The following is a 144,179-nucleotide window of genomic DNA, read 5'->3' as shown; positions in this document are numbered from 1 at the left end:
CGTAGAGAACTACAACAAGGTAGGTGAAGGACACAATCCAGGGTGGGATAGACAGATGGAGGATGACATTCGATGTATGGAATAAGAGACCCATCGGTGGTCACCAGTGCGCTTCTAAGATGTAGCAGAGTCTGACGATCATAAATCCAGGTAGGGCCAGCAGAGCAGTGGCAGCATAGCATGAGTAGCAGCATAAACAGACATAGCGCAAATCGGACAGGTAGCAGCTCACGGAGCTGACGGCAGACACACTGGCGCCATCTTGCTTCCGCTTCAGTGGGGGAAACCGGAGCACCCGGAGGAAACCTACGCGGACACGGGGAGAACATGCAAACTCCACACAGAAAGGCCCTCGTCGGCCACTGGGCTTGAACCCAGGACCTTCTTGCTGTGAGGCGACAGTGCTAACCACTACACCACCGTGCAAGATGTAGCCACCTTGCCAAGCCACTTTGCTGGAAGAAGACTCAAACTGTTACACTCAGCTGAGAGGAAGGTGGTTCAGATAGTCAGGATCAATCCAGGAAACCACCATGGCACAGGCCTGCCATGAATTGGAAGATGCTGTAACACTGTTCACAGTCAAGTGAGTTTTACATTGCCATGGACTGAAAGGTTCACCTCCAAGAAAGAAGCCACCAACTAAAGTTTGAGTTTGAGAGTGGTCCTCATCAACTTCAATAAACAAATACATAACCACAAAATGCACAACAGATTTCAATGTTACCTTTTCCCCCAAAAAAGTAAACCAACAATCAGAACCCAGGTGAGAAAAAAAATAAGTACACCCTTCCCACTTTTGCAATCATTAAGAGAGTAATTTGCAGCCAGATGTTACCAATGAAATGCATAAGAGTAAGTTAATTCTTAAGAAGTGTGACTACCTCTATAAAAGTGGAATTTCTGATAGTTTGGTGTTCTGGAGTACACAGCTGTGTGTCTACTTCATGCCAAAAAGAAAAGACATCAGCCATGGCCTCAGAGAAGCAATTGATGAAGCTCATCAATCTGGGAAGGGATACAAGGCCGTCTTCTTCAGACAATTCGAAATTGACCATTCTTCAGCGAGAAGGATCATTTACAAATGTAGAGCCTTCAAGACAGTTGTCAATCTTCCCAGGAGTGGGCATCCCAACAAATTCAGTCCAACATCAGACCGTTTAATGCTCAAAGATATAAATAAAAGCCCAAGAGCTGCATCATATGACCTACAGGCCACTGTAGGCACATTAAATGTTTGTGTTTGACAGTACAAACAGAAAAAGACTGAACAATATGACGCTCATGAAAGGTGTTTTGGAAAAAGCTCCTTCTCTCCAAAAAGGATACAAAGCATGACTTAGGTTTTCAAAATTGCACCTGAACAAACCACAAAAGTTATGAAACAATATTCTTTCGACTAATGAGACCAAGATGGAGATGTTTGGTCATCATGCACTGTCATGCTCCACCCCGGACATCCACTCTGGAGATTATGGATCTCTCACGCCAGCGCCGATCCAGATCCGGGACAGGAATTCCTTCTCTCCTGAACTCACTTCCTCGTTTTTACTGTTGCTTATTTAAAGGCTGTTCTCAGACTCATACTTTGCCAGAATGTCTCGTTTTGCTACTCTCGCCATTTCTGTGCCTCTCTTACTTCTCATGGATTTTCTCTCTAGCGGTTTTCTCTTGTTCATGGTTTTTGCACTAGTGTTTTTCTGGTTCATGTTTTTTTGCACTAAGGGTTATTTCTGGTTTGTTTTTTTGCACTAAGGGTCTTTTCTTGTTCAGGGTTTTTTGCGCTAGCGTTTTTGTCTTTGCCTGTCTGATGTTTTTGTCAAGTTGTTTGTTCTCATTTTGCCCAGACTATTTTTGCCATTTGTTTTTTGTCCTGTTAAGTCAAGTTTATTTGTATAGCGCTTTTAAAAATAAACATTGTCGCAAAGCAGCTTTATAGAATTTGAACGACTTAAAACATGAGCTAATTTTATCCCTAATCTATCCCCAATGAGCAAGCCTGTGGCGATGGCGGCAAGGAAAAACTCCCTCAGACGACATGAGGAAGAAACCTCGAGAGGAACCAGACTCAAAAGGGAACCCATCCTCATTTGGGCAACAACAGACAGCATGACTATAATATTAACAGTTTTAACATGAAGTCAGTTTCATTGATGTTATAAACTTTTCATTGATGGAAACTTGAGTGCAAAACTGTTCATGACAACTGCAGTCCTAAAGTTAGCAAGTCAACTGCAGTCCTCAGCCATAAAAGCATTACTGTAAGAGTCCAGCATGTCCTCCAGGTGTGACTTTCAACTGTCCTCATGGGGCCGTCCTCCACAGGAGCGATGCGATGAGACTCCAACCAGGCACAGGGCACCAGGATGGATCAAGCAGGTCTGAGGAGCAGAAGAGGTCAGCATCTCGATCCCAGGACCAACATGTAACTCAGAGGGACAGATTTGGAGGGGGGCAGAGAGAGAGAGAGAGAGAGAAAACACAGGTATGCCCAATGTCACCTCAATAAGTAGGAACAGTATACAGTACATATTGCACTGAGTACAAGCAGGGACTCCGGCAACCAACTATGACAGCATAACTAAAAGGGGAGAGCCAGAAGGTAACACAGGCATGAGGGAGCCCCGGGACATAAAGCAGCCAGCCACTACACCGTCAACATACTCGAGTGAGCAAGCGAGTGGGGACTGACAGCATCCATACATCCCAGTTTACCAAAACACACTATGTCTGAGGACCCTCCAGATCTACACCTTTACCTCATAAACACCATGAACAAAAGGCTTGACGAAACAGATATGTTTCCATATCATTTAAGGCTGTTCCATAACTGTGGGGCTTTGTAAGAAAAGGCTCTGCCCCCTGATGTAGCCTTCACTATACGAGATACCAGCAGATAGCCTGCACCTTTTGATCTAAGTAGGCGTGGCGGGTCATAGAGGAGCAGAAGTTCACTCAGGTACTGTGGTGCAAGACCATTCAGTGCTTTAAAGGTCAACAGTAGTACTTTATAATCAATACGAAATTTGATTGGTAGCCAATGCAGTGTGGATAAGACAGGGGTGATGTGGTCATATTTTCTAGTTCTAGTAAGGACTCTTGTTGCTGCATTTTGAACTAACTGGAGCTTGTTTATGCACTTATTGGAACATCCAGACAGTAAGGCATTGCAATAATCCAACCTGGAGGTAACGAAAGCATGAACTAGTTTTTCCGCGTCACGTAGTGACATTAAATTTCTTATCTTAGCAATATTTCTGAGATGAAAGTAAGCTATCTGGGTAATGTTATCAATATGAGATTCAAATTAAAGACTGGGGTCAATAATCACTCCGAGGTCTTTTACTGCTGCACGTGAAGAAACAGAAAGGCTATCCAGAGTTACTGTGTAATCAGAAAACTTACTTCTAGCTGCATGTGGTCCTAGTACAAATACTTTAATCTTGTCAAAGTTAAGCAGAAGGAGTCCTGTTTGTTTACCTTTTGCCACGCCCTTTCTTCCCTGTATTAAATCGTCTTATTTATTGGATTACTGTCTGTGTTCTGCTTTTGGATCCGAACTTCACCATACCTCCAACCACCCTAACGGTACGTTCTGGCCAACATGGATCCAGCGGAACTCGCTCATCTGAGAACGGCCATCCAGCAGCAAGAGACTCTCCTCGGGACCCACCAACAAGACCTACAACAAATTACCCAGAACCTCGCCACCCTGTCCAACGCACTCCACCTTCTCACCATGCAGATGCAGCGCTGTCAAGCCGTGCCTACCCCTGCTCAGCCGTCTCCTACTTCAGCTCCTGCCACTGCCTTTCTCCACGAACCAAGACTTCCAGCGCCTCAGCCAGCGCTCGAAACTAACGGTGTCCCGACGTCCCGGGGACCATAAAAAATGTCATCGGGACACAAAATTATCATATCTGGGACAATCCCGGGACAATGGAAAAAAATAGATCTAGAAAAAAAGTTCTACATTAATATTATTTACAAAGCCGTAAACCATACGTAGACATTCACCTAATTTGTCACTTTTAATTTTAAAACGTTAACAGCAAAAAATACATTAGTAGCTACACTTTCGATGCACCTGCATCCGTAGGCTACAGAGCAGCGCATTCTGTTCTAGAATCTTCGGCCGGAGTCTGCATTATATGGACTTGGAATGGAATTGCTACCGCACACGCTGCACCGACTCTTGCCAGAACAAAAATGCTTAAGTGGTTGAAGCGGACCGACCGCGGGGAAGAAACTGAAAGCCCAGACATAACGTCTCCGGGACCTTCAGGATCCAAAGTGTCATCGCCTGTCAATGTGGTAAGTTATTTGTGATTATTAGGTTATGACTTATGATGCTAGGGTTAGGTAGGAACTACTGTGGATAGGGCTGGTCTGCAGGCAACACTAGCAACTGAATGAACTTAATGAACACTGTTAGACACGTTATAAAATACAACAGGAATGATGTGGATGATATTGACGGAAGATACCGTTCAACAGAATAAGTGAGTTTTCTTGGTGTCTTTCTAGTTCAGAAAGTTTAGTCAGTCAACAGCACAACTAGGCTAGGACCTGGCACTATGTTGATGTTGCTAACATTTGCACCCACGTTTCGGCAGCGAAAGTTCATAAAAATGGATAACGGTAATGGATAACGGAAAGTTCATAAAAATGGATAACGGTCATGGTGAAAATTATAAGTTGGCCTTATAAATGCCAACAGATATTCAAGGTATAAATAGATGAAATGAACATAAAAGGGGTCTTATTTTCAACTAAAGTGTACTGCAGATGTAGTGAGTTGAAACATTTTCTGAATGAGCTAGTTGGCTCCTTTAAATAAACGGGTATCTATTCATACAGTGAGATCGCCAAAGTTTAATAAACTGAAAATGCAATAACTGTAATTTTGAAGTAGATGATGTATAGGACGTGTCACTTGTGTTTTGTGACTTATTGTAAAAATGATATAAAGGGTTCAAAATCGCATAGTTACAAATACAATAGTAACTTCATATGATAATATTAACCACTGGTTATTTCAGAGAGGAAAAAAAATGGGGACACTATTGCTTCCATTCGGGACAATACAACACAGAATTCGGGACCACTGGGGGACACAAAGAAAAAAAGTTAATTTCGAGCCCTGGCCTCAGCCCTACAAGGGAGAACCAGGTACCTGCAGATCGTTTCTGTCTCAATGTTCATTGATCCTAGAACTACAACCTCTGGCCTTCCCCACAGAGCACTCCCGGGTAGCATATACAATAACGCTCCTCACCGGCAAGGCCAGAGAGTGGCGAACAGCAGTCTGGGATGCCAATGCACCCTTTTGTTCCAGTTTCAAGGATTTCTCCGAGGAGATGAGGCGAACTTTGAACTGCCCTCTGTCTGGCCGGGAGGCGGCCAGAGAGCTCATGGAGCTGCGGCAGGGGTCCCGGTCTACCTCGGATTATGCCATCGAATTCCGGATGTTGGCGGCTTCATGCAGTTGGAACGAGAACGCCTACATTGACGCGTTCCTGCACGGCTTGTCCGACGCCATCAAGGAAAATTGGTATCGCGGGAACTGCCATCAGACCTCTCCAGCCTTATGGACCTTGCCAACTGCATCGACGTGCGGATCCAGCAACAGAGGAGAGAGAAGAACCGCTCCAGCTTCACCTCCTCCCCACCGCCCGCCTCGTCCGTCAAACCCATGCAGGTAGACCAGATTTGGGTGTCAGCGGAGGAACGACATCGTCGGCGGAGCACGGGGGCCTGCTTCTACTGCAGTCAGCTGGGACACATCTACCGAGCCTGCCCACTAAAAGGACGAGCCCACCAGTGAATCAAGGGGCCCTGGTGGGCAACGCTCAGAACCAGTCCCCTGCTAATCATCCATTAGTGCCTGTCATCATTATCTGTGACAACCAGCATCACCACTTCCAGGCCCTCATCGACTCAGGGGCGGACAGGAACCTGATTTGCTCTGCTACTGCCAAGCATCTGGGAATCCCGCTACTTGCACTTGACGTCCCTTTCACTGTCCTGACGCTCAATGGCACTGGCTTGACAAGCATCACCCACCTCTCTGCCACACTCACCCTAAGGATTTCCGGTAACCACTCAGAAACCATCCAGCTTCACGTCATGAACAACCCCCACGTACCCATCGTCCTAGGATTACCATGGTTAATGCAGTACAACCCCCACCTTAACTGGGCTGACAACACCATCCTAGGCTGGAGCCAGTCCTGCCTAGCTTCCTGTCTGAACTCTGCTCTGCCTCCCACCAAACCACCGCAGCCTTCAGCCGGCGATTTCCCCGACCTCTCTCACATGCCTATGGAATATCTGGATCTCAAACTTCTTTTCAGTAAGACCTGAGCAGTGTCCCTCCCTCCTCACAGACCCTATGACTGTGGAATCGACCTCCTACCCGGGACAGCGCCACCCAGAGGACGACTCTACTCTCTCTCCTGTCGAAAGGCAAGCCATTGAGAAGTACATCCCCGAATCTTTGGCAGCTGGGATCATCCACCCTTCCTCATCCCCAGCAGGGGCGGGATTCTTCTTCTTGGAAAAGGACAAGTCACTCCACCCTTGCATTGACTATCAGGGTCTCAATGCCATCACGGTCAAGAACTGCTACCCACTACCGCTCATGACCATGGCCTTTGAACTACTCCAGGGAGCCAAGGTATTCACTAAGCTAAACTTGCGCAATGCATACCATCTCGTCAGGATCAGGGAGGGGGACGAGTGGAAGACAGCCTTTAACACCACCACTGGTCACTACGAGTACCTTGTGGTCCCTTTCGGCCTGACCAACGCGACTGCGGTCTTCCAGGCACTCGTTACTGACATCTTAAGGGACTTCTTAAACATCTTCATTTTCGTGTACCTAGATGACATCCTGATTTTCTCCCGCTCCCTGGAGGAACATCAGGGTCAGGTCCTCCAGCGCCTGCTTGAGAACAAGTTGTTCGTCAAGGCAGAAAAGAAGGAGTTCCACCAAGGCTCTGTCTCATTCCTGGGGTTCATCATCTCTCCAGCAAAGATCCAGATGGACCCCCTCACTGTCTGGCCCACCCCATCTTCGAGATGAGCGCTCCAGCACTTCCTGGGGTTCGTCAACTTCTACAGGCGCTTCATCCGTGACTTCAGCATGGTGGCCAGACCTCTCTCAGCCCTGACCTCGATCAACACCAAGTTTAAGTGGGGGGAGGAAGCAGATAAAGTCTTCCATTCTCAAGCTCAGGTTTACCACAGCACCCATTCTCACCATACCCAATTCAACCAAGCGGTTTATCGTCAAGGTTGACACCTCTGAGTCAGGGGTCGGAGCCATCCTATCCCAGAGGGCCAACGACAACAAGGTCCACTGATGCTCCTTCTCCTGCTGGCTATCCCCAGCCAAACGGAACTACGACATCAGCGACTGAGAACTACTGGCCTTGAAACTAGCCTTGGAAGAGTGGAGGCACTGGCTTGAGGGGTCTGAGCTCCTTTTCCTAGTCTGGACTGACCATAAAAACCTGGAGTACCTCAAGTCCACCAAACATCTCAATTCCTGTCAAGCCCATTGGTCTCTCTTTTTCTCCTGGTTCAACTTCACGCTCTCCTACCGCCCAGGCTCCAAGAATGGCAAACCCGATGCCCTGTCCAGGATGTTCTCTTCCCACCAAGAAGAGTCCAAGCCACCTGAGACCATCCTTCCTCCAAGCTGCCTGGTGGGAGCCGCTATTCTAGAGGTTGAGACGCTCATGCAGAAGGCCCTGGAGCAGGACCCCGGTGAAGGTAACTCCAACAACATTCCTCGTAACCATCTGTTTGTTCCCTGTCCTGTGCAAAATCATGTGCTGCAGTGGGGTCATGGCTCCAAGCTGGCCTGTCATCCGGGAGCCACCCGAACCCTGCCTCTCATCCAGCAGCACTTTTGGTGGCCATCCATCAAGGAGGACGTCCAGGAGTTCGTGGCAGCCTGCGACACGTGCTCCCAGAATAAGAGAGCCAATCGACCCCCTGCCAGCTTATTAAGACCCCTTCCAACTCCTCATCGACCTTGGTCTCACATCGCCCTGGACTTCATCACAGGACTCCCCAGCTCAGGTGGCAACACATGTATCCTGACTGATATTGACCGCTTTTCTAAGACCGTCCATTTCATATCTCCGCCCAAGCTCCCCTCAGCCAAAGAGACCGCAGAACTACTCAACGTTTTCTGCTGACGTGGTCTGCCTGCCGACATTGTTTCTGACCGGGGTCCTCAATTCACTGCATAGTTCTGGAGAGCCTTCTGCAAACTCATTGGAGCCACCTGTAGTCTCTCCTCAGGCTTCCACCCACAGGCCAATGGCCAGGCAGAAAGGGTGAACCAGGCTTTGGAGGTTGCAGTCAGGTCCATGGTGTTCAGGGATGCCAGTTCTTGGAGCAAGTACCTACCCTGGATTGAATATGCACATAACACTCTCCCTTCCTCTGCCACAGGTCTCTCTCCGTTCCCGTGCTCACTAGGCTACCAACCACCACTGTTCCCCAGCCAAGAGGAGGAGGTCACTGTACCTTCAGCCCAGCTCTTTACACTGCTGCAGGAGGACGTGGGCATTGGCCCAGAGAAGACTCATTCGCTCCGCACTCGCATCCAAGAGGCAGGCAGACAAACGTTGCTCCAAGGCACCCACCTACCGAGTAGGTCAACAAGTTATGCTCTTCATGTGCCACTTAGGACCATCTCTCGCAAGCTAGCACCCAGGTTCCTTGGACCCTTCCTCATCAAGAAGGTAATCAACCCATGTTCTGTTAGACTGGCATTACCACTCACCATGCGACGCGTTCACCCTACCTTTCATGTATCTCAGCTTAAACCTCTGGTCTCTAGTTCTTTGCTCCCACCCTCCAAACCCCCTCCTCTAGTTCTAGACCAAACGTTAAGTATGGTGAACAGATAACAGTTTATTTCCTGCCACACACTGGTAAATAAAAAAAGAAAGAAACTTTACATATGTTAGGTACAATGCCACCTAGAAAATGACTACCAAGCTAATATAGCTATGTGGCATGGCCATGCAATACAATAATAACAAGCCATTGTAGAGTGGGAGGCACAAATATAAAGTGAAGACACACATGCGTATAAAAAAGGGATCAAGGAGTGGGATATATTAGGCAGCAAGAGAACAGTCAGTTCTTGAAGTTGATGTGTTGGAAGCAGGAAAAATGGGCAATCATAAGGATCTGAGTGTTTTTGACAAGGGTCAAATTATGATGGCTTGATGACTGGGTCTGAACATCTCCAAAATGGCACATCTTGTGGGGTGTTCCCAGTATGCAGTGGTTAGTACCTACCAAAAGTGGTCCAAGGAAGGACAACTGGTGAACCGGCGACAAGGTCATGGGTGTCAAAGGCTTATTGATTCACATGGGGCATAAAGGCTAGCCCAGATAGTCCAATCCCACAGAAAAGCGACTGTAGCACAAACTGCTGAAAAAGGTAATGCTGGCTAAAACAGAAAGGTGTCTTTGATGATCTCTGGAATCCCACGAAATTCGAGGCGTTTGTGGCAGCCATATTGTTCAGTTCATTTTGCCACGTTTTCTGGTCATTCAAAGCCTTTTTCATGTTTCAGAACACTCTTCTCTGCAGTAACTGCCTTAAGCTTAGTATCCTGCTCTGCAACTTGTTTCAGAAGGTTCTCATATTTTGCATTGAGAAAGTTCAGAGACGTTGGTTCAGAGACCACCCAATTGTTATTTAGGTCCTGACAAATAAAAACCTTGAATTGAAAGAGGGCATAATTTCTTTTCCCATGACTGTATAACAGCACATCCTGTCATGTTTTATTCCTTACATAGTGGCTACAGCACTTACAACTTAATGATCTGACTCTTTCGCATAGCCACTGATGCCAACTTCTATTTACTCTCGATCTATAAGCAGACCCAATATACATGATAAAAGGGAACCTTTTGTTTATGCCATGCAGTGTTTGGTGGTTTGGTAAAGACAATGTCTTCTGGAGTGTAATATCAGTACTATTACCCATTGTTTTGCCCGTTTTCATTCCTTCATACTTTTGTTATCCTTTCAAACAGCCAAATTCTATTGGTTTTCAACAACAGCTAGCAATTTAAAGTTTGCGTCCTAAACAGAATCACACTAAATAGTATTACATAAGGCTGTCATTTATAGTACCAGATAATTTACAGTGTGCAATTTTGCCCTGCTCTTTAGTGCACTGGTATGATTTTTGGGACTCAAATTTAGGCCAAATAAGCAATATTTGTTCTCCAGATAGAAATTGCAGTGCTTTCATCACAAATAGACAGCTCTTTTTTTTTTTTGGTACATTTTGATGCTATCAGACAATCACATGAGATCGAGGCCATTTGTGCACAAGCAATTACTGCCAGAATTTTTATTTTTTTGCATTAAAACACTTGATTTAGGGACAAAGTCGGCTAGACATATTATTTTTGTGGCGAGACAGCCTGTATTTGACAGTTATATGCACTCCCACTGAACTTCATCTGAATTTCCATCTACATATTTATCAAGTATGTCTGAACCCAAGTTTTCATAAAACCAAGAAAACTTTTTAGTAGAAAACAAGCAACAATAACACAATACCGTTCCTATCACCCAATTTTTTTTTTCAATTAATTTTTTTTTGCTTGTTCTGACCCCTTTTCCTCATGGAATTCTCCAAAAAGGCTCCACTGAAACAGTTTCTGTTCACGTCTTTAACGTTTGCCAAAATATGCAAAAGTTATACGTTCTGTGACAAGAAGGTCTGCAAAACAAAGGATGGCAAATTAAATACTAAAACACCATAACTGATCTTTCATAAAGCCACTACTGAGTGTCCAAATTCTTTTTTGTCTAATTGAACAATATAGCTATTTTTTTTTACATTTTCTCCATAACACATATTAAATGATGACCATCCCAGATTATCCTGTGGTGTTAAATTCTGTCTTAACCCTTCTGATTTACAATACTACATCTATAAGTCATGACATGAAACATGGTGGCAGTTTCATTGGAAAACACAAGCTTAACATCATGCCTGAATGATGGATAACCAAAGACAGACATGCCAACATGTCGTCCCCGATGTTTGTTTGATTCCTTAGAAACTCGTATACAATGCTCAGGACTCCTGATATAATCTGTTTTATTCTTGTACTATGGGTCATTTGATAAGTAAGAGATGATTCAGGGCAAAAAAAATTCTGTGAAAATTAGGCCCTGTCCACACGGCAACGGATTCAGGTGAATCTGATAAAATTGTTTATCGTTTTGGCCTGGCGTCCACACGGCACCGGCGTTTTGGGTGCCCCAAAACAATCTTTTGAGAACGGGTTCCAGAGTGGAAAGATCTGGCAACGGCGCCGTTGCGAAGTCGTCTGGATGAGTAGAACGGATTTGTTTACGATGACGTCACAACCACGACTGTGAGTGCTTCACGCCGGGCATAGACATATAAACATAGACGCCGCCTTCCGCGTAGAATCATACGTCATCCTCGCCACCATATTGGATGGGGCAAAGCAGAGAATAAAGATGCCTCATTCATGTGCTGCGTTTAACTGTACCAACAGGTTTACCGTCCAAACGAGATCACATGGGATTACCTTTCACAGGTGAGACTGGAAAAATACTTTTCATTGTATTTGGTCATTATAACGTAATTTTATGAACAGATTTTTCTGATTTTGTGGCTAATATGAAGTCTCGCGCATAATAGTCGCTCGGTGAAACCTGTCTCCAAACAATTTATAATTTATAAATAAATTTATAATTTTTCATAGCCCACCCAACCAATTTCACCACCAGCTGTCAGATGGTGATGGCACACTCAAAAATAGAAGCGATTGCTTCACAGTCTGATATGCTTCCAATCACATGGAGCAATCCCATTGTAATATGGTTTAATTGAATTTTTTCCATATAGCACTGTATATTGCAAAAATTGTTTTTGGAGACATTTTATAGCCTATCTGCATGGCATTTAATGAAAGTGATGCGGAGACGGCATGGCTTCAGCAGCGTAAGCACAGCACATTATTCTACACGATCCCCGCTGAGCTCCAAAACATGCCTTGATGTGTAGATATCGTTAGTAGCCTACGATAGTAGCAGTGGAATAAAAAAAAAAAGTTTCCGATAGCCTGATTCCTGCTGCATGTTGAGGAAATTTAGGTCACACCTCCCATGGAATATTGACGGGTATTTCGCACACTATTTATAACCATCACATTAAAAGTTATATATGTTGTTTTGATGCCTGTTTGTTTCCCAAATGTATACGTGTGTGTCTTAATGGGTGAATAAAAGGCATCGAGTTAAACATTATTGTAGAAAGGGGCTTTATGAAATTCAGTCCATTTACTTGCATTGGTTTACGGGGAAGATTTGCCACATCCAATATGGCGGACACCCTGACGTATCCCAGCAACGGGCCACCAGGCTCAATGCGGCGTCTATGTTTATATGTCTATGACGCCGGGTAGAAGAAGGGGTTTATGCGCATGCGTCCTACTTCTTCTATTGTTCTGGTGTCTCCGATGGGACCGTCTTACAGCGCACGTAGAGGTGTGGCATGTGTATTGCATCGTTTTCAGCAAGCGTTGCGTTGCCATATGTACCTGATATTTTACTGATCCGTTGCCCATGTGGACGCGATATATATATATATTTTTTTAAATCTCGTTGCCGTTGTCGTGTGAATGTAGCCTTATTTTTGTTTTGTTTTTGCAGTGTGTCCCATGCATTATCTGTTATCTTTGGCCTGATCTAATGTGATGCAGTGATGCATTCACACAGGACTGAAAACACTGCATAGTGAAACTCATCTATTTTGTTTGATCTTCTTTCAGGAATGCCTCAACTGTTTTTTTTTTTTTTTTTCCTCCCCCCCTCCAAATCCTCAGGTTGTAAGACATCTTTAGCTTTTGGGCTTAGTAACTGGTAACAGACATGGTTAGGCTAGATATGTACTTGAAGGGAAATTAATTTACTTGTTGAGAGTTAATCATACTATGTTTTATGAATAAAAATGGTCCACATTATACTTCTTATTTCTTATACAGTGTGCCTCATTTAGTGATCACTTACTAAATGTTTTAATAAGCTAAATCAAACTGAAACTGGATTTATATAAATGCCATATTTCTTGTGTGAATGTCTCTGTGAACGATTTCCAAATAACTGAATTCATGTCCAGCTCAATGAGGCTCAATGATTTCGAAAGGAACTAGGGCTCATGACATCTGTGACAAACTAATATGGTGCAGTACTGTCTTGAAAATAAATCAGTGCAGCAAACTTTCAATACTCAAACCTTATATTAAATGAGCTCTGCAACACATTGTTGTTAAAAGCAGTTACTATAAACAGACATACCCGATAGTATAAAATTATGTAATGATGTTATTTAAGGAAAAAAACATCCTCGCCAACAAACATCACCAGTATCATGATATCTAGTCATAACTATTTTTGTAAATAAAATCCTAGAAATATTTTGTCATTTGCCATCAACCATTTTAATACTAAACTTGCTGTCAGTGTCAAAGTCGAAACAATTATATCGTGATGAACCTGAATCCAACTTCCTTGATGTCCGTGTATTTGGCGATTTTTCACAGCAAGTCGACTAAATATAAATAAACTATAATTAAACTTGTAGACAATGATTTGATCAGCTCTAGACATTTGGACCAGTGCTGAGCACAAATAACAACAAAACAGAAGTAACCAGGTGATTATCGTGTACATAAACAAAAGGCCAACTCCTTGTTTGAGGCTCTTAATATTTGGTAACTTAAACAATTACCAAAAATTCTAAAAAATGGGTAAAATTCCCCACTTTAAATTCAATTATGACCAGCTCACTTTTTATATTTAAATCTTACTTTGAAAATCCAAACTCTGATCTAAAGTCTAAACTGAGCCTGTGAGTACAAAAGGAGGAACTCCATTATTCATAGCAGCATAAAAACAAAGTAATTGAAATTATTCTAATTTTCTTGTACCTGTAAACAATTTATTGTCAGAATTGCAGTACAGCCTGGATGCACTTTAATGTTTCACTTCATGTACAATTAATTTGTGCTTGCAGCGCTGGCACAAACTATTACTCTCACTGAGGATCTTTGTAAATTACTTCTTCTTATTCTTATTCTTATTATCGTATTATTTTTCGGACACTATTTCTCCCTCAGTTTTCAATCAGTCATCACCAAATTTCACATGAAGAATACCTCTGGGCTGAATTATGTTGCTATAACTTTTGGTGGAGATCTGGATCGCCAAACCAGAGTGATCCATGCAAAATGGGATTTTTTTTTTCCAATCACTACTAACTATCAATTTTCATGATTTTTTTTTTAAATTTTTGTTCAGGGTGGCAGGATGCAACTTTTTGTCACTAAGCGTCATGTCTCTTACCATTCCGGATCTATAGGGCACAGTGACCTGACATCCCAGTTTGTAACAGCTAGCACAAATTACTGTGACTTTAGTCACAGTCTGTATCTAGTTTTACCTTTACTTTATCTTCATGATAAGTAAAAATGTGATGTCATGTATTAACTAGAAGTGCACTCGGTAGAGTGCATACTTCTGTCAAGCCACAGATCTGAATTTGCATCAAAATTTAATCAGTTGTTCCTTTGCCCATGGCCCACCTTTCCTCAAAATTTCATCAAAATCTATTTTGAAATACCACTACTATTTGAGGTATGTTGGAAACAGACAAAGAAACAAACAAGCAAACAAACTGAGGCAAAAACATAACCTCCAAGAAAGTTGTCTTATTAATATAAATGCTCACTTTCATAATGAATTCTTGATTGGTATAATCCACATTCTCCATCAGCTTCTTTGGAGGGATGAACCATTCTCTTTTCTGTCGACGGAGCGTTTGCAGTTCTCCTTTATCAGCTTGAACCCAGATTACCTATTTATGCACAAATATAAATCACACATTCATAATTATATCCATAAAAAAATTAAGAACATCAAAATGATCAAATAATCAAACAAACAAACAATGAAAAATTAATATTTTTAATGGAAAAATTAAATATAATAAATAATTAAAAAAAGGGAAAATCAATGTAATGTTGTGGTTGCTGGGGAATTCCAGCCAAGCATTTACCAAAAAGGAAATTTCCGAAGAGTTTTACATGACTAACATTATAACACTAATGATAATGAGAGAGACATAAAATCCCTTTTCATCCCCAGAATGATGTGAAATACTTACAGTAGTACAAAATGTGGTTATTAAAAAGTAGGTCAGAAACATTGCCATAAAAACAGTAATCCACAAAAGTAGCAGGATATGCGCGTGTGTGTGTGTGTATGAGAGTGTGTGAGTGCTGCACCTGGCACTCCCTGCTTTACACACTGAAAATGGGTGGCACCTGAGCGCAGTCCTGCTGCGTTTCTCAGTCCTGCTGCTACAATACTCTACAGTGCACAAGAGTGTCTTTCCTTACAGAAAAATCATGTACATTTTTCGTTTATATTTATAACATGATTATGTAAGTAACATGAGCTCATGTAAAAAAAAAAAAAAAACACATGTGAAAGCACATTTTTTAGTAACATGTTCCCTGGCCAGAAATTGAACAGTGGGGTGGGCCTGGGGAAAACTGAGTGGGTAAAGATTTGAAAAGAAATGCCAAATGCCAGCAGTCACTGTAAAGAGCTTAAATGGTTGCAGAAAGTGTTCAATGTCAGCCTGATTTTGACAATTTTGTTCCTTTTCTGTGACATGTTCCTTCATGGCCATGATCAAGAATTTCTTGACCCTCCTTTCCGACGTCACTCAAGGATATGAATGACGATTGGACAGGGTCCAACTTGTAATTTATTGAAGGAATGATGACTGTGATTGCTGAAACTGACATGATGGCTAATATGAGAGATGATAATGGCTGAAACTGACATGGTGACTAACATGAAAAGACAAAAATATCATGTAATCTGATCCTGGCATAAGCCTACTTGTGTCCCATTCACAACACATTGTATTGTCATCACAAATGTCAGTTGTTTCCTGTAGTTACAACTCGAGCAGATAAAATCAACACATTTCAGGACCTTCACCAAACTATAGGCTTAACATGTACACAACAAAGAAGCTTTCACAAAATGCACTGAGTTGTGCAGAATAATAAATTTCAACGAAATCACACCAATGAAATTAAATCCTGCTGTTTTATAATGCTGTTAAGCTAACTCAAATGGATTGGCTTTTTTTTTTTTGCAACTTTTCTTATTAAATCTTACTAGTGGCAGCTTAACTGTTAATATTTGCAGGCCTATCATGTCAAACCTAACTTTTTTTATGAATTCAAAACATAATGCTACCCATAGTTATATAGGATTAGGATGTTAAACTGTGAGGGAACATCTACAAATCACAATTTTTTATTTATTTTTATTTATTTATTATTATTTTAGCTAAGTTTAATTTAACTACAGCGTCAAGAGCTGGTCGAAAAGCAACATCAGAGACAGAAGGGACTTGGTGGTACAGAGGGTGCGGGAGGCAACTGAAGAAGACCGCCGAGTTAAAGCAGTGGGGTTGGGCTCCCAGGCGCGCTGGATGCAGTGGGAGGGGGTACTCGAGAGATCATTGTCTTGGAAGGAGCTCTGGGGCACTGACCAAGGCAAGCTGAGTTTCCTGCTGCGCGCTGTGGCTGATCTCCTACCCACACCAAGCAACCTAAAGGTCTGGGGCAAGGAGCAAGAGGCATCCTGTGGCCAGTGCGGCGCCAGCCTCTGCACACTGAACCACATTCTGACCAGCTGCCCAAAAGCCCTGGCGGATGGGCGCTACCGGTGGAGACATGACAAAGTCCTCACCGAGGTCGCTAAGTGGGTCGAACTACAGAGGTGCCACGCCAACAAACAGCCACCAATACCACCAAGGCTCACAAGCTTCCAGCCAGAAGGCAGCAAAGTCTCAAAGAAAAGACCTGACTGCCTACCATCAATGCTATACCGCGGATCAGATTGGGAGCTGAGGGTGGATCTTAGAAAGAAGCTGGTCTTTCCTCAGGAGGTGGTGGCAACTACCCTCCGACCGGATATGATCCTTCTTTCTAGGAGCTCAAAGTCCATCATCCTCGCCGAACTCACTGTTCCCTGGGAAGAGAGGCTAGCCATATCCCACCAGGCAAAGAAGGCTAAGTACCAGGACATAGTGGATGAGGCGACCCTCGCAGGGTGGCATGCCACCCTCTACCCAATTGAGGTTGGGGCTCGGGGTTTCCCTGCCTCATCTATGCGCAGTTTTCTACAGAAAATCGGACTTGACTCCAGACAGGTACAGAAGGCTATCAGGGAGATAGCCGCAGTGGCCGAAAGTTGTTCCAGGTGGCTGTGGCTGTCAAGGGATCGTAGCTGGATCCCCTCCGCAGGTGAAGGCTAATTCAGCCCTCGCTGCCCCACTCAGGAGAGGTGTACAGGTTAAGGGGCGAAACACCTGTGACCCTGAGATACCTGCTGAGGATGCAGAGGGGTCCCTGTGATCACCGTGGTACTCCACCAGATAGAACCTAAACATCCACATCCATAGTTGCTCCTGCAGTCTCTGCTTGTAGCAAAGCACCTTTGGTGTTTATTTCATCTGTACACAACAAAGAAGCTTTCACAAAATGCACTGACTTGTGCAGAATAATAAATTTCAACGAAATCACACCAATGAAATTAAATCCTGCTGTTTTATAATGCTGTTAAGCTAACTCAAATGGATTGGCTTTTTTTTTTTTTTGCAACTTTTCTTATTAAATCTTACTAGTGGCAGCTTAATTGTTAATATTTGCAGGCCTATCATGTCAAACCTAACTTTTTTTATGAATTCAAAACATAATGCTACCCATAGTTATATAGGATTAGGATGTTAAACTGTGAGGGAACATCTACAAATCACAATTATTTATTTATTTTTATTTATTTATTTATTATTTTAGCTAAGTTTAATTTCAGCGAAGATTTCTTATCTGTAAGGAGAACCATTATAATAGTCTGTCTGATTAAATTCATGTTTATTCATGTTTATTCATGTTTAACAGAAGATATAGCCAGAACAGCTCTGTGCCGCATCAGATTTATTAAATCATCTAATTTACACATAACTCTGCAGCAAAACAACAACACTGACAGGTTAGCAAGTGAACATAACTTGATACCAGGGTTCCCGCAGGGTTTTAAAAGGTAGTAAAAGGTAGTTAATTAAAATAAGCTAAATTATGGCCAATAAAAAGTAGTAAAAGGTAGTAAACGTAATCTGACGTGGTAGTAAATTTTTTTGACCCCCATCCAACTGGGCCTATGTGTTTTCTAATTCGTTTAATTAACCTGCATGCCATAATATCCATAAATTACTACATTTGGGCGAATTTACTTTTATGTATCGAGGAGGACCGCAGTGAGGAGTTGGTGGCGCATGCGCATTGAATTCCAATAACGGTCGAATCCAGTATAAATTTATACCAGAGATTGTTTAGTACGAGACTGACTTTGTTTATACGGATCTAGTCGAATCTATCTGTTAACCCGACTGGCGACATCTGCACGAGAATTAAACAATGGGGAAATGCAAATTTTCAGACCTCTGGCTGGAGGAACCTGATTTTAAAGACTGGCTAAAGGCAGTAGATGGCAATCGGCGAGAGGCGTTCATTGAAAAGTTGATCGAAGAAAAGGTCAAACAATTGAGGCACATGTAATGCGTTGTGTGTGTGTGTGCCTGGTGCGTTGTGTGCGCGTGCGCCTGGTGCGTTGTGCGCGCACCATTTGAGGCATCCAAAATGTGATGAGCAAATCTGTTGAACTGTTCAAATGATTAAGATGAACCCTCTAAAACACTGATCTCTGGGAGGAAGGTGTTGACTCTGCCCACGGGCCTTCACGACGACAGGACTGGTGCAAATGACTATCTTAAGCAAACTTGGCAATGTGTTGAGAGACTGCCAAAATAGGGCTTGGGTTATGTGTGTTTTGTATCTTTAGGGTGTGTGTGCACCCATGTGTGCGTGCGCCTGGTGCGCTTTGTGTGTGTGTGTGTGTGGGTTCGTGTTTGCCATTTGACCTGATCTAAATGTAATGAGTTGATGTACCTAAGCACATAAGATTTTTTGTGCAAATCTGTTCACCTGTTCAAAAGATTGTTCAACAAACAAAATGTTGGCCATCTTGAAAGTGTTGGCCGACAAAATGTAATCAGATCTTGTACCTAATGTGAAGTGTTGACACACAAGGTTTAGTGCAAATCTGTGTACCCGTTAAGAGGTTATGGGCCACAGTTTCACAGTTCAATAAAATTATAAATTATATGTGGAAGTTTGTTTTCTTTTATACAAATATGCATTACTCCATGTGTAGCCCTAGCAATGGGAGGTTCTATTATGCGTCCAAAGGGAAAGAGTTACACTACCGGTACGTTCAGATTTTCTTTCTATCTTGTCTCATCAATCCAACTCTTTGGGTAGAGTTGTCACTAACTTATATGTAGCGCATTCACTTGGACTAACACATACACTCAAATATTACCTTGTTAAATTGTGAGAAAATGTCCAAATCCAAATTGTCGCTGTGGTAGTAAAAAAAATTGTGAAGGTAGTAAAAAGGTAGTAAAAAGGTAGTAAATTCAACATAAAATATCTGTAGGAACCCTGGATACTTATTTTCCGATTATTTCCTATCATAATTACAATAAATCAAAAATAAAATTAAACTTATTTCTAGATTTTTTTACTCATTTCAAGCAGTTAATTTGTCTTGTTCTTTTAGCATAAAAAATTGGTAATTTTAAGCATTTAGTTCTTGCAAACATATCTACCAAAAAATTAAGAAAACATATAGCTTGAAATTAATTAAATGCCTAGAAATATCACAAGTTTAATAATCTTATATTTGGTTTATTGTAATCTAGTAATAGAAAGTACGAGATAAAGGTGACTATATTCAAAATATTTTTATTGGTAAGATTTGCAGGGAAGCCCTCGTATTCTGACTGACTGAAAAGGAAACCAGGCCTATTTTAATTCCTATGATAAAAGATACACAACCACAATGTTTAAAGTGTTTTATTGCGATTAAAAAAAAAGACTGTTTTGAATTCCAACATGTATTCCTAAATGAACTGCAGTTTTGCTCTTCAAATTTCAGATGAGTGTGATTTCCACTCTGACAGTGCAAGAGACAGAAACTGGATAATGTTTCATTTTATTATATCCCCTGACAACAGTGTATGAGTGACAGGTGGGAAAAGTATGGTGTGGCTGAGAGGTAAATGAACGCTTTATTGAACTAGCCTGCTACACAGCTGCACATTGCACAGAAAAGTTTACACTGGTTGCTGAGCAAGGTCAATCATAATGATTCTTAAATGTACTACTCTGGGAGAGCTCTTTTTTGATTATGCCCCCTGGCCTGACTTTAGTCGGCAGGAGCGTCATGATTTCACTATGTCCGTCCATCTGTCCATCCAGAACGGTCACACAAATTTTTAACAGTTAAAATTGACCTACGTGCACCAAATTTAATTTTGGGGTCTATCTGGGGATGACATAGCACGAGTTCGAACAGCGGTGAGATTGACCTACATTTGACCTACTTTTTACTGGGTCAGAAGTTGGGAAATATGAACTCACATAACTTTTTGGGTGTTGATATTGATGCTCAGCCACCAAATACGGTTTGTAGGTTTGCCTAGGGAACTTTTGGGGTGTTGTTATCCATCCACACCCACCAAAGGTGATTCAAGATTCATGCAACTTTAAACTGGGTCATAGATTTGAAAATATGAACTTGCATAACTTTTTAGTGAATCAAACTGGATGTGACCCACAGACATTCAGGAAATTTTCCAAAAGCAACAATTACATTCTCTATCAAACTGCTCAGCCAGGGGCATCTTTGCTCCATTGGACACACATCTAGTTTTGTGATGAATGAAGAAAACTGCAGTGTAATATACCTCACTAAAATGTGCTTTTTTTGATGGGCCAGCCCTCCAATTGTGTGGGCTTCCCCTGTACACTGTAAAAACTGGGATATGGGTTAATTAATATTCTCATCTCATCTCATTATCTCTAGCCACTTTAACCTGTTCTACAGGGTCGCAGGCAAGCTGGAGCCTATCCCAGCTGACTATGGGTGAAAGGCGGGGTACACCCTGGACAAGTTGCCAGGTCATCACAGGGCTTAATTAATATTTAATTAATAAATAATAGTAATAATAAAAAAGACTTCATGCAGTTTGGAATCACATTCAGCTGAATTCAACCAACTTGAATGATTTAATAATTGGATTTTACTCAGTTTTTGCTTGAATAAAATCAGCTGTGAAGAAATGTGTAGAATTTAATTGCATTTTAATGTGAAAGTCAAAGATACAGGAAATCGATCAATTTTATTCATTGAAAGGTATTTACTTTTAATCACTTTACACTTCTGGTCAAGGCAATTGATGTCAAGTCGCCAGGTCATCACAGGGCTGACACATAGACACAGACAACCATTCACACTCACATTCACACCTACGGTCAATTTAGTCACCAGTTAACCGAACCTCCGTGTCTTTGGACTGTGGGGGAAACCAGAGCACCCGGAGGAAACCCACACGGACACGGGGAGAACATACAAACTCTGCACAGAAAGGCCCCCGTCGGCCACGGGGCTCGAACCCGAACCTTCTTGCTGTGAGATGACCGCGCTAACCACTACAGCACCATGCCGCCCACATTGTTTTGTGTTACTGTTCATTTAATGTGCTAACTTTACTGTGCTGTCAATCAAAATTAAGCTCTGTTGTGATTCGAGCCCAGTCTGTGTTGTTTTTTTATTCAGCTACAAGCATGGGAAAGACTGAAGAGGTGGTTGGCTTGGTGTCGCAGTTTGATGTGACTTTCTGAAGTATAATGTTGTAGACTGTATCTGATGCTCTTTTATCATACAATCTAATCTAGTCTTACCAGCTTTCCTGCCCCCCATCCCCCTAACAAGCTACCGCAGAGTGAGGTGAGTAATTCAGTGGTGTTTGAAAGTTTGTGAACCCTTTAGAATTTTCTATATTTCTGCATAAATATGACCTAAAACATCAAATTTTCACACAAGTCTTAAAAGTAGATAAAAAGAACCCAGTTAAACAAATGAGACAAAAATATTATACTTGGTCATTTATTTATTGAGGAAAATGATCCAATATTACATATCTGGGAGTGGCAAAAGTATGTGAACCTCTCGGATTAACAGTTAATTTGAAGGTGAAATTAGATTCAGATGTTTTCAATCAATGGGATGACAATCAGGTGTGAGTGGGCACCCTGTTTTATTTAAAGAACAGGGATCTATCAAAGTCTGATCTTAACAACACATGTTTGTGGAAGTGTATCATGGCACAAACAAAGGAGATTTCTGAGGACCTCAGAAAAAGCACTGTTGATGCTCCTCAGGCTGGAAAAGGTTGCAAAACCATCTGTACGGACTTTGGAATCCACCAATCCACAATCAGACAGATTGTCTACAAATGGAGGAAATTCAAGACCATTGTTAGCCTCCCCAGGAGTGGTCCACCAACAAAGATCACTCCAAGAGCAAGGCAGTGCAATAGTCGGCGGGGTCACAAAGGACCCCAGGGTAATTTCTAAGCAACTGAAGGCCTCTCTCACATTGGCTAATGTTAAATGTTCATGAGTTCACCATCAGGAGAACACTGAACAATAATGGTGTGCATGGCAGGGTTGCAAGGAGACAGTCACTGCTCTCCAAAAAGAACATTGCTGCTCGTCTGCAGTTTGCTAAAGATCACGTGGACAAGCCAGGAGGCTATTGGAAAAATGTTTTGTGGACAGATGAGACTAAAATAGAACTTTTTGGTTTAAATGAGAAGCGTAATGTTCGGAGAAAGGACAACACTGCATTCCAGCATAAGAACCTTATCCCATCTGTGAAACATGGTGGTGGTAGTATCATGGTTTGAAGCTAACTCATCCCCCACCACAATTAGCACCTGAACTTCTCTCAGTTAATAAATGCAATGAGTTTGCATCCTTCTTCAAAGGTAAAATTGATAAAATACGTCAGAATATTGCTCATAATATATCTCAGTTGCAAATAACTGAAAAGCTGCAATCACCAGTGACACAGACAGACAATTTCAACACAATGTCAGAATTGTGTTTGATTGATTACGAGACTCTTGAAAAAACTGTACAAAATCTCAGTTCCTCAGCATCTGAATTGGACATTCTGCCCACCAACTTTTTTAAGTCTGTTTTTCACCTCATAATTATCGATGTGCTTCAGATCATAAATACATCCCTAGAGACTGGCATTTTTCCTGTGTCCCTGAAAAAAGCCGTTGTAAAGCCCCTACTTAAAAAGAATAACCTGGATGCTTCAGTATTGAACAACTACAGGCCAATATCAAATCTACCATTCATCGGGAATATCCTTGAAAAAATTGTCTTCAATCAATTAACTGCTTTCTTGATATCAAATAGCTGCTTTGATAACTTTCAGTCAGGATTTCGTGCCAATCACAGCACCGAAACAGCGCTGATTAAAGTTATAAATGACATACGTTTTAATACTGATGCAGGCAAAACATTGGTCCTGGTGTTACTGCACCTCAGTGCAGCTTTTGATACTGTTGATCACAACATACTGCTATATCGACTTGAACACTGGGTTGGGTTGACTGGTAAAGTTATCAATTGGTTAAAATCATACTTAAAAGATAGAAGCTTCTTTGTTACCATGGGAAATTGTATCTCAACATCAATGTCCTTGACCTGTGGTGTCCCCCAGGGGTCTATCCTTGGACCATTATTATTCAACCTTTATATGCTCCCACTTGGACAAATTATCAAGAACAACTCAATCTTGTATCGCTGCTATGCAGATGACACCCAAATTTACTTTTCTCTATCACCTAATGATTATGCCCCCCTTGAATGTCTCTACCAGTGTATCGACCAAATCAACAACTGGATGTCACAAAATTTTCTTCAGCTGAACACACATAAAACAGAAGTAATTCTATTTGGGAAAAAAAGATGAAAGACTCAGGATTACCACTATTCTTGATACAAAGGGGATTAAAACAAAAGATATGGTTAAAAATCTTGTTTTCATTGACAGTGAGTTAAACTTTGACAGTCATATGAAAGCAATCACTAAATCGGCATTTTATCACCTAAAAAACATTTCCAAATTAAGAGGACTTGTGTCAAAAAATGATCTGGAAAAACTTGTACATGCCTTCATCTCTAGTAGGGTTGACTACTGCAATGGCCTTTTTACAGGCCTGCCAAAAAAGACCATCAAACGACTTCAGCTGATTCAAAATGCAGTGGCTAGGGTTCTCACACGAACAAAAAGAACAGAGCACATTACTCCAATTCTAAGGTCCATTCACTGGCTTCCAGTAAGCTACAGAATTGACTTTAAAGTATTGCTGCTGGTGTACAAATCTCTAAATGGTCTCATCTCATCTCATTATCTCTAGCCGCTTTATCCTGTTCTACAGGGTCGCAGGCAAGCTGGAGCCTATCCCAGCTGACTATGGGCGAAAGGCGGGGTACACCCTGGACAAGTCGCCAGGTCATCACAAGGTCTCTAAATGGTACAGGGCCCAATTACCTCTCTGATATGTTGCAGTGGCTTAACCCAATCAGATCTACCAGATCGCAGCAGCAAAATTTACTGGTAAAACCTGTTGTTAAAACAAAGTGTGGTGAAGCAGCTTTTAGCTACTATGTAGTACAGCTATGGAACCAACTTCCAGAGGACATCAAAAATGCTCCTGCTGTTGGCAGCTTTAAATCTAGACTAAAGACCAAGCTGTTCTCAGATGCTTTCTGCTAACTGATAAATGTCATCATCTTTACATGTTTTAAACTTTACTAAACTTTTACTTCATTTTATTTTGCTGTTTTTTTTACTGAACTTTTACTTCATTTTATTATTTTATTTCTCTTATTGCTTAATTCTCATATTTTTATTTTTCTCTCTCTTCTTCCCTTTTTATTTTATGGAATTTTATTTTTTTGTTCACTGTTTTGTCTTTACTTCTGTTAAAGCACATTGAACTGCCACTGTGTATGAAATGTGCTATATAAATAAACTTGCCTTGCCTGTTTTGCTGCATCTGGGCCAGGATGGCTTGCCATGATTGCTGGAACAATGAATCCTGAGTTATACCAGCGAATTCTAAAGGAAAATGTCAGGACATCTGTCCATGAACTGAATCTCAAGAGAAGGTGGGTCATGCAGCAAGACAACGACCCTAAGCACACAAGTCGTTCTACCAAAGAATGGTTAAAGAAGAATAAAGTTAATGTTTTGGAATGGCCAAGTCAAAAGTCCTGACCTTAATCCAATGGAAATGTTGTGGAAGGACCTGAAGCGAGCAGTTCATGTGAGGAAACCCACCAACATCCCAGAGTTGAAGCTGTTCTGTATGGGGGAATGGGCTAAAATTCCTCCAAGCCGGTGTGCAGGACTGATCAACAGTTACCGGAAACGTTTAGTTGCAGTTATTGCTGCACAAGGGGGTCTCACCAGATACTGAAAGCAAAGGTTCACATACTTTTGCCAGTCACAGATATGTACGGTAATATTGGATCATTTCCCTCAACAAATAAATGACCAAGTATAATATTTTGTCTCATTTGTTTAACTGGGTTCTCTTTATCTACTTTTAGGACTTGTGTGAAAATCTGATGATGTTTTAGGTCATATTTATGCAGAAATATAGAACATTCTAAAGGGTTGACAAATTTTCAAGCACCATTGTATGAGATACAATACTGCACATCGTGTTCTCAAGTAAACTGTACCCAAGTAATGTTTTATTACTCAAGTAACATGCCGTTAAAAGCAATATATGTTTTTAGCTTTTATAAACTGGGAGGGGGGCAGTATGATTTGTCTCGTTACACTTAAAAACTGAGTGTCTTATTCCCTTTCTCTCTCTCTCTTATTTTAAATTCGTCGTTGTTTCCATCGATAGTCTGTTAGTGTGTTTTGTGCCCGCTCTGAGTTTCTCTGAAGAAGTTGCTGTTGGGCTTAACCACAGTTCATGCTGCTCTCGGTTTCTTTCAACGTGATGTAGTTTCATGTTTCTGTTCACGTGACACTGAGGCCACAGCAAGAGATTCAGATGGCATAACCGGCCTTTTTCACTGTTTCTCTGTCTGAGTAAACTGTGAAACAGTGGTTGTAGCTCCTGCTGTCAGATTATATCGTGTTGGGTTTGTGAGTGCTGGGTTGAGGTCAGTAAATTAGTGTATAGTGCAGACTGTGAGCTGCCAGAGATTTTGTTAGTCCGTGTTTTTGCGATGACCCATCTAACACTGGACATATTATGTAGCATGTCACACTGTATATCTGTATAGCCAATATTTATCCTTACTTAATAATTTGCCTGATAATATTTCAACCACTAAGAGTCTTCCTCAGGTGTAAATTAAAAAGAGAACACAATAATCTTAAAGTAAAGGATCTACATAGATTCATGTTAAATGGGTAATTTGCCATATTTTATGGGAACAAATTTAGGCCAGCCTTAATAAATTCTTTGTTGGTCGTAACATGCTATGAAAAATTCCAGTAGGTAGGCAGCAAAAATTTTTTTCTTTTTTTTTTTTTTTTTTTTTGCCCGTTCAAGATCACCAGGTAGGGCGGTGTAGTGGTTAGTGCTGTCGCCTCACAGCAAGAAGGTCCTGGGTTCGAGCCCCGGGGCCGGCGAGGGCCTTTCTGTGCGGAGTTTGCATGTTCTCCCCGTGTCCGCGTGGGTTTCCTCCGGGTGCTCTGGTTTCCCCCACAGTCCAAAGACATGCAGGTTAGGTTAACTGGTGACTCTAAATTGACCGTAGGTGTGAGTGTGAATGGTTGTCTATGTGTCAGCCCTGTGATGACCTGGCGACTTGTCCAGGGTGTACCCCGCCTTTCGCCCGTAGTCAGCTGGGATAGGCTCCAGCTCGCCTGCGACCCTGTAGAAGGATAAAGCGGCTAGAGATAATGAGATGAGATGAGAGATGAGAGAAGATCACCAGGTATTTGTGGAGAATTTTTTTTTTCAGACAGGCCACATAAAAACCCATACATTACATACATGGCAAGCCTTTCAACAGTCTAATTCATTTTACAGCAAATAATTTTATGACATGCAAATAATCTGATAATGCTTTAGAAAAATTTAATATCGGACACAGAACAAGTTCATAACTTTGTTGAGTATCAAACTGTCACTTACATGTGACACACAACACAGTTCGATATCTAAATCAAACCCTCCATTTAATATAATGTCACAAACTATAGCTCTGCACTGAATAACTTCAATAATCTTTCTAACACTCCATAGGGCCAGAAAAAAAATCAATGTCTGACACAGAAATACATCACTTTAAAGTATCAAATGTCACAAACCTATAACATACAACATGACATTGTAATATCTGCAAAAAGTAAAACTGAAGCAGTTATTGCATCTCAACTACAGAGTTAAATGTGAAACTTAAGAAGTCAAGTCAATCTCAAGTTCATCAGCACTGGCAGTAGGTCTTGCATTCCCCCTTGTACCATTTGTATGAATGAAAACATGTACGTGACTTAGATCAGCATCCTCGTCTATACAAATATCTGATATTTGTCTACATTTTCTATGAACACACTTTTGAAAGTTTTAGAACAATCAATTTAGACTATTTGGCTAATAGTCGAACCTCGGATCCAGGAGGAACAATGCAGTTTTTGTCCTGGTTGTGGAACACTGGACCAGCTCTATACCCTTCATAGGGTGCTCGAGGGTTCATGGGAGTTTGCCCAACCAGTCCACATGTGCTTTGTGGATCTGGAGAAGGCATTCGACCGTGCCCCTCGTGGTATTCTGTGGGGGTGCTTCGGGAGTATGGGGTTCGGGGCTCTTTGCTAAGGGCTGTCCGGTCCCTGTACGAATGGAGCAGGAGTCTGGTTCGCATTGCCGGCAGTAAGCCAGACCTGTTCCCAGTGCATGTTGGACTCCGTCAGGGCTGCCCTTTGTCACCGGTTCTGTTCATAATTTTTATGGACAGAATTTCTAGGCGCAGCCAGGGGCCGGAAGGAATCCTGTTTGGGAACCACAGGATTTCATCTCTGCTTTTTGTGGATGATGATGTCCTGTTGGCTTCTTCAAACCAGGTCCTTCAGCATGCACTGGGGCAGTTTGGAGTCGAGTGTGAAGCGGCTGGGATGAGAATCATCACCTCCAAGTCCGAGGCCATGGTTCTCGACCGGAAAAGGGTGGCTTGCCCTCTCCAGGTTGGTGGAGAAGTCCTGCCTCAAGTGGAGGAGTTTAAGTTTCTCGGGATCTTGTTCACGCATGTGGGAAGGATAGAGCATGAGATCGACAGGCGGATTGGTGCAGCCTCTGCAGTGATGCAGTCACTTTACCGGTCCATCATGGTGAAGAAGGAGCTGAGCCAAAAGGTGAAGCTCTCGATTTACCAGTCGATCTACGTTCCGACTCTCACCTATGGTCATGAGCTTTGGGTAATGACTGAAAGAACAAGATCGCGGATACAAGCGGCCAAAATGAGTTTCCTTCGCAGGGTGGCTGGGCGCTCCCTTAGAGATAGGGTGAGAAGCACAGTCACTTGGGAGGAGCTCGGAGTAGGGCCGCTGCTCCTCCACATCGAGAGGAATCCGCTGAGGTGGCTCGGGCATCTCTTTCGGATGCCTCCTGGACGCCTCCCTGGGGAGGTGTTCCAGGCATGTCCCCCTGGGAGGAGGCCCCGGCGAAGACCCAGGACACGCTGGAGGGACTATGTCTCTCAGCTGGCCTGGGAACACCTCGGTGTTCTTCCCGAGGAGCTGGCCAAGGTGTCTGGGGAAAGGGAAGTTTGAGCTTCCATGCTCAGACTGCTGCCTCCGCGACCCGGCCCTGGATAAAGCGGATGAAGACGAGACGAGACAAGAACAATCAATGTGCAACACTTTATTGCATATTTTAGTGTCATTATTCACTGCTATGGATATTAAAAACAACTTGCAGTTGGCATGGTCGTTGGACAGCATTTTAGCAAACACACTGAACAACCAATGAGACAGCAGCTTTCTTTTCACTGTGTCAAATGGACCAGTCACTAGGCGTGACACGTATTTGTTTTGGCAACAGTCAATACAGGTACGGTGAACGATAGGGGCCGTTCGGCAGGCCTAAAAGTTTTTTTTTCTTTTTTCTTTTTACAACAAATGTTTCACCCACAATTTTTATTTATTTATTTATTTATTTATTTATTTTTAACACCCAACTGGGTTACCACCAACAAAGAATTTTTTAAGGCTGGCCCTACTGTAATGATGTCTGACAAGTTTGACTCTTCTCTCAGAGGTAACTGGGTTATTTAAATGCACATCCAGAATGAGTTTCATAGAATAACAATGGTTCACCTGGAATCAAAGTTCATGTCCAAGCTGGATGAATACACTCCCAGGCTTCTGAACTTCTTCCAATCCAAAGGAAGAATTCCATGGGGTTGAATTTGTAGGCCATCCTACTCAAGGTATCCTTCAATGAGTACAACGTTTACTCTTTTTATTTTCAGGATTTTGTGATCAAACTGTTGTAATATCATTCTGTTATTACTTAAATCTACTGGTGGTAATGTTAGCCTGTGATGCTCTCTAGAAACAGTATGAAATAATTATATACCTTTTTAAATAATTTATATCCACTCAAGGGCTTCTTAAAGGTAGACTGCCTTTCAGATTTTTCAGGTGTAGGTCATAAAAAGAATCTTCCCTGACACCCAATTATTTTTGTTTAGTGGACCAAAAGCTACTGAATTCGAATCACAGACTTCTAATTTTAATAGTTTTTTAAAAAAAATAGAACAATTAATGAATTTAAGGCCACATGGCCCTAAATTCTCAGCTATTTTTTCCTGCTTCACCATGACCCAATTCAAGATACTACGTCATGCATCATGTGGTGGGCTTTCTCCATTTGCACAAGGCATTGTGGGATACAAATTTGAAACAGGAGAGAAAAAATGGAAGATGCAAATGAAATGCGAAAGGCCGACTACAGTAACGGAAAGTGAGAAGAAAAGACATTATATTGCGAAGAAAAGGAAATGCAGGACCAAACTAAGAAAGATCGGCGGTCAGCGAGCACCTTGGTGCGATCAGTTGTTTGTTGAGCAACAGAAGGATGTAACTGTCAGTGCACAGTCAAAGGTAAACCTATAGATGGCAGTAATGCAACACTGTGGATGCCAACTGCCATAAAACCCAAAAGAAGATAAACCTGCATATGTGCACACAGACTTCCTCTGTCTACCTAACTGCATGAAGTGAGCGATTTCATGCACATTATTTGCTCGGGAGTCCCCTGAAATTAAATAACTTCCCAGCCACAGAATAGCCTGTTTTTTTTTTTTTTTTTGCGATATTGCAGAAATAAACGAACATCACAATGACCAAATTTCAGAGGGAACTAAATTTGACCAGTTTTCTGAAATTGAAAGGCCATCTCGCTTTAATCATTTAATGTTATAATGTTAAGTTTTTGTTGATATTGTCAGAAATTTGTACATTCCACTATATGTTGATTACTGTGGTAATAGTTAAACCTGGTGTTGTACTGAACTGCATTATACTGAAGGGTCTTTCTAATTCTTTGTACTTCATATATACATACATGTGGGGGTCAGTATATTAGAAACGCCTCCAAATATAGGGTAGTCTAGTACAATATCTTCAAGAGTTATGACCTCAATGCCAAGTCAAGTCAAGTTTATTTGTTTAGCGCTTTTAACAATAAATATTGTCGCAAAGCAGCTTTACAGAATTTGAACGACTTAAAATATGAGCTAATTTTATCCCTAATCTATCCCCAATGAGCACGCCTGTGGTGACGGTGGCAAGGAAAAACTCCCTCAGATGACATGAGGAAGAAAGGGAACCCATCCTCATTTGGGCAACAACAGACATTTTACTGGACCAAGTATAATATTTGTATCACTGTATAAATTACCAAGTATAATATTTTGTCTCATTTGTTTAACTGGGTTCTCTTTATCTACTTTTAGGACTTGTGTGAAAATTTGATGATATTTTAGGTCATATTTATGCAGAAATATAGAAAATTCCAAAGGGTTCACAAACTTTCAAGCACCACTGTATGAAATTTCCCTCCAGATGTGTGTGTGCTTGGCTTTCCCAGTTACCCTCTGTAGTATGCTGCCTGGCTCTGTAACATAACTACATACACTACAGCATGGCCATGTGGTCTGGCTCAGTCAATCAGAGCGCGAGAATCGATCAACAAATATGGCGCCGCTTCCGGTCATGCAAGACCTGAATCGAAGACGATATCATGGTGGAATAATTGGCTTTGCAGCAAATTATGGGCAGCGGAAATTATATAAATCACTTGAATATTGAAAGGCATTTATTTTTTTTCTGGGATCAAGTAGCCGGTGCAGACCGTCTGTGTAGGCGGAGAAAACCGCCGGTCACCGGCATTTGTGGACACCTCTGGACTGTATTGTACTTTTCAGCAAGGTGGACAATTCTTGAATCTCTTGAACTTTGTCATATGAACAAGCTTTCTTCTTTCATCCAAAGTAAGTGCTTTATCCTGGTCCTGGATCCAGAACCTGTCCTGGCAACACTGAGCGCAAGGCATGAGAAGGCCAGTCCATCACAGGACACCATGCACACAGTCATTCACACACTCATTCACAGCTATGTGTAATTTAGCTTAACCAGTCCACCTACATGCATGTTTTGGACGGTAGGAGGAAACCAGAGAACCCAGAGGAAACCCACACAAACATGGGGAGTACGTGTAAAACTACACACGTATTAACCCAAGCTCAGGACTGAAAGCTGTATCTGTGAGGTGGCAATATTACGTATAAGCGCTGTAGTCGATTTTAGATCTCATCTCATCTCATTATCTGTTCTACAGGGTCGCAGGCAAGCTGGAGCCTATCCCAGCTGACTACGGGCGAAAGACGGGGTACACCCTGGACAAGTCGCCAGGTCATCACAGGGCTGACACATAGACACAGACAACCATTCACACTCACATTCACACCTACGGTCAATTTAGAGTCACCAGTTAACCTAACCTGCATGTCTTTAGTCAGGGGGCCAAAACTGACATTGTAACCAATGCGGCCATCTCAGGGTACAAGCTGACAACCTATAAAATATTAATATTTGACCCCTCGGGATGTAATCTAGACTGGTTGTCAGCTTGGAAAATGAGATTTTGTCCATTTTATGACTATATCTTTAAAAGTGGCAAAATCGGAATTTACCTCTAAGTGTTTCCTTATTCTTATTCTTATTCCCCTACAGCACTCTTGAAAATGCTTCCAATAGAATCCATCTTATGTGCAAATATAACCTTTAATAAAGTGAATAATACACATACCAAAGGAGTATTGCGCCACAGGTGCACTGTTTTGTTACCACAGATGTGCTAGGCCTGAAGAAAGAGGTTTAGTGGAGATAATCACAGATGGTGTTTTCACAGGAATTCATTAATAACATCTCACTCATTTCTAATAGTCTACTACAACAATTCAGATTCCACCACAACATGTCAGAAAAGGTAAGAAGCTAAACTTCACAGCTAGGTAATTAAGCTAATGTACCTTGGTAATAACTATATGTTTATGTGTACACATGTTCTGGAAATTTTTATTTCTGCACAATGCTCATTTCTACATTCTTCTAGATAAGTGTTGGCAACCTTTTAAACTAGCATAGCATATTACTCAGCTCAAATGATCAATAGTTTTTGAGATATAAAAGATCTAACAGAAATATAAAGAGATACAAGCAGGCTAAAGAAGGTTGAATGATTTCCTCGCTTTTCAGATAAGTTAACATGGAAACAGAGGGAGCAGTAAACTTAGAACCCAGAGAAGATCCAATAGCAAGAGGTATAAATTGGCAGAAATGTTTCATTTGTCAAAAAGACCATGGAAAGTACATGAAAGAGAAGCAGCTAACAAAACCATCTGAGGAAGGCCTGAATCGTATCAGAGTCAGAGCAAGTGAAAGAGCAAAATACAAAGATGTGGAATATGCTGATGCTCTGGATCGAATCCAAGCATTCCTAGACACAGAAAAAGACAAAATCAAATGGCACAAAACATGCTATGCTGCTTTTACCAATGTTACTTACATTTCTCGCCTTAAGAAGAGTTTTGAAAAAGCAAGTACACCACAGGAAACGACAAGCGCCTTCTGCCCCCGCTCCACTAGACAATCAGTATCTCCAGTCACTTGGGAAAAATGTATATTTTGTCAGAAGGATAAGCACAGAGAGGAACTGCGCAACATCCAAGTCTTGAGTACATCGGAAAAGATTCTTCACCTAGCTCAGCAAGACACAGAATTACGACCAAGGCTAGCAGGAGTCAATGACTTGATTGCCGCAGAGGGCAAGTACCATCTTATCTGCTACAGGGCATTCTTAAGGAAGTACCAGAGTACATCGTCAGGAGAAAATGATCCATATTCCATTTGTTTACAAAATGCAGCAGATGAGCTTAGAGCAGGACTTGCCAGAGGTCAAATATACTCAATGAAGACAGTTTGGGAAAGATATTGTAAGCTGCTTGCAGACTTTGACTTGGATCCAGGATGTTACAGATGTCAGCGTTTTAAAGAAAAGCTCGACCGGTTGCTTGATGGAAAAGCACTATTTGTGCATTCAAGAAAGCCAACCGATTCCATAATGATATTCCCTGAAATGACGGCTGAGGCTGCCATACTTAACATGAAGAAATCAACAGATAATGTACTGGATGACACCCAAGAGGCAACCATGACTAGCTGTGGAACTGACAAGGATGCTCAGATATTGAGTTGGCTGTACTGGGTAGCATTGAAGATCAGGGCAGACATCAGGGAGTGTCCAGGACATGATATTATGTGTTAACAAAATTAACCCCAAACTCTTCTATTAAATTCCTGTTTAGGACTTTGACTGAAAATGTGGACATGGCTTAAACAGTAGGTGTCTTCTGATATCAGCATCTTCTTCAACATACAATTTCCATTGTCTTCGGAGTACAACAGACCAATCTTCTACCAGCAGGCTTTGATGAACATTACCATGCTGCTAATGAAAGTTCTGATGTCCTAAAGAAGTCCAAGTTCCTTTAAGTTTGTAAAGTCTGTTTATTTTTATTAAACAATCTTTTTGGTTAAAACATAAAATTAGTTGACTTATTGTTTTCTATTCCACACACACACTATATATCACTAGTTTGATACAGTACAGTAGTTGCGTATTGAGATCATTTATAATTGTTATAATCATTATTAATATAATTGGATTTACAGTCAGGTATATGAATTAAGTCAAATAGGACCTAATGGTATAGGCTTAATTGGAAGTCTAGATTTCCGCCTGGTCAATAAATGCTAAAAACCTGTGCAGTGTTGTCCCATTTCACAATACATGCCTGACATTTGGCACACCTCTTTCCCCTAGATGGGAGTACTGATTGGTAGAGGTTTTGAGTTTGTATCTTGTGTTTCCAAGATGATATTAACTTTATAAAGTGGTACACTTTAGGCGGAGATTGATTTTTTACATGTTCAAGCTCCATTTTCCCCCTATTGTGTAATAGGTATGTACATGCTGACACTTCTACAGACATCCCAGAAGTGTCAGCTTTCATTTGATACCAAGTTTTTGTCTGTGGCCCTTGCGGTTCCCGAGATAATCACCATTTTCTGTAGTTTGGCGTGTTACACAAAATAACGTTTTTTTTTACCCCTGAAATAGCTCCTAAAAGTCACAAAATCATTTTTTCAGCCTGACAACCACTGCAGAATTTCACCTGAGGGTCCCTTCTTACAAAAAAAATAGGTTGTCATCTTGTACCCTGACATGGCAGCAAAAGTCTTAACGGAAGCCCTTTTCAGAAATGGCCCCCTGACTACTTTGGACTGTGGGGGAAACCGGAGCACCCGGAGGAAACCCACGCAGACACGGGGAGAACATGCAAACTCCACACAGAAGGCCCTCGCTGGCCACGGGGCTCGAACCCGGACCTTCTTGCTGTGAGGCGACAGCGCTAACCACTACACCACCATGCCGCCCCACAATTTTAGATAAAATGTAAATGATAACAAATTAGAATAACTAATGAAATAACAAGTGTAAATAGTTGTCATGGTCATAGTTAACATAATCCTACAGAGAGACTTTAGAGACCTGTGTGAGGTATTTGTGCAACGACAGGAATAAAATTAGTATATGGCACTGAAACAGGAAACATAAAAACAAAATGCAACAGTGCATGTGCAGGTCTTGGTCACATGGTGCAACATGCAAATTAAAGTGTTGATCAAGTTGCAAACATTTTGAAAATATTTTTATTGAAGTTGTAATTAAAACACCAAATATTTTAATCAGATTCTTTGAACATTTTGTAACATGACTTACAAAATGTGACCTTTTCATTTTGAATGAAAAATACATTGACGATATAACACAGTGGTGTGAAGATTTGAAGTTTATCTTCAAGTGGTGAAAATATTTTTCAACACGAGAAGATAAACTTCATATCTTTGCGCCACTGTGTAATATTCTTTTTATTATGTAGACATGTCCACACAAAAAAATATGCAAGTTAATCAAAAGCATTTTAATTCTGAATTGGTTTGCCATTTAGACAACGTGCGTCAAGTCAGAGGGAAAACACCGAGATGAAATCATCGATATCCTCAAGAGTGAAGATGTTGGAAAATATGTTACTCAGGTCTGGGATGTATTTTGTATGAAAAATACAAGTTTTTCAATACGAGACGATAAACTTCATATCTTCAAGCCAACATGTGATTTTCTTTTAATTACATAGACGCATTCACAAACAAAAAGTACCCAAATTTATCAAAACAATTAATCAATTTCCTCATGAGTGAGGATATTGGAAAATATGTGACTCCAGTCCCAGATGTAGTTCATATGAAAAATACGAGTGTCTATATCCCAGTAAATCACTCTTCTCTGGATGATAAAAACTAATCTGACATAAACTTGTTCTGATACCACAGCACTGTTGAATTCCTAAATCTGATTATTCAAAAGGTGATTAATTTTCTCTATCAACAATGCTTGCTGAAATAATAAATTGATTAAATTTGTCATTATTTGACAAAGAAAACCATATACTCATTGATATGGTGAAGGAAGCTTTTGTTTAACATTTGATAATATGAAAAGCTGTTTGTGTTTTACTAACTTCAAGAAAGGATGCTAAATGGAACAGCTGTATATAGCTGCTATAACATGAGTGATAACAGGAACTAACTTTGTCCCAAGGATGTTCTACTCGGGTTGACCTGATGCATAAGCAAGCGATGTGCCTGTTTAGGACCCCTGTGGCCACCAGAGGGCCCCAAGAGCACTTGAAATGTCTCACAAGAGAACATGAAATGTTTTTGTGTGTGTGACATATGATGTCAATGGTAATCATACAACACGCAATATTATATTAACAGGCTGGCTAGCTAATACTTCTGGTTTAATTGACTCCTGCTGCCTCAGTCAGAGCTGGTGTCATGTTCATGCGCATGCACACTGTAATGGACATTGCATTTTGATGCAAGCACAGTCAGTCAGACTTATGTCAGGTAACAGTCCTCTCCTCTGAATTGATGGAAAAAGCAGTAAAAAAGTAATGTTGTAAAAAAGGGCATATACATGAGGAGAAGCGAAAAGAAGGAAGAAGAATGTTCAGCTATCATTTTAAGCTAATTTTTAATTAGTTAGCAAAATATAACAGTAGCGAGATTCTCCCTCATTTCTCTGGCTAGCTAGTTAAAATTAACTTGTTGCTGGGTATATATTTCTGTAATGAAAATAACCTTCTGTTCCAGACACGTGTGAATGATCAAGCATTGACAATAGTCGATATTATTAGCAGCACCAAGGCAGTGGGGGATTGATCGGTTTTGATGTGTTTGTACTGAAGGAGGTTGAATTGACAAAGTATGATTTAGGAATGTAGACATCTGCCACCCAGGCGATTCTTCCTTATGGATCCAGGAACAACAGTCACTGACGCAGACACAGCTGTTCAGAGATGTTTCTCAGTTTATTGTAGGACAAACATGAGTATATATCCAAATTCAAGAGTGTTGTAGCTGAATGATTGGAAGATGGGATTTATGAAGCCAGGTTATCTGTGTATGACAAAGTAAGATCAATGGGTGATGGAACATTACATCACTGGTCAGAATAACCTTATGGAAACAGAGAGCAGATGTGTGAGCGAAGTTAAATCTCAAGGATTTAACTAGCCAAAACAAGTACCAATCAGAACAGCCTGTACCAGTTTCAAGCATGCCAAACATGTATCTCTGTCAGGGGCCCCCAATTCAAACTCTGCTTTGGACCCTAGCTTGGGCTGGCACTGCATTGTGCAACATTATATGGAACTATAAACAGATAAATGTTAACTTAAAAGGTGTAATCATTGGAAATAGGATAGTAAGAATAACTCTACTTTGCATCAGGCTGCATCATATCATAGCTGGATACAGTGGTGCTTGAAAGTTTGTGGACCCTTTAGAATTTTCTACATTTCTGCATAAATATGAGCTAAAACATCATGAGATTTTCACACAAGTCCTAAAAGTAGATAAAGAGAACCCAGTTAAACAAATGAGACAAAAATATTATACTTGGTCAGTTATTTATTGAGGAAAATGATCCAATATTACATATCTGTGAGTGGCAAAAGTATATGAACCTTTGCTTTCAGTATCTAGTGTGACCCCCTTGTGCAGCAATAACTGAAACTAAACATTTCCGGTAACTGTTGATCAGTCCTGCACACTGGCTTGGAGGAATTTTGGGATGTTGGTGGGTTTCCTCACATGAACTGCTCGGTTCATGTCCTTCCACAACATTTCCATTGGGTTAAAGTCAGGACTTTGACTTGGCCATTCCAAAACATTAACTTTATTCTTCTTTAACCATTCTTAGGTAGAACGACTTGCGTGCTTAGGGTCGTTGTCTTGCTGAATGACCCACCTTCTCTTGAGATTCAGTTCATGGACAGATGTCCTGACATTTTCCTTTAAAATTAGCTGGTATAATTCAGAATTCATTGTTCCATCAATCATGGCAAGCCGTCCTGGCCTAGTTCCAGAAAACAGGCCCGAACTATGATACTACCACCACCATGTCTCACAGGTGGGATAAGGTTCTTATGCTGGAATGCAGTGTTTTCCTTTCTCCAAACATAACGCTTCTCCTTTAAATCAAAAAGTTCTATTTTGTTCTCATCCGTCCACAAAACATTTTTCCAATAGCCTTCTGGCTTGTTCACGTGATCTTTAGCAAACTGCAGATGAGCAGCAGTGTTCTTTTTGGAGAGCAGTGGCTTTCTCCTTGCAACCCTGCCATGCACACCATTGTTGTTCTGTGTTCTCTCCTGATGGTGGACTCATGAACATTAACATTAGCCAATGTGAGAGAGGCCTTCAGTTGCTTAGAACTTACCCTGGGGTCCTTTGTGACCTCACTGACTATTACATGCCTTGCTCTTGGAGTGATCTTTGTTGGTCGACCACTCCTGGGGAGGGTAACAATGGTCTTGAATTTCCTCCATTTGTACACAATCTGTCAGACTGTGGATTGGTGGAGTCCAAACTCTTTCGAGATGGTTTTGTAACCTTTTCCAGCCTGATGAGCATCAGCAATGCTTTTTCTGAGGTCCTCAGCAATCTCCTTTATTCGTGCCATGATACACTTCCACAACCATGTGTTGTGAAGATCATACTTTGATAGATCCCTGTTCTTTCAATAAAACAGGGTGCCCACTCACACCTGACTGTCATCCTATTGATTGAAAACAACTAAGTTCACCTTCAAATTAACTGCTAATCCTAGAGGTTCACATGCTTTTGCCACTCACCGATATGTAATATCGGATCATTTTCCTCAACAAATAAATGACCAAGTATAATATTTTTGTCTCATTTGTTTAACTGGGTTCTCTTTATCTACTTTTAGGACTTGTGTGAAAATCTCATGATGTTTTAGGTCATATTTATGCAGAAATAGAGAAAATTCTAAAGGGTTCACAAACTTTCAAGCACCACTGTGTGCAACGAGACTGTCAATGATGGCATAGCTCAATCTGGCCCCATCTAGTCCAGAAGGAATGATCTAAAGTGGGTCACCTTGCACAATTCTACTTTCAACCAGTCCAGCTCAAATATTTTTAAAATTTCTGACATCAGTCTTGTCCATAAATTTACACCAAAATGTCCCTATATATCCAAAGGGTATAGTCTGGTAGTACTTGGCACAAAAGGTCACTGTATTAGCGTTATATATAGACTCAGTACTGCATTTTAAACTGCAGGTGCCCTCCACTGTTCATGTCCATGCCTAGTTGATTGTTTTGCTTCAGAGATTTCTGGAGCTCAGTGTTTACACACCAGTAAACACTAGAGTAGTCCTGATGTCACATGCATGGTAGACGACGTGGCAAGCGTTGCCAGTTGAAAAATCCACACATTTTCAGTAGCCAATAACAGGAGTGTTGGGGAGTAGGTCCGATGTACAGACCACCTGACGTGAAAGAGGCTATTGCATTGTCTTGGTACAGTAGCAAGTACTGTAGGTTCCTCCTGTTGTCGGAGCACCTCCAATCTGCCGCATGTGGGATTGTTTTTGTGTGGAAATTGCTTGTTAGGGATTAATTAGTCTCTAACTTTGTTAATAATTGTAATGAAGCAAATCTGGGTAGAAGCTACATACACACACCATAGGAATACCTACCTGTTTACCAGAAAGAATCCAAAACAGTGAGGAATTAACCCAGAAGAAGCGATTTTTGTTGAACTGCTCGTTAAGGCTTAACTAGTCCATAACCTCATTAATAATTGTAATTCAACAAATCTGGGTATAAGTTATATGCACCCGAGGTACCCCTACCTACTTTCATGCCAGAAAGAATACAAATCGGTGAAGATTTGAGGGAGAACAAGCGATTTGTGTGGAAACTGCTCATTAGGGTTTAATTACTCTGTATCTTCATTATTGATTTCAATTATGCAAATTTGGGTAGAAGCGATACGCACCCCAGGCAGACCTACCTTCCTGCCAAAAAGAATAAAGATCAGTGAAGAACTGAGAAAGAAGAAGCAATTTTCATGAAATGCGGACAATGCCAGACGGACGGACAACATATAATGGCATAAGCTCATCGGCCTGTCAGCCGGATGAGCTAAAAATTCTAGCACATTTCCAGTTCTCAGGTTAAAATGGTTCAGAAATTTAATAATTTAACACAATTATGAAGTCATACTTGACACGAACAATGCTTTCATATGTTCAACAAGTCACATAAATCTGTCACCATCACACACCTTCTTCATACCTTGAAATTCTTTAAAATGACTGTGGTGTTTTCATAAGCCGTGATGAAAGCTAAGGCAACTATCCATCCATCCATCCATTATCTGTAGCCGCTTATCCTGTTCTACAGGGTTGCAGGCAAGCTGGAGCCTATCCCAGCTGACTATGGGTGAGAGGCAGGGTACACCCTGGACAAGTCGCCAGGTCATCGCAGGGCTGACACACAGACACAAACAACCATTCACATTCAAACCTATGGTCAATTTAAAGCCACCAATTAGCCTAACCTGCATGCCTTTGGACTGTGGGGGAAACCGGAGCACCCAGTGGAAACCCACGCAGACATGAGGAGAGCATGCCAACTCCACACAGAAAGGCCCTTGTCAGCCGCTGGGCTTGAGCCCAGGACCTTCTTGCCGTGAGGTGACAGTGCTAACCACTACACCACCGTGCTAAAGCAACTACTGTGATATTAAAACATGACATCAGCACATGCACATACTGCATTCTAAAGGGACAAAATACAAGAATGAACTGTGATCATAATATTAAACACATTGTCTACAGCGGGGGTCTCCAACGCGTCGCTCGCGAGCTACCAGTCGCTCGCCGCCCCCTATGGAGTAGCTCGCCAAAGGCTGAGCAAATAAATAATTATTAAACACAGATTTTCACAAAAAACACATTTCACATTTATTCCGCCCCCTGCTGGAATAAAACAATTGTTTGCCGATCAGTTTTACCAATACGCTGTTGTCTAATTTGATTGGTTGTTGACAAAGTAATTCAGTGACGTTGGTTAGGGCGTTACCAGAGTCTCTAGCAGAGTCATTATTAGCCAGACGCAAGTTTTGCATGTTAGCAAGCTAGTGGAAAGTCATGGCTACTGAAAAAAACAAGAGGCAGAAAACCTACTTTTTTCATGATAGCTGGGAAACAGACTTTTGTTTCACAAGTGTGAAGGATAAGTGTGTCTGCTTGATCTGTGGAGTAAGTGTGGCGGTTGGTAAAAAATGCAACGTTGAGCGCCATTTCACCACAGTCCACAGCACCTTTTTCACAGGACTTTCCAGCCGGTAGCAGTAAACGAAAAGAAAAGATCAAGGAGTTAAAAACACTGCTGCAACGACAACAGTCTCTTTTTACCAGACCAGTACAGAAGGCTAATGCTTGCACAGAGGCTTCATTTAAAGTGGCACACATCCTGACAAAACACAAGAAGGCCTTCACTGATGGCTGCATCATAAAGGAGGCAATGACAGCGGTGGCTGAAACGTTATTCAAGGACCATAAATGTAAGACAGAGATTTTGTCTGCTTTTGCCGATGTACAACTTGGTGCTAATACAATAGCAAGGAGAGTGTCTGCACTGTCTTCGGACGCTGCAAGACAGTTGGAAATTGACATTAATCGCTGTAAATGGTTTTCAATCCAGTGTGATGAGTCTGTTGACGCGAGTGATACAGCTCAACTGGCGCTTTTCATTCGGATGGCTTTTGATGATTTCACTGTGAAAGAAGAGTTTTTGACTTTACTTCCACTTAAAACTACTACGAGGGGAGTCGATATCTACAATGCCGTGAAGAACTACTTCACAGAACACAAGATACCTCTTGAAAAACTGGTGTCCATAACCACTGACGGAGCACCCGCAATGACTGGTCATCACGCTGGATTTATTGCTCAATGCAAATTGGACCCAGATTTTCCTACATTTCTGGACTATCATTGTATAATTCACCAACAGGCCATCTGTGCAAAGGTCATGGGGTTTGAACATGTCATGAAGCCGGTTGTTAAGATTGTCAACTCCATTAGAGCAAAGGCTAAGCAACACAGGACATTCAAACAACTCCTGGAGGAATGCGATGCGGCGTATGGAGATCTCCTGCTCCACACTGACGTCCGATGGCTCAGCAAGGGTAAGGTACTGCAACGATTTTTTTCCTTGCTGGATGAAATCAAGGTTTTCTTGGAAGAGAGGCAGGAAGATGCCACACTGTTAGCTGATACAGAGTGGGTTCTTGATCTTGCGTTTTTGACAGATGTAACAGAGAAAATGAATAATTTGAACTTAGAGTTGCAAGGAAAAGACAAAGACGTGCTTAACATGATCAGCGCTGTTAATGCATTCAGCGCAAAACTGGCCTTTTTCGTCCAGCAGTTAAATGCCAAAAGATTCCAACACTTCCCCTCCATCTCAAAGGTTCTGGAAACCCATGAAGATGCGCAGAGTGTTTTGAACACAGGAAAGTACTGTGACCTCTTGATTAGGCTTGGACAGGAGTTTGCAGACAGATTCAGAGACTTTGAGAGACTTGAGCCTTGTGTGACATTTATCGCCAACCCATTCATGGATGTGGACATAAGTGAGATTTCTGGAAAGATGGCAGAATTTTTCTGTGTCAATCCAGTTGAAATTGAAATTGAACTTTTAAACCTCCAGAATGACATCCAGTTGAAATCTCATCAATATGCAAAGCATTTCTGGACCTTGGCTGAGCCAGAAAAATATAGGAATATGTGTCAAGCAGCTCTGAAGATAGCTGCTTTGTTTGGGTCTACCTACCTTTGTGAATCTGCCTTTTCTGACATGAATGTCATGAAGTCTAAACTCAGAACAAGACTCACTGATGAACATTTGAAAGACTCCTTAAGAGTGAACCTAAGTGGGTACATTCCAGCATATAGCTCTCTTGTTGGCTCCATGCAGTGTCAAGTGTCTCACTAAAACAGTGCTTGTTTAAGCCTAAGCTAGTGGATAAATGATGGAAAGAGTGGTGTGGGCAAACTAAAGGAATGAGACTGGAGTATTGGATGTTAGTGTTTTGTTTTAATGCAAAAAATGATTCATAGTGGGTGTGTGATAGTTGAACAGATAAAGAAATGCATAAATGCTACACATGCTGATGTTCAAATTTAAATTTAGCATATGTTAATGCACAAAGTGAGTGTTAGAGGCCTGTGTTTAAGTGACTTTATTAGTAGGTTTGCAGTTAAAAAAAAAGATAAAGAAATGCAGACATGCATACTGATATTGAGTAACATTTTCTATATTTTGAGTGTGAGAGTGTTGGCAGTATTTTGCAAATGTTCATGCAAACACATTTAAGACAGCCAGGTTGAAGTGTGTGATAGTTGTATGAATAAATGTCTCGCATAATATATAAAAAAAAAAAAAACATGAGTAGCTCTCCGTCATTTTTATTTTCTAAAAGTAGCTCTCTGTGGGAAAAAGGTTGGAGACCCCTGGTCTACAGTGTATTGTTTGGGATACAGTCGATCTGATTGCTGATAAACTGAGATGAACATGACGGACAGTGTCATAGTCTTGGACAACACCCAGCTTGACACCATAATTTGCTTAAAAAAACCCACAGGTGAATATTTCCATCTACAGATAACATCTTCAAATACAGGTTAGGGAGGGAACGTTCTTGTCTTTTATAGAAAAACTGGTTTCAAATTCGAAAGAAGACACAGAGCATGGCTTCCTGTTTATTCTGGCACATGAAGAGATATTTAGCATGCTTACAGCACAAATTTACCCAGGTCAGATACCAAAAGCACACAATCTTGCAATCTATTTCCATTACTGGGTTAGAAATATAAAAGTAACAGAGAAACAATCAATCAATCAAACAAACAAAACTCACTATCTGTTATCTGAAGTGAGAAATAAACTGATGATACATGTAATGGTTGATACCCATCTAAGTTACAGGAAATACACATCAGGATATCAAAACCTCCTAAAAAGCCTGTCCTGATCATTATTAGTGATGGATATTCAAGCTGAATACTCGAACACACTGCCACTACAAACAATTTCCCAATTACTCAATCCTGATTAAACTTTTATAACAAACAGCCTCACAGATATGTGACATTATTTGACTAATTATGCCCATCTCTCTCAATTAATTCATGGATCTTGAAAAATTGTTCATGTTTCTCTTTATTAAGTGTAAATTTGATCTTCTGGTTAATCAGGTTTGTGGGATGTTCTTCACAGAACAAACGGCTGAATCATGAAAATAAGGGTCTGCACGTAGAATGTTGAGTATCTTTGTCAAGGCATTAGGAGGTGGAGCTTGACTGGAAACTTTTCTCGACAACTGAAACCCTTTCCTCTGTCATCTCTTTGTGAGTGCTACCATTTGACACAATAAACAGGGACACATCTTACTGTGACATTGAAAGGGCACTTGGGATAACTGATGCATTTCCAAAAGCCATGAGCCCTCCACTTTCCCCTTGGGCCTTCATACTCTGATTCTTGTTGATGCTGGAGTGCGAGAAGCTCTGCACCACATGTAGAGGCTCCATGCTGTCTACAACCTGAAAGGTACCAGAAATAGTGCCCTGAGGCTCAGGGTGGCCTGAGAACCCATGCACCACTGTGCCTCCAATACCTGGATCCACCAGCACTTTAGTATGTGCTTGCTGCAACCCCAGCCTGGGAAGGGTGTACTGGGCAGCCATTACCATGTTGGTACCCTCTTTCTCCACCAGCACCACATTGCTTTCTTGAACACCTGGTACTGGACCAGAAGCCAAAAAAAGGGTGGGATGTTGTTGTTCCACCACATACATAGGGGTAGGGGAAACGTAGACAGGTGGCTGCTGTACGAGCAGCGTTTGGCCTATGGTGGTTGCTGATGTGGTGCCTCCACTGATAATACTCTCTCTATAATTTGTAGTTTGGGCGTTTTGCATAGTGGAGGAGTAGCTGGATGCAGAAACAGGGGTCGCCTTACTGTGGACACCACCAACAGCTTCTTCTACTTTGACACCCACTTGTGAACTGGATGAGACCATTTTGGGAGGCATGGAAGTGGAGCTGGCCTCGAATTCAATGGCTGAGCCACAGCAAATCTCAGCAAGCCTTTTGAACTGAGGCCCGAGGTCATCAAGGAAATCCAGATCATCTTTATCATCTATATAGTCACAGAGGTCCTCTAAGGAGCCTGTGACTGAGTTGCAGGTTTCATCATCAAACCTCAGCAGCTCGTTTGCAGTAGCCTCCTGCTTCACTATATCCAGTGCTTTCTGCAACAACACACAGGACATCAGAACTCAACACTGCTAAACTATGTCTCATTCACACAGCAGATAACAACTACATTTACACTCAAAATAAGATCAGATTGGTCCAGCTAGAGAGTAAAAAAGAAAACACAACACCAACTTCATCAGTCAACCTGTCAGACCAAACAAATTCTTTGTAGGCTTCAATCAAATAGCAGGATATGAAAAAAAAAAAAAACCTTAAACAGTTTTTGGAGGTTCTTTTCATGGAATTTAATTCTTTTTTTGCATCTTTTGTAGATGTAAAAAGACACCTTCAGAAACTTTTTATTTTTGAAATGTATTCGCAGCGTTTGTGTATATGTGAAAACTAATATTCCACCTAAATCCTTTGCCATAAAGTGAAATTAAATGTTATGAAGGCATAGTCTTCTCTCTAAAAGAACACATTTCAAGGGACAGCCTTTCAAAAACTTGGCAGTGAATTATGGTGAGATTGAGCACAAACAGGGTAGCACTGTAATAGAGTAGGTAGCATTGGGCCCTCACAGCTCCTGAGATTCCCACTGAGTTTTCCATGTTCTTGCCCATGTAGCTGTCCCACTGGTTCTCTCTTTTTTTCCCTCCTACCTCTTTAAACACATGCTGGTAGGTGGAATGTCTATTCTAAATTGCTCCTAGTTGTGAATAAGTATGTGATTTGAGTGTGTGCATGGTGGCCTCGGATGGACTGGTGTTCCATTCAGGGAGTATTTACGCCTCACACCCAGGCTCCAAATCCACTGTGATCCATACCAGGATGGAGTGCTTATTGAAGATGAATGAATGAATGAATGAATGAATGAATGTGAACAACACACTGTGCCAACAGGCACTCTCTAAATCTCAACTCAATTTCCAATCAAGACACAATTTCTCAGCCATCTTGGATTACAGTGTGTATGTTTGTGGTTATACACTGCCACTACTTTGAGATCATGTCTGCACCGTGAGACTAATAAATGCATAACATGCAGTTATTCTGTATTAAGGTTCTGTTCTCTTTTGGGTTGTGAAAAAATACTAACCTTTACAAAGTAGTTGCCTAACAAGGTCTCGGTTAAAGCCATGCTTTCAAGGGTGTCCACTGTAACATTTTCAGAATGTCTTCCATTTACAATTGCATTTTCAACATAGGCACCCTCATACTGGTTGACATGCCACTGGTGATTTATGTATTGCTCTTCAGATTCCCGTCTATACTTTCTCCAGTTTTCAGTTGTTTGCCATTGAGCTTCGAATTTCCCGCTGCTGTCAATGGGTATCTGAGATAGCAGTGGTAGTTCCTGAGGAAAGAGGGAGATAGAACACTGCAGTTTACCATATAATTTTGGTCGGATTTCAACAACACTTACACAGCTAGAATTATTCATTCATTCATTCATTATCTCTAGCCGCTTTATCCTTCTACAGGGTCGCAGGCAAGCTGGAGCCTATCCCAGCTGACTACGGGCAAAAGGCGGGGTACACCCTGGACAAGTCGCCAGGTCATCACAGGGCCGACACACAGACAACCATTCACACTCACATTCACACCTACGGTCAATTTAGAGTCACCAGTTAACCTAACCTGCATGTCTTTGGACTGTGGGGGAAACCGGAGCACCCGGAGGAAACCCACGCGGACACGGGGAGAACATGCAAACTCCACACAGAAAGGCCCTCGCCGGCCCCGGGGCTCGAACCCAGGACCTTCTTGCTGTGAGGCGACAGCGCTAACCACTACACCACCGTGCCGCCCCAGCTAGAATTAAAAAATAATAATAATCTACATTGTAAACATAGTCAGTTCTTTCAAGAGCAATTACACTCTCCTGGACTCCCAGTGATGGATGTCTTTGGCACGGTTGATATCCAAAAATTTTAACCATGAGGCAAGTTGCAATCAATTACAGCACTTTGCCCCTGGGTGGTGTGGTCTGTGAATTAGCAATAATCCTCCAGACAAGCTTCTCGTCCTGAATTTGGTTACTTTGTTTGTCTAGATCCCATGTGAGTCGAGCATGGATATGTGGGTGGTGCTAAAGATAGTGTACAACATCAAACTGTCTAATGCAGCCACAGACATAATGATTAATGTCTCTGTCTGAAAATCACATATCTACCATCACAAAAAAAGTAGAAAGCTAGTAGTGACTGAAACTTTCTTCCTCTTTTCAACAGTCTTTTTTCTGGTTAACTCAAGAAGCAACATCTTAGTTTTAAGCAGCCATTTAATGTTTTGTTTTTATTGTTTTACACATAGTAATGTTTACCTTTTGCTATGTAGCTTGAACATATTGATCCTTGTGATCCAAATAAAATCTGCCATCTTCAAGGGCAAATCCTGTTTGGCTTCTTATTCATTGTTTGTGATCTTAAAGAATGCCCACAGCAAAAAATAAACATTTTACACAAATGCATTTTGACTACCCTGTATTGTCACACTGCGTTGCATAAAGCAGTGCTTTAAAATTCGTTTGTGTTCCTGCACACTCAAGGTTTCTTGTATCTTAGTTGGGTTGCTGCTCCCGACAACGCAATATAGCCGGATGTACAAAACATTTTTGAAAAACAGCAGTGTAAAGCTTCTGGTTGCAAAAATAACAAACATCATAAGGGAAAGCATTTTTTCTGTCTTCTATTGCTGACAACCGAGCAACATTGTCGACTTGCTAAACAGTGGCGACACAATTTGGGAACAGGCCACACTTTAGAAACCCTCTTCTTTGGGAGAAATTCTGTTGGTTGCGAGGAGCATTTTGAGCCTGATCGCTTTGAAAAGAATCTACAGGCCGAGTTCTTGGGCTACGCAGGTCGTGCTAGACTCAAACCTGATGCTGTGCCAACAATATTCCGACACTATCCACAGAAAAAGGATTCAGGCCATGCAAGCCAATAAACTAGAATAGTATAGACATTCAATGTATGTATGTATGTATTTAGGCACTGGCTAAAAGTGGAGCTCCCAAGGAATGTAAAATGTGTTAATAATAATTAACAATTAGTTCAACTTATATAACGCCTTTCTCACACCCAAGGTCACTTAACAATTACAAAAAAAAAAAAGTCCACCAAAAAAGGGTCAGCGTGCAATTCCAATGGTGTAACTACCCACAGTCCCACCAGAAGGTGCAACGAAAGTAAATCCCACATAGCCTGCATAGCCGCTGCGACGCCACCAGGCAACATTGCCCGGAACACCATGCCATAGATCCACAAAGTGAGCACAGAAGCACCGCCACACAGAGCACTTATATGTCCCAAACCATCTGCACAGCTACCACAACGCCACTGGGAAACATTGCTCGGAACACCGTTCCAAGCACAGAAGCATTGCCACACAGAGTGCTGGACAACCCTGATGTTAAAAGAGCAATGAGCTCACTACAGTCCACAGCAAGTAGCACAGGCATCACCCATAGCGGACCAAGACCTGAAGGAAACCGACACCCAAAACTAGGTCCGGAGCTACATCCCAACCGGCAGACAAACCATTCAAACAAAGAACATTCAAACAAACATCAAACTATAGTGTTAGAAAATAATTCTTATTATTTTGTGAAATGCAGATTTAAAAATAAGCACTGGATAAAAAAAAAAAAAAACATCTATCTTACATAAAGATCTAAATTTCATTGTCTGGTGCTCCATGCTTTATTCCGCTCTGCTATAAACTCGCACTCAGCTTCAAGCTGTCATTAGCCTATATTTAGACCAAATAAACAAACAATTGTGGCACATTGCATGTCTATACCTGTATTCACACAGTAAGTAGATAGATATATCACTAGTATGAGATGAAAGAATTCAATGACTGTGCCTGTATTGTATCACATAAAAGGTCGTGGTCTTTACAACAAACACATTCAATATCAGTTTTCTGCTTGGCACACTTTCCACATCATCACCAGATAGCTGCTGAACCCTTTTTCCTGCCTTCCCAACTTTGCACTTGCAAAGCACCACGGATTTCATCATGAGAATCATCTGATGATTTGCTGCTGAAATCATTTACCAGATGCTGTTTGTTCTTTTTCTGAGGTTCATACAGATATCCGGTTTCTCCACTGTCCATACTGACTTGAAGAATACTCTTTTTCAACTGACTAAATCTAGGCTTACAAGTATGTTTACATTGGCTACACTTCACTTCTGGTACCTGGCTATCAACAAATTTATCACATCCTGGAAGCTATATTGGCTGCCCATGTACAATAAAACTTAACCTTTTTTTTTTTTTTTTTGGACTTTTAAGCTTATGATAGCTAATCAGGTGGCTGCACTTGTGTACATTATTAATAACCCCATTTCCAGAAAAGTTGGGATATTTTCCAAAATGCACTAAAAACAAAGATCTGTGATTTGTTATTTCACAATGCACAAAATGCTTACCACGATCCTTTCCTCTCTCCCAACTTTTTTTTTTTTGAGTGTGTTGCAAGCATCAAATTCTAACTTCATTTATATTTACAAAATACAATTAAGTTGGTCAATAAAACTATTGAAAATATTTTCTTTGTACTTTTGTCAGTTAAATAAAGTAGGGCGGCACAGGGAACTAGCTACCAAATCTGCAATTAAGAGTCAACTACAGCTGACATACCAGAAGTTAAATAAATGTTGGCTTGTGAAGTAAATTTTCTGTTATCCCTTTGAATAAAGATGCAAGCAGGCACAAACTTGGAGGAGGGAAGAGGAAGGTTTGATTGAAACTTCAGGTTCATACCCAGGTTCATACCAACGACTCCTTCAGGATAGCTCCTTACTGGATAGAACGAAACTCACCACGGATCAGATTTGCACCCTGCTTGACCTCTGCCTGACTACCACTTATTTCCAGTTTAATGAAAGTTTCTACAGACAGAAGCATGGATGCACCATGGGATCACCAGTGTCCCCTATTGTGGCCAATTTATACATGGAGGAAGTGGAACATATAGCTTTGACCACTTTTGCAGGAGTTGCTCCCAGCCATTGGTTTAGATATGTGGATGATACCTGGGTTTAAATCAAAATCCAGGAGGTGGAAGCTTTCTCGAAACACATCAATGCAGTGGATAGCAACATTAACTTCACTCGGGAGGATGTCCGTGGGAATAATCTAGCCTTCTTGGATTGTGATGTACACATTAGACAAGACAGAAGCCTTAGTGTCGAGGTCTACCGGAAACCCCCACACACAGACCAGTACCTACTTTTCGACTCTCACCACCCACTGGAACATAAATTGGGGTTCATTAGGACCTTGCAACACAGGGCTCAGAACATTCCTACAACATGAGAGGGAAAAGAGAAGGAGCAGAATCATATCAAGAAAGCACTTCAGAATTGCGGCTATCCCAACTGAGCTTTCCTAAAGAGCATAAAAAGGAACATAACTGACAAGGATGATGACAGGAACAAACGCAAGAACATTGTCATTCCCTACATTTCTGGTCTATCTGAGAAACTCAGGAGGATCTTCTACAAACACAACATTCCGGTACATTTCAGACCCAGTAACACCCTGAAGCAGAAACTGGTCCACCCTAAGGACAGAATACCCAGACACAAACAGGACAACGTAGTGTATGCAATTCAGTGCAGTGAGAATTGCATGGATTCGTATATTGGTGAGACCAAACAACCGCTATACAGGTGCTTGGCCCAACACAGGAGAGCCAGCTCCTCAGGCCAGGACTCGGCTGTCTACATTCATCTTAACAACAAAGGACACTCATTTCAGGATTGTAATGTACGCATTTTAGCCAGAGAGGATCGTTGGTATGAGCGAGGAGTTAAAGAAGCCATTTTTGTCAACCTGGAACAGCCATCACTGAACAGAGGTGGGGGTCTAAGACATCATTTGTCAACCATCTACAAGGCGGTATTGGACACTCTTCCCAGACGGCTGGGTGTACGCCAGGACCCAGCTGTTTTCAGTCACTCACAGGAGGACAGAGAGAGTCAGATTGCCATTGATCACCCTAACAGACAATCCTTTGATCACCCTAATGACTCGCCGTTCACACCCAGCCTCCAGTGACCCACACCAACACGATGCCTCAATGACACCTTAGATGAGCTGGTCATCAGAATTCTGATTCTGATCCAGGAGAGGATAAATATCTGATACTCCCTATTAGTCAGACAGAACTGAGGAAGCCTTTTGGATGAGAGGTGAAACGTTTTCAAGAATCTTCAAGCAAGTCCAGTTGCCCATTTCTACCACCCACAATTCCCTTGACTCCCCTTTCCCATGAAAAAACAGCCTTTTCCACCCCTTTGTTACCCTTCTGTTCAGGTTATTCGGGGGCCCAGCAACATTCCAACGTCTCATGCGCTATCTCGAGGACAGAATTGTGTATATATATATAATGAGAGAGAGCAATGATTGGCCACGGCATGTAAAACACCTCAGGGCTGTTCTGGAGTCATTGAGGCACAAGGGGCTCACAGCTAACTCGTAGGCGTGTGCAATTGGGTGTGTGGAAGTATGGTATCTGGGTTTCCACTTGGGTCAGGGGTAGGTGCATCCCCAAATTTACAAGATTGAAACAATTGTGACTTGTCTGAGGCCCAAGACCTAAAAGGGGTGAGATAGTTCCTGGGGCTGGCTGGCTATTATTGTAGATTTATCATAGGGTGTTTGTTCACTGCTTCAGATGGGTTAAATGCAGAGGAGGAATTTCACTGTGTGCTAAGTCTCTGCTTGAGAGTATGTGTGATAAATAAAGGCCTCTCGTTGTTGCTCTCAAAAGGGGCACTAGATCCAGTCCAATGGACAGAGCCATGCCAATGGGCTTTCACCTAGGTAAAGGCTGCACTTTTGTTGTGGGCCACTATTACACTCCCTTGACGTCTATCTCCCCTTTTTTTGTAGACTGATGCATTGGACAGAGGGCTGGGGGTTGTTTTGATCCAGATGGTGCAGGGGGAGGAGCGCCCAGTGCTGTAGATTAGTCGGAAACTCTCTGGGTGAGAGACTAAGGCTACATCCACACGACAACGAGATTTTTTTTTTTAGCGGGTAAAAAAGATATCGCGTCCACATGGGCAACGGATCAGTAAAATATCAGATACATATAGCAATGCAATGCTTGCTGAAAATGATGCAATACACATGCCACACCTCTACGTGCGCTGTAAGACGGTCCCATCGGAGACACCAGAACAATAGAAGTAGGACGCATGTGCATGTAACGGGTTTATTTTTTTCCACTTGCCATTGTGTGTACTGGTGGGGAAATTCCGTGTTGGCCCTTTAAGAGCGCAGGTAGTTATGGGAACGAGGCGCTGGCCTCTTTCAGTTCGTTTTGGAAATGTAAGCGCCAATGGCACTGGACATTTGCAGCCCATCCTCAGCAGTGTATTTGTGTCTCATTTCTTCAGAATTAAAAGACTGGTGAACAACACAATGCAACGTCTGTTACACGCATAAACCCCTTCTTCTACCCGGCATGAAGCACTCACAGGAACAAACACACAACAACAAGATGGCGGCTGTGACTACGAGAGGAAATCGTGCCTTCTGTGTGTACAAATTAGTTTTATTAGTGTGCATAGTTTTATATAACAATTTTCTTATTGTGTGAACATTTTGAAAAGCATTTTTATATAATTTATATAACTTTTTATATTGTGTGTGAACATTTTGAAAAGCAGTCTTCTCATCTCATTATCTCTAGCCGCTTTATCCTTCTACAGGGTTGCAGGCAAGCTGGAGCCTATCCCAGCTGACTACGGGCGAAAGGCGGGGTACACCCTGGACAAGTCGCCAGGTCATCACAGGGCTGACACAGACAACCATTCACACTCACATTCACACCTATGGTCAATTTAGAGTCACCAGTTAACCTAACCTGCATGTCTTTGGACTGTGGGGGAAACCGGAGCACCCGGAGGAAACCCACGCGGACACGGGGAGAACATGCAAACTCCACACAGAAAGGCCCTCGCTGGACATGGGGCTCGAACCCGGACCTTCTTGCTGTGAGGCAACAGCGCTAACCACTACACCACCGTGCCGCCCAAAAGCAGTCTTATCCAATAAAAAAAAAGAAATTCAAGAAATGGTTCAGTTACTTGCTTATTTAAAAGAAAAGCTGTATACAAAAGTGAATGCAATGCAGTGGTTCATACAAAACAGTCTGTTGAAGGGTCTTCTGACCCTTTTCCCCTCTGCCTCCATTATAGTCCGGTAACTGTTGCTTTGTGTGGAAGGCTGTACTTTCTGTTCATCAAAGCAGGTGTAAATTGTCTGTCTGGCAGGTCAGTCAGGTTAATGTGTAAACAATTTCAATTTCTGTTGTTATGAATGATGCGCGCGAGAGTGCTGCTTGTTCTAGTCATGTGGTTGTGATGTCATCGTAAACAAATCCATTCTACTCATCCAGACAACTTCGCAATGGCGCCGTTGCCAGATTTTTCCACTCTGGAACCCGTTCTCAAAAGATTTCATTTTGGGGCACCCAAAACGCCGGTGCCGTGTGGACGCCAGGCCGAAACGATAAATTTTATCAGATTCACCTGAATCCGTTGCCGTGTGGACAGGGCCTAAGTACAGCGCCATTGAAAAGGAGTGTTTGGCCATCAAGTGGGCGGTCCTCAGCCTCCGGTGCTACCCACTGAGGCACTCCTTTATCCTCTGTTCAGACCATGCCAACATATGGATCAGCTCTTATCTACCTCTGCAGCCCTTTAGGTTTAGGGTGGTCCACAGGCTGGGGGCGCAGATGGTGGTGATGGATTACCTCTCCCACCGGGGAGGAAGTCAGCTGCAGGCTGAAAAGCTTATTGACATTGCCCCTGTCCCAACTTTTTTGACGTGTTTCTGACATCAAATTCAAATGAGCATATATTTTTCAAAAAACAGTAAAAATTTCTCACTTTCAACATTTGCCATGTTGTCTTTGTATGATTTTCAATGAAACATAGGATTTCCATGATTTGCAGATTATCACATTCTGTTTTTATTTACAGTTTACACAGCATCCCAACTTTTTTGGAATTGGGGTTGTAGAAGTGCTATTAAATAGCTGTACCAATTGAGAACCTGAAAATGCATAACACACACTACCTTAAGCTCTCCTTTGCCTTCAGTGCAATAGATGACAAGTTGCTGGCTTTGTTCATAGGGGAAGGCCTTGAAACCATCAAGAGTTGTAGCATCTCCACACTCACAAAACAGCAAAAGCACTGGAATCACTGCAAACACATTTAACAATTTTCACTGCTTCAGGCAGCTCAAGCCATTACCCAACTTCTCTTACTCTCATAGTATTCAGAATATGACAGCAAATTATAAGACAGTAAATTTAATAATTTGTATGTCCAATATATTAAACATGCAATAGATCATAAATGTTCCATTACTTTCCCTATTTCAATTTAACTCATTGTAACTAGATATAATTTTTAAATGCCCAACTTCTCTTGGATAGCTCATTCCAATGACACAGACTGGTGTTTAGTTCAAATATGTAAAAATTAACATTTTTAAATTTAAAACAGAGACCATAGTATTGTTTAAAAAAAAAGAAGATTGATTTCAAAAATCTTGGTTCTTAAAGTACATTTTGACTACTGTTACATAAATAAAATGAGAACTCAGCAACTGATATACCATTTGTTTCACCTTGTGACAAATATGGGCAAGTTTAGAGATCTGCTAAATGGTTAGCTACCTAATGAGAGAGATGAACTTTAATTGTTAGAGTCTAAAAATCCTAGTTGTTGTGGTATATTAAAAAAAATCAAATAAACACACAAAAAATCCAATGAGAATATGACACACATCCACATTCAGATACTGAAAATTAAATGCAACCTAGTTTACTAGCAGTTAAGTAGCTGGTTAGCTGGAGCTTGTTTCCATTCATGCATATTTGCAGATTCTTCCATTTTATTTTAAACAGGGGTAAAGGTGAAAACAGGGCAAAATGCTGGTGTGGCTCTCAGTGTGGTGCACTGATGCCACTAGGTGTGCCATAAAAACGTCGAGAATGCCTTCTGAGTCAAATATGTTCTTCCAACAAGTAACATGCAACAACCTCCACATGGTGACCCTGGTAACAAAGAGTAGCAGTAGGAAAGAGTGGCCAGCCAGTGCCTTTGATAATTTGAACCTGTGGCTCGGAGAAGGTAATGCAAACAGCAAATCCATGCTATCTGCCAGGCATTGGATGGAAAAGATGCCAGTCATGTCTTGCTTTAAGAATACCACTACAACAAGTGACACCACTCAGAGATGTGAATATGTGATCTGCAGAATCCCAGATGATGAATACTTCCACTGGGAAATGAAGGCACCTGGGGAAAGTCTACAAGAAGCCAGAGGCCACAAGGAGTCACAAAAGGCATCCTTGAGCACACCAAAAACACTGTAAGATGCTGGAACATGAAGACAATGTCCCAGGTGGGAAAGACCACAAATGTTGTGAAACAATTTAGCTGATACAGGTTAAGCATTCTGGGGCTGAGTGAAATCAGAGGGATAGGGTTCAGAAAGGCTTTGGACATGAGAGAGAACACCACAGAGGTGTTGGACTAGTCCTGGACGATGAAGTGAGACTACTGAAGTAGAACCCAGTAGGCAATAGAACCATCAGTACCAGTTTCTACAGGGTATGTCTTGACTAATGAGGCAGAGGATGAAGGGAAGGATGATTTCTATAAGCAGCTGCAAACAAAGGCTGAGGAAACACAACAGTACGACATCCTCATCCCAGAGGACCAGCAAATCTACATGTGCAACCATGATGTCAACATACAGATGAGCATAAAGGTGGAAAAATCCTTCAAGAAACTGAAGAGCAGGAATCAACAACTTCACACCCTAGATGTTTAAAGTGAGCCTAGAGAAAGCTCTACCTGAACTCTTTACATTGTTCAGTGACATCCTGAAAGAGCAGAAAGTGCCTGATGATTGGAAGAGATCCCTCATTGTTAACATGCCAAAGAAAGGACATCTAAACATCCAAAGGAGACTGACAATACCAGGTACTGCTTTCTATGCCCTACAGGCAGCATGGAGCTCAAGCTCTTTAGCATCAATCTAGTATCCATTTAACTTTCTGGTGCTGAAACATGGAGGGTTACTGTAGCAGATAGGCTGGGTGTGTTCCACAGGAAGTGCCTTAGGAGGATCCTGAGAATCCACTGGCCAGACAATGGAGGCACACAGGACACATCTTCAGGAGGAATAACAACAAAACAAAGGTCACACTCACATGGACACCGGAGGGGCAAAGGAGAATAGAAAGACCACCTGAAAGAGGAGTGTTGAGAAAGAGAGGCAAGGACTCAAGTAGGTCTTTTGTAAAAGCCTGAGGTGGCAGCTAAAGACAGAAGGGGATGGAAGAGAGCACTTAAAGGAACAGTCCACCGTACTTCCATAATGAAATATGCTCTTATCTGAATTGAGACGAGCTGCTCCATACCTGTCCGAGCTTTGCGCGACCTCCCAGTCAGTCAAACGCAGTCAGACGCGCTGTCACTCCTGTTAGCAATGTAGCTAGGCTCAGTATGGCCAATGGTATTTTTTGGGGCTGTAGTTAGATGCGACCAAACTCTTCCGCGTTTTTCCTGTTTACATAGGTTTATATGACCAGTGATATGAAACAAGTTCAGTTACACAAATTGAAACGTGGCGATTTTCTATGCTATGGAAAGTCCGCACTATAATGACAGGTGTACTAACGCCTTCTGCGCGCTTCGCAGCGCATTGATACGGAGCTCAGATATCAATGCGCTGCCGAAGCGCGCAGAAGGTGTTAGTACGCCTGTCATTATAGTGCGGACTTTCCATAGCATAGAAAATCGCCACATTTCAATTTGTGTAACTGAACTTGTTTCATATCACTGGTCATATAAACCTATGTAAACAGGAAAAATGCGGAAGAGTTTGGTTGCATCTAACTACAGCCCCCAAAAATACCATTGGCCATACTGAGCCTAGCTACATTGCTAACAGGAGTGACAGTGCGTCTGACTGCGTCTGACTGACTGGGAGGTCGCACAAAGCTCGGAGAGGTACGGAGCAGCTCGTCTCAATTCAGATAAGAGCATATTTCATTATGGAAGTACGGTGGACTGTTCCTTTAATGGCCTTATGCATTCTAAAGGGCCTAAAGAGGATAAGGGAAAAATAAAGGTGTAAAGATTTTCCAAGGCATTTGTAATAATTTATTTGGCATTAAAATGTCATATTAAATAATTATTAGTTCTATCCAGGTTGTTTTTCTGGTTCAGAGAAATATATCCAAAGGTGACAGCTACTGAAAGTAAATATTCAGCATACGTGCTGTCACATATTCCCCCTTTGTGCTCCAGTTGTCATGGTGCCAAGGATCATGTGCTTGTTTTTGCACATCCTTTCATTGGTTTGCTATCCAGCTGTGTCTACCTGTTTTGTGTTAGTTCTTGATTAGTTTGTCTATGTATACCCTAATGTTTCTTTGTTTTGTCACAAAGGCTTATCATGGATATTTCTAACTTTATTTCCAAGCTTCATTTTCTTGCTTTATTACACTTTACATCCTGCCTCTTCTTGCATGCTACTCGGACTCAGAACATTATTTCCATCTGAACATCAGAATCAGTAGATACGTTAAGAGAAAAACACAGAACAGTGGTGAACATGAAAATACTGAGGTGATGGTACTCACACAAAAGAAGTAGGATTCCTAGCAGTGCTACCAGAATTCCACCTGTTCCCAGTATATTGCCTGATCTGGTCTGTGCCCTATGTTGACACACTTGTGCCTCAGTGCAAGTGCACACGGCTACCTGAAGCTTTTGAACCTCACAGGACTTTCCCTCCTGGTCTTGGACATCCAGTGCCACTGTGTAATGTCCTGGCCACAGGATCTCCTGACTGCGCAGAGTGACTGTTGTTTCTGGAAAAGGAATTCATCAGAAAAACAAGTATGAGTTATTAAATTGAGCATTTACATAATGAAAGTGTTACAGCATTAATGTTAAACTGCTTTAAAAGAGCTTTAAACTTAACTGTTGAGACGCTCAGTGCTCCAGTTCTCTTTTGTGCTGTTGGTAACCAAACAGAATTTGAAAGTTTCAGCATTGGGGTGTTTATCCTTATCCATGGCTGTGACTTTCAGTTCCCTCTTGCCGTAACACAGCGTTTCGACTGAGCTGGTCAGAACTGGACAGTGGTCATTGAAATTCTGCACGTGAATTGCAAGAGTTCCTGTCGCAGTTTTGGGTGGAAAATCTATGGACAAATTTGAGACATTAGAATATTTAGGACATTATATTTTTACAACTGATACATCTATACATGGTTTTACAGTTGTATAATATAACTCAGTGTGTGTGTGTGTGTGTGTGTGTGTGTATATATATATATATATATATATATATATATATATATATATATATATATATATAATTTGATTATGGCAGTTGGTGTCTCTCTAGTGATACAGAAAAAGAATAAAATGTACAGTGTTCAGCGTAAATGAGTACACCCCCTTCGAAAAGTAACATTTTAAACAATATCTCAATGAACACAAACAATTTCCAAAATGTTGAAAAGACAAAGTTTAATATAACATCAGTTTAACTTATAACATGAAAGTAAGGTTAATAATACAGTATAACTTAGATTACACATTTTTCAATTTTACTCAAATTAGGGTGGTGCAAAAATGAGTACACCCCACAACAACAACTACTACATCTAGTACTTTGTATGGCCTCCATGATTTTTAAATGACAGCACCAAGTCTTCTAGGCATGGAATGAACAAGTTGGTGACATTTTGCAACATCAGTCTTTTTCCATTCTTCAACAATGACCTCTTTTAGTGACTGGATGCTGGATGGAGTGTGATGCTCAACTTGTCTCTTCAGAATTCCCCAAAGAAAATAATTTCTTTACACCACAAAGGTGAAGGCTACAAGAAGATCAGCCAACCTTTACTTATCAGTCAGAATACTGTATCAAAGGTGGTACAAAAATTTAAGAAAGCTGGAACTGCAACCATCTCACAGAGGCGTCCAGGTTGTCCAAGGAAGTTAACACCTCGACAGGAGCGTCTTCTGATGAGAAGTGTAGTGTCCAAGTGGAGCACGCATCTTACAAAATATTAATGGAGGTGGAGGCAGAAGTGTTATAAAACATTTAACTTAAAAAAGGGGGGGGGGGGGAAGAGAGATTATATAGGCTAGAGATAATGAGATGAGATGATATATAAAAAAATAATAATAATAGTAAAAATAATTGTTCCAGCTACCATCCGCCACCCTATTTTATATAGCTATTTACATGTGGATGTAAAGTTGTGAGTTGGATCTCAGGCGCAGAGGGTCAGGTCATAACTGTAAGAAGGTGATGAAGGGTGTCCAAGGGGAGGGTGTATCCTGAGTGTTGTTTAAGTTTGGAGTGGATATATTGTCCAATGATATATAATCCGATAACAAATTTTTCCAATGAGTGATGTGTACAGTATTCCTTGATTTCCAGTTCATGAGGATTGTTTTCTTGGCAATAGTCAGCGCTACTAGCAGTATTTTATTGCATGAGGTGCTTAGATTGATTGCGGTTGTATCACCAAGTACACATAGGGAAGGGGTTGCTGGGATGTGACAGCCAAGAATGGTAGAGAGTGATTCTGTGACACTTATCCAAAACCTGTTGATTGGAGTGCAATGCCAGACAACATGAATGTATGTGTCTGGGTTATTTTGCATGCAGCGAGAACACAAATCAGAGTCAAAGCCCATTTTATATAGTTTCTGTGCAGTGAAGTGAAATCTGTGAAGAACCTTGTACTGTATTAATTGTAGATTGCTATTTTTTGTCATGAGGTAGATGTTTTTACAGATTTGGGTCCAGAAGTCGGCACCGGGAGTAATGGACAAATCTGATTCCCATTTGTGATATGGTAGGCTTAAAGTTTTTTCTAAACGAGATATAATTTTGTATATTTTGGAAAGATTTTTTTGGGGGGAGGGAATGTTGATCAACTCCATGATTGGTGAGGGGATGTCTAGGTTAGCTGTCTGGATATTAATTTTAGCTTGGATAGATGATTTAATTTGTAGGTATTCTAAAAAAAGTGTTTACTCTCAATGCCGTGCTTCTGGACCAAACAAGGGAATGAAGCCAGATTTTTGTCTTGAATAATGTGATGAAGTTGAGTGATGCCCTTGCCTATCCATGTGAGAAAACTGAGTGTTTTTTTGTTGACGGTGAAATCGGGGTTATTCCAATTCGGGGTGCGATTTGACGGTGCTACAGGTGAATCAGTGATGTGATAGAATTTCCACCAAGCTGTCAGACTAGATGATATTGTTAGTGCTTTGAAGGATGGATGTTTTTTAACTGACTGACTACAGAAAGGAAGGTCTGAGATCTGAATATCCTTGCAAATGGTTTGTTCTATGTCTAACCAGGTGTTGTCTGAGGGGGTGGGAAGTAACCATTTGTATATGTAACGAAGCTGGTTGGCCAGGGCATAAATGTTGGAAGTGTGGAGCCTCTAGTCCTCTGAGTATTTTAGGTTTTTGTAGAGTGGTCAGTTTGATTCTTGGTGTCTTATTTTTCCAGTAGAATTTAATAATTGTTGAGTCAAGTGATTTAAACCAGGAAGGGGAGGGCTGTGTTGGAATCATTGAGAATAAATAATTTATTTTGGGTAATATTGACATTTTGACAACTGATATCCTGCCCATGATGGATAGTGGAAGGTTCATCCATCGCTGGAGATCATCATCTATTGAATTGAGCAGGGGGGTAAAATTTAGACTAAATAAATCTGACAGCCTGGGGGAAACCTTTATCCCTAAATATGTAATATAATTAATACATAGTGGGATAGGTGATGAATGGGCTGTCACATCTCAGCTGTTGGAGTGTAATGGAAGAATTGCAGACTTATTCCAATTGATTGCGGCCCTGTCCACACGGCAACGGATTCAGGTGAATCCGATACAATTGTTTATCATTTCGGCCTGGCGTCCACACGGCACCGGCGTTTTGGGTGCCCCAAAACGCAATCTTTTGAGAACGGGTTCCAGAGTGGAAAGATCTGGCAACGTTGCCATTGCGAAGTCGTCTGGATGAGTAGAACAGATTTGTTTACGATGACGTCACAACCACGACTGTGAGTGCTTCACGCCGGGTAGAAGTGTAACGAACTCGATGCGAGTTGTCAACAAATCCTATAACTTGGTTCATGAAATGTGCTTACAAAATATTTTTCACTGTGAATATTTATTGTGTAATGGTGCAAAGTGTGAGAGAGAGAGAGAGAGAGAGAGAGAGAGAGAGAGAGAGACAGAATAGCCCTTAGGGCAGAGTCAATCCCGCCAGCAAAAATAGGGAAAAAAAGGAGCGATCTCACCTCTTCAGATGTTGGTTTAAGTCCTACAATACATTCCTCAAAAAGGGCGTAGAAGAACAAATTAATCCATCAACGTGTAGCATTCAATTTATTCCGGACCATTAAAGACGCTGCCTTCCGCGTAGAATCATACGTCATCCTCGCCGCCATATTGGATAGGTCAAAGCAGAGAATAAAGATGCCTCATTCATGTGCTGTGTTTAACTGTACCAACAGGTTTACCGTCCAAACGAGATCACATGGGATTACCTTTCACAGGTGAGACTGGAAAAATACTTTTCATTGTATTTGGTCATTATAATGTAATTTTACGAACAGATTTTTCTGACTTTGTGGCTAATATGAAGTCTCGCGCATAATAGTTTATGCGCATGCGTCCTTACTTCTATTGTTCTGGTGTCTCCGAAGGGACCGTCTTACAGCGCCCCTAGAGGTGTGGCATGTGTATTGCATCGTTTTCAGCAAGCGTTGCATTGCCATATGGACCTGATATTTTACTGATCGTTGCCCATGTGGACGCGATATTTTTTTTAATAACATCTCGTTGCCGTTGTCGTGTGGATGTAGCCTGAGTATTCAGGAATATTAGAGAATGTAATGGTTTCTTTAACTGATACTATGGGGTCTTGAAAAAGAAGTAGGATGTCATCGGCATAGAGGCTGATTTTATGATGCATATTTAGAGTCTGAACTCCCTTAATGTGGGGGTTCTGACGGATGGCAGCAGCTAGAGGTTCACTGAAGATGGTAAATAATAAAGGGGAGAGTGGGCATCCCTGTCTAGTTCCCCGGTGCAGAGTGAAACTGTGTGATGTTAGTCCATTGGTGATCACTGTGGCTGAGGGTGAAGTGTAGAGAATCTTAATCCAATTAATGAACGATTCCCCGAAACCAAACTGCCCTAATGTGGAAAACAGGAAATTCCAGTTGACCCTATCAAAAGCTTTTTCCACATCAAGAGTTGCTATAATGTTTTTTTCTTGTAAAGTTGAGGAGTGATACATTATGTTAAACAATCTGTGGGTGTTGGAGGGAGAAATTCTGCCTTTGATGAAGCCAGTCTGATCTGGGTGGATAATGGATGGGGAGACCTCTTCTAATCTGTGTGCCATCGTTTTGGTGATTATTTTATTGTCAACATTAAGTAGGGAGATTGGCCGGTAGCTGGATGGCATTGTTGGATCCTTATTGGGCTTAAGGAGAAGTGAAATTGAAGCTGTGGTGATACTAGCTGGAAGTCTTTTTTTTTTTTTGATTCATTGATCATCCTGATAAAAAGTGGAGCCAAAATGGACCAAAATTGTTTGTAGAACTCAGCAGGGAAGCCAACCGGACCTGGTGCTTTGTTATTAGGCATACGTTTAAGAGCCTCGAACAGTTCTTGTTGAGTTATAGGTGACTAGTTTATTTGTTTGGTTTTCATTAAGTTGTGGTAAGGTGATGCTGTTAAGAAATGAGTCAATGGCGTCCTGGTTGGGGTTTATTTCTGAAGAGTATAGTTTATTATAAAAATTGTAGAAAACCGGATTTATTTCTTCAGGTAAGCTGGTTAGTTTCCCTGCTGAGTTCTTTATGACTGGGATTGTTGCTTTTTCTATGTTCTGTTTGATTTGATTTTTTTTTTAATTTTCCTCTCCTTTCCTCCTTTCTCTTTCTCTCGGTCTCTCTCTACTTCACTCATCCCTGTTCTGCCTGGGCCCCATGGGTGGCTCGGGCAGCCCGGTCCTGTCAGGTTGCCACGTGGGACCGGTGTTGGTCAGTCCTGTGGGGTATTCGTGGGTTCTGGGCCCCCGCCGTGCACTCGCCCTTTGCACATACACACATACCTCTTCCTGGCAATATGCAACACGCCTTATTCTCTTTTAACCCTTTGGTGACTGACCCCTTGAACATGGTTCCTCCAGGAACGATGACGTTTCAGTCGTCAAGACAACGGAAAAACTAAAATACAAGAGCATTTTGTTTTGTGCACAAGAGCATTGTGACGTATCTTTCTGTTTTTGTATTTTAGTTCTTCTGTTGTCTTGACAACTGAAAAGTCATAGTTCCTGGAGGAACCATTTTCAAGGGGTCAGTCACCAAAGGGTTAAATGCACTACATATGAGTTTGCATACATCATACATCTACCAATAACAAGATCAACAAATGGACTAGGGCAAGCAAGGCGTGCAGTGAAACACCTGCAGAGGCATCTGCATGCAGGCCTCGCTTGCCCTAGTCTATTCCTCTGCAGGTGTTTCACTGCACGCCTCGCTTCTTTTAATGCTTACACAATTTAGAGGAGGCATATATCCATGAGTACGCAGGGTTGTTGTGGCGTGCAGGGCGAAATCTGGGCAGAGACTCACCCTGAGCGCACACTTCTTTTAATGCAATACATTAGAGAAAGCCCACAATATAGCCATTTACATTCTTATATAGGACAAATACGGCGTGTTGCGTGATGGTCTGGAGTTGAGGTGTGGTGGGTCGTGGGTGCTAGGGGCCCTGGGCCAAGGGCCGTGGGCTGGTTAGCACGCAGGGCCTTCCCTCTGCTGTCTCATTGTGGTATATCTTGTGCGGGGGCGGGACGACACTGTGGTCATACTTGGGTGCCCAGGCAATCCTTATAATCAGTCAGTTAATCAAATTTTTTCTTATTCTTATCCCTATTCTTATTTCTCTTATTATTAGCCTACATAAAGATATTACTCATTTCCTTTGTAACCCTCCTTCTCTGCGATCTAGCCTCCATCTCCCCGGTCCAACAGTAAGTCAGTACTACTCCTTATATACACTCACACACACACACACACACACACACGGACATCTCCATATACACATTATTCCTCACTGTTAATTTTGTTTTTTTGTAGTGTCATTGTTTTGTATAATTATATTGTATACGAATAAAAAAACAAAAAAAACATTTAACTTTATTTATCACTAGGCTACTACATAACATGTAGGCTTTCTACAATCCCCTTGCGGTACGGAAGAGAACGAAAGTGGGGAGCTTTGTCTTCTTTTATAGCCCCCCCATGACTCTAAGCATCATGGGAGGTGAAGTTGAAATACCCATACACAACATTCCTCCCCGGGAACCTTTAACCTCACTCATTTCATGTAACTCAAAACAACAATGTTTACCTTCACACTTACAAATCATTTTCATTCCAGTGTACGAACACACACAAAAAAATCATCTGCATCTTTTCCTCAAGGATAACTTCCTTAGATATCTTTACATTTCAATTCCTAGTTATAAATTCAAACGTTCAGGAGCTCGCCTGACTCTGTGGTCGGGTGCTCTCTTGTCCGTCCACACACTCATTTAATTCATCTTCTTCCAGTTCAAGACTGGGTACAATCTCAGTTTCTGGAGTGTCATACAAATGTTCTGCAATCTCAACATTCTCAGTGTTTGTGCATTGACCAGAAATCTTGGTAGTAATCAGCTGGTCGATCTGCTTTTTGCTTGTTTGTCCTTCTACATTTACCAAATAAGTCACATGACCTAGCACTCGCTCTATTACCCGATTTCCATTTCTTTCTTTCCCCTCCACAGAAATTCTTAACCAGCACTGCTTGATTTGGTTGTAAGACTCTCACACGGGTCTGGTTGTTTTTGACATTTGCTTGTTTTTCTTGCATCTGCACAGAGAATTTTGGTGTAACTTGTGATAACCTGGTCCTGACACTTCTCTTCAGGAAAAGCTGAGAAGGCACTTTCTCTGTAGATGAGGACGGTGTGTTTCTGTAACTAAACAGGAAACTATGCAATGTTGTAAGGAATGTCCAGAATCTTTCTGTTTGTCCAATGACTGCTTAAAAGTCTGAACCAACCTCCCAGCCAATCCATTAGAGGCTGGACTGTACGGGGCAGACTTGATATGTTTAACCCCATTAGCTTCCAAAAAAGTTTCAAACTCTTTTGAGACCAACTGTGGGCCGTTATCTGAAACGACCACTTGAGGGAGCCCATAAGCTGCAAACAGACCCCTCATAGCTTCGACAGTAGCTGTAGCGGTGGTACTAGTCATCAATTTAACTTCTGGCCAGTGTGAATAGGCATCCCTAACCAACAGAAACTGATGTTTTCCCTTTTCCGCAAAGTCTACAGTATATGAATTCGCTCCCACGGCAGCTCTGGCCACTTCCATGGGTGCACTGGTGCTTTGTTAGGTGCATGTCTGTTCTTTTGACAGATCAGACAGCTATTCACCATGTCTTCAATTTCTATATCCTGACTGGGCCACCAAAAATGGCTTCTAGCTTATGACTTTGTCCTAACAATGCCCAAATGCTCTTCATGTAGCTCTTTTAACATCTGAGGTCTCAGTGCCCTAGGTATTATTACTCTTAAACCCTACAAGACACAATCTGCTTCTACAGTGAGTTCCTCACGTCTGTTCCAGTCTGATTTCAATTCATCATCCAGCACATGTTTTGGCCATCCATTCTGTGTTAAATGTCTCACTTTGGTAAGTATTATGTTTTTGTCTGTCTCTTTCTTTATATCTTTGGCTGATACAGGAATGAATTCCAACCAAGACACTCTAAATTCTCTAAATTCTCAATTACAGTTGCTTTGTGGCGCCTCTTTCTGTACGGGTAATCTTGATAACCCATCTGCATTGGCATGTTCTAAGGAGGCTTTGTAGACTGTCATACAGATAAGCTGACAGTAATAAAGCCCATCTCTGTAGGCAGGCAGCTGCTAATGCTGGCACCCACGTCTTTGGCCCCAAAATCTTCACCAGTGGCTTATGGTCTGTTACCAATACAAATTTCCTGCCATAGAGATAATCCCTAAATTTCTGTACACCAAAAATGATGCCTAATGCTTTCTTCTCAATTTGTGAGTAATTTACTTCAGTCTTGCTCAAAGTGCGTGAAGCGTATGCTATAGGTCTTTCACTACTATCAGTCATTTGGTGGGATATCACAGCTCCAAGACCATATGCACAAGCATCACAAGCCAACAAAATTGGCAATTCAGGATCAAAATGAGTTAGAACGGTTGAAGACGACAACCGTGCTTTAGCCTTCTCAAAAGCTGCTTGACAATTGGTGGACCAGTTCCACGGACTGTCTTTCTGTAGCAACACTGTCATTGGCTTAATGACTGTTAAAAGGTTCTCAAGGAACTTCCCATAGTATGCCAATAACGCTAAAAATGCCCTAAGCTCTGTGACATTCTTAGGAACTGGCGTGTTGGCTATCGCTTCCACATTCTCGGGTACTGGATGTAATCCTTCACTGTCAATTTTGTGTCCCAAGTAGGTTACACTTAGTTGACAGAAGCTACATTTGTCTCGATTTACCCTAATGCCTCTATCTTGTAGTCCTTTTAACACCTGTTCAACATTTTCCCAGTGTTTGATTTATTAAAATGTCATCAAGGTAGCACACAACACTTGGTAAGCCTTGAAGTATCTGATCCATAATACATTGGAATATTGCCAGTGAACTCGCTATTCCATTGGGTAACCTATTCATTTGGTAGAGCCCCTTTTGTGTATTGATGGTCACGTACTGCTGAGATTCATCATCTAGGTCCACCTGTTGGTAAGCCTGTGTGAGATCTAGCTTTGTGAAGTATTTGCCCCCAGCTAACCTGGCAAAAAGATCCTGTGTTTTAGGAAGAGGGTATTTGTCCACTTCTAACCAGGGATTTATGGTTACTTTATAGTCACCACAAATTCTGACCTCACCATTGTTTTTTGGTATGCATACAACCGGAGTTGCCCATTCACTATATTCCACTGGAGTGCAAACTCCCATTTCCTGCAACTTTGCTAACTGCTTGTCAACGGCTGAGCTCAAGGCATAAGGCACTGATCTAGCCTTGCAGAATATTGGGATTGCATTCTCCATTACCCTTAGCTTTGCTTTTACCCCAGAAATGACTCCACGATCTGCATTGAACACATGAGAGTATTTCTTGTACATCTCTGAAAGAGGATCTGCTACTGGTACATGATTCACTCTTGACCACTCTAAGCGCAGGTACTGAATCCAATTCCTACCCATTAGTGTTGGACCACTTCCCTTTCACACTAATAAAGTCAGCTGTTCTGTCTGATCTCCACACTGCACCGTCACTTGGATTTTACCCATCAGTACAATTGGCTCTACAGAGTATGTTTTAAGATGCACATCACATGGCTGCAGTTTACACTTCTTAAAACTCCGTTTGTACAGTTTCTCTGAAATTATGCTCATAGCTGCACCTGTGTCTACTTCCATTTTTATCTTAATACCATTGCATCTCACCATGACCACGTAGGGCTTGACATACTCACTGTCACCTTTCACTGCAAACAGTTCAAAGTCCTTTGTGACCCCTGGCAATTCCATGTCCGCACAGTTCTCAGGCCCTGGAGGCTGTCCTAGCATGTTCGCCATTCCATCCAAGGGCAATGCTGACCATTGACTCAGCATCACAGTACTTGGTCCCTGGTCTGGTGGTTCCCTCATGACATAGTGGGTGTCTCTCTCTGTTTGGGCGCTTCTCATGGCTGCTCATGGGCTGCCGCCCTGGTTGACGAATTCTTTGGTCAATGCGTTTCTACATGTTCGCTCAAGATGTCCTTTCTTGTTGCATGCTCGGCACTGAAAGTCTTTGTATTTGCACTTAGCAGGTGGCTGTCCTCCTCTTTGGCATCGGTAGCACATGCTCTCACCGCTGGCGTTTGTTTCCTATCCGGCTCCTTTTGGCACACATGAGCCTTTCCTTTGTAGCTGCTCACACTATCTGTTCTTAGTGGGGTTTGTTGAAACATTTTCAGACTGCTAGTGGTGGACTCGAAATTATTCACAATGTCGGTTACTTTAGCCCATTTCAACTGTTCTCCATAAGCAGCACTTAACAGCTTAGTTCGTAGCTCTTTACTGCTAATTCCATAAACTAACTGGTCCCTTAGCTGCTCTTCCAGGTTTTCGCCAAACTCACATGTAGTCGACAGTCCTTTTAGTGTGGCAACATATTCCGCCAGTGACTCTCCACTTTGCTGCTTTCGTGCACAGAATGAGTAACGTTCACTTACGATGTTTTTCTCTGGCACATAAAATTTTCTCAGTGCTTTTAGAATGTCTTCTAATGTGCAATCAGACAGCTTTTTCAGTGCTAGCAAGTCTGTGAGCAATGAGAAGGTCTTTGCACCTACCACAGATAAGAAAACAGCCCTTTGTTTCTGCTGACAAAGATGAAGTCTACTGGGACTCTATACTCTGGAGTGATGAGATCAAGATAAATGTTTTTGGAACTGATGGCTTCAAAACTGTATGGCGTCGCAAAGGTGAGGAATACAAAGAAAAATGCATACTAAATGTACTGCCCTCGCAATGCGTGTGCTTATACAAAGCTAGACAGTCAGATAACGAGTAGAAGTCTTTCAAAAAACCACAAGGCTTGACTTTTCTTGTCCTTTAATGAAGTCTTCTATTTTTCCAATTTCTCCCCCATAAAACTGAAATTATTACAGAGATAGAAACACAATTTAAAACACTGTACAAGTAACATTGTATAAGTACATTTCAATTAGCATCCATCGATCCACAAAATGAAAAAAAGCTAGCATTTACTGAAAGCTAGCAAAGTATATTCACCAAAAACATAACTAATCATATCTTAATCACAAAAATATACAATCATATATGATATGACCCTGTTCACACATAATACTTACAGATAAATATTCTCCAAGGCAAAAGCGTATGAAAACTCCAACAATATGATTTCAGCAGTCTATTTAGCTGTCTGTGCTCACTTTTCTCACCTGAGCATGAGTACTGAGCATGCAACAGAAAAAACACAGCACAGCCGGACTTACCGAGCTGAACGCTCACTCCGACACGGTGTCTCTGAACCAAAGAAAAGACCACTCACTCTGATACGGTTTCTCTGAACCAATAAAAAGACCACTCACTCTGACGCGGTTTCTCTGGACCAATGAAAAGACCACTCACTCTAACACGGTTTCTCTGGACCAATGAAAATATACTTTTTTTTAAACCTACTTAATTATTAACTTATGAACTTTAACTTAACATTTTAACTTTTTAACCCTTAAAGACAGTACAGTGCCTACAGTGACACATGGTGGTGGCAGTGTCCTTATGTGGGGCTGCATGAGTGCTGCTGGTCTCAGGGAGCTGCATTTCATTGATGGCATCATGAATTCACAGGTGTATTGCTCTATACTGAAAGAGAAGATGCTACCATCACTCTGTGCCCTTGGTCATTGTGCACTTTTCTAACATGACAATGATCCTAAACACACATCTAAGGCCACTGTTGGATTTCTGAAGAACAGGGTGAAAGTGATTCAGTGGCCAAGTATGTCTCTTGACCTGAACCCAATCGAACACCTATGGGGAATTTTGAAGAGACAAGTTGAGCATCACTCTCCATCCAGCATCCAGTCATGAAAAGAGGTCATTGTTGAAGGATGGAAAAAGATTGATGTTGCAAAATGTCGCCAACTTGTTCATTCCATGCCTAGAAGACTTGGTGCTGTCATTAAAAATCATGGAGGCCTTACAAAGTACTAGATGTAGTAGTTTATGTTGTGGGGAGTACTCATTTTTGCACCACCCTAATTTGAGTAAAACTGAAAAATGTGTAATCTACGTAAGTTTATATTATTAACCTTACTTTCACATTATAAGTTAAACAGATGCTGTATTAAACTTTGTCTTTTCAACATTTTGGAAATTGTTTGCGTTCATTGAGATATTGTTTAAAATGTTACTTTTCAGAGGGGGTGTACTCATTTACGCTGAGCACTGTATATGTGTATGTAATGGACAGCATATAGACATTACATGATATTAAGATATATGCAAGCTACAATATCGACAATGTAGGCCATAAAAGATATGCAGACAATATGCAGGTTATTTTCAGATTAGACACAATATACAATATACAGTACACATACTGCTCCTATGTCTGGAAGCTTTGCTGTGCAATGCTCTATGGCACCTGCTGGAGGGGAGGAGTTGGAAAAGGTTATGTCCTGGATGTGAAGAGTCCTTAATGATTTTCTCTGTCTGCTTCCTGATTTGTAATATGTCCAAGTCATGGAGGTTGGGCAGGGGAGCCCCAATGATTCTTTCTGCTGTCCTTACTATTTGATGCAGTCTGTTCCTCTCCTGTTTTGTAACTGCTCCGAACCAGAATGTGATGGATGTGCACAGGACCGATTCAGTGACTGTGGTGTCGAACTGTTAGCAGCTCCTGTGGTAGACTATACTTTCCGAGTTACCACAAATAATACATCCTGTGCTGTTTTTTTTTTTTTTGAGAATTTTTTTCTCCTCCTAGAACTGCCACTCCTCCTATAACTGCCACCTTATTGTGGTGGAGGGGTTTGTGTGCTTGAATGATCCTAGGAGCTATTTTGTAGGGGGCATTACGCCCCTGTTAGGGTTTCCCAAGGCAGACAGGTCCTAGGTGACAGGCCAGACTAAGAGCAGTTCACCAAACCCCTTATGAAAATAAAAAAAAAAACAAGGATCGTGACGTCGCCCGGTATGGCACAGCCGGGGCCCCACCCTGGAGCCAGGCCGGGGGTTGGGGCTCGTATGTGAGTGCCTGGTGGCCAGACCTTTGCCCATGGGGCCCGGCCGGGCTTAGCCTGAAGCGGTGATGTGGGCCCGACCTCCTGTGGGTTCACCACCCACAAAGGTAGCCGTAGGGGGCCAGTGCAGTGTGGATTGGGCGGCAGTCGAAGGCAGGGTCCTCGATGACCTGATCCCCAAACACAGCGGATAGCTGTTGGGACATGGAATGTCACTTCGCTGGGGGGGGAAGAGCCTGAGCTTGTGCGGGAGGTTGAGAGGTACTGGCTAGAGATAGTCAGGCTCACCTCCAAGCACAGCTTGGGCTCCAGAACCCAGCTCCTCGAGAGGGACTGGACTCTCCACTTCTCTGGAGTCACCCACTGTGAGCGGTGGCTGGCTGGTGTGGGCTTGCTTATAGCTCCCCAGCTCAGCTGCCATGTTGTGGAGTTTACCCCAGTGAACGAGAGGGTCGCCTCTCTGCGCCTTCGGGTTGGGGAGAGGGTTCTTGCTGTTGTTTGTGCCTATGGGCCGAATAGCACTATAGAGTATCCGGCCTTCTTGGAGTCCCTGGGAGAGGTACTGAAATACTGAAAGGTGCTCAGATTGGCAGGGATGAATCTCTTCCGGATTTACCCAGAAATCCGGAGATTTGAAAAAACTCTTGAAAATCTCTGGTTTTCCGAATGGAGAAATTTATTTTTTGGATTTTTCACGTTCCTAGATGCGGCATAATACTTTGCATCGTCCTTGCATGGGCGCGGTCCTTAAATAGCCCAAACATAGTTAATTGATTAAAGACAGGTGTTCTTTGTTAACGGCGCGCGTGCTGGAGCTCGTTAGGCGCGTGCGCCCAAGGCGCACCTTCAGGTGCACGTGCTAAGGCATGCAGGACTGACACCGTTCTGCGCAAGCGCAACACAATCGCACTAGAAAGCATGTTCAAGCTGCCAGTGAAGCTGCAGTCTTTTTAGTTGCAAATTACAAGTATTTCCTCTTGTTAATAATTCGCCATGTCAAAACAAGCAAAACTTTCCTCCTCCTTTCAACGTGAAGAGAGGTAAGCAATTTTATTATATATTTTTTTCCATCAAAGTTGCATTTTGTGGTTTCGAAGCTAAGTTTTAGTGCCATTTCTAGAACACAACATCAAGAAAACGTGGAAGAAACAGCAATAATGGAAGAGCCGGTTTCTAAGCTACCTAAAACTAGCAATGGTAATTATTTTTTGTTACATAATGTACTTAGGCTGCCAGTCAGTGTGTGACCCCCCCCCCCCCCTTGAAAAATCCTAGCTATGCCCCTGATTTACATGAGCAATTTGGTATTCATTGGTGTGTTTAAATTTACAGACAATACGAACTAATGTAAACAATTGGCTTCAAATCGCATAAATATGAATTGGAAATTTTTAGTTCACTTTAGCTTATGCAAATGCACAACTCTACTAAAAGATTGATAAACGAGGCTCAATGTCCCCAACATTGAAACAAGAAAGCTTTAGAAACTCTTACAGGCCTTTACATTTTAACAGTACTGTTTTGGGATTTTGCTGAGTTTACCTTCAACTGTATGATTTTTTTTCAAAGTAATTAACTGTGTAGCCAGGAAAATCACCGTGTTTTCTAAATGCACTCCTGAAAATTACTCATTAACTAGGGGAATTAAATTTGATATTTTTCACGTTAATCATTAATGTACATGAAAGAAAAAGGCTTAAAAGTTATAACTCGTTTTAGTGAAAATAAGTACTAAAATGTACTAGAATGCAGGGTTTTGCATGTTATGTTATTAAAATATTTTTGGGGGACGTTGCCCCCTTCCCAATCTTAGTTTGACTTTCAAAAGTTAAGTGGTTTTTTCTTTGCTCCACTTTCATCTCTAGACTGGGGACTCCACTGTTTTACTGGGGGACTTCAACGCTGATGTGGGCGACGACAGTGACACCTGGAGGGGTGTGATTGGGAGGAACGGCCTCCCCGATCTGAACCCGAGTGGTGCTTTGTTATTGGACTTCTGTGCTAGTCACGGTTTGTCCAAAACAAACACCATGTTCGAGCATAGGGGTGTCCATAATTGCACGTGACACCAGGACACCTTAGATTGGAGGCCGATGATCGACTTTGTTGTCGTTTCATCTGATCTCCGGCCCTATGTCTTGGACACTTGGGTGAAGAGAGGGGCTGAGCTGTCAACTGATCACCACCTGGTGGTGAGTTGGATGCGCTGGTGGAGGAGGAAGCCGGACAGACCTGGCAGGCCCAAACGTATGGTGAGGGTCTGCTGGGAACGTCTGGCCGAGCACTCTGTCGGGGAGGTCTTTAACTCCCACCTCCAGGAGAGCTTCTCCCAGCTTCTGAGGGAGGCGGGGGACATTGAGTCTGAGTGGACCATGTTCTCTGCCTCCATTGTCGATGCAGCTGTTCAGAGCTGTGGCCGCAAGGTCTCCGGTGCCTGTCGTGGCGGCAATCCCCGAACCCGGTGGTGGACACTGGAAGTAAGGGATGCCGTCAAGCTGAAGGAGTCCTATCGGGCCATGTTGGCCTCTGGAACTCCTGAGGCAGCTGATGGGTATCGGCAGGCCAGGCGTGCCGCAGCTCAGGCAGTTGCGGAGGCAAAAACTCGGAATTAGGAGGAGTTCGGTGAGGCCATGGAGGAAGACTATCGGTCAGCCTCGAAGAAATTCTGGCAAACTGTCTGGCGCCTCAGGAGGGGGAAGCAGTACTCTGCTGACACTGTTTACAGTGCAGGTGGAGAGCTGTTGACCTCGACTGGGGATGTTGTCAGGAGGTGGAAGAAATACTTCAAGGATCTCCTCAATCCCACCATCACGTCTTCCAGTGAAGAAGAGGAAGCTGATGACTCAGAGGTGGACTCATCCATTACACAAGCCGAAGTCACTGAGGTGGTTTGCAAGCTCCTCGGTGGCAAGGCACCGGGGGTGGATGAGATCCACCCTGAGTATCTCAAGTCTCTGGATGTTGTGGGGCTGTCTGGGCTGACATGCCTCTGCATCATCACATGGCGGTTGGGGACAGTGCCTCTGGAGTGGCAGACCGGGGTGGTAGTGCCTCTTTTTAAGAAAGGGGACCTGAGAGTGTGCTCCAATTATAGGGGAATCACACTTCTCAGCCTCCCCGGGAAGGTTTACTCCAGGATACTGAAGAGGAGAATTCGTCCAATAGTCGAACCTCGGATCTGGGAGGAACAATGCAGTTTTTGTCCTGGTCATGGAATACTGGACCAGCTCTATACCCTTCATAGGGTGCTTGAGGGTTCATAGGAGTTTGCCCAACCAGTCCACATGTGTTTTGTGGATCTGGAGAAGGCGTTCGACCGTGTCCCTCATGGTATTCTGTGGGGGGGTGCTTCAGGAGTATGAGGTTCGGGGCTCTTTGCTAAGGGCTATCCAGTCCCTGTATGAGCAGAGCAAGAGTCTGGTTCGCATTGCCGGCAATAAGTCAGACCTGTTCCCAGTGCATGTTGGACTCCTGCAGGGCTGCCTTTTGTCACCGGTTCTGTTCATAATTTTTATGGACAGAATTTCTAGGCGCAGCCAGGGGCCGGAGGGAATCCTGTTTGGGAACCACAGGATTTCATCTTTGTTTTTGCAGATGATGTTGTCCTGTTGGCTTCTTCAAACCAGAACCTTCAGCATGCACTGGGACGGTTTTCAGTCGAGTGTGAAGCGGCTGGGATGAGAATCGGCACCTCCAAGTCTGAGGCCATGGTTCTCAACCGGAAAAGGGTGGCTTTCCCTCTCCAGGTTGGTGGAGAAGTCCTGCCTCAAGTGGAGGAGTTTAAGTATCTCAGGATCTTGTTCACGAGTAAGGGAAGGATGGAGTGTGAGATCGACAGGCGGATCGGTGCAACCTCCGCAGTGATGTGGTCGCTTTATTGGTCTGTCGTGGTGAAGAAGGAGCTGAGCCAAAAGGCGAAGCTCTCGATTTACCAGTCGATCTACATTCCGACTCTCACCTATGGTCATGAGCTTTGGGTAATGACCAAAAGAACAAGATCGCAGATACAAGCAGCCAAAATGAGTTTCCTTCACAGGGTGGCTAGGCGCTCCCTTAAAGATAGGGTAAGAAGCACAGTCACTCGGGAGGAGCTCGGAGTAGAGCCACTGCTCCTCCACATCGAGAGGAACCATCTGAGGTGGCTCGGGAATCTTTTTCGGATGCCTCCTGGATGCCACCCTGGGGAGGTGTTCCAGGCATGTTCCCCCGGGAGGAGGCCCCGGGGAAGACCCAGGACACGCTGGAGGGACTATGTCTCTCGGCTGGCCTGGGAACGCCTCAGTGTTCTTCCCGAGGAGCTGGCCGAGGTGTCTGGGGAGAGGGAAGTTTGGGCTTCCATGCTCAGACTGCTTCCTCCGCGACCTGGCCCCGGATAAGCGGATGAAGATGAGACGAGAATAGAGTTGATGTTTGATTCCCATTTCAAGTCTTGTGAAATGGCAGTTCCCAGGAGCTTAAAGATTTCCACCTTCCAAGTATCATGTCTGAAACCTGCCATCCCTGGTCCCTTAGCCACCAATGTTTCCTCCACATCACCTTCTGCACCCCTCACCCTTGACAGTCAACCTTCTTATATTGTTCATGATGTCCTCAACTCTCACTGCAAAGGAGGCAACCTAGAATACCTGGTTGAGTGGCAGGGCTATGGCACCAAGGAGCACTGCTGGGTCCCAGCCAAGGACATCTTAGACCCATGCCTTTGCCAAGAATTCCATGCCAAGCACCCTGATAAACCAGGCCCTCACCACTCAAGAAAAAGTATTGCTCCCAGAATGAACTGGGATGGGTGTGTGTGTTACTGTATCATGATGTCACCTTGCACCCCAATAATTAAGTTATTATTGTTAATGGGGTGCTAGGTGACATCATGTCATTCAAATATTTACTGGATAATTTCTCAAACTATTTGAGCACATTTTTTTTATTTTGCATGCATGTGAAAGAAAGAAAAGAAAGAAAGCAAGAAAGCACAACTTTATTCATCGCACACTTGTGAAATTTCCTCTCTGCATTTAACCCATCTGAAGCAGTGAACACACACATGCACACACACGTGAGCAATGAGCACACACACATACCCAGAGCAGTCGGCAGCCATGCTAACAGCGCCCGGGGAGCAGTTGGGAGTTAGGTGCCTCGCTCAAGGGCACCTCAGCCCAAGGCTGTCCCATATTAACCTAACCGCGTGTCTTTGGACTGTGGGGGAAACCGGAGCACCCGGAGGAAACCCACGCAGACACAGGGAGAACATGCAAATGCCACACAGAAAGGCCCTTGCCGGCCGCTGGGCTCGAACCCAGAACCTTCTTGCTGTGAGGCGACCATGCTAACCACTTACACCACCGTGCCGCCCCAGTGAGCATGTGTGGAGTGAGTGTAATCACTCTAGCTTGTTCCTGATTGGAGGACAATCACAATTGTTACAGTTGGAAAATTTTATAACCCTCCTGTCATGTTGTAACCTGCTTGCACTCAAAACTCCACTTCCCAGAATTCACAGTGGCCTTCAAATATAGCTGTCACAGACTACAATACCCATACTTTACCTCACCACTCACAGTCTCCTGAGTTCTTATCATCATCATCATCATCTCCCACTTGGCTCAGTAGTGGCCTTGGGGCACTCCTGTCTGAATCGCTGATCCAGCAGTCGCAAGTAGTCCGTTCTCCTGAACATCGTCCTCCTGGCCTGCTGGACATCAATATCCAGCAACCTCTCAATTCTATGCCAAATCTTTTTAGGAGTTCTCAGATCAAATAAAACCTGTTTCTGAAGTTCACAACTGTCAAGCCTACATATGTGACCTACTTGCTTTAGATGTTGTAAGTAACAGAAGTCATGAATTGGGAAAGTGTTTGTTATACAATGTAGCTGTTTGTTAAAAATCTTAAAGCTCCAGTCCAGGTCACCCTCAACTTGTGTTTTAGGGTCCATATTCTTTCTTTGATCTCTCCAACTGGGAACATTATGTTCAAATCCTCCTCGGGCCATTTTCCTTCGGAAACCATGCCGTGTCACTTCAAGTTTAAGTTCATATTCTGAAAGTTGGGCGGCACGGTGGTGTAATGGTTAGCCCTGTCGCCTCACAGAAAGAAGGTCCGGGTTCGAGCCCCGTGGCCGGCGAGGGCCTTTCTGTGTGGAGTTTGCATGTTCTCCCCGTGTCTGCGTGGGTTTCCTCCGGGTGCTCCGGTTTCCCCCACAGTCCAAAGTCATGCAGGTTAGGTTAACTGGTGACTCTAAATTGACCGTAGATGTGAATGTGAGTGTGAATGGTTGTCTGTGTCTATGTGTCAGCCCTGTGATGACCTGGCGATTTGTCCAGGGTGTACCCCGCCTTTCGCCCGTAGTCAGCTGGGATAGGCTCCAGCTTGCCTGCAACCCTGTAGAACAGGATAAAGCGGCTAGAGATAATGAGATGAGATTCTGAAAGTTCCGATGCTTGAACACTATATAGAAGGTGTGACCATACACACACACAAATTTCACCTGAGTAACGAGTCATATACACTTATCGGTCAGGACTTGTTTTAACTCCTTCCATTTCTGGAATGCAGCACCAATTCTTGTGTGAAGGGGAGATAAAGTGTTTTCAAAATTAGTGAAGGTATATCCAAGGTAATCGAATGTTCTGATGTTTACTCCAAGAGTTATTATACTCACCTGTTTCATTAATCTTTCATCGACATTGAATACCATTGTTTCAGTCTTATCATATGACATCTGCATTCCAAATTATTTAAATGTCTCATCATAAATCATTAGTACACTCTGCAGTTCTTGTAATGAGTTAGCAAATACAACTTGATCGGCATAAAGTTCAGTGATTTGATTGTGACCAGATGCTGGCACTTGATGACAGAGTTCCCTGGGAGATACTTCATTGGGGATACAGTACTCCAATCTGAATCCTGACTCAGGGAACCTTTTCAGTATTTCATGTTGGGCCACTCTCACAACAAATTCCATATAGATGTTAAAAAGAAGAGGGCCTTGAGAAGAGGGCAAAGCACCTTGACGGCATCCCTCCAGGGTTTCAAAGAAACTAGGCATTCCTTTAAGATAAGCCTTCAGACCAGCGTACAGAGCAGACAGTATAGCTATCAAGTGTGGACATCGGAGTCGAATGTTGAGACAGCGGAATAAGGCATCTCGTGGGACCCAGTCATATGCAGCTTTAAGGTTGATGAAGATGAGGAAAATTGGGGTTCTTTATTTTTCTCAAGTTTCAAGTATCCGGCATAAGATGAATATCGCATCACTTGTCATCTATTTGCCCAAAATCTAATCCCTTATATTTTGGGCTATGCAGTTTCCCCACCATCCCCGCATTTCCGGTTGAGTGAACGCTGTGTGCGTCTGGCTGCCGCTACTCTCCGGTGTTTTTTGCAACTGTTTTTCATTTTGGGGAACTCCTAGAACACTATTGGATCACTTTCACCTTTACTATCTGGTGTTTTGCGGAAACTTTGGACTAAATTGCTGCTATTGCTGATGCTTGCTGAACTGTACACTCGCTCTGCCAGTTTACTAGTTTCTGTCGCCTAGCACACCTGCTTCTCACCTGTATGAGCCTTCTTCCTTCTGCTTCACAGTGACTACATCTGTGGTGAGTGTGTCTTTACCCTCTTGCCTCATTGTTGTCGCCAGTGTGTTTCTGTGGTAAGTGTTTTAAACTTGCATTGATCATAGTTCTTGCTGGGTTGTGTTGGGAGTTTGGTTGGCGAACATGCAGCATTAGCGTGGTGGTGTTATGTATGTGACAGTTCTACTGTCTGGTGTTTGCTGGTGTTTGGATTAAAGCCTTCTCAGTCCACCTTTTCATGCTCTGGTGTTGTGCTGTGCATGTGTACTTTTTTACCGTCTGGCAATGCAGCCTTTATACACCTCGGCAGATCTCAAACTACTCCGTCGTCATGCCCCTCTGGACTCGGCGTCTTATAACCTATGCTACTCACTTGGAATTACTTGTCGCCCATGTTACATACACTACTCCAAAAGAGGACTGTCGCTTATCTACAGATGTGATGCCCAAATTCCAACTGTATGTACTTATGCTTGTCGACGCCTGAAAAAAGCCAGTAGAGGAAGAAATCATGACCATCTTCATCATATTCCTATACTGACTGCTCCTTCCTCTCCAGTTCGTTGTTACTTTAACATCGCCCACTTGAATGCACGATCCATTGCCAATAAAACCTCATTAAATCAATGACCTCATCCTCCAGAAGAAAATGGACATATTTTGTGTCTCTGAAACCTGACAACATCCTGGTGAATGCATGCACTTAAACTTGCTGACTCCCCCTGGTTATTCCTACTTATCTAAATCCACATCAGTAGGGAGAGGGGGTGGGTTGGCTGTTGTGTATTGCTCGAATCTGACTGTTAATGAACTAACACTATTCAGGGTGACATCTTTTGAAAACATTGCTTTAAGATTGTTTCAACCTCTCCACTAATACTGTTGTTAGTTTATCGGCCCCCTAAACCATCTGCCAATTTTTTGTCTGAATTGAATGAACTCCTTACAGTTATCTCACCTTTCTGTCCTGCTGTAATCATGCTTGGTGACTTTAACATCCATGTTGATACCAAATGTTCTTACACCTCTGAGCTCATTTCTGTTTTGGATTGTTTTAACTTGACGCAGCATGTTGACTTCCCCACCCACATTCAAGGTCACACTCTTGACCTGCTTTGTTCCACTGGTCTAAATGACATCTCTGTCTCTGGTGTCTCTGATCATAAGCTCATTGTTTGCAGCTTCCATACTACCATTCCTCCTCCCGCATTTAAGAAAACATCTGTCACCTACCGGAATATGAGGTCTATTAACCACAACCTCTTTGCTGCTTCTATACAAGCATCACCCTTGTTTGATCTACATGATGAGCTCTCCTCCCCTGACAATTTGGTTGCCATATACAATGCCACTCTTTCGAGCTTGTTGGATGACTTTGCCCCTATAAAGAATAGGCTTGTCCCTGCCCACCTGCACCTGTCCCTGGTTCACCCCTGAGCTCAAAGTAATGAAGGCCACTGGCTGACATCTTGAGTGCTTGCATAAGAAAACTGGTCTTACTGTCCACTTGTTGCTCTACACTGAGCACATTTATAAGTATAGGGATGCCTTAAATGCTGCCCGTTCTAACTACTACTCATTAATCGTAAGTGGTTCTAAGTTTAGGCCAAAAACACTGTTTAGGACTGTTGATAAACTTCTCAAACCACCTGTGGCAGCCTGCCCCAAGACAGCTGAACAGTGTCAGGCTTTCTTAAATTTTGAAGACAAAATTAATCAAATTTATCAGTGCTTTCAACTTACTGCTCTATTTTTCTCACCCTATTCTCCTCCTCTGGGCCCTAAACTCACCCACTTCACAACTGTTGACTCCCTTTCTGTCTCTAATATCATTGCTAAGTCTGACTCCTCCTCATGTCAGCTTGACCCTGCCCCAGTTGCTGTGCTCAAGGCATGCTCCACAATCATCTGTAAACCAATTGCATTGTTGGTTAATTCATGCCTCAACTCTGGTGTTGTTCCCACTGCCCTCAAAATGGCTGCAGTTACTCCCATTTTAAAGAAGCCTGATTCAGATCCAACCTCTCTGTCTAATTATCAACTGATCTCCAACCTCCCCTTCTCATCTCATCATCTCTAGCCACTTTATCCTGTTCTACAGGGTCGCAGGCAAGCTGGAGCCTATCCCAGCTGACTATGGGCGAAAGGCGGGGCACACCCTGGACAAGTCGCCAGGTCATCACAGGGCTGACACATAGACACAGACAACCATTCACACTCACATTCACACCTACGGTCAATTTAGAGTCACCAGTTAACCTAACCTGCATGTCTTTGGACTGTGGGGGAAACCAGAGCACCCAGAGGAAACCTACGTGGACACGGGGAGAACATGCAAACTCCACACAGAAAGGCCCTTGTCGGCCACAGGGCTCGAACCTGGACCTTCTTGCTGTGAGGCGACAACGCTAACCACTACACCACCATGCTGCCCTTTCTAAAACTTAACACCGATAAAACAGAAATCATGCTTATCAGCCCCAAATCTTCATTGTCCAAATCCTCCAGTTTCAGTCTTAACTTCGACAGTGCACTTGTTAAATCTTCACCTTTTGTTAGAAACCTTGGAATATTGCTTGACCCTTCACTCAAATTTGATTCCCACATTAAATCCCTCACCAAGACTGCTTTCTTCCACCTCCAGAACACTGCCCGCATTCACCCCTTTCTTTCCACTATTGATGTTCAAATGTTGGTCCACTCCTTCTTTATGTCCCGTCTAGATTATTGTAACTTCCTTCTCATTGGACTCCCTACTAAATCCCTTCAAAGATGACAATACATTCAGAACTAGACCCTCTACCCTGCCTGGGTGGCAGGCCCTTCATTGCCCTGGCCCCCAAGCTCTGGGATTCCCTTCCTCAACCCCTCCGTGACTGCTCTTCTCTTTCTTTCTTAAAATCTCCTCTAAAAACCTTTCTGTTTCATGAACATTTCTCCACCAGTGCATAAACTCACCACTCTTTAGCAACTCTTTTTTTTGTGCTGTTTTCTCTGACCTATGTAAAGCAACCTTGAGTTTCAGAAAGCTGTGATATAAATGCAACTTTATTATTATTATTATTATTATCTCATCTCATTATCTCTAGCGACTTTATGCTGTTCTACAGGGTCACAGGCAAGCTGGAGCCTATCCCAGCTGACTAAGGGCGAGAGGCGGGATACACCCTGGAGAAGTTGCAGGTCAATTATTATTATTATTACTATTAGGTTCACCACCCACAGAGGTAGCAGTAGGGGATTGGTGCAGTGTGGATTGGGTGGCAGTCGAAGGCAGGGGCCTCGACGACCTGATCCCCGGACACAGCGGCTGGCTGTTGGGACATGGAATGTCACTTCGCTGGGGGGGAAAAGAGCCTGAGCTTGTGCGGGAGGTTGAGAGGTACCGGCTAGAGATAGTCGGGCTCACCTCCACGCACAGCTTGGGCTCTGGAACCCAGCTCCTCGAGAGGGGCTGGACTTTCCACTTCTCTGGAGTCGCCCGTGGTGAGCGGCGGCGGGCTGGTGTGGGCTTGCTTATAGCTCCCCGGCTCAGCTGCCATGTGTTGGAGTTTACCCCAGTGAACGAGAGGGTCGCCTCTCTGTGCCTTCGGATTGGGGAGAGGGCTCTTGCTGTTTGTGCCTACGGGCCAAATAGCAGTATAGAGTATCCGGCCTTCTTGGAGTCCCTGGGAGAGGTACTGAGGGGTGCTCAGACTGGGGACTCCATTGTGCTACTGGGGGACTTCAGTGCTCACGTGGGCGACAACAGTGACACCTGGAGGGGCGTGGTTGGGAGGAACGGCCTCCCCGATCTGAACCCGAGTGGTGTTTTGTTATTGGACTTCTATGCTAGTCACAGTTTGTCCATAACGAACACCATGTTCGAGCATAGGGGTGTCCATAAGTGCAGGTGGCACCAGGACACCTTAGGTCGGAGGTCGATGATCGACTTTATAGTCGTTTCATCTGATCTCCGGCCCTATGTCTTGGACACTCGGGTGAAGAGAGGGGCTGAGCTGTCAACTGATCACCACCTGGTGGTGAGTTGGATCCGCTGGCGGAGGAGGAAGCTGGACAGACCTGGCAGGCCCAAACGTATGGTGAGGGTCGGCTGGGAACGTCTGGCCGAGCACTCTGTTGGGGAGGTTTTTAACTCCCACCTTCAGGAGAGCTTTTCCCAGCTTCTGAGGGAGGTGGGGGACATTGAGTCTGAGTGGACCATGTTCTCTACCTCCATTGTGGACGCAGCTGTTCGGAGCTGTGGCCGCAAGGTCTCTGGTGCCTGTCGTGGCGGCAATCCCCAAACCCGGTGGTGGACACCGGAAGTAAGGGACGCCGTCAAGCTGAAGAAGGAGTCCTATTGGGCCATGTTGACCTCCGGGACTCCTGAGGCAGCTGACAGGTATAGGCAGGCCAGGAGTGCTGCAGCTCGGGCAGTTGCGGAGGCAAAAACTCGGAACTGGGAGGAGTTCGGGGAGGCCATGGAGAAGGACTATCGGTCGGCCTCGAAGAAATTCTGGCAAACCGTCCGGCGCCTCAGGAGGGGGAAGCAGTACTCTGCCAACACTGTTTACAGTGCGGGTGGGGAGCTGTTGACCTCGACTGGGGACATTGTCGGGCGGTGGAAGGAATACTTTGAGGATCTCCTCAATCCCACCATCATGTCTTCCACTGAGGAGACTGAGGCTGATGACTCAGAGGTGGACTCGTCCATTACCCAAGCCGAAGTCACTGAGGTGGTTTGCAAGCTCCTCGGTGGCAAGGCACCGGGGGTGGATGAGAGCCGCCCTGAGTATCTCAAGTCTCTGGATGTTGTGGGGCTGTCTTGGTTGACACGCCTCTGCAACATCGCGTGGCGGTCGGGGACAGTGCCTCTGGAGTGGCAGACTGGGGTGGTGGTCCCTCTTTTTAAGAAAGGGGACCCGAGAGTGTGCTCCAATTATAGGGGAATCACACTTCTCAGCCTCCCAGGGAAGGTTTACTCCAGGGTACTGGAGAGGAGAATTCGTCCAATAGTCGAACCTCGGATCCAGGAGGAACAATGCGTTTTTCGTCCTGGTCGCGGAACACTGGACCAGCTCTATACCCTTCATAGGGTGCTCAAGGGTTCATGGGAGTTTGCCCAACCAGTCCACATGTGCTTTGTGGATCTGGAGAAGGCATTCAACTGGGTCCCCCATGGTATTCTGTGGGGGGTGCTTTGGGAGTATGGGGTTCGGGGCTCTTTGCTAAGGGCTGTCCGGTCCCTGTACGAACGGAGCAGGGGTCTGGTTCGCATTGCCGGCAGTAAGTCAGACCTGTTCCCAGTGCATGTTGGACTCCAGCAGGGCTGCCCTTTGTCACCGGTTCTGTTCATAATTTTTATGGACAGAATTTCTAGGCGCAGCCAGGGGCCGGAAGGAATCCTGTTTGGGAACCACAGGATTTCATCTCTGCTTTTTGCGGATGATGTTGTCCTGTTGGCTTCTTCAAACCAGGACCTTCAGCATGCACTGGGGCGGTTTGCAGTCGAGTGTGAAGCGGCTGGGATGAGAATCGGCACCTCCAAGTCTGAGGCCATGGTTCTCGACCGGAAAAGGGTGGCTTTCCCTCTCCAGGTTGGTGGAGAAGTCCTGCCTCAAGTGGAGGAGTTTAAGTATCTCGGGATCTTGTTCACGAGTGAGGGAAGGATGGAGCGTGAGATCGACAGGCGGATCGGTGCAGCCTCCGCAGTGATGCGGTCGCTTTACCGGTCCGTCGTGGTGAAGAAGGAGCTGAGCCAAAAAGCGAAGCTCTCAATTTACCGGTCGATCTACGTTCCGACTCTCACCTATGGTCATGAGCTTTGGGTAATGACCAAAAGAACAAGATCGCGAATACAAGCAGCCGAAATGAGTTTCCTTTGCAGGGTCGCTGGGCGCTCCCTTAGAGATAGGGTGAGAAGCACAGTCACTCGGGAGGAGCTCGGAGTAGAGCCGCTGCTCCTCCACATCGAGAGGAATCAGCTGAGGTGGCTTGGGCATCTCTTTCGGATGCCTCCTGGACGCCTCCCTGGGGAGGTGTTCCAGGCATGTCCCCCCGGGAAGAGGCCCCGGGGAAGACCCAGGACACGCTGGAGGGATTATGTCTCTCGGCTGGCCTGGGAATGCCTCGGTGTTCTTCCCGAGGAGCTGGCCGAGGTGTCTGGGGAAAGGGAAGTTTGGGCTTCCATGCTTAGACTGCTGCCTCCGCGACCCGGTCCCAGATAAGCGGATGAAGACGAGACGAGATTATTATTAGGGGCCAGACATCCCGCACACTCAAGGGAGGTAACATGTCTCAAATAGCCTCTTCCTCCTGGTGTAGTGTAGTGATCACCACAGAGCCACTGTGCAGAACTTATGTGCAGCTGGTTACTTGCACATGGCCTCTCCTACATTACTGTGCCCATAGCAACACCTACTCATGGTGTCCCTGTTTTCACAATGTTTGCTATGTTCTGGCATGACTGAGTGCCCAGCGGTATAACTGGGTTAGGCAGACTGGGCTCGTCAGCCTTGGATGGCAGTCAGTCTTGGAGAAGGAAAACTCTGACTCCAAACCCTCAAAGTGCCTAGGCATGCATGACAGTTTTGGCACATGAAGACCTTGGGTCCAAGGATGTGCCTTGAGCTTCCTGCAGCCGCATCCCACCACAGGTCATGGCCCTCTGCCTTGAGGGACATCTTCAGGAGGAGAAAAGGCTACGGGAGTAAACCCAGACAGAAAATCTGGAGTGGAGCCCCTAAGGCAGCTGGTGGTCAACACTGACTTCCCTCTGGCAGCTCCTACAGCCGACCTTGTGCCAAATGTATTGCTCTGCTTTCCTTTGGACCTCACCAGTGAGGCCGAGAGACGGATCCTGATGTTTGGGCAACCCAGGTTCTCCATATATCCTGCCCAGGCTTGCACCCTGGAGAGGTCACTCCAGTGCTGCTGACCACAGTGACAGAACAACATGAGCGTCAGCAGTTATGAGTGATAAGCCCCACACCGACTGGTGTAGGAAGGGGCACTACAGGCTGACTCCAATGGTGGGAGAGATAAATGTCCCACTGGTCAGCTATCACCCACCTCAAGCTGGGCAGCCCCCAGCTAGTCAGGTGCTGACCCGCCACAGTCTTCCTGCTTCACTGGGTGCATAGAGCTAAGAGGCAGCTCGACAAGCAGACTGTAAAACACTGCACCAGGCAAACAACAAAAGAAAAACTACAAGGGGATGCCACACTCCCAAGCCCTATGGCTAGCAACATGGAATGTCAGGACCATGTGCCCTGGCCTTTCAGACGATCTGCTCCAGGTCTCTGACATCAGGAAGATGGCAATCATCGACCAAGAGCTGATGTCAACATAGCTGCACTGCAAGAGACGAGGCTGTCATCACAGGGTAGCCTCAGGGAGCAGAATTACACCTTCTTCTGGCAAGTAAAGGAGCCCAGGGAACCTCAACAACATGGCACTGAGTTTGCAGTGTACAACAACTTGCTCTCTGCCACAGAACCTCCATCCGGTGGATCAAAGTGAATCCTCTCCCTAAGGCTATCAATCAACTCAGGGGACGTCAACATACTGAGTGTATATGCCCCAACTCTCTGCTCCAGTACGGAGACCAAGGATCAGTTTTATGAAATCCTTGACGCAACCATAAGAGGTACTCCCACAGCTGAACACCTGTTCCTCCTGGGCGATTTCAATGCAAGAGTAGGAACTGACCATGAATCTTGGCTGATCTGTTTCAGGCACTCAGGTGTTGGCAAATTCAACGAGAATGGGCAGAGACTTCTGGAACTTTGCTCCTACCACAATCTCTGCATCACCAACATGTTCTTCACCACCAAGCCCCAACACAGAGTCTCCTGGCATCATCCCAGATCTAGGCACTGGCACCAGCTGGACCTTGCCATCAACAGATGGCCTGCACTGAACAACGTGCTTGTCACCCACAGCTATCACAGTACAGACTGTGATACTGACCACTCCTTGGTCATGAGTATAGTGCATATCCAGCCCAAGAGGATCCATCGCTCCAACCAGAAAGGCCACCCATGCATCAACACTGCCAGAACCTTTGACCCTGACCTGCTTTGCCAACTCAGTCAGCCAGGCTCTCCAGGACTGCCCTACAGAAAACGCTGAAAAGAGATGGGAACATATCCACAAAGCCATCTACACCTCAGCAATGGACACGTTTAGCAAGAAAGAAGAACCCTGATTGGTTTGAAGCCAGCTTGACCCAACTGGAACCTGCGATTAAGGCCAAAAGAACAGTTCTCATCCCTCATAAGAGGGACCCATTGGAAAAGACCCTTGCTGCCTGCCATAGAGCCAGAAGCGATGCCCAGCAGATTGCTCAACACTGCACCAATGAGTACTGGCTGAACCTGTGTCAGAGTATTCAACTCTCTGCTGATGTCAGCAATATATAAGGCCTGTATGATGGCATGAAGAAGGTGTTTGGGCCTGCCATTTCCAAGACCGGGCCACTGAAATCTTCCACAGGAGACATCATCACAGACCACAGCAAGCAGATGGAAAGATGAGCAGAACACTACCAGGAACTCTATGCCAGGGAAAACATTGTCACCATGACTGTCTTGGACAGCATCGAGGACCTTCCTGTGCTGGTGGAACTCAGCACCTCTCCTACCGAGACTGAAGTCATCAAGGCCATTGACTCACTCTCCTGTGGCAAAGCTCCAAGAAAAGACCGCATCCCACCTGAAGTGTTACAGCAGGACTCAAGGGAATTTAGCATTTTAACAGCCAGGGTCCTGTAATATTCCTCTAATATCACCTACACAGGTTTAGGTCTATATTAATGCTGTAATAACAGATGGGGCTCGGCGGAATTTATCTCTCTTACTGAAAAGCTGAGGCATCGCTACATTCACAACAACTTCACTGTATTACTTATTAGATCTGTATTAAACTACACTGAAAACTTCACTGGATATAAAATGAACACTGCAAACATGGGCATTTTTAATTTGTGTCTCGGTCCAGTTTTGGCCGCCCATGCATCAACACCGCCAGAACCTTTGACCCTGACCTGCTTGGCTGCTTTGCCAACTCAGTCAGCCAGGCTCTCCAGGACTGCCCTACAGAAAATGCTGAAAAGAGATGGGAACATATCCACAAAGCTATCTACACCTCAGCAATGGACACTTTTAGCAAGAAAGAAGAGAAGAACCCTGACTGGTTTGAAGCCAGCTTGACCCAACTGGAACCTGTGATTAAGGCCAAAAGAACAGTTCTCATCTGTCCCACCCCTTTGCTGCATCTGAGGACAGCATCTTCATCCACACAAGGAGCGATGGCAGCATGTACAACCTGGCCTGACTACGTGCAAAGACCAAGACACGCCAAGCCCTGATCAAGGAGATGTTTGCTGATGATGCTGCTCTGACTCCACAGGCTGAAGCAGCCCTCCAGAGACTCATCAACTGCTTTGCAGCTGCCTACAATGCCTTTGGTCTGACCATCAGTCTGAAAAAGACCAACATCATGGGCCAAGATGTCAGCACTGCCCCGAACATCTGCAGAGGTGACTACACACTGGAGGTGGTCGAAGAATTCACTTACTTGGGCTCCACCATCTCCAGCAACCTCTCCCTCGATTCAGAGCTCAACAAGTGCATTGGCAAGGCAGCCACAGCAATGGTCCACTTGTCCAAGAGAATGTGGGAGAACACCAAGCTGACCACCAACACCAAGACGAAGGTATACCAGGCCTGCATGCTCAGCACATTGCTCTACAGCAGCAAGTCCTGGACAATCTACACCTGCCAGGAAAGACGGCTCAACACCTTCCATCTCCGCTGCCTTAGAAGACTCCTGGGCATCACCTGGCAGGACCACATCTCCAACACAGCTGTCCTGCAGCAGGCAAACATACCAAGCATGTTTGCTTTGCTCTCCCAGCGCCGCCTGTGCTGGCTGGGCCATGTGAGCCATATGGAGGATGGCCGCATCCCCAAGGACCTGTTGTACGGTGAGCTGGCCAGCAGTACAAGACCCATGGGCAGGCCAACTCTGCGTTATAAAGATGTTTGCAAGCGGGACATGAAAGCCTACAACATCAACCCATCAACCTGGGAGAAGCTGGAAGCTGACTGTAATGGCTGGAGGATGACAGTCAAGATCGGCATCCAACAGAGCGAACACAGGAGAGAGGAGCAGTGGACCCAGAGATGACAACAGAAGAAACAAAGAGTGGACTCACTGCCCTCTGCGGCCTTTACATGCAGCAACTGCAGCAAGACCTGCCACTCCAGAATTGGACTGTTCAGCCACAGCAGGTGCTGCGCCTCTACCACTGACTGACCCAAGGCGCAAAAGTCCATTGTCTCCCGAGACAGACGGATGCCATTATTATTATTATTATTACTACTATCACTTTAGAAATTGTCACACTTCTACTTAAGCCTCTATAATTTTCAGCTCATGATTTCAACCCTCTCTTATGCAAACAGGTTATATATGCTGTTAATGTAATGGTTAGGACTCTGGACTTTGAATCCAGCGATCTGAGTTCAAATCTCAGTGGGACCTCATCCTTTTGGCAGCATGATTCTGGGTTCAAGCCTAGCAGAAGCAGGGACCTTTCTGTGTGGAGTTTGCATGTTCTCCTGTGTCTGTGTGGATTTCCTCTGGGTGCTCTGGTTTCCCCCACAGTTCAAAGACATGCAGCTAGGTTAACCTGGGGTGCCCTTGAGTAAGGCATCTAACACCCAACTGCTCCCTGAGTGCTACAGCATAGCTGCCCACTGCTCTGAGTATGTGTGTGTGCTCATTGTTCACGTGTGTGTGCACATGTGTGTTCACTGCTTCAGATGGGTTAAATGCAGAGAGGAATTTCACTGTGCTTAAGTGTACGTGTGATAAATAAAGCTGTTCTTCTTCTTGATTACTTGGTGGGGACTTCCAGGCAGGACCATATCATACCTACAGGTAGTATGATATACTTTATCAAGACTTCTGATCTTGAGTATTTCATTTGTTTTGACTATATTGGTGCCCTGACATCTGCAATTTTATAGCCTCCTCATGCTCATTTCAACTTCCCCATGACTGGGTGTAGATATTTCAATAGTAGGTAGGTCATCTGGTGGTAGTAGATGTGGATAATTCTTAGGGTCTCTAGTTCAGGCTGTGGATCATAAGGATGTCCAGAAAAGTGTTTTGAGAAATGTTCTTCCAGTTTCCTTGGCTGAATCAGTGGCCTAGTCACACGTGACAGTGATGTGTGTTTCTTCATCAATCTGAACTCCTCTTTGGTATTGCATTGTTCACGCACAAGATTCAACTCATTTGCCTTAGATTCAAAATCGGTGTCTTTTTTTTTTATTTTGTGCGAAGCTTCCTGACCTCATAGGTTAATGTCTTCTTTTTTTTACTGGGTCTTTTTCATCATGGTACTGCACTAAGAGTGCTTCATAATCATTACTTGTCCATGGTTTTGCAATTTCATCCTTAATTTGCTTAGCAATTGTCTCTGTAGAAGCCTATTGTATGGCATTTGTTACTAACTCTTCAATTTCTTTAACCATTTATGCTGATAACTCAGTTGCTAGCAGATAATCAAGATCAGCACTTTATGCATCTTGAATGGAAGCATCATCTCTTAGGTGATGAAGATCTGGATGTACTGCACTGGAGACCCACTTTTTGTAAAAGATTTTTCTGACCATTTTCTTTATCAGGAAGTGGGCATCCAAAACTACAATCTGGTGGTCTGAATCAAAAGGCTGGCTTTGCATAAGGTATGCTCTGCAGTTCTTTGTAACACATTTGACATACCATTCTGCCATTATATAATCCAGTCTTCACTTATGCCCAATATTTGAATGGAAGGACCATTTGTGCTCATCTGATCTTGTTATGAACATTGTGCTCACACTATGTTCACAATCACCCCAACTCACTATTTAAGGACTTAAACTCTCACTGTTTATTGCGATGTATATGCACAGTTCCTTGCATTTGACTTTACCCAGCCTTTTGTTATTGCTCTGCTGATTCTGTTTTTTGACTTTGTTTGTACTTTGGACTGCATTGGAATGACATCCTGCCCTTTTTTTGGTGGACTCCCCCCCCCCTTATAATTGTAAAGTGACCTTGAGTATGAGAAAGGTGCTGTATAAATGTAACTTACGACTACTACTACTATTATTACTACTACTACTAATAATAATAATAATAGCAGCTTCTGATATTCTGTTTGTGCCTTGCCTGACCTTTGCCTGTTTTTTTTTTTTTTATACTGCCTTTTGTCTCATGATTTGGATCTGTTTACCAGTGCCCTCTTAAACATTGTTCTCTCTCTCTCACTCACACACACACACACACACACACACACACACACACACACACACAGACACATGGTTTCCCTATCACATTTTAACATCCACTCGCCCCTACACTGTAACACTGGCTATAGCTTATTACTTCTGATCACCATTTGTGCCTTAATTATCATACACACGACTGATTCTTATTTGTATATATTGTATCACCATTTATATTGAATTATTCCTTGGCTGCTATTGTTGCTATATCTGACAGGAATTAGCCAACTAATACTGGTCAGCTATTTCAATAAATGGTATCTTTGGAATATACTGTGTCCTGTTTATTGTTACAATATTCACTGAAGTGCCAACCTCTGCCAAGGAAAAGTATTCTCATTGCCTTCACCCATTTGGTTGTATGAATGTTATAGATCGAGAGTAAATATATGACATTAGAGCTACAATACTCACTAAACTATAGCAACATCACCAAGTTATTCCACTGATTTTAATAGTTTAGCTATAAACTACTAGATACTTGAATCAATGATTAATGACTTTATGAGACTGATCCCTTTTTATATGAGACTGATTTGATTCATTTTAAGTTTAGCTATAAACTATTAGATACTTGAACAAATGTTTAATGAATTTATGAGACTGATTTGATAAGCCTATTGCACCTACACTGCTAGTAAGTGATAAAAGGAACTATAACTTTTTTGGTGGACAATCCACAACATAAAATGTAGATAAAGGAATAAAAAGCATGAAAAGGAATACAACATTAAAGGATGTGTTCTCATATGAAAATAATCAACTCTCCCCGTCATTAATTATTATCCTCTGTACAGCATAGGTAATTCCTGACCTTGTCACAGTTGCCTGATCCTATCATCTATCTCACTGGGTTGTACGTTGCACGTTCTTGAAAGACCAGCCACATGGCTGCTCCCATCTTTGGCTAACTTACCATTGGTGATGCCTAAGATTGTCATGTAGTAAACTCCATTGTTCAGGAACTTGGACTCGTAGTCTGGATATTTGTTGAGTTTGATCTCAGCTGTTTTCTCATTAATGCTCACCCAGTTGTCAACATCTTTTCCTTTTAGATACCTACAACAATAAAATAATGATAATGTTTAGCCCTGACAACAGTTTCAGCCTTTAGCCATAACTTTAAACAAAGATCCAGTATATTTTCATAAAAGTCCAATGTTAATGACAGCAAGAGGACAATTGCACAATATCAAAACTTCTTCTGTGAGGTGAGTGTGAGGTGGCTGCAAGAATCAACACTACTTACGGTAAAATGAACAAACTAGGTTTATATGATTCAGCATAAAACAGAAAGAATAAGAGAAATACCTTGCCAAAAGCTATTTTAATAAATTATTTAATATGTAGACCACTCCAGGATGCAAAGTTTTCAAACTCTCTTCTCTCATCTTTTAAAATATTAATGAATTCTATTCTTCACCTTAGCCACAGTTTTAAAAGTGAACTAAATCCATGGTGTACAGTTCAGGCCAATATTACCTTCTTGTATGAATGCTTTAATAAAGGTGGTCCAAAAACATGCTTGAAGGTGGACTGGCTATTCTAAATTGTGAATAAATGTGTGAATGTTTGTGTGCATAGTGCCTTGCGATGGACTGCCATCCCATCCAAGGACAGGCTCTGGATCCAGTGCAACCGTGACTAGGATAAAGTGTTTTCTGAAGGTTTCGTCTTCTTCCACTTATCTGGGGCCGGTTAGCGGAGGCAGCAGTCTGAGCATGGAAGCCCAAACTTCCCTCTCCCCAGACACCTTGGCCAGCTCCTCGGGAAGAACACCGAGGCGTTCCCAGGCCAGCCGAGAGACATAGTCCCTCCAGCATGTCCTGGGTCTTCCCCGGGGCCTCCTCCCGGGGGGACATGCCTGGAACACCTCCCTAGGGAGGCGTCCAGGAGGCATCCGAAAGAGATGCCCGAGCCACCTCAGCTGATTCCTCTCGATGTGGAGGAGCAGCGGCTCTACTCCGAGCTCCTCCCGAGTGACTGTGCTTCTCACCCTATCTCTAAGGGAACGCCCAGCCACCCTGCGAAGGAAACTCATTTCGGCCACTTGTATCCGCGATCTTGTTCTTTCGGTCATTACCCAAAGCTGAGAGTCGGAACGTAGATCGACTGGTAAATCGAGAGCTTCGCCTTTTCGCTCAGCTGCTCCTTCACCACAACAGACCGGTAAAGCGACCACATCACTGTGGAGGCTGCACCGATGTGCCTGTTGACCTCACGTTCTATCCTTCCCTCACTTGTGAACAAGATCCCGAGATACTTAAACTCCTTGTTAGGACTAGGACTGTTTTGGCCTCTAGAGGCCGCTGTTATTTCCTTTTCATGTCGTGTTCATTTTGGCCTCTAGAGGCCGCCACTGTTCCTGTGTTTTGAGTTTGTGTTAATTGCCTAATTATCTTCACCTGTGTCCTTAATTAGTTTGTCTATTTATACCCCTGAGTTCAGTCCTCTTGTCACGGAGTCTTTGTGCTGTTATGTTTATCTCCAGTTTCCTTTGTACTGTGTTTTTTGATCTTCTTAGCTTTTGAATTTTTGCACTTTGCTTTTCTTTTGGATTATACTCTTTGGTTTTTTTTTGTCTTTTGTTTTGCCCTGTATATAGTGTATATAGTTTAAATAAACCTTTTGATTATTTTTCTACTTCCGCCTCACGCCTCTGCATTTGAGTCATCCCCCTGGTGGCCTAGTGGGGGTTTGCTGGATTATCACACCAACGAACCAGGTTCGAATCCCAGCAAAACCCTAACAGAAAGACTCCGTCATGACCGACTCAGCAGAGGCTGCTTCAACTGTCTACCCGGCCAACCTTCAGGGAATTATGGCAGCTTTGACACACTTCGGAGCGACCATGGACACTCATGGACGTACGCTCACCAGCCAACGTGAGGCCCTCGCTCGCCACGAGGAACTGCTTCAGCAAATTGGGAAAACCCTGGCACAGCTGACATCTCTGCCTGCATCTCCTGCTCCTGATCCAGTTCCTGCTCCTGATCCAGCTCCCACTCCTGCTCCAGTGCCTCCTGCAATGCTGCCTTCTTCACCTCGCGAACCCAGCCTTCCTGCACCACAGAGGTATGACGGCAAGCACAGTGAGTGCCGAGAGTTCCTTACCCAGTGTCAACTCACCTTTGAGCTTCAGCCTACCACCTACACTACGGATCGCCGCAAGATTGCCTTTGTGATCACCTTATTAGCTGGTAAGGCGCGAGCCTGGGCTACTGCTATCTGGCAAAGACAGGGACCTGAGTGCTTTGATTTCCAGCTGTTTTCTGAAGAGATGCTTCGGGTCTTCGATCAGGCAGACATCAGTACCGACGCAGCCCGAAAGCTCATGTCCATCCGGCAAGGAGGAAGCGTCGCAGATTACGCCATCTCGTTCCGAACACTCGCAGCAGTAAGTGGATGGAACGAGACTGCCCTGGTGTCAGCCTTCCACCATGGTCTGTCTGACCCCATCAAGGACGGTCTGGCCTCTATTGGATGCCCAAGTGACCTCGAAACCCTCATCTCACATGCTATTCGTCTGGACAACAGGATGAGAGAACGCCACCAAGCCTTGAGCCCCCCCAGCCTCCCTACCTCTACCTGGAGACCGTCTACCTCCTTCAGTGACTGTCCAGAACCCATGCAAGTGGGTCGTACTCGCCTCTCCGCATCTGAGAGGGAGCGCAGAAGGAGGGACAAGTGCTGCATCTACTGTGGCAAGCCTGGTCACTTCCGAGCATCATGTCCCGAACTCTTGGGAAAAGGACCGCCCCGTCCAGCCGAGGGAGGGTTGTGACGGGGCCTACCCTCTCTCCCGGACTCCCTGGCCAAGGAATCTACATCCCGGTCTCCATCTCCTGGGGTGAGTCTGTCCACTCTTGTCAAGCTTTGATAGACTCAGGGGCGGCTGGGAACTTTATGGATATTCACTTCGCCCAAAGCATCAATATTCCGACTGCGCCTCTTGAAGTCCCACTGTCTGTGTCTGCCCTGGATGGCCAAGCGTTAGGTGATGGAAGAGTCACCCAAGTTACTTCTCCAGTTTTCCTCCAGTCTCAAGGTCACAAGGAAGAAATATCCCTGCACCTGATTCCTTCACCAGAGTTCCCAGTGATTCTAGGCCTTCCTTGGCTTACCCGCCACAACCCTCGCATAGACTGGGTAACAAGCCAGGTTGTGGAATGGGGCCCTGTGTGCCATGCCTCTTGTCTGCTCTCTAGCTCTCCTGTGTCTCCTGCCGAGCCCCCTGATCTCACCGAGTTATCTCAAGTTCCCACAGAGTACTGGGATCTCAAGGAGGTATTCAGCAAGAGCAGGGCCGCCGTTCTTCCTCCGCACCGGGCCTACGACTGTGCCATCGACTTGCTCCCTGGGACTACCCCTCCTCGTGGCAGACTGTTTTCACTCTCTCAGCCAGAACGCAAGGCCATGGAGGAATACCTCAAAGATGCCCTGGTCTCTGGGTTTATTCGACCCTCCACTTCACCTGCTGGAGCCGGCTTCTTCTTTGTCGGCAAGAAGGATGGGGGGCTCCGACCATGTATTGATTACAGGGGCCTGAATAAGATCACTGTGCGCAACCGATATCCCCTTCCGCTGATGTCCACAGCTTTCGACCTGCTCCAAGGCGCCACCGTCTTCACCAAGTTGGACCTACGGAACGCATACCACCTCATCCGTATCCGACAGGGAGACGAGTGGAAGACTGCCTTTAACACCCCGTCTGGGCACTACGAATACCAGGTGATGCCCTTCGGACTCACCAACGCACCAGCTGTTTTTCAGGCCCTAATCAACGACGTCTTAAGGGACATGATTAACCTATACGTTTTTGTCTACCTCGACGACATCCTTATCTTTTCCAAGACCGTGCAGGAGCACCGCCACCATGTCCGCCAGGTTCTCCAGAGGCTGCTACAGAACAATCTGTTCGCCAAGGCCCAGAAATGCGAATTTCATGTTCCCGAGGTCTCCTTTCTGGGATTTATTGTACGGACAGGCCAACTCCAAATGGACCCTGCCAAGACCCTGGCCGTCCGGGATTGGCCTACTCCCAAGTCCGTTAAGGAGGTTCAGCGGTTCTTAGGATTCGCTAACTTCTACCGCAAGTTCATCAGGAACTTCAGTTCTGTGGCAGCACCCATGTCAGACCTCACCAAAGGGACAGGTGGATCTTATGGCTGGTCTCCTCAGGCAGAAAAGGCGTTCAAAGACCTCAAGGACCGCTTCTGCACGGCACCCATTCTGGTTCTCCCGGACACCTCCCAACCATTCATCGTGGAGGTGGACGCCTCGGACAGTGGTGTCGGCGCGGTGCTCTCTCAACGTTCGGAAGGAAAGCTGCACCCCTGCGCTTACTTCTCCCACCGCCTGAGTCCTGCTGAGTCCCGGTACGATGTGGGGGATCGAGAACTGCTAGCGGTCAAACTGGCCCTTGAGGAGTGGAGGCACTGGCTGGAGGGAGCACAACATCCATTCCTGGTTTGGACTGACCACAAGAACCTGGAGTACCTCCAGCAAGCCAAGAGACTGAACCCTCGACAGGCTAGGTGGGCCCTGTTTTTCAGTCGGTTTGACTTCACCCTCTCATACCGCCCCGGCTCCAAGAACACCAAACCTGACGCACTGTCCAGACTGTTCTCTGCCACTAACAGGGAGAATGAAGTCGGGCCTATTATCCCTGTGTCCCGGATTGTGGCCCCTGTCCGCTGGGGTATTGAGGAGGCTGTCCGACGAGCCCAACGCCAGGACCCCGGTCCTGGGACGGGGCCACCAGGCCTCTTGTACGTCCCACATCAAGCCCGGGCCAAGGTTCTCCAGTGGGGTCACTCTTCCCCTCTCACCGCCCACCCGGGAGCTCGGAGGACCCTGGACTTCCTGAAAAGACACTTCTGGTGGCCTAACATGGAGAAGGAAGTAAGGTCATTTGTCCTGTCCTGTGAGGTTTGCACCAGAACCAAGAACCCACGACAGCGTCCCCAGGGTCTCCTGCATCCTCTGACCATTCCCCGGCGTCCCTGGTCCCACGTGGCAGTCGACTTTATCACGGGTCTCCCTGAGTCACAAGGTAACACGGTCATTTTGGTCTTAGTTGACAGATTCTCCAAGGCCTGCCGCTTCATACCACTGTGCAAACTCCCCTCTGCTCTTGAAACTGCGAAACTTTTGTTTAATCATGTCTTCCGAGTCTTTGGTCTTCCACAGGACATCGTCTCAGACCGAGGGCCCCAGTTCTCCTCCCGAGTGTGGCACGGGTTCTGCAAGGTCATCGGAGCCACTGCCAGCCTCTCCTCTGGGTTTCACCCACAGTCCAATGGTCAGACGGAGAGGCTCAACCAGGACCTGGAAACCACCCTGCGAGGCCTGGCTATGGATAACCCGACATCGTGGAGCACCTGGCTGCCATGGGCGGAGTACGCCCACAACACCCTGCAGTCATCGGCCACCAAGCTGTCGCCATTCCAGTGCCAATTCGGGTTCCAGCCACCTCTGTTCCCGGACCAGGAGGAGGACGCGGGGGTGCCCTCGGTCAACCAATATGTGAGACGGTGTCGCAAGACCTGGAGCAAGGTCAGGAAGACCCTCATACAGACCTCCAGAACCAACCAGACTCAGGCCAACCGCCATAGAAGACCTGCACACGCTTTCCGCCCTGGGCAGCGTGTTTGGCTGTCCACTAAGGACCTTCCACTGCGGGTGGAGAACCGCAAGCTTGCTCCTCGCTACATTGGCCCCTTCAAGGTGGTGCGCAGGGTGAACCCTGTCTCCTACCGGCTCCAGTTGCCCCGGACTCTGAGGATCAACCCCACTTTCCATGTTTCCCTGTTACGGCCCGTACTGACGTCTACGTATGCCCCTGCCCCTAGGAACCCCCCACCCCCCCGCATCTTCCAGGGGCAGACTGTGTTCACTGTGAATCGCCTGCTTGACTCCCGCCGGGTCCGCGGCGGGTTGCAATATCTGGTGGACTGGGAGGGCTATGGTCCTGAGGAGCGCTGCTGGGTTCCTGCTCGGGATGTCCTTGATAAAGAACTATGTCGGGACTTCCATTCGGCCCATCCGGATCGCCCTGGGAACGTCAGGAGACGCTCCTAGAGGGGGGGGTCCTGTTAGGACTAGGACTGTTTTGGCCTCTAGAGGCCGCTGTTATTTCCTTTTCATGTCGTGTTCATTTTGGCCTCTAGAGGCCGCCACTGTTCCTGTGTTTTGAGTTTGTGTTAATTGCCTAATTATCTTCACCTGTGTCCTTAATTAGTTTGTCTATTTATACCCCTGAGTTCAGTCCTCTTGTCACGGAGTCTTTGTGCTGTTATGTTTATCTCCAGTTTCCTTTGTACTGTGTTTTTTGATCTTCTTAGCTTTTGAATTTTTGCACTTTGCTTTTCTTTTGGATTATACTCTTTGGTTTTTTTTTGTCTTTTGTTTTGCCCTGTATATAGTGTATATAGTTTAAATAAACCTTTTGATTATTTTTCTACTTCCGCCTCACGCCTCTGCATTTGAGTCATCCCCCTGGTGGCCTAGTGGGGGTTTGCTGGATTATCACACCAACGAACCAGGTTCGAATCCCAGCAAAACCCTAACACTCCTCCATTTGAGGCAGGACTTCTCCACCAACCTGGAGAGGGCAAGCCACCCTTTTCCAGTCAAGAACCATGGCCTCGGACTTGGACATGCTGATTCTCATCCCAGCCACTTCACACTCGGCTACAAACCACCCCAGTGCATGCTGAAGGTCCTGGTTTGAAGAAGCTAACAGGACAACATCATCTGCAAAAAGCAGAGATGAAATCCTGTGGTCCCTAAACAGGATTCCTTCTGGCCCCTGGCTGCACCTAGAAATTCTGTCCATAAAATTATGAACAGAACCGGTGACAAAGGGCAGCCCTACCGGAGTCCAACATGCACTGGGAACATGTCTGACCTACTGCCGGCAATGCGAACCAGACTTCTGCTCCGTTCATACAGGGACCGGACAGCACTTAGCAAAGAGCCCTGAACCACATACTCCCGAAGCACCCCCCCACAGAATACCATGAGGGACATGGTTGAATGCCTTCTTCAGATCCACAAAGCACATGTGGACTGGTTGGGAAACTCCCATGAACCCTCGAGCACCCAATGAAGGGTATAGAGCTGGTCCAGTGTTCCACGAACAGGACGAAAACCGCATTGTTCCTCCTGGATCCGAGGTTCGACTATTGGCTGAAGTCTCCTCTCCAGTACCCTGGAGTAAACCTTCCCTGGGAGGCTGAGAAGTGTGATTCCCCTATAATTGGAGCACACTTTCGGGTCCCCTTTCTTAAAAAGAGGGACCACCACCCCAGTCTGCCACTCCAGAGGCACTGTCCCCGACCGTCACGCGATGTTGCAGAGGCGTGTCAGCCAAGACAGCCCCACAACATCCAGAGACTTGAGATACTCAGGGCGGATCTCATCCACCCCCGGTGCCTTGCCACCGAGGAGCTTGCAAACCACCTCAGTGACTTCGGCTTGGGTAATGGATGAGTCCACCTCTGAGTCATCAACCTGTCAAGGTCAACAGCTCCCCACCTGCACTGTAAACAGTGTTTGCAGAGTACTATTTCCCCCTCCTGAGGCGGCGGACGGTTTGCCAGAATTTCTTTGAGGCTGACCGATAGTCCTTCTCCATGGCCTCCCCGAACTCCTCCCAGTTCCGAGTTTTTGCCACTGCAACTGCCCGAGCTGCGGCACACCTGGCCTGCCGATACCTGTCAGCTGCCTCAGGAGTCCCGGAGGCCAACATGGCCCGATAGGACTCCTTCTTCAGCTTTACGGCATCCCTTACTTCCGGCGTTCACCACTGGGTTTGGGGATTGCCGCCACAACAGGGACCAGAGACCTTGCGGCCACAGCTCCGAACAGCTGCATCTACAATGGAGGCAGAGAACATGGTCAACTCAGACTCAATGTCCCCCGCCTCCCTCAGAAGCTGGGAGAAGCTCTCCCGGAGGTGGGAGTTAAAGACCTCCCTGACAGAGTGCTCGGCCAGACATTCCCAGCAGACCCTCACCATACGTTTGGGCCTGCAAGGTCTGTCCGGCTTCCTCCTCTGCCAGCAGATCCAACTCACCACCAGGTGGTGATCAGTTGACAGCTCAGCCCCTCTCTTCACCTGAGTGTCCAAGACATAGGGCTGGAGATCAGATGAAACGACAAAAGTCGATCATCGACCTCCGACCTAAGGTGTCCTGGTGCCCCGTGCACTTATGGACACCCCTATGCTCGAACAAGGTGTTCGTTATGGACAAACCGTGACTAGCACAGAAGTCCAATAACAAAATACCACTCGGGTTCAGATCAGGAAGGCCGTTCCTCCCAACCACGCCCCTCCAGGTGTCACTGTTGTTGCCCACATGAGCATTGATGTCCCCCAGTAGAACAATGGAGTCCCCAGTCTGAGCACCTCTCAGTACCTCTCCCAGGGACTCCAAGAAGGCCGAATACTCTATACTGCTATTCGGCCTGTAGGCACAAACAACAGCAAGAGCCCTCTCCCCAATCCGAAGGCGTAGAGTGGCGACCCTCTCATTCACTGGGGTAAACTCCAACACATGGCGGCTGAGCTGGGGAGCTATAAGCAAGCCCACACCAGCCCGCCACCACTCACCATGGGTGACTCCAGAGAAGTGGAGAGTCCAGCCTCTCTCGAGGAGCTGGGTTCCAGAGCCCAAGCTGTGCGTGGAGGTGAGCCCAACTATCTCTAGCCGATACCTCTCAACCTCCCGCGCAAGCTCAGGCTCTTTCCCCCCCAGCGAAGTGACATTCCATGTCCCAACAGCTAGCTGCTGTGTTCGGGGATCAGGTCATCGAGGCCCCTGCCTTTGACTGCTGCCCAATCCACACTGCACCGGCTCCCTACGGCTACCTCTGTGGGTGGTGAACCCACAGGAGGTTGGGCCCACGTCACCGCTTCGGGCTGAGCCCGGCCGGGCCCCATGGGCAAAGGCCCGGTCACCAAGCGCTCGCATACGAGCCCCAACCCTGGGCCTGGCTCCCGGGTGGGGCCCCGGCTGCGCCATACCGGGCGACATCACGGTCCTTGATCGATTATTCTCCATAAGGGTTTTGGTGAACTGCTCTTGGTCTGGCCTGTCACCTAGGGCCTGTCTGCCTTGGGAGACCCTACCAGGGGCGTAATGCCCCAGACAACATAGCTCCTAGCATCATTCAAGCACACAAACCCCTCCACCACAATAAGGTGGCAGTTCTAGGAGGGGCTTTCTGAAGGTTAATAGAGTAATTAATTTGTGCAGCCATAACTAAATTTGACATGCTATAATGTCTAAATAGATATTCATGCTTAGTCATGCATCTATTGATAAGTAATGAAGCATTAATAAAGAGAAAGTCAGCTCCCACATAATCATCTGAGTGGGAATTTATAAGTTGGAATTTTTTCGATAGCCTCGATTTTTCTGGCCAAACCTAGAATTGAGACAAGTGACTACGTAAAAATGTTGTGTTAAAGAGAAGAAGAAGGAAAAGGCTTTATTTCTCACACCAAGTACAATCCAGGACAGTAATGTAAAATACAGAACTACTGATTAGTAACCCAGAGCCTTTAATCATTGGACCACCACTGTCCATAAATAAATCGACCTTGTTCCCACAAGGAAATTAAGTCTTTAAATTTTCAACAATAAATTCAAACACTCACTTCAGTTCTATTGGAGATCAGTAAAGTATATGCTAATGTTTAACATAATGCTTATGGTAGCTTATGTTAGATTAAAAAAAAAGTCTCCATTTTGATATCTGAAACACTTTCACATCTGGAATTTTAGTTCATATTTCTCACCTGATATTAGTGGCCGTTGATTGTGTATCAGTGTCATTGGCTGTGAAGATGGTGATGGCCTTACTCAGGTCAATGGTGGTGCTGTCTTCAGAGATGGAGACATTTTTGACAGTGGGGACGAACTGAGGGGCTTCAGGCACATTTAGCACTCTGATCTTAATGGGGTATTTTCTGCGCTTGTCAGTCACCACTGACTTGTGATAAGGCGCCTTGTTGTTGACTACCACTTCCAGATCGATCTCTTTCAACTCTTCATAGTTCAGCTCCTTTAATAGATAATTAAAAAGAAATCAGAGAATAAAATAATAAGGGTCTATGTAGAAAGAGTGGAAAGTAAATAAATGTTATAGGTTTTGGTTGACAGTATGATTATTAAGTTTAGTCATAATTCAGGCTGTTACAGTTTGTATACAGTTTAAAGTATCCTAATAAGCAGGTAGTGAGAATTCAAGGATCTTTATTTTTATGAAATATGACCAACATCACTCATATGCGTATACATTTTGATATATTTCTCTGGTCTTATCCTTTGTACATAATGTTTCCACACATCATTAATGTTTTAAGTGTAGGTGTTGCACAAAATTGCAAATATTAGATAATCTTGGTGAGAATGTGTGCACATAATTTAGGAGAGGATAACTCAACTGTTATAGGCTAATTTGAACCCAAGGAACAACTTGGGATGTGCGCCAAAATCGCTATCTGGGGCGAACAGGCCGAAAATTACCAATCCAAGATGGTTGCCGGTAGCCATATTGAAAATATCAATTTTTGAACCACTCACCACAGAAATATGTGCAATACCTCATATTATTGGTTTTTGGGTATGGGGAATCCATTAGTGACATCATTTTCATGATTGATGGACAAGGGAACAAGCTATAATATGGGCAAGGTAAAAAAAGAAAAAAGAAAAAGCCCACCAAAAATTGGCCAAAATTGCAGTTTCACAGAAAACATTAGAAAAACAGAATAATTCTGCCTCAAACATGAAACCATGGAATTGGGAGACCTATGCATATAATTTAGGAGAGTATAAGAAAGCAAGCATTTGATTAATATAAAGAAATTGTATTTTCAATCATACTATTATGATCAATGGAATGTTAACTTAAAGTGAAAAATACAAAACAAAACTTATTACTTTAGTAGGCAGCAATATCTTGAGAGCCTAAATGTTTAACAGCCAACAATACAACTTTTAACATCACATTATTACTGTTTATGTGTCACATAAACCAGGGTGGCGGCACAGTGGTGTAGTGGTTAGCGCTGTCGCCTCACAGCAAGAAGGTCCGGGTTCGAGCCCCGTGGCCGGCGAGGGCCTTTCTGTGTGGAGTTTGCATGTTCTCCCTGTGTCCGCGTGGGTTTCCTCTGGCTGCTCTGGTTTCCCCCACAGTCCAAAGACATGTAGGTTAGGTTAATTGGTGGCTCTAAATTGACCGTAGGTGTGAATGGTTGTCTGTGTCTATGTGTCAGCCCTGTGATGAACTGGCAACTTGTCAAGGGTGTACCCCGCCTTTCGCCCGTAGTCAGCTGGGATAGGCTCCAGCTTGCCTGCGGCCCTGTAGAACAGGATAAAGCGGCTAGAGATAATGAGATGAGATAAACCAGGGTCAGGAACATGAAGAGTAACACAATAATAATAATACCGTAATACCAGTGGCCATCTTGGATCGGTAATTTTCAGGCTGTTTGCCCTGGATAGCGATTTTGGCACACATCCCAAGTTATTCCTTGGGGTCAAATTAGCCTATAACAGTTGAGTTATCCTCTCCTAAACCGTGTGCATACATGTCTAAGCCAGGTCCTAGACTAAAAGGTCGACATTCTAAAACCAGAAATTATGATGAAATTCTTTATTTTTCAAGGTAGTGATGCAGAATTTTCTAAGTATGTTTGATGAGCACCAGGGATAAAAAAAAAAAAAAAAGCACAGGGATGATGAGATTGATGGGGAAAAGAGGACTGGCGTCATCTTTTAGACATCAAAAATCCTCCCTCATAAACAGTTTCATCACAGTTCTCTGCTTCTTCCATTTTGCTACTAATATACAGTTTTTAGGTAATATTAATATCACAGGAAGTGATAATAATGCAGGCTAAAATTTAAGTCATGAAGGCAGAGATTACATTTTATTGTCCTTCATGAGCATGCAAAAACAACTGCAAATTAACAAAAATATTGGAGGTTTTGGCTAATTCATACCAAATCACAACATGAACAGGACTAGACCCATCCATCCATTATCTGTAAACACTTATCCTGTGCAGGGCCATGGGCAAGCTGGAGCCTATCCCAGCTGACTATGGGCGAGATGCGGGGTACACCCTGGACAAATCACCAGGTCATCGCAGGGCTAACACATAGAGACAAACAACCATTCACATTCACACCTACGGTTAATTTAGAGTCACCAATTAACCTAACCTGCATGTCTTTGGACTGTGGGGGAAACCGGAGCACCTGGAGGGAACCCACACAGACACGAGGAGAACATTCAAACTCCACACAGAAAGGTCCCCGTCAGCCACTGGGCTCGAACCCAGAACCTTCTTGCTGTGAGGTGACAGTGTTAACCACTGCACCACCATGCTGCCCCCAGGACTAGACCCATGGTTTTTAAAATGGAGTCCATGAGGAAGAACCAAGGGAGTTGTAATTTCTTTGTTTTTTGAAATTTAGTGACAGTGGTGGAACTCTCAACCCACTATTCTTGAATTATTTATATTTATTACTGAATTGTTTGTTATTAACATCTTTTAAGGGTCATTTGAATATATTTAATGCTGAATTATCTGGATTAAGCAAGTAAGTTTGATAAATAGAAAAAAGAGACAACACATCATTGTAAATAATGAGCCTAATATTTGGAACATGTTCAATAAATAAGTCTATCAACAGATTTTATTATATTTTGAATATCTTTAAAGAGGTTCCATGACTGCAAAACATCCAAGATAACCTGACCAATACTCTGTTCATCAAATGTAGTGGAAATCACAAAACATTTGGCTTGTGCAAAAAAGGTGATTATTACTTTCAGTTTCAGCCAGTGATATTTTAGACGATTTATTTAGACTTATAATACATAGGGCCAAATTACTCAATTCTGATTGGTCAATCAAGGAGGGCTTTTTTCCTTCACATGGGGCCGTATTTCTGAAATGCTATTGGCTAGTTTGTTGGAATGGGTAAAAAGCCAAACAAGTCCAAAAGTCTAACAAAACAAGAAAATATTCTGTGGAACTGTGGTCCTTGTGTCGTGTCGCCGTGTCATGATGAAAGACGCTTTAGAAACTGATTCAAATGTGCAAGATAGTCTTGCACCCTGATTGGTTCAGAAAATGTGAATGACAAATGTTGTGAACTTGAATGTTCGTGACTAGGGCAATTATCAAAACTTCAAAATCACTCGTGAAATTAATCCTAAATTTTACTCAGCCCCATACGATTACCTATACTAATAAATAGACATTTAATTTATTCGAATGTACACAATAAAGACCTCCACTATTTCCAGAGTCAGATTCACGCTGGACTTTCATGTGAAATAAAGCTTTCCATGATGTTCAATGTTTTCATCTGTTGTGTCACCTGTTCTAAATTATCTATCTTACCTTCTTGACTGTTAGGATGCCCTCGTTAGTTTTGGGGTCCGTGCTGATATTGAAGTAACCGGCCTCATTTCCAGAAATGATGGTGTACACAGCCTCCCAGTTTTCAGTGCGAATCTTATCCTTGTCTGTGGCCTTAATTCGGACTTCCATTTCCACTTTCGTATTTATTCTATTCTCCTCCACAGTCCCCTCATACTGCAAACATCACACACACATGGTGAGAAGAAGCATTCAGCCATGAGTCGGATATTTTGCGTTCTGTTTTGAGAGCCTGATTGCAGAGTTTGATTGGTGCTGTTTGCATCCCAGTCCCACAGGAGGAAAAACAGTTGTATGCAAGATATTTGCAGCACCTTCTATACACTGAATTTCAGCATTATGGCACAAGTGTACATTGTGTAGCAACATATCAAACTTTCACTCAAATGCCATGTATGTAGCAACATTTTGACCAAGCTAGCAATCACCATTAAGCCATTTGAATAAGATCAATATGAACTAATTAATTTTAATAGAGATTTATATAATTCTGAGACAATTAACATTAGCTATTCATTATAAGAAAAAAATCCAGAGGAAAAAAAAAACACTCACAGAGCCGTCCTCTAATATGGGGATGTTATCGTTGACATCAAGTATGCTGATGGTCACAGTCCCTGTTCCTGTCCGTGGTTTGTTTTGGGGATCAGTATCGCGTCCGTCCATGTCTGTGCCTGTGATTATCAGTTTGTACGTGTCTTGTGTCTGTGGAAGAAAAAGTTGAAAATAGTCTTGACCCATAAATATTAATCTAAAAAAATGATTGTTTTGAATTCTGTCTTGCATTAGCTCAGGAGAATGTCTCATATTGCCATGAGGTAGGATTCTCCAGTTTGAATACCATGAAAACATCCTGGTAACATAAATTAAGGATTTCAACCCATTTAGGAGAGAGCACAGACTACTCCAGCAGATTGCGTCATTTTAAAGTTACTATAGTTTAAAGATTGTCTAAAGTATTTTCAGTGGTTGTGTGACATATTTGAGTCATGCACATTGGGTATTTTTAGTGCTAAGTGTAAACACAATAATTAGAAAATCTGTCAAAGTTTGGAGTGTGAATGATGTTGAGCTGAAGGACAAGAGCTTTAGAAATGTCATTTTATTAAAAAAATACAAGCAAACAGTAGTGTCCAGAAGATGGTCCTTTTCTGCGGTCACTAATTGTCCAAACCTCAATTAGACGCCGCAAAAATAAACCTATTTGGAAGACGTACCAGAAGAACTACAAACTACAGCTCAGGTTATAGATGTATATGCCTGGAGTTCACTACTGGTACAGGGTCTTGTGGTCAGATGAGACAAAATTTTGCTTGACATAAAAAATGAAAAATGGTTGTATGTGCATCACTTCATGAACCTAATCCTAATTGTTAATGCAGTTGGACTCATATGAGTCATGAAATGTTGAAATATAAATCTGGCTGCCTCTGTCAAGGCCTGGGTCATGGTTCAATGGTTGAACCTTCTAGCATGACAATGATCCAAACATTGTTCACCTTCTGAGTCCACACAAACTTGTTCCAGTGACTGCTGAATCAAGCTTTTGACACAGTAATTCCAATCCCCTAATCTAAACCCCAGTGAAACCTGTGGTATGAGCTGAAGAGAAGAAAGCACAAGAACCACCAGGTCCATGGAGGATGTCAAGAGATTCTGTACTGACCAGTGTATAAGATTCCTCACTCTGTCTTCTCCAATATCATTGTGCTTTATAGGAGGAGACTCAGTGCTATTATTTTGGCAAGGGGGGGGGTTGATGCACAAAATACTAAATTCGGGGGTGGGGTGGAGGGGCAGTAAATGTAATGTGCATGGATTTGTTAAAAAATCTCGGTTTTTTTTCTTCGAATGAAATTACTGCAAAGGTTCAAGGTTACATTTCCCTCATATTGTTGATATGAGATTAAGTTAATTAACCACAGAGACATTTTTTTACCCATCTTTACTAAGGATGTCAATAATTCTGACACTGCATAAGAAAGCCTTGGATAATAAAGCTCAGATTGTATGAAGCTCAGATTCTAATCTTCTCTAACTAAATATTGTCTAATATGTAATGTCTTTGACAGGGTTCTCTTCCTGGAATTGCTCACTTTCAAAAAGGCTGTTGATGAACTTACAATAGTGATTGTGATGTCTACTTTTTATGACTGAGGTGCTCACCTCTCTGTCCAGAGTGTTCATTTTGACTTTGATTTCACCAGAGGATCGCTCAATTTTGAACATTGACTCTTTCGCTGGCTCCTGCTGAATAACCCTGTATGCAATTTTTGAATTCGGTGTGCCTGGCTCGTCTTTATCATAGGCTGTGACTGTAATTACAGAAGTGTCTAGGACAAAGAGTATTAACAATGAAACAGAACCATATGACATACATTCATTATGGACCATATTCCCCTTTTCCCAATGAAAATCAGAATGCCAAATATGATGTTGCAAAATTGATATTGTGACAAATTACATCAAAATATTTTCCTGAGACATCACAGATATGGCCATTAATGAATCCACTTATTATTAATGACACTCTTATGGGCAGCTGATTGGACATTAAAATATAGTAAAACACTATTAATTTCTTGATTCTGATTGGCCAGAAAGTCTCATCTCATCTCATTATCTCTAGCCGCTTTATCCTGTTCTACAGAGTCGCAGGCAAGCTGGAGCCTATCCCAGCTGACTACGGGCGAAAGGCGGGGTACACCCTGGACAAGTCGCCAGGTCATCACAGGGCTGACACATAGACACAGACAACCATTCACACTCGCATTCACACCTATGGTCAATTTAGAGTCACCAGTTAACCTAACCTGCATGTCTTTGGACTGTGGGAGAAACCGGAGGAAACCCACACGGACACGGGGAGAACATGCAAACTCCACACAGAAAGGCCCTCGCCAGCCACGGGGCTCGAACCCAGACCTTCTTGCTGTGAGGCAACAGCGTTAACCACTACACCACGATGTCGCCCGTTGATTTTATTTATTTATTTATTTATTTATTTATTTATTTATTTGTTCGTTCCATTTTCATGACGTGAGCAATTTTTTGCTTTTATGTGTTCTTGTTTTTATGTTTTTAATACACCTTCAGTTGTGGCATGTCAATTTCATTGTTTGGGTGACTGTGCAATGACAATAAAGGCTATCTTATCTTATCTATATGGCCTTTCAATTTCATAAAATTGGTGAAATTTAGTTTCCTTCAGAAATGTGGTCATTGTGATATGTTTATTTCTGTAATATCTAAAAAACAAAACAAAAAAACAAAAAACAGGCCATTCTGTGGCTGGGAAGTTATTTAATTTGAAGGGATTCCCTAGCAAATATTGTGCATGAAATTGCTCACAGTCCAGCAGACAGAGGAAGTCCAGTGTGCTCATGCTCTGGAGCCCTGCTTCTTCTTCTTTTCCTTCTTCTGTTGGGTTTTCCCGCATGCAGCATCCAGTGTTGCATTACTGCCATCTACAAGTTTATTTTGACTGTGCACTGACAGTTACATCATTCTGTTGCTAAACGAACAGCTGATCACACCGAGGTGCTCGCTGACCACTGATATTTATTTGTTTGGTCCAGCGTTTCCTTTCCTTCACAACATAACGTCTTTTCTTCTCGCTTTCCGTTACTGTAGTCAGTCTTTCACGTTTCCTTCATGTCCTCCATTTTCCTCTCCCATTTCAAATTTGTATCCCACAATGCCTTGCACAAACAGGGAAAGTCCACCATGTGATGCATGATGATTCGTATCTTGTATTGTGTCATAGTGAAGCAAGAAAAAATAGTAGAGGCCATGTGGCTCCAAATTCATTAATTCTTCTATTTAAAAAAAAAAAAAAAACTAAAATTGGAAGTCTGTGATTTAAATTCAGTAGCTTTCGGTCCACTAAACAAAAATAATTGCATGTCAGGGAAAATTCTTTTTATGACCTACACTTGAAAAATCTGAAAGGCAGGACACCTTTAACACACTTGTCTTGAAAACATTTTTTTTTCTAGAGTAACAGCTCATATGTATTATTTTATTGTTGTTAGTTAGCCAAGGAAAAAAAAAACATAATTGTTGATCTGGTGAAGTTTTCTGTGAGGATTTAAAAAAAAAAATTAAGGCAGGAGTTTCCAGTGTCAGCTCTTTGTAAATGTCAGGAAGTTTGCTAATCCTGGAAAAACATTCAGCTTTTTTTTTTTTTTGTAAAATGACATCTGCATTTTTTGTGTTATTTATTTCAAAAGAGAAAAAAATAGGCTGATGAGGGAAGGTTGATGTTTATAACTTTTATAATGCATGCGAGCCCTGTGATGACCTGGCGACTTGTCCAGGGTGTACCCCGCCTTTCGCCCATAGTCAGCTGGGATAGGCTCCAGCTTGCCTGTGACCCTGTAGAACAGGATAAAGTGGCTAGAGATAATGAGATGAGATGAGAATGACATCTGCATTTTTTGTGCTATTTATTTCAAAAGAGAAAAAATAGGCTGATGAGGGAAGGTTGATGTTTATAACTTTTATAATGCATGCGAGCCCTGTGATGACCTGGCGACTTGTCCAGGGTGTACCCCGCCTTTCGCCCGTAGTCAGCTGGGATAGGCTCCAGCTTGCCTGCGACCCTGTAGAACAGGATAAAGTGGCTAGAGATAATGAGATGAGATGAGATAATGTATGCGATTCAGGAACAGGATGTCTTGTGGATATTCCACAACCTTAAATGTAAATATAAAATGTTTAAAACTATGACATGTTGAATAAAAAAAAATGTTAGCATATTGCTATGCAGTAAAATACTATTGAATGTGCTGTTATAGGGAAACAAGAAAACCCACATTATGATAAAATGAAAAAAAAAAGTCCATGTACCTTTGTCACTGAGCTCTTCAACAGAACCAGTGAATGAAATATTAAAAGAAGGGTCGCAGTCATTCTGGTCTTCAACAATGATTCTCAACTCAAGGTCCTTTTCAGCCTTTTTTCCATCTGGTAGCATCGCTGTCCCTTTGAGCTAAATAAACACACACACACACACACACACACACACCATTCATGTAAATGCTTGAGAGTTTTGAGAATTCTTGCATGTACTGAACATAGCATTCTATACAGCATGTGATCCAGATGTTTCAGTATCTGTCAAAACAATGCTTCAATCAACATGTATTCAGTTTATATTTTGAGCAAATTCTAATACTGTATAATGCAAGACATTCAGGCCTCTGTCAGACATGTGTTGCAGGTGATTTCTAAAGAATAACTGTGGAAATCATGCAAATTTGGGTGAGGAAAAAAGTCCTATATATGTAAATTAGGGTTTTGTGAGCACTATTCATTCTGTAGTAGTTTAGTTCAATTGAACAAATTAATTTATTTAAATTATACTTCAACAAAATTGACCAAATCTGAAACGAGCAAGGGGCATCATGGTGGTGTTGTGGTTAGCACTGTCTCCTCAAGCAAGAAGGTTCTGGGTCCAAGCCCAGTTGGCCGACAGGGGCCTTTCTGTGTGGAGTTTGCATGTTCTCCCCATGTCTGTGTGGGTTTCCTCTGGGTGCTCCAGTTTACCCCACAGTTCAAAGACATGCAGGTTAGGTTAACTGATTAGATTAGACAGAACTTTATTGATCCCTTTGGGAGGGTTCCCTCAGGGAAAATAAAATTCCAGTAGCATCATTACAGGATAAACAGAGAATAGAAAAAAGAGAGAACTTCTAGATAAATTAAGTATTTAGAAAACTTCTAGATAAATTAAGTATTTAGAAAACTTCTAGATAAATATTTACATATACAAATATATGAATAAAAGATATGAAAAAAGTCCAGCAGGAGAGGTATTGCACATTTATATTGCACATTGCCCAGTATTGCTTTTTGTCAGGCTAGGCTACTGCTCCTTCCCATCCTCTGACCTTCTGTTACCCCTCCTCCCCCCCAGAGGGGAGTTGTACAGTCTGATGGCATGAGGGACAAAGGAGATTTTAAGTCCGTTAGTCCTGCACTTGGGAAGGAGCATTCTGTCACTGAACAGGCTCCTCTGGTTGCTGATGATGGTGTGCAGAGGGTGACTGGCATGCTCCATGATGTTCAGTAGTTTATCCATAGTCCTCTTCTCTGCCACCATCACCAGAGAGTCCAGCTTCATGCCGACCACAGAGCCGGCCCACCTGATCAGTTTGTCCAGCCTGGATGTGTCCTTCTTGGATGTGCTGCCCCCCCAGTACCATGATATAAAATAGGACACTGGCGACCACAGACAGAATATCCACAGGAGTTTTCTGCAGACGTTAAAGGACCGCAGCCTCCTAAGGAAGTACAGCCTGCTCTGTACCTTCCTGTACAGGTGGTTGGTGTTTCAAGTCCAGTCCAGCTTGCTGTCCAGCCACAGCCGGAGGCACTTGTAGGAATCCACAGCCTCCACCTCGACTCCCTCGATCAGAACTGGTCGTGACCTTGGTCTGGACCTCCCAAAGTCAATGACCAGCTCCTTGGTCTTCAAGGTGTTGAGCTGCAGATGGTTCCTGTTGCACCAAATGACAAAGCCCCTCACCAGGATCCTATACTCCTCCTCTCTGTCGTACCTGATACACCCCAATATGGCTGTGTCATTGGCAAACTTCTGAATGTAACACAGCTCCGAATTGTAGCAGAAGTCTGCGGTGTACAGGGTGAAGAGAAGAGGGGCCAGCACTGTGCCCTGGGGTGCTCTGGTGCTGCTAATCACAGTGTCAGACATGATGTCCTTCAGCCTGACATACTGCGGCCTGTCGGTGAGGTAGCTAGAGATCCAGGTGACCAGGCATGGGTCCACTCGCATCCTGTTCAGTTTGTCCTGAAGCAATAGGGGCTGGATGGTGTTGAAGGCACTCGAGAAGTCCAAGAAGAGGAACCTCACTGTGCCATTTCCCTTATCCAGATGCAAGTGGGCTCGGTGTAGCAGGTAGAGGATGGTGTCTTCCACACCAACACCTGCCCGGTACGCAAACTGCAGACAGTCCTGAGCATGTTGCACCTGAGGTCTGAGGAGGCTTAGAAAGAGCCGCTCGAACATCTTCATCAGATGTTAAGTGAGTGCCACTGATCAGAAGTCGTTTAGCTCTCTGGGCCAGTTCTTCTCGGGAACTGGAACGATGCATGATGTCTTCCAGAGGGTGGGCACTCTCCCCAGCTGCAGGCTGAGGTTGAAGATACATTGGAGTGGTTCACCCAGTTCAGCAGCGCAGGTCTTCAGTAGTCGGGGACACACCTTGTCCGGGCCTGCTGCTTTCCTGGGGTGAAGCTTCCTCAGTTGACCTCTGACCTGGTCTGCTAGTGATGCATGGAGGAGTCAGTGTTGAGGTGAGGGAAGAGGAGGAGGGGGCTGTTGCGATGATTGGGGGGAGGTGTGTTGAGGGAAGAAGAAGAGATGGCTGCAGTGAGGGGGAGGGTGGGGGGACGTGGACTGGTTGAATCGCTTGAAGAAGTTATTCAGTTTGTTCGCCCTCTCCACTGTTCCCCCTATGACTCTGGTCTTTGTGTTGTGGCCTGTGATGGTTTTCATACCTTCCCAGACCTCCCTCATGCTGTTCTCCTTCAGCTTCTGCTCCACCTTTCTCCTGTAGCTGTCCTTAGCTTCCCTCATGCAGTGTTTCACCTCCTGCTGTGCTGCTTTCATCGCCTTCCTATCCCTGCTCCCGAAGATGGCCTTCTTCCTGTTGAGGACAGCTTTGACTTCCTGTGTTATCCAGGGCTTGTTATTTGGGTAACACCGTACAGTCTTAGTGGGTGACTCTAAATTGACCATAGTTGTGACTGTGAGTGTGAATGGTTGTATGTCTCCATGTGTCAGCCCTGTGATGACCTGGTGGCTTGTCCAGGGTGTACCCAACCTCTCACCCATAGTCAGCTGGGATAGGCTCCAGCTTGCCCGCGACCCTGCACAGGATAAGTGGTTACAGATAATGGATGGATGAGATGACCAAATTTAAAATTTTGCCCCAACTGCACCACATACAATTCTACCTTAGGTATACAGTGGTGCTTGAAAGTTTGTGAACCCTTTAGAATTTTCTATATTTCTGCATGAATATGACTGTGGCAGTGGGGGCGTGGTCAACCAGCAGTCTGTGAATGAAGGGCGGAGTCAGGGAAGGTAAGTGGCAGAATCGCTGCACCTGATGGGAATTAACCTGTGTTTGTGTGTCTTCCCCAGTGAACGCGGCCTATAAGAATTGAGGGAGAGCAGAGGAAGGGAGCTCTCCCCAACCTGTGTGTGTGGGCGAGCAAAATAAGATGCTGAAAAGAGCAATACGTTTTTGTGAGAACTCAGTTCTGGCCTGCCGTGCTTCTGTGCTCCACCCACCTTAAACTATTTCTACAGTGGTGCCGAAACCTGGGACGGAGTACAGAAGAGAACAGCCTCATGGAGTCCTCCCCCTTCAAGGACCTGGTCTATGCCCTCACCACGGCCCAACAGAGCCAGCACCAGGCGCTGGTCGCCCTCCAGAAGGAGCAGGAACAACGGTTCGAAGCCCTGGTGCTGGCGCAGCAGGAAGATCGCCAGGTGTTCCAGCACTTGCTCGTGTCGGCAGGGTCCACCATCACCACCGCTGCGGACCCTCCCCACCTCACCCTAACGAAGATGGGTCCGCATGATGACCCCGAAGCCTTCCTTGCTCTTTTTGAGCAGGCAGCAGAGGCGTGGGGCTGGCCGGTGGAACAGCGCACGGCACGCCTCCTCCCCCTGCTAATGGGTGAGGCACAGCTGGCCGTGCTACAGCTCCCCGCCCAAAGCCTTGATGAAAGAGAATCATCGACCTGGTGGCCCTGGAACAATTCATCGCCCGACTTCAAGAAGGAACAGCGAAGTGGGTCCAGTGCCATCGTCCGGCGTCGCTGGATCAGGCCATCGTGCTGGCGGCTGTTCCAATGGCAGGACAGTGTGTGTCCTCTTCTCCCCTCTTTTCTCTCTCTCTCCCCTTCTGTTCCTCGTCCTTGCCCCATTCCCCCACCGCGGAGGCGGGGGCCGGCTCCACCCCAGCTGGCCTGCCACACCCGCGGGGCCCTACCATTTTCTACTTCTGTGTCTGTGTCTTCCCCCCCTCAGGTGAGTGAGCTCTGGAACACTGGTGCAGAGGGAGAGCCTGGGCCGGTATGCTGGTGCTGCAGGGAGCCGGGGCACCTCCAGCATCAGTGCTCAGTGATGGAGGTGGGTGCGGTGGTCTGGATCCCCGATGGACCAGGGACTGCCCTTGATTGGGCCAGAGAGTATTGCATACCGGTGAGTATCCAAGGGGATATGTATCAGGCATTGGTGGACTCTGGCTGTAATCAGACCTCAATCCACCAAAGCCTGGTGCAAGACGAGGCATTGGGGAAAGCACAATTGATGAAGGTGTTGTGTGCGCACGGGGATGTTCACAACTACCCTTTAGTGTCAGTCCACATTCTATTTCGAGGGGAGAAATTTAGAGTAAAGGCGGCAGTTAATCCTTGCCTTACCCACTCAATAATTTTGGGGACTGATTGGCCAGGATTTAGGGAATTAATGGCACATTTAGTGAAGAGTGGGGCCTGCCATAATTTAATGGGGGGAGGTCCTGGTGTGGCATTGGCGGGAGCAGCTGTCACAGAGCTGTCTACATCATCACTGCATCAGAGTGAAGAGCAGCAGGCTCCTCCTCCCTCTCTCAGGGAATCCCTCGCAGATTTCCTGTTGGAGCAGTCGCGAGACGAAACTCTGCGGCATGCTTTTGACCAAGTGAGAGTAATCGATGGTCAAACGCTCCAGCCAAACGCCACCCCATCCTTCCCCTATATCTCCATTATTAAGGATAGGTTACACCAAGTGATGCAGGACACTCAGACTAAGGAACTGATAACACAGCTTTTAATCCCAAGGAGCCGCCGGAAATGTATATTCCAGGTGGCTCACTTTAATCCCATGGCCGGACACTTGGAGCAGGATAAGACACTAGCCAAAATAATGGCCCGGTTCTATTGTCCAGGGATTCACAGTGATGTCCGTAGGTGGTGGACAGTGTGCCGCGAATGCCAGTTAGTAAATCCCACAGCCATTCCAAAAGCGCCTTTGTGCCCTCTGCCATTAATTGAGACCCTGTTCGAAAGAATTAGGATGGATCTCGTTGAGCCATTAGATCGGTCAACACGAGGATATCGCTTTATTTTAGTTGTGGTGGACTATGCAACGTGATATCCGGAAGCAGTGCCTCTTCGCAATATCTCACCACATAGTATTGTAGAAGCAGTCTTCTGTGTCATCTCCCAAGTCGGAATCCCCAAAGAAATTCTGACTGATCAAGGCACTACGTTTATATGTCACGCACACTGCGCGAACTGTATGGGTTACTGGGAATTAAGCCTATCCACACCAGCGTTTATCACCCACAAATGGATGGCTTAGTCGAACGGTTCAATCACACCCTCAAGAACATAATTCGGAAATTTGTAAGCGAGGACGCACGCAACTGGGATAAATGGCTCGAACCCCTGTTATTCGCAGTGCGAGAGGTCCTGCAAGCCTCCACAGGGTTCTCCCCATTCGAATTATTATATGGGCGTAAGCCGCGTGACATTCTAGATGTGCTGCATGGAAATTGGGAGGAGGGACCTTCAACAAGTAAAAATGAAATTCAATACATTATCGACCTGCGCACCAAACTCCACACACTCACGCACCTAACCCAGGAGAATTTTCAGCAGGCTCAAGAATGTCAAGTCTGTCTGTACAACAGGGGCACGCGCCTTAGGGAATTCACACTGGGAGATAAAGTACTCATGTTGTTGCCCACATTGAGCTCCAAATTGATTGCCAGGTGGCAAGGACTCTTTGAGGTCACATGGCGAGTCGGGGACATCAACTATGAGGTGAGGCAAACAGACAGGGGTGAGGCATTACAGATTTACCACCTCAATCTGTTAAAACTTTGGAACGAGGAAGTCCCCATGGCATTGGTGTCAGTGGTTCCAGAGGAGGCGGAGCTGGGGCCGGAAGTTCAAAAAGGAAAATTGACATTGCCCACCGCTCCGGTCCCCTGTGGAGACCACCTCTCCCCGACCCAACTCACGGAGGTCACCCAGTTGCAGACAGAATTTTCTGACGTGTTCTCGCCCCTGCCCAGCCGCATTCACCTCATAGAACACCACATTGAGACGCCCCCGGGGGTAGTAGTGCACAGCCGCCCTTACAGACTGCCCGAACACAAAAAAAAGGTGGTTTGGGAAGAACTCGAAGCCATGTTCGAAATGGGCATTGTCGAGGAGTCCCACAGTGACTGGAGCAGCCCGGTGGTCTTGGTTCCCAAGGCCGACGGGTTGGTCCAGTTCTGTGTGGACTATAGAAAAGTCAGTGCAGTGTCTAAATGTGATGCGTACCCAATGCCTCATATTGAAGAGTTGCTCGATAGACTAGGCCGGGCTCATTTTTATTTGACACTGGATTTGCAAAGGGATATTGGCAGATCCCCTTGACTCCGCTATCCTGAGAGAAAACTGCCTTTTCCACACCGTTTGGCTTACACCAGTTTGTCAGGCTTCCGTTTGGGCTGTTTGGGGCGCCCACTACATTCCAGCGGCTTATAGATGGGGTCTTCCACCCCCATTCTACCTATGAGGCTGCATACATGGATGATATTATTATTTATAGTAATGACTGGCCGCGGCACTTAGAACATCTAAGAGCCATCCTTAGGTCACTGAGGCGAGCGGGACTCACAGCCAACCGGAAGAACTGTGCGATTGGGCAGGTGGAAGTACGGTATCTGGGTTTCCACTTGGGCAATGGGCAGGTGCGTCCCCAAATCAATAAGACAGCAGCAATTGCGGCCTGCCCAAGGCCCAAGACCAAAAAGGGGGTCAGACAGTTCCTGGGGCTGGCTGGCTACTATCGTAGGTTTATACCTAATTATTTGGACGTCACCAGCCCGCTGACTGATCTGACTAAAAAGGGGGCACCAGATCCGGTCCAGTGGGCGGAGCAATGCCAGCGTGCTTTCTCGGAGGTAAAGGCTGCACTGTGTGGGGGGCCACTATTACACTCCCCTGACTTTTCTCTCCCCTTTGTTTTGCAGACAGGGGCATAGGACAGAGGGCTGGGGGCTGTTCTGTCCCAGGAGGTGGAGGGGGAGGACCGTCCAGTGCTGTACATCAGCCAGAAGCTGTTGGTGCGCGAGGGCAGGTACAGCACAATAGAAAAGGAATGCCTCGCCATCAAGTGGGTGGTCCTTGCCCTCTGCTACTACCTGCTGGGGCGCCCTTTCACCCTCTGTTTGGACCACGCACCCATGCAGTGGCTCTACCGCATGAAGGATGCCAACGCGCGGATCACCCGTTGGTATCTGGCACTCCAGCCGTTTAAGTTCGAGGTGGTCCACAGGCCGGGGGTGCAAGGGGGGGGAGTCAGCTGCAGGCTGGACGGCTCCCTGGCCTGAGTCGGGCAGTGGGGGTATGTGGCAGTGGGGGCATGATCAAGCGTCGGTCTGTAAATGGAGGGCAGAGTCAGAGAAGGTAAGTGGCAGAATCACTGCACCTGATGGGACTTAACCTGTGTTTGTCTGTCTTCCCCAGTGACCGCACCCTAGAAGATGAGAGGGAGAGCAGAGGAAGGGAGCTCTCCCCAACCTGAACACTCGTGTGTGTGTGTGTGTGTGTGTGTGTGTGTGTGTGTGTGTGTGTGTGTGTGCGCGAGCAAAATAAGACGCTGAAAAGTGCAATAAAGGTTTTTGTGAGAACTCAGTTCTGGCCTGCCGTGCTTCTGTGCTCCACCCACCTTAAACTATTTCTACAATGACCTAAAACATCATCAGATTTTCACACAAGTCCTAAAAGTAGATAAAGAGAACCCAGTTAAACAAATGAGACAAAAATATTATACTTGGTCATTTATTTATTGAGGAAAATGATCTAATATTACATATCTGTGAGTGGCAAAAGTATATGAACCTTTGCTTTCAGTATCTGGTGTGACCCCCTTGTGCAGCATTTCTGGTAACTGTTGATCAGTCCTGCCCATCAGCTTGGAGGATTTTTAGCCCATTCCTCCATACAGAACAACTTCAACCGTGGGATGTTGGTGGGTTTCCTCACATGAACTGCTCACTTCAGGTCCTTCCACAACATTTCAATCGGATTAAGGTCAGGATGTTGACTTGGCCATTCCAAAACATTCACTTTATTCTTCTTTAACCATTCTTTGGTAGAACGACTTGTGTGCTTAGGGTAGTTGTCTTGCTGCATGACCCACCTTCTCTTGAGATTCAGTTCATGGACAGATGTCCTGACATTTTCCTTTAGAATTCGCTGGTATAATTCAGAATTCATTGTTCCATCAATGATAGCAAGCCGTCCTGGCCCAAATGCAGCAAAACAGGCTCAAATCATGATACTACCATCACCATGTTTCAAAGATGAAATAAGGTTCTAATGCTGTGTTCCTTTCTCCAAACATAATGCTTCTCATTTAAACCAAAATAGAATTTTGGTCTCATCTGTCCACAAAACATTTTTCCAATAGCCTTCTGGCTTGTCCATGTGATCTTTAGCAAACTGCAGACAAGCAGCAATGTTCTTTTTGGAGAGCAGTGGCTTTCCACTTGCAATCCTGCCATGCACACCATTGTTGTTGAGTGTTCTCTTGATGATGGACTCATGAACATTAACATTAGCCAATGTGAGAGAGGCCTTCAGATGCTTAGGCTACGTTTACACTAGACCGTATCTATCTCGTTTTCTTCGCGGATGCACTGTCCGTTTACATTAAACCACCTGGAAAAGCCGGGAAACGGGAATCCGCCAGCGTCCACGTATTCAATCTAGATCGTATCTGGTCCGGTGCTGTGTAAACATTGAGATACGCGAATACGCTGTGCTGAGCTCTAGCTGGCGTCCTCATTGGACAATGTCACTGTGACATCCACCTTCCTGATTCGCTGGCGTTGGTCATGTGACGCGACTGCTGAAAAACGGCGCGGACTTCCGCCTTGTATCACCTTTCATTAAAGAGTATAAAAGTATGAAAATACTGCAAATACTGATGCAAATACTGCCCATTGTGTAGTTATGATTGTCTTTAGGCTTGCCATCCTTCCACTTGCAAGTAGTAAGTGATGTGCGCTGGGATCACACACACACAGCGGCTTAGTCCCGAATCGTGGCTTGTGCACTTCACTCGCGCGCTGTGTGAGCTGCGCAGGGCCGGAGTGCGCACCCTCCAGAGGGCACTCGCTGTTCAGGGTGGAGTGATTTGGAGCGCAGGATGCCTGCAGAGCCGAGCGTATCCGTGTATTGGTGTTGCTGTGTGCACGGCTAACGGTTTTAGTGTAAACGCGAATCGTTTTAAGAACGTTAATCTGATGATCCGCTGATTCGACGTAATGTAAACGTAGCCTTAGAAGTTACCCTGGGGTCCTTTGTGACCTCGTCGACTATTACACACCTTGCTCTTGGAGTAATCTTTGTTGGCCGACCACTTCTGGGGAGGGTAACAATGGTCTTAAATGTCCTCCATTTGTACACAATCTGACTGTGGATTGGTGGAGTCCAAACTCTTTAGAGATGATTTTGTAACCTTTTCCAGCCTGATGTGCATCAACAATGCTTTTTTTGAGGTCCTCAGAAATCTCCTTTGTTCATGCCATGATGCATTTCCACAAACGTGCTGTGAAGATCGGACTTTGATAGATCCCTGTTCTTTAAATAAAACAGGGTGCCCACTCACACCTGATTGTCATCTCACTGATTGAAAACACCTGACTCTAATTTCACCTTCAGATTAACTGCTAATCCTAGAGGTTCACATACTTTTGCCACTCACAGATATGTAACACTGGATCATTTTCATCAATAAATAAATGACCAAGTATAATATTTTTGTCTCATTTGTTTAACTGGATTCTCTTTATCTACTTTTAGGACTTGTATGAAAATCTGATGTTTCAGGTCATATTTATGCAGAAATATAGAAAATTCTAAAGGGTTCACAAACTTTCAAGCACCACTGTATGTATATGCACTTACAGTAATCATGCACAGCTTAGTTGCATTCATGGTTTGTACAAATGGGTTGTTTAATCATTTTTAAGGACCACCCATCAACACAAGCTAAAAACATCTGATGCACATCCTCAAAATATCTTAATCTCAATAGGATCTGAGGTAGGGGCGGCACGGTGGTGTAGTGGTTAGCGCTGTCGCCTCACAGCAAGAAGGTCCGGGTTCAAGCCCCGTGGCCGGAGAGGGCCTTTCTGTGCGGAGTTTGCATGTTTTCCCCGTGTCTGCGTGGGTTTCCTCCAGGTGCTCCGGTTTCCCCCACAGTCCAAAGACATGCAGGTTAGGTTAACCGGTGACTCTAAATTGACCGTAGGTGTGAATGTGAGTGTGAATGGTTGTCGGTGTCTATGTGTCAGCCCTGTGATGACCTGGCGACTTGTCCAGGGTGTACCCCACCTTTCGCCCGTAGTCAGCTGGGATAGGCTCCAGCTTGCCTGCGACCCTGTAGAACAGGATAAAGCAGCTAGAAATAATGAGATGAGAATGAGATGAGGATCTGAGGTAATTTCACCTGACACGGATTTGATCTTGGGGATCAATCTGGATAGTGTGGCTGCACGCGCCTGATGTGCTAATAATCTTCCCGCTTTATCCCCAGTCTCAAAAGTTGTTTAGCAAGGAATAACTGCGTCTGTGTTTTACTTGTGGATATTAAGTCAAATTTGGACTGAAGCTGAAGGCGTTCTTATAAAGAGCAGAGGTAGGAGCTGAAGCATACAAATTGTCGATTCTATCATCCTTAACTTTTGAAGTGCATTGCAGTATCTTTTTCAAGCAGGTGGCGTGATAGTATTATTCCCACATTACAGCTGCAGAGTCTGTTTTGATTCTGAGTTCCGAATCCTGTCTGTGTGTTCTGCCTGTGTCAGTGTGGGTTTCCTTCCGGCTTTCAGTGTCTTCCCTCCTCCTGCATAGTTTTTTTTTTTTTGGCAAAATGGCAGAAAGAAGTTTCTGCTCATAGAATATGTTCCGTTCAGCTGTATTAATTTGCACATGTATTCACTGTTGGAGAAGTGACATTTCTGGTTGTAGTAAATCACTATGCAAATGGGAGATTGAATGCAAAAAAGAAAAGAAACCCAGAGTCCTCCTTCTGTTCAACTTGCTGTTAGGGGTCGTGGAGGTGTGCTGAGATAAGGATCCACAAGCAGAACACAGACAGTAATCAAATAAATCGAGAGATTTAATCAGGGAAAAGGGCATGGCACAAGGGTAAACAAACGCGACAAAAACAAATGGCAAAAATAATCCAGATAACAAGAGACAGAAAACTGGACAAAAACACGAAACAGGCAAGGACAAAAAATGCTATAACAAAACAATTAAAACAAGAAAACACCCCTAGTGCAAAAAAACATGAACTAGAATAAACCCTTAGTGCAAAAACCATGAACTAGAAAAATGAGCTTGAGCAAACAACCATGAAACATAACAGAGGCGCAGAAACATCTAGAAGCAAAGCAAGATGTTCTGGCAAAGTTCCTTCTTCTTCTTCTTAGTTTATTGGCAGATTACATCTCTTTGGTGCATACCGCCACCTACTGTACAGGAGTGTGTAAAGGGACTTAGCAGACTATGGCTATTTGATCAAGTAAACAAACAAAAAATTTAAATCCTTTTCATTAGACCTGAGTTATTGAGAAAAATAAATAGGGATTTCATTTTATCTCTTTGCATTCCTACTTCTTTCAGGATATTCACTATTCCATTTTCTGCCTCTCTTTCTTTCCACTGTCGTCTGTGGTCTGAGTATCTGTAACAGTTAAATAGAACATGATCTACATCCTCTTTAACTTGGCAGTACCTGCATAACCCATTACTCTTCCCTACTATCTGCAATGTACCATTAAGACATGTGTGACCCAACCTTAGTCTACTATACACAACCTCTTCCCTTCTGTTGAGACCTGTAGCCCTTTTCCCCCAAACATTTCCCTGATTTGATTGGTAGAACCTGGCATTGTGCTCTGCCTTCCAATCATGTTGCCATTTGATCAGCATTTCTGACTTACGTTTAGTTTTTGCTTCTCCCTTCCCCATTGAGATATTAATTCCTATATGTTCTTTATCCAGCATTTTCTTGGCAATTTTGTCAGCCATTTCATTTCCTTTAATTCCTACATGTGCTGGGACCCAACAAAATTGAACTAATATTCCAAGGTTTCTAATATTTAATAGCAAATGTCTTGTCTCAATTACCAGATCCTCTCTTACTGTATTACCTGATTCAAGGCTGAGCAAAACTGCAAGTGAGTCAGAGCATATAACAGATCTAAGTGGTTTGATTTCTTCAATCCATCTCAGTGCAGTAATTATTGCAGTTAACTCTATTGTGTATATTGATAAAAATTACTTATTCTATATCCATAACTTTTGTTAAATTTTGGGATAAAAATCCCAATTCCACAATGACCATTTTGTATATCTTTTGACCCATCTGTAAATATCTTTACAAACCCATAGTATTTAGATATAAGATGTCTTTCACAGTACATAGCTAATGCCCGTTCATTAGTTTGTTCCATTTTCTCTTTCAGCAGTTCTAGATCAACTTTTGGGACTGGCAACATCCATGGGGGAACTTTGCTCAAAACAAGTGCAGGACTAAAGCTAAAGTCTTTAATTCCATATTTCTCCCCCATGTCATTAACTTTCCACCCAAAACCAGGACTCTTTAATTGGTATTCCCAACTGTTGTTTAGCACAGACAGAGCAGGATTATTTGTACTCCGCATAAGCCTAACCCAGTATGTTAAAGACAGTTTCTCAAATCTTAATTTAATTGGGGGTTCCTCAGCCTCGACTAACAGTGCACAGGTAGGCGTTGTTTTGATTGCTCCTAAGGCAACCCTTAGGCCTTTAAACTGAACTCTTTCAAGCTTCCTAATAGATGTTGTACATGCAGAACTATACACTATACATCCATAATCTATGGTTGATCTGATTAGTGCTTTGTATATGTTCACGAGTAATTCTTTATCCGCACCCCAGTGTTGCCCAGAAATCATTCTCATAAGGTTTAATACTTTTTTGCACTTAGTTTCTATATGTACTATGTGATGTTTCCATGTAAGTCTTTCATCCATCACCATCCCCAGATATTTGAATGTTTTTACTCTTTCAAGTGTTTGATTATATAACATTACTTTATAAGTCTCTGGAACCTTCTTTTTAGTAAAAAACATTATCTTAGATTTTTGTATAGAGAACTTGAATCCCCAGTCTATTCCCCACTGTTCTAGTATTTGCATCTCTTTTTGTATGCTTTCCACAATATGTGAAATGTTACGCCCCCTTTTCCAAATCACAGCATCATCTGCATACAATAATCCTTCTCTTCCTTTCTCAAATATGCCATTAATCATGAGGTTGAATAAAATACGGCTGATGACGCTCCCTTGTGGAATACCACTTTCTACCATGATCTCATCTGATAGTCCATTTCCTACTCTGACCCTCAAGGTACGATGTGATAAAAAGTCAAGGATGTAATTATACATTTTCCCATCAATTCCAATCTTCTCTAATTTGACTAATAGTCCCTCTCTCCACATTGTATCATAAGCTTTTTCAATATCCAGAAAAACTGCCACCATTACCTCTTTCATAACTAACGTCTTTTCAACCTCATTACAAAGTTTAACAAGAGCATCACTAGTTGATTTACTTCTTCTAAATCCTGTTTGATAGCCTTTAAGCAAGTCTTCCTTTTCCAGAAAGTAATTTAATCTGGCCACTACCAATTTTTCCATTAACTTTCCTAAGTGTGAGGTTAAAGCTATTGGTCTGTAGTTACCTGAATTACTAGAATCTTTCCCAGGTTTAGGAAATGGAAGAATTACTGCCTTTTTCCATAATATGGGTAATTTGCCTTCATTCCAAATTTTATTAAATAGTTCAAGGATCTTTTCCAGCATTTTGTCAGGGAGTTTCCTAAACATGGCATAACATAATTTGTCAATTCCTGGTGATGAGTACGCTGTATTAGCAACAGCCATTTTTAACTCTGGTAATGTAAAGTCTTCATCAAGTATTGACCCTGTTCCTGTTTTAGCATTTAATATACCTTTATTTGCTCTTAAAATTTCCTCTTTCCTTTTTTTATAACACTCGTCAAGATGATCTCCTTTATGTATGTCTGCAAATATTTTAGCCAACATATTAGCCTTTTCATTGTCTGATATAGCTTGTAAATTCTTGTCACTAATTAACACAGGAATATTTGATGGCTTATACCTGCCTGACATTTTTTTAACCATCATCCACATCTTATTCAAAGTTGTCTCCCTACCTATTGCAGCACAAAACTGTCTCCAAGATTCCCTTTTGACTTGTTTAATCACTTTCCTTGCTAGAGCTTTTTTCCTTTGGTATTCCATAAGATTATCCATAGTTAATGTTTTACGCAATATTTTGAAAGCTCTGTTTCTGTCTTTAATGACTTCTTGACACTTTTGATTCCACCATGGGACATTCACTTTTTTCTTCTGACTTTTACTGATAGGAATACTTTGACTAGCTGCAGTGATAATAGGAATGGTTATATTATTATTCACCTGATCTATAGTTTGATCTTTCTCTGGCATGTTTTTCATTTCATTATTGCAACTATATAAAAATTTCTCCCAATCTGCTTTAATAAAATTCCACTTGTGATGTATGTAACTCTCTTCAGTTTTCAATTCAATTCCTACTCTGCAAAATATTGGAAAGTGATCACTACCAATGCTTGTATTTAGATCAACTTCCCACTCGCATATACTGGCTAATTTCCTGTCTACCAGAGTTAGATCAATACATGATGTTTTATTTTTGTATACATTTATCCTTGTACCAGTACCATTATTTAAAAACATACAAGCATTCTGTCATGTATCATTTCTTCTACAACTTCCCCATTCAGATCTGTATAATTACTTCCCCATAGACTGTTATGGGCATTAAAGTCCCCACACCATATTTCTCTATGAGATCTTTTGAAAATATCTTTCAACAGCCCATTTATTAAAGCTTTACATGGGTTATAATAATTAGCAATTGTATATTTGCCATTATCACCATTAAAAATTTCACTCACAATACATTCATGCTCTTCAGCTGTTTTTAAATGTCTGTATGATATCCCTTCTTTGATAAAGGTCACACACCCTCCTCCTCTATCTTTTATTCTATCCTGTCTTATACTGTTGTAACCTTTTAAGACAAAATCCAAATGTGGTTTTAACCATGATTCCTGAATGCATATAACATCTGGTTTACTGCTTAATTCTTCAACATACCTTTTAAACTCCTGTCCATTTGCAATCAGACTTCTTGCATTCCACTGGAGAATGATAAAAACCATTAGGCATTTAACCAACTTGTGACTCTCCATACTTGCTATTTAACATTTCATGAATTTCATCAGCTTTAGTTATAATACCCAAAAAATCATTTGCAGTTTTTACAACTGATCTAATTCGGTCACTCTTACTAGAGTGTTGCATTGTAACATTTACTATGGTACAAATGAATGCAATAAATTAATTTTCCTTAATCAAAAGGGTGTCATTTGTAATGTGTGTTTTACATTCACAACATTTTGGCTCTGGGTTAGACTTTGTTAGGCCTACCTTTGTTAGCTGAGACATATTGGTCCCATCATCATTCTGTCTTACAAAGCTAGAGCTGTGGGCATAACTTATTGGAGTCCAAGAAACTTGCTTTGATGGAGAGACATTTCTATTAGCATTCGTGTCTTTCTTAGCTTTATTTATTTCCTTTAATGCATCTGCATATGAGACTTGATAAGTTACTTTATATTTCTGGACCTCCTTTGCTTCTTTCTGCCTCTCACATCCTCCATAAGCAGCACTATGCTGACCTCCACAATTGCAGCATTTTCTCCACATTTCCCATATTCATGTCCTTCTCCACACTTTGCACATCCAAGTTTACCCTTACATTGGGCTGCTACATGTCCAAATCGTTGGCATTTAAAACATCGCAAAGGGGGAGGAATATATTCTCTCACTGGGTAGCACATGAAACCCATTTGTATCTTGTCAGGCATTTCATCTTTAAAGTAAAGTAAAATCGATAGGCTTTCTGTTTTCTCTTTACCTTTGGCGAGTCATTTTGCATCCACTATCTCTCCTCCTTTCAGGTTATTCTTAATATCTTCAATGGATACTGAAACTGGAATCCCTGTTATAACTCCTCTTTTCTTAGCTATTGCTCCTAGGACGTGTGATGTTATTTTATATCCATTTAGTGATGTTTTCTTTAAGATTTCCCTTCTTTGATCTTCAGATATCACAAAAATCATGTCTTCCATTTCCTAAGAAGCGTGCATGATTGATTTTACCTATTTCTTTTTCTATGGCTTTGGTGACATGAATGGGGTGTAAATCTGGCCCTTGTTGTTCAAAAACTATGATAACTTTCCAAGCTGGTTCCTTATCAGGGCCCTGTACTACGAACGGAGGTTAACCTACCCAGAAGTAACCCAGGGTTCCCCCGCTAAACCGGGGTTGACAAAACCTGGTTATCTTGTTTGGGGTTAAACGGTACTACGACGCCAGTTATGAAGTTGATTTGTTGAACCTGGTTTAACCTAATCAGGGTTAATGCGTGTTCACGTTAAAGGGGAGGTTATCAGCGGAAATCACCACTGTTCACAATGGCACGGTCGCCGTACTTCACGGAGGAAGAATGCGCTGTCATAATGCAAAGCTACGAGGAGTTCAAAACAACATTAAGAGCAAAATCTAACACAGCAGCTGCCAATAAAGGCCAATTTATGCTGACAACCCAGTCCTCGCAGATAGCGTCGCAGACAGTGTCTGCGTAGCCCCCCCACCTTCGCAGACACTCTGCGCGCACCTCCCAAAAATTGTGACCACCACAGAAGCCTCGCAGACAGCGCCGCAGACAAGAGGGCTCTGATTGGTCCACTCTACATCTGCTGTACACGCACTTCTGCTTCCCTACTTTCCCGGTTTGGTTTGTTTTCACGACCGCCATTTTTAAAAACACGAGCGAAGATGGAGCAGCACGAAGAGCGGTTGATTGAGGAAGTGAGGAAGTACGTACATCTATACGACTCCAGTTCTAGTCATTATAATAAAAAAAAAGTTCTAGTCATTATAAGTAACCGGAGGATAAACACTCCACTAACCACACCCACCAACTACTCCTAGCGACTTCGTGCCCCCTTGCGTTGTGCCGGTGAATAACATCGCGCACGCCTATTACTCCCCGCTCAACGATAAATTACAACTGTCTGCGAAAAGCTATCTGCGAAAGCCTTGTCGCAAGAGCATGCAGAGGCCTTAAGGAGCAGCAAGCATGTTGGCAACGAATTGCCGATCGGGTAAATGCATAAGTACATTCTCCCTTCTACATGTTCCAGAACAGAAGTATAGGATGAGAGAAAGCTTCATGATCAATCACAAGTCACAGAAAATGGTCCTTTGACGTGGCCCCAGTCATATATAGCTTGTTTAATGTCCGAAAAATCCTGAATAAAATTTGGTATGGTAAATTCATGGAGTAGCCTACTTAAGCTGATATGTGCACAGAGTCACATGAATTAGGATGACTGACTGTTCAGTCCCTTTGACTAAGTTGGTGTATGTCCTGTGAACATTTCAGAGGCAACAGCAGTGCCAAACGCACCTGGCAACAGGTGAAAATGAAATATAAAAACATCATTAATAATGGTGGGTGTGTGCGCGTGCAAGCAAGCATTCATTTGCCTTTTATTTATTCAAGTTTTATCTGTTTGCCTAATAGTTCAAATTGTTTTGTATATAGTTTATAATGTTGTTGTGTGATATTAATGATAATATTGTGGGAAAACTACTTTGCACGGACGTTCATTTAATTTATTCTATCGTCATTTTGTTTGTTCTATTTTTGTGTATTTTATTTATTTATTTATCTGTTTGTCTAGTTGTATCTATTTTTCTAATAATAATATATTTTTTGCATTAATAGTTTTTTTCCTATTAAAATAATTTTGTGTTCTTGTTATAACTTTATCTATTTATCTGACTGTTTAGTTGTATCTATTTTTGTTACAATTTCAATATTTTTAATATAGAAAGTTTGTTTTTTTCTATTAAAATGTTCTTGTGTGATAACTAGTTCTTGTGTTATATTTATTGTAGTTGTATCTATTTTGTATCTCAGACTTAAATATTTTTGTAAAACAAGTGTTTTTCTATAAAATATTCTTGCGTTCTTGATAACTATGTTCTTGAGTGGGTTCTTTTTTTTTTTTTACAGAAAAGCCGTTCTGCATGGACATTCATTGAAGCCCTCATTGTTTTTTAATGGTTATTTATGAGCGTTTAGGGGTTACAATAATGTAAGTCTAGGTTGCTTTATATAAAAGGTATGTCCAGAAATATTGATGTCACTGTCTAAGCAGAGGGATCTGGCTTCTTTAGACGCTGTCTTCTTAAAACTGAATAAATATTTAAAAAGAGCCAAATGAGCCAGTCTTTTGAACGGCTCTTTTCAAAGAACGGATCACAAAGATGCGGATCCCATCAAAGAGCCATAAATCCCATCTCTAATCTGCGCTCTGATATCGCACGGGTCATCCAGGTACATTGGCATTCTCTCTAGAGGAAATGTCGGTGGAGAGGTGGTGTTTAAAAAGGGTGTGGTTAATCGGAAACCTCGGGTTAACCAAGAACATAACCTGAGATGAGCAGGTTTGAGATGCAGCGCAAGTTGCCATGGCAGCATACCTCGGTTTGAACATAGCCAACTTTCGTAGTATGGGTTAATCGGGAAGTTACGCTGCACGTGATCAAGTTACTCTCGAAGTTACCCTGGTAAGCCAGAAAACCCGCTTCGTAGTACAGGGCCCAGGTTTACTCATAGGTTTACTTCTCTTAACTGTTTCTACAGATCCGCTACTATTGCTACCATCTGATCTTCGTCGTCTCACTTGCCTTCTCCTCACTTCCTCCCAAAACATATCATCCACCTCCTCTTTATCTTGTCTATAACCATCTGATTCTTCTGCCATTGTCCACTTTACATTCACTGTACAGTTGAAGTTTTTAGAGTTCAAACCTTCCGCGTTTACCCCGATTACCATGTTCTCCAGCCCTTCGCACCTCCTTTTTTTTTTTGCCTTCCAAGCGTCCAGCAAAGTTCCTGTCTATGAATGGTGTTTTTATAACAGCAGAGAAAACCAGGAAGTGAATGCAGGCATGAAGGAATTCCCGTTCCGGATTCGGATCGGCGCTGGCATGAGAGATTCATAATCTCCGGAGTGGATGTCCGGAGCAGAGCAGGACACTTGCACCACAGACACATCATTATTTTCTTAAATCATTAAAGACCACTTAAGTTTGGTTGGAAACAAATTATTTTTAAAATCATCATCATCATCATCATCATAATGGAACTCCCCATGTGCAAAGCAGAACCTCCATACTTCAGAGAATATGGGAATGCATCAACCTGATTTTTGATGGCTTTTGCGATCGTATGACATCTGTACATGCATATGAACGACATAAGTGTGCCTCCACAGGGTACCTGATCGAATGTATCTCATAAACATGTAAAATGTGTGAATAAATAATCCCATGCTATCTTTTATAAAGCAAATTAAAAATAACTGCAGGATAAAAAGCCAACCATCTTATGTAAATAAAGATACAAATTTCATTGTCCAGTGGGCAAGTGTTAAAATTCATTGGGAGTTCTGCTTTTAGTCAGTGCATACACACCAAAAAAAAAAAAATCTTTATATATTATATATAATATGAATTTTTGAATCTTTGAACAGGTGCTTGGATTATTTGTTTTGTACATTTAAATGGGTCCCTGGCTGCAAAAGTCCAAGAAGCCCTGGAATAGTGGACAAGTTCATGCAAGACAGTTGCCTGCCAAACAGTCAAGCAAAATAAAATAAATAAAAACAACAACACTTTTTGTCTTTACAGTAAACATACTATAAGGTAGAGATTTGTAGAAAATTGTTTTTTTCTTGGTTTTGCTATGAAAGGTTTCTGATAGTGAATACAAATGTTCATTTGTTTTAATGTTAAGCTGCTGATGAGCACATTCATTCATTCACTCATCTTCCGTAATTGCTTCATCCTGGTGAGAGCACAAGGTGTGAATACACATGGAGCACATATCTTATTTACACGTATGGGAAGCTTAGAGTAGCCAATCCACTGAAGAGCAAGTTTTTGAATAGTGTGAGGAAGCCTGAGATCCTGGAAGGAACATGGACATGTGGAAAACATGTGAAACTCCACACAGACAGTAACCCAAGCTCAGGATTAAATCGTGGACCCTGGAGCTGTGGAGTGGCCATGCTAACTACTGCGTTGCATTATTCTTACTATAAATTAATAAATAGCTTTTTACTTAACATTTGAATAATTCAAATAAATCACTACCTTCATGATCATTACAGAAAATGTGATGTTGCTCACAGCTATGCAGAGGATACACTCACTTCATAAGTCGCGTTTTTCTCTCTGTCCAAGATGCCATGGATCCTGACATAGCCATTCTTTGGGTTGACGGTGAATAATCCTTCATCCGCCGCAGATCCTATTAGATAATATCTAATATCTTCCCTGGTCTCTTCATCCGATCGTATCTGAAATCAAACACATACAATTTCATATATACAGTAGATGAATGCAACATAATTTAATTTGTACCTGTTGTAGGCTCCGGTTTCCCTCACAGTCCAAAGACATGCAGTTAGGTTAATGTGGGGCGGCATTGGGCTGAAGTGCCCTTGAGCAAGGTACCGTACCTAACCCCTGACTGCTCCCTGGGTGCTCTAGTATGGCTGCCCACTGCTCTGTGTGTGTGTTCACTGCTTCAGATGGGTTAAATGCAGAGGATGAATTTCACTGTGCTTGAAGTGTGCATGTGACAATTAAAGGTTTCTTCTTCTTCAAAGCATTTTACTGACTTGTGAGTCTTCTTCATAAATGTATTTATAATACAATGCTGTTCCATTCTCAATTCTGACTGGTGAGAAGGTATTGGTTAATTTTGTATTGCAACAGAATTGCAGGCTGCAAAAGAAATCACAAGTTTATATTAACACGCTCGTTCTAATACTTTATAGTTTCTGTAGCAACAGCACAATTAAAAAAAAAAGCCCCTAATAATTAACATATGTTCATATATTGATGTTTCCTGGTGTGAAATTAACATTTATGGAGTCTCTAGTCTCACTCTAACAGTTAGGGGATAATGCTGTAACCATCTCTGTAAATAATCTTGAAGTTTTCTGCCATGGGGAAAGCCTTCAAGACAGAAGAGTTTGCTCATTGTAGTTTATGTGTATCATAAAGAGCTGCATTTTTTCTAATTGTAAAAAGAAAAACTAATGCTGAACTGACGGTTTATAGCTTTTTAAGCATAAGTGATGACAGTTATTAACTTGTTATAAAGAAGTTAACAAGTAAAACTATACATAATTTGCCATTCTTTAATAAATAAAAAAAAAATGTACAACCCCAAACCAGAAAAAAAGTGATGGAATGGAAAATGCAAATAAACAAAGGAAAACAATTATTTTTAAATTAACTTTGACTTATATTTCATCGCAGGCAGGATGACCCCAAGATATTTCATGTTTTGTCTGGTTAACTTCATGTTGTTTGTTAATATACATCCATTCTTGTGTTTCATACATGCAACACATTCCAAAAAAAGTTGGGACGGAGGCAATTTAGGGCTAGTAATGAGGCAAACAATTAAGTCATGATTTGATTTGAAACAGGTGATTGTAATCATGATTTGGTACAAAATCAATTTCCAAGAAAGGCCTAGTCTTTGAGGAGCAAAGATTTGATGAGAATCTCCAGTTAGTCAACAAATGCATGAGAAGATTATTGAAATGTTGAAAAACAATGTTCCTCAAAGAAAGATAGGAAGGGATTTGGATATTTCACCCTCTACAGTGCATAATATAATTTAACGATTCAAGGATTCTGGAAGAATTTTGATGTGTAATGGGGAAGGGTACAAAGCTCAATCTGAACACCAGTGATCTCCGATCCCTCAGACAACACTGCATCAAGAACCGTCATTCATCTATAGCTGATAGAACCACATGGGCTCAGGATTACTTTGTCAAGCCTTTGTCAAGCTCTACAATACAAAGTTACATCCATAAATAACAGTTAAAGCTTTACTGAACAAAAAGGAAGCCTTGTATTAACTGTGTCCAGAAGCACCGTCAACTTCTCTGGGCTCAGAGGCATCTGGGATGGACCATCACACAGTGGAAATGTATATTGTGGTCAGACGAATCAGTATTCCAGGTCTTTTTTGGAAGAAATGGATGCCGTGTGCGCCAGACTAAAGTCAAAAGGACTGTCCAGACTGTTACCAGCAATAAGTTCAAAAGCCAGGGTGTGTCATGGTATGGCATCATGTCAGTACCCTTGGCAAAGGTAACATTACACTTCTGTGATGGAGCATTAATGCAGAAAAGTACATTGAGATTTTGGAGCAACATATTCTGCCTTCAAGACAACAACATTTACAGGGATATTTCGACAAGACAATGGAAGAAGAGGGTGTGTGCCCTCTGTCCCCAGTAGAGAATGTATGGCAAGTTTTGAAAATAAAAATATGACAACAACGACCCCATACTGTTGCACACCTTAAGACCTGCTTGCAGGAAGAATGGGACAAAATAACACCTGAAATGCTTCAGCACTTGGTGTCTTCAGTCCCTAAACATCTTTAAGTATTGTGAGAAGGAAGGCAACATTATAAAATGGGAAATGCTTTCCTGTCCCAACTCTTTTGAAAAAAATGTACTGTCAGAATCAAAATTGAAACAAGTGCTTATTTTTAAAAAAATAAAATTAATGAGGTAAAACATCAATAATGTGCTGGTTTTTTTTTTTTTTTGAGTGCGAGACAGGTCAAATATTGCTTATAAAACACTGTTTTCAGTTTTAATTTCAACATACCGTTCCAACTTTTTCTGAGGGGAGGTTGTAATTGTTGGCAAATTGCTGTGGTATAAAAGGAATAAAGTACTTCAGTACATGCCATTATGGGCCAGTAGTAATGGAAAAAAAGAAGGTCCCCTCAATTCTATGATTTTACAGTTGAGGTCAGACGTTTGCATGCAGGGATATCAATGTCTTTTCTGTGGCAGAATAATTGTACAACATACAGCTTAAAAAAAGAATTTGATGCAGAAATTTTAGTTTATTTTGGGTTTTCTAAAATAAACACAAGGTCAAAATTATACATACAGGGCCAAAAATACGCACACCTATTTAGATTATGAATTCAATGGTGCTGAAATTCCAAAAATCTCTTAATTTGCCACGGCCAAGGCCTCTTAACTTACTTTTTGTGATCTTGAATGATTACAGGTGGTAGCTTCTCAGTGCCAACATAAAAAGCGTTTGTTTGACAGCACTCATTGGATTGACCAACACACAGTACAGTGGGAAAGTTGAATGATCTCAGTGCAAATGTTAGAAAGAGGACCATAGATTTACACAAATGAATATTGTTGGAACCATTTCTAAACAATTGCAGACTCTTAGATAATCAATTCAAAGAATTGTATGTACCCAAGTACAAGTTATTGGGAGGTGTAGCCACCTTGCCAAGCCACTTTGCTGGAAGAAGACTCAAACTGTGACACTCAGCTGAGAGGAAGGTGGTTCAGATAGTCAGGATCAACCCAGGAACCACCAAGGCACAGGCCTGCCATGAACTGAAAGATGCTGTAACACTGTTCACAGTCAAGTGAGTTTTTACATTGCCATGAACTGAAAGATTCACCTCCAAGAAAGAAGCCACCAAATAAAGTTTGAGGGTGGTCCTCACCAACTTCAAGTCAACAAACACATAACCACAAAATGCACAACAGATTTCAATATGTTACCTTTTCCCCAAAAAAAGTAAACCAACAATCAGAACCCAGGTGAGAAAAAAAAAATCAGTATACCCTTCCGAGTTTGCAATCATTAAGAGAGTAATTAGCAGCCAGGTGTTACCAATGAAATGCATAAGAGTAAGTTAATTCTTAAGAAGTGTGAATACCTCTTTAAATGTGGAATTTCTGATAGTTTGGTGTTCTGGAATACACAGGTGTGTGTCTACTTCATGCCAAAAAGAAAGGACATCAGCCATGACCTCAGAGAAGCAATTGATGTGGCTCATCAATCTGGGAAGGGATACAAGGCCATCTTCAGACAATTCAAAATCCACCATTCTTCAGTGAGAAGGATCGTTTACAAATGGAGAGCCTTCAAGACAGTTGTCAATCTTCCCAGGAGTGGGCATCCCAACAAATTTAGTCCAACATCAGACCATTTAATGCTCAAAAGATATAAATAAAAGCCCAAGAGCTGCATCATGTGACCTACAGGCCACTGTAAGCACATTCAATGTTTGTGTTTGACAGTACAAACAAACAGAAAAAGACTGAACAATATGATGCTCATGAAAGGTGTTTTGGAAAAAGCTCCTTCTCTCAAAAGGATACAAAGCATAACTTAGGTTTTCAAAATTGCATCTGAACAAACCACAAAAGTTCTGGAACAATATTCTTTCAACTAATGAGACCAAGATGGACATGTTTGGTCATCATGCACAGTGTGATGTTTGGCAACACAGCATGTCACCACAAACCCCCTAGATCAAATGTTAAGTATGGTGAACAGATAGTTTATTTCATGCCACATACAGAAAATACAAAAAGAAAAAATAAAGAAACTTTACATGTGTTAAGTACAATGCCACCTAGAAAATGACTACCAAGCTAATATAGCTAGATGGTATGGCCATGCAGTGCATTAATAACAAGCGGTTGTAGAGCGGGAGGCACAAATATAAAGTGAATACACATGCGTATAAAAAAGGGGTCAAGGGGTGGGATATATTTGGCAGCAAGAGAACAGTCAGTTCTTGAAGTTGATGTGTTAGAAGCAGGAAAAATGGGCAATCATAAGGATCTGAGCGTCTTTGACAAGGGCCAAATTGTGATGGCTCGGTGACTGGGTCTAAACATCTCCAAAATGGCACATCTTGTGGGGTGTTCCCAGTATGCAGTGGTTAGTATCTACCAAAAGTGGTCCAAGGAAGGACAACCGGTGAACCAGTAATAGGGCCATGGGTGTCGAAGACTCACTGATTCACATGGGCCATGCTTTCTGGTCATTTAAAGCCTGTTTTCATGTTTCAGAACACTCTTCTCTGCAGTATCCTGCTCTGCAACTTGTTTCAGAAGATTCTCATATTTTGCATTGAGAAAGTTCAGAGACGTTGGTTCAGAGATCACCCAATTGTTATTTAGGTCCTGATAAATAAAAACCTTCAATTGAAGGAGGGCATAATTTATTTTCCCATGACTGTATAACAGCACATCCTGTCATGTTTTATTCCTTATATAGTGGCTACAGCACTTACAACTTAATGATCTGACTCTTTCGTATATTTAGCCACAGATGCCAACTTCTGTTTGCTCTCAATCTCAAGCAGAGCCAATATACATGATAAAAGGGAATCTTTTGTTTATGCCATGCAGTGTTTGGTGTTTTGGTAAAGACAATGTCTTCTGGAGTGTAAGATCAGTACTATTACCCATTGTTTTGTCCGTTTTTAGTCCTTCATACTTTTGTTACCCTGTCAAACAGCCAAATTCTATTGGTTTTCAACAACAACTAGCAATTTCAAGTCTGTGTCTTAAACAGCATCACACAAAATAGTATTACATAAGGCTATGTCATTTATAGTACCAGATACAGTGGTGCTTGAAAGTTTGTGAACCCTTTAGAATTTTCTATATTTCTGCATAAATATGACCTAAAACATCAGATTTTCACACAAGTCCTAAAAGTAGATAAAGAGAACCCAGTTAAACAAATGAGACAAAAATATTATACTTGGTAATTTATTTATTGAGGAAACAAACCAATATTACATATCTGTGAGTGGCAAAACTATGTGAACCTCTAGGGTTAACAGTAAATTTGAAGGTGAAATTAGAGTCAGGTGGGAGTGGACACCCTGTTTTATTTAAAGAACAGGGATCTATCAAAGTCTGATCTTCACAACACACGTTTGTGGGAGTGTATCATGGTACAAACAAAGGAGATTTCTGAGAAAAAGTGTTGTTGATGCTCATCAGGCTGGAAAAGGGTACAAAACCATCTCTAAAGAGTTTGCACTCTACCAATCCACAGTCAGACAGACTGTGTACAAATGGAGGAAATTCAAGACGATTATTACCCTCCCCAGGAGTGGTCGACCAACAAAGATCACTCCAAGAACAAGACATGTAATAGTTGGCGAGGTCACAAAGGACCCCAGGGTAACTTCTAAGCAACTGAAGGCCTTTCTCACATTGGCTAATGTTAATGTTCATGAGTTCACCATCAGGACAACACTGAGCAACAATGGTGTGCATGGCAGGGTTGCAAGGAGAAAGCCACTGCTCTCCAAAAAGAACATTGCTGCTTGTCTGTAGTTTGCTAAAGATCACGTGTACAAGCCAGAAGGCTATGGGAAAAAATGTTTTGTGGATGGATGAGACCAAAATAGAATTTTTTGGTTAAAATGAGAAGCGGGATGATAGGAGAAAGGAAAACACTGCATTCCAGCATAAGAACCTTTTCCCATCTGTGAAACATGGTGGTGGTAGTATCATGGTTTGGGCCTGTTTTGCTGCATCTGGGCCAGGACGGCTTGCCATGATTGCTGGAACAATGAATTCTGAATTATACCAGTGAATTCTAAAGGAAAACGTCAGGGCATCTGTCCATGAACTGAATCCCAAGAGAAGGTGGGTCATGCAGCAAGACAACAACCCTAAGCACACAAGTCATTCTATCAAAGAATGATTAAAGAAGAATAAAGTGAATGTTTTGGAATGGCCAAGTCAAAGTCCTGACCTTAATCCGATTGAAATGTTGTGGAAGGTCCTGAAGTGAGCAGTTCATGTGAGGAAACCCACCAACATCCCAGAGTTGGAACTGTTCTGTACGGAGGAATGGGCTAAAATTCCGCCAAGCCTTTGTACAGGACTGATCAACAGTTACCGGAAACGTTTAGTTGCAGTTATTGCTGCACAAGGGGATCACACCAGATACTGAAAGCAAAGGTTCACATACTTTTGCCACTCACAGATATATCATATTGGATCATTTTCCTCAATAAATAAATGACCAAGGATAATATTTTTGTCTCATTTGTTTAACTGGGTTCTCTTTATCTACTTTTAGGACTGGTGTGAAAATCTGATGTTTTAGGTCATATTTATGCAGAAATATAGAAAATTCTAAAGGGTTCGCAAACTTTCAAGCACCACTGTAACTTACAGTGTGCAATTTTGCCCCGCTCTTTAGTGCACTGGTATGATTTTTGGGACTCAAATTTAGGCCAAATAAGCAATATTTGTTCCCCAATTAGAAATTGCAGTGCTTTCATCACAAATAGACAGCTCTTTTTTTTTGGCACATTCTGATGCTATCAGACAATCACACGAGCTCGAGGCCATTTGTGCACAAGCAATTACTGCCAGGATTTGTATTTTTTTGCATTAAAACACCTGATTTAGGGACAAAGTCAGCTAAACATTTTTGTGGAGAGACATCCTGTATTTGACGATTATATGCACTCCCACTGAATTTCATCTGAATTTCCATCTACATATTTACCACGTATGTCTGAACCCAAGTTTTCATAAGACCAAGAAAACTTTTTAGTAGAAACCATGCAACAATAACAATACAGTTCCTCTCAACCATTTTTTTTCCATTTCATTTTTTTTTTTAATTTGCTTGTTCTGACCCCTTTTCCTCAAGGAATTCTCCAAAAAGACTCCACTGAAACAGTTTCTCTTCACCTCTTTAACGTTTGCCAAAATATGCAAAAGTTATATGTTCTGTGACAAGAAGGTCTGCAAAACAAAGGATGGCAAATTAAATACTAAAACACCATAACTGATCTTTAATAAAGCCACTACTGAATGTCCAAATTCTTTTTTGTCTAATTTCGAACAATATACCTATTTTTTTTCCATAACACATATTAAATGATGACCATCCCAGTTTATCCTGTGGTGTTAAATTCCAGCTTAACCCTTCTGATTTACAATACTACATCTATAAGTCATGACATGAAACATGGTGGCAGTATCATTGGAAAACACAAGCTTAACATCATGCCTGAATGATAGATAACCAAAGACAGACATGCCAACATGTCGTCCCCAATGTTTGTTTGATTCCATAGAAACTCTGATACAATGCTCAGGACTCCTGATATAATCTGTTTTATTCTTGTAATATGGGTAATTTGATAAAATAAGAGATGATTCAGGGCAAAAAAATTCTGTGAACATTAATTTTGTTTTGTTTTGGTTTTTTTGCTGCAGTGTGTCCCACGCATTATCTGTTATCTTTGGCCTGATCTAATGTGAAAGCCAGTAACGCATTCACACAGGAATGAAAACACTGCATAGTGAAACTCATCTATTTTGTTTGATCTTCTTTCAGGAAAGCCTTAACTGTTTCCCCCCCCCCCCTCTCCAAATCCTCAGGTTGTAAGACATCTTTAGCTTTTGGGCTTAGTAACTGGTAACAGACATGGTCAGGTTAGATATGTACTTGAAGGGAAATTAACTTGCTTGTTGAGAGTTAATCATACTATGCTTTATGAATAAAAATGTTCCACATTATACTTCTTATTTCTTATACTGTGTGCCTCAACTAGTGATCACTTACTAAATGTTTCATCTCATCTCATCTCATCATCTCTAGCCACTTTATCCTGTTCTACAGGGTCGCAGGCAAGCTGGAGCCTATCCCAGCTGACTACGGGTGAAAGGCGGGGTACACCCTGGACAAGTCGCCAGGTCATCACAGGGCTGACACATAGACACAGACAACCATTCACACTCACATTCACACCTACGGTCAATTTAGACTTACCAGTTAACCTAACCTGCATGTCTTTGGACTGTGGGGGAAACCGGAGCACCCGGAGGAAACCCACGCGGACACAGGGAGAACATGCAAACTCTGCACAGAAAGGCCTTCGCTGGCCACGGGGCTCGAACCCGGACCTTCTTGCTGTGAGGTGACAGCGCTAACCACTACACCACCGTGCCGCGCTACAGAATGTTTTAATAAGCTAAATCAAACTGAAACTGGGTTTATATAAATGCCATATTTCTTGTGTGAATGTTTGTGAATGATTTCCAAATAACTAAATTCATGTCCAGATCAATGAGGCTCAATGATTTCGAAAGGAACTAGGGCTCATGACATCTGTGACAAACTAATATGGTGCAGTACTTTCTTGAAAATAAATCGGTACAGCAAACTTTTTCAATACTCAAACTTACAAAGCCTTATATTAAATGAGCTCTGTAACACATTGTTGTTAAAAGCAGAGTTCCTATAAACAGAGACATACCCGATCGTATAAAATTATGTAATGTTATTTAAGGAAAAAACTTCCCTGCCAACAGACATGACCAGTATCATATCATCTAGTTATAACTATTTTTGTAAATAAAATCCTAGAAATATTTTGTCATTTGCAATCAACCATTTTAATACTAAACTTGCTGTCGGTGTCAAAGTCGAAACAATTATTTCATGATGAACCTGAATCCAACTTCCTTGATGTCCGTGTACTTGGCGATTCTTCACAGCAAGTCGACTAAATGTAAATAAACTATAATTAAACTTGTAGACTACGATTTGATCAGCTCGAGACATTTGGACCAGTGCTGAGCACAAATAACAACAAAACAGAAGTAACCAGACGATTATCATGTACATAAACATAAGGCCAAATCCTTGTTTGAGGCTCTTAATATTTGGTAACAAACAATTACCACAAATTCTGAAAAATGGGTAAAATTCCCCATTTTAAATTCAATTGTGACCAGCTCACTTTTTATATTTAAATCTTACTTTGAAAATCCAAACTCTGATCTAAAGTCTAAACTGAGCCTGTGAGTGCAAAAGGAGGAACTCCATTATTCATAACAGCATTAAAACAAAAAAAAAGCGATTGAAGTTACTCTAATTTTCTTGCACCTGTAAACGATTTATTGTCAGAATTGCAATACAACCTGTTTAATGTTTCCCTTCATGTTCAATTAATTTGTGCTTGCAGCACTGGCACAAATTACGACTCTCACTGAGGATCTTTGTACATTACTCTTCTTCTTATTCTTCTTCTTATTATTATTATTCTCGTATGATTTTTTAGGACATTATTTCTCCCTCAGTTTTCAATCAGTCATCACCAAATTTCACATGAAGAATACCTCTGGGCTGGATTATGTTGCTATGCCTTTCAGTGGAGATCTGGATCACCAAACCGGAATGATCCATGCAAAATGGTATTTTTTTTCAATCACTAATAATTGTTAATTTTCATGATTAAAAAAAAAAAATGTTTAGGGTGGCGGGGTGCAACTTTTTGTCACTAAGCATCATGTCTCTTACCGTTCCGAATCTATAGGGTATGGTGACCTGACATTCCGGTTTGTAACAGCTAGTGCAAAGAACTGTGACTTGAGGCACAGTCTGTATCTAGTTTTACCTTTACTTTATCTTCATGATAAGTAAAAATGTGATGTCATGTATTAACTAGAAGTGCACTCGGTAGAGTGCATACTTCTGTCAAGCCACAGATCTGGATTTGCATCAAAATTAAATCAATTGTTCCTTTGCCCATGGCCCACCTTTCCTCAAAATTTCATCAAAATCTATTTTGAAATACCACTTCTATTTGAGGTATGTTGGAAACGGACAAAGAAACAAACAAGCAAACAAACTGAGGCAAAAACATAACCTCCAAGAAAGTTGTCTTATTAATATAAATGCTCACTTTCATAATGAATTCTTGATTGGTATAATCCACATTCTCCATCAGCTTCTTTGGAGGGATGAACCATTCTCTTTTCTGTCGACGGAGCGTTTGCAGTTCTCCTTTATCAGCTTGAACCCAGATTACCTATTTATGCACAAATACAAATCACACATTCGTAATCATATCCATAAAAAATAAGAACATCAAAATAATCAAACAAACAAACAATGAAAAATTAATATTTTTAATGGAAAAATTTAATATAATAAATAATTTAAAAAAGGGAAAATTAATGTAATGTTGTGGTTGCTGGGGAATTCCAGCCAAGCATTTACCAAAAAGGAAATCTCCGAAGAGTTTTACATGACTAACATTATAACACTAATGATAATGAGAAAGAGACATAAAATCCCTTTTCATCCCCAGAATGATGTGAAATACTTACAGTAGTACAAAATGTGGTTATTAAAAAGTAGGTTAGAAACATTGCCATAAAAACAGTAATCCACAAAAGTAGCAGGACGTGCGTGTGTGCGTGTGTGTGTGTGAGAGTGTGTGAGTGCTGCAACTGGCACTCCCTGCTTTACACACTGAAAATGGGTGGCACCTGAGCGCAGCTTCATCATGCCATTGGCTGCTGCAGGGAGGGAGTTGCACTGTTGTAGCTATCTGAGAGTTTCTCAGTCCTGCTGCTACAATACTCTACAGTGCACAAGAGTGTCTTTCCTTACAGAAAAATCATGTACATTTTTCGTTTATATTTATAACATGATTATGTAAGTAACATGAGCTCATGTAAAAAAAAAAAAAACATGTGAAAGCACATTTTTAGTAACATGCTCCCTGGCCAGAAATTGAACAGTGAGGTGGGCCTGGGGAAAACTGAGTGGGTAAAGATTTGAAAAGAAATGCCAAATGTCAGCAGTCACTGTAAAGAGCTTAAATGGTTGCAGAAAGTGTTCGTCAGCCTGATTTTGACAATTTTGTTCCTTTTCTGTGACATGTTCCTTCATGGCCATGATCGAGAATTTCTTGACCCTCCTTTCCAACGTCACTCAAGGATATGAATGACGATTGAACAGGGCCCAACTTGTAATTTATTGAAGGAATGATGACTGTGATTGCTGAAACTGACATGTAATCTGATCCTGGCATAAGCCTACTTGTGGCCCAATTCACTTCAGTTCACAACACATTGTATTGTCATCACAAATGTCAGTTGTTTCCTGTTGTAACAGCTCAAGCAGATAAAATCAACACATTTCAGGACCTTCACCAAACTTTAGGCTTAACATGAACACAACAAGGAAGCTTTCACAAAATGCACCGAGTTGTGCAGAATAATAAATTTCAACAAAATCCGGCAGCTGAGCAGATCACATCAATGAAATTAAATCCTGCTGTTTTATAATGCTGTTAAGCTAACTCAAATGGATTGGCTTTTTTTTTTTTTGCAACTTTTCTTATTAAATCTTACTAGTGGCAGCTTAATTGTTAATATTTGCAGGCCTATCATGTCAAACCTAACTTTTTTTTATGAATTCAAAACATAATGCTACCCATAGTTATATAGGGTTAGGATGTTAAACTGTGAGGGAACATCTACAAATCACAATTTTTTTTATTTATTTCTATTTATTAATTTTTTTAGCTAAGTTTAGTTTCAGTAAAGATTTCTTATTTGTAAGGAGAACCATTATAATAGTCTGTCTGATTAAAGTTTGGCTGCAGTGAACATTTAAAAATCATTTTATTCATGTTTAACAGAAGATATAGCCAGAACAGCTCTGTGCCTCATCAGATTTATTAAATCATCTAATTTACACATAACTCTACAGCAAAACAACAACACTGACAGGTTAGCAAGTGAACATAACTTGATACTTATTTTCCTATTATTTCCTATCATAATTACAATAAATCAAAAAGAAAATTAAACTTATTTCTTGATTTTTTTACTCATTTCAAGCAGTTAATTTGTCTTGTTCTTTTAGCATACAAAATTGGTCATTTTAAGCATTTAGTTCTTGCAAACATATCTACCAAAAAAGTAAGAAAACATAGCTTGAAATTAATTAAATGCCTAGAAATATCAGTTTAATAATCTTATATTTGGTTTCTTGTAATCTAGTAATAGAAAGTACTAGATAAAAGTGACTATATTCAAGATATTTTTATTGGTAAGATTTGCAGGGAAGCCCTCGTATTCTGACTGACTGAAAAGGAAACCAGGCCTATTTTAATTCCTATGATAAAAGATACACAACCACAATGTTTAAAGTGTTTTATTGCGATTTAAAAAATGACTGTTTTGAATTCCAACATGTATTCCTAAATGAACCGCAGTTTTGCTCTTCAAATTTCAGATGAGTGTGATTTCCACTCTGACAGTGCAAGAGACAGAAACTGAATAACATTTTATTTTATTATATCCCCTGACAACAGTGTATCTGAGTGACAGGTGGGAAAAGTATGGTGTGGCTGAGAGGTAAACAAACACTTTATTGAACGAGCCTGCTACACAGCTGCACA

General features: G+C 43.0%; 2 protein-coding genes across 2 annotated transcripts in view; both read right to left on the bottom strand.

Annotated features, from left to right (window-relative positions):
* LOC132879459 (desmoglein-2-like protein) overlaps positions 1-15,350 on the bottom strand; it is a 51,213-nt gene extending 35,863 nt beyond the window's left edge. Inside the window, exons 1-2 of the mRNA XM_060913728.1 lie at positions 15,255-15,350; positions 14,820-14,945 (exon numbers count right to left, since the gene is read on the bottom strand). Of these exons, the coding sequence (XP_060769711.1) occupies positions 14,820-14,945; positions 15,255-15,302 (174 nt within the window). The 5' untranslated portion in view covers positions 15,303-15,350. The remainder of the gene's footprint in view (positions 1-14,819; positions 14,946-15,254) is intronic.
* A 28,521-nt stretch (positions 15,351-43,871) lies between these two features.
* LOC132879137 (desmoglein-2-like protein) lies at positions 43,872-142,203 on the bottom strand. The gene is made up of 14 exons (XM_060913710.1): positions 142,093-142,203; positions 141,666-141,791; positions 131,269-131,415; positions 110,616-110,757; positions 107,931-108,097; positions 106,320-106,469; positions 105,726-105,920; positions 102,102-102,367; positions 92,208-92,350; positions 58,456-58,677; positions 58,112-58,342; positions 54,523-54,650; positions 46,511-46,768; positions 43,872-45,464 (listed from the first exon to the last, which is right to left on the bottom strand). The coding sequence occupies exons 1-14, from the start codon at positions 142,138-142,140 to the stop codon at positions 44,598-44,600; spliced, it is 3,090 nt and encodes a 1,029-aa protein (XP_060769693.1). The 5' UTR covers positions 142,141-142,203; the 3' UTR covers positions 43,872-44,597.
* Between the last annotated feature and the right edge of the window lie 1,976 nt (positions 142,204-144,179).

Source organism: Neoarius graeffei, chromosome 1, assembly GCF_027579695.1.
Source record: "Neoarius graeffei isolate fNeoGra1 chromosome 1, fNeoGra1.pri, whole genome shotgun sequence".
Classification (NCBI taxonomy): Eukaryota; Metazoa; Chordata; class Actinopteri; order Siluriformes; family Ariidae; genus Neoarius; species Neoarius graeffei.
The sequence above is the reverse complement of the archived record's forward strand: the minus strand, read 5'-3'. Positions and strand labels throughout refer to the sequence as shown.

What these genes read in the sequence shown, in the direction of transcription:
- LOC132879137 (XM_060913710.1), bottom strand. Translation starts at nt 142,140, where the DNA reads ATGGCAATGTTTCTAACCTACTTTTTAATAACCACATTTTGTACTACT. An exon ending in TGAACACTCTGGACAGAGAG is followed by an intron (nt 106,470 to 107,930) that starts GTGAGCACCTCA and finishes TTTCTTCCACAG; the next exon opens with ACACAAGACACGTACAAACT. An exon ending in AGGAATCCTACTTCTTTTGT is followed by an intron (nt 54,651 to 58,111) that starts GTGAGTACCATC and finishes ATGTGTTTGCAG; the next exon opens with TGATTCCAGTGCTTTTGCTG.